This window comes from Pseudochaenichthys georgianus, chromosome 20 (assembly GCF_902827115.2).
Source record: "Pseudochaenichthys georgianus chromosome 20, fPseGeo1.2, whole genome shotgun sequence".
Taxonomy (NCBI): Eukaryota; Metazoa; Chordata; class Actinopteri; order Perciformes; family Channichthyidae; genus Pseudochaenichthys; species Pseudochaenichthys georgianus.
Window position 1 is genome coordinate 4688902 of NC_047522.1, and position 144179 is coordinate 4833080.

The following is a 144179-nucleotide window of genomic DNA, read 5'->3' on the forward strand; positions in this document are numbered from 1 at the left end:
GTATAATTATTGATGCATTAAACTTCAGGGGTATCCAAACTACGGCCCGGGGGCCAAATGCGGCCCGCTGGCCATTTTGAATCGGCCCTCAGCTAATTCAAAAAGTATGATGAAATATGGCAGTATTCATGTGTTAATAAGCACACTTTTAAAATAAATGCAGTCAATTCATGTTGATAATATTTTCTAACAAATCTTAGTTGATACAAAAAAGCCTAATAACTTATTTACATAACAAGCTTGAAATAGACCCTATGTCATCTTATTATAATCACTCTGAGACTTCTGTTTTTAAGGGATGAGCTGCCAACAAGATAAATGAAACCCTATAGAGAGCTGTGATGTAGGCGTTTTTTTTTCTTAAAGCATATTCATGTATCGAGCCTAATTTACCTACATGTTGCTAACTTATAACTTAACTGATGAGGCGATATACCTCACCTTTATGAGTGGCCCAGCCCTTCGTATATTTTTCTGTATGTGGCCCTCGGTGAAAAAAGTTTGGACACCCCTGCATTAAAGTGTTAAAAGACTCTGTTTAGGGATTTGAGGTAGGATCAGTTGAGAGTGTAGATTAATTTACAACAGCTGAACATGTAAAAACACATTTTTCAGAATTGATTGGAAAATAAAAGTTAGAAAGTAAGCAGTGGTTGACAAAGGACTCTGATCTCTTATTAATAAAGCAGCCTATTTGTCACAAAATAAGGGCCAGTGCGTGTGGTAATTATGGGATCTATGAGCAGAAATGGAATAAAATATTCATAACCATGTTTTTAGTAGTCGTTAAACACCTGAAACTGAGAACGTTTTTCCATTTGCAGCGACACAAGTGGCCGCTGGTGTCAGCTTGCTTGCTGTCTGTCTTTGTCTGCAGACATAGCAGCTCGGCAGGAGAGTGCAAGGCAGCTGAGAATGAGCCTCTCAACACAGATTGTTATGTTCCACCCTGATAGAAGAACAATGGCCTCAAGGTTAGAGCACGCCTCTCCGAAGACGAGGTGCAGATCTGTGAAAGTTAAGAGAGCAGGGCGAGATAGGTCGTCCTACTTTCTCCAGTCACATAGGAACCCATTAACACCTTGTAGAGGGGCTGCACACTTTCCCCAAAAGCATTTGACAGCACACTTGACCTTTACTCGCTGAAGCAATAAATCCAGGACCACAGCACTGAGCTCAGGACCTTGCTATTTACATTGCGAGTGCTTTTTAGAATTCAGAAGCAGGCTCGAAATGCCATGTGGGAGTTTAATGAATGCAGTCTCTCTTTTTCCACATGAGCAAGTAAAACAAATGTGCTACTAGTTTTGGATGCCAGACTGTATACGTACATGCATGGATCGCCACAAAATGTTGGCTAACTTTTGTGTTTAATCATAATTTTAAATGTTTGAAAGTTCACCACTACAATGGTGAACACAATATGTTACGCATGATACTTGATAACCTGAGAATTGCAGTTTAGATGTTATGATTGTGCAAACTTAATCACCATTGACTTTATCGGTTTCTCCACCAATATCTTTATTTTTCCATCTTTTTAGGAACCCATTGGAGACAAACCGACAACCCGAACCTAAATCTCCCAACATCCCTCTCTTCTCGTCCAGTTTCAACCATCATATATCGCTCCTCAGATTGTCCAATAAACGATTAAATCAATCACACAAGGTGTTGCTTTTCAATGAATGAGTATGTGGGAATCCGTTTCAAAGACTGTCGGAAGAACATGCCAGAGGCCAGCTCTTCTAGCAGCCGAGGACTGACGAGGTTAGTTTGGTGAAAGCTAATTAGATTCGTTAGGGTCTGCGGTGTGGGGCATCAAGTGTTGAGGAGTTAGATGTCATCTCCAATATCTGACACACGTTTCCACCTTGTAGACGGCTTAACACCTCGCATGGTGCACAAATAGCTGGTTTGATCCTTGTGTTTACTCTGACCACTTGTGAATTCAGACGATTTACAAGTTGAGTTTATGCTGTCCCCTCTCTGCTCCCAAATGGCTGGACATTAAATTAAATTGAAACAAGATAGCTGCACATGATGTTGGTTGTCAAAAGAGGGCAGTAGATTGGGTTTGGCACCGACATTATTTTTTTTTTTATTCACTTTTAAGCATTTTAATTGGTAAAGAAAATCAACTTTATTTTTATTTAATAGCACACACTCACAATAGTAATATCATTGCTGTGTGGCAAAGGTCAGCGCTTTCACCTGAGCTCAGTAAAGTAATCCCAAAACAATTAAACAGGTTTATCTTTGTCCTTAAGGGTAAATAGAAGGAAACAATGTCAGGCCAACAAGAAGGAGTATTGAGTTTGAGGTAGCAGCTAGTGCCAAATATGTAGGGTGACCTGATCCCAGAACAGCTGCAACTGTCATTATGTTCTCACTGAACCTTTATAGTTATAAACTGCACGTAAGAAATATTAAAGAACGTACTATTTTTTCCAAAAAGGTCATCTGATTGATACAAAGGCCATTATTGTTTTTGTGTTTGGCAGATTACTGAACACATCTTTTCTTTTGGTCAATATAGACATAACTGACCACCCCCTAAAGAGGTGACTATATATTGAAGATGCAGAGCTGTTTATAAAAGCTGTTTTATATCTGTTATGCCGGAGGTGTGTAAGTGTGAGTCTAAAAGTTTGATACAAAGTGACTCACACGGGGCCTTTGCAATCTGCCTCAAGTGTGCCAAAGAAGTTTGTAATGGCTTAGTTAATGTCATGTGGTTATCTCTGAGCTCAAGGACAGAAGGAGAGAATGTGCCATAAACACCTCCGTATGGGTTGTACTTAAGTGTTTTCACTTTCAGTCTTAAAGAGCATCTAAATTGAAGAAAAATATCAGCAATTTACTGCTCTTGCACTTATACAGTTAATTGTATTTTGAGAGGCTTTAAACACTTTCTGAAAATGTCTCTTTTAGAGTTTGGTTGTACAAAGTCCCACGCTCTTATGTTTTTCTGAATACATGGCTTCAAAGTAAACTATAGTCCAATTATTGACATCATGATTGCTACGTCAACTTTGTATACAGCTTTTGATCTATGCTTGCCAGTCTTTATATTAAGTTATTTGCTTTTGAACATGTAGCACTTGAGGGTGGTATCAATCTGCCCGTTTAACTCTCAGGATAAAAGCAACAACATTTTCCTCAAAATGTGGAGCCTTTTAACTCTTTGAACACAGGCCTTTTTCTTAATTGCCCAATCCGAGATAATTCCATTCGATCCAAACTCTATAAATCATAGACTTCTAATCACATCGACGATTACACTACAAAACAATACAAAACCCCCCTATGTCACATACAGTATGTCTGTTAACCACCTGCCATATCTTTCTAATTCCCATGTTGACAAACAGACCGGGGCCCCTGCTCATGAAGCCGTGTTGACAGCAGAAGGACAGGTAGCTGGGAATGACAGCCAACGTGTCCCTTGAGGTTCTGAGGGGTGGTCCGCCGGTTGCAGACAAGCAACTGTCAAGACCTCCAAGTCTGAAGTTGAAAGTGTTAATCTGTTTAAGTCAAAGTGGCCCCAGTGCTTCTTCAGGAGTTCTTCAGGTGGTCCACTCAATAAAAGTCATTGAAGGATCTGCTCGGTTAATGGAACACTTGTTAGAAGCACTTTGTCATTGATAACGTGATAAGGTGTGTGTGGTGGGGAGGTGGTAAGTGTACTGTATGACCCTTATATTTGAATACAGTATGGTCACTGAAACCTTTAAGAGCAGACATCTGTCATAACCGATCTTTTATTAAAGATGAAGGAAGGTCAGCTGAGGTCCACTGGGAGGCCAAAAAGTCGACCACCGGGAGAAGTAATGCAAGAGAAAATTTCACAAGTTTATCTTTATCCTCCAGGATAATAGAAGACGGACAATGGCACAGTCTGTAGACACACAGACAATGCCTATTGTAATGCTCCTTTGTTCTTTAATATACATAAGAAAAGGTTTGGTGAAGCTATTATATTTTCATCATTATATCCAAGATATATTTCCCTTGAGGAGCAAACAGGAATAGATCCACATACATATTTATGGCAAGCAAGTGGTTTAATATAATGAAAAATAACATTAATATATGCATATGTTTTGTAATTTACTGGCTTTTCAGTCACTTCCAGGAGAGAACTGAAATAGATGCTGATCTAAAGTCAGCTCTTACATTTCAATCCACTTGCCAGTTATTTTTTTCCACGCCTTTATCTCCAAATACAGAGCTTTCTTTTTTAATTAGAGCCCCTTGTTTTACTGCTCGTCCCTCATTGGTTGGCTGTGTGTTGATGCTCTGCCTCCAGGTTGAATATAAAGAGGGGATCAGAAAGAGGGCTAAGCTCGGTGAACTTGGAAACTGCAGGTAAGTACCCAGACAAGTAATGACTAAACTATTATCTCACATATTGAACATACTATGTTCATCTTTCTGTTACTTTCCAGAGACGCATCAATTCAATCAAGGGTGAAAGAAAAAGGAAACAGGTAAACAGTCAATGTGGTTAGCTTTTCAAAAATAAAATCAATATAGGAAAATTAATAGTCTCTAAACACTCTCTGAATTATGCTAACTTGAAAAAAAAAAATCAATAACAACCTAGCATACCACTACCATATTCTTGATCATCAGCATTTATAGTAATTGCAAATACTATTTTAGGATTTGTTACAAAAATGCCTGTGATGTTCTGTACAATAATATAGAAATGCATTCAATCACCAAACCTCACTTACAACACATTTCCTTATAAGTTATACACAGTTTGTATGTTATGTTTAACTGCTACAACAGGGACCAAAATAAACAATGTTTTTGGTGCACAGCCTTCAAGATGTCAGCCGACGCCCTTATGGCGGAGTTTGGGGCTGCTGCTTCCTTCCTGAGAAAGTCAGATAGAGAGCGCCTGGAGGCCCAGACCCGACTCTTTGACATGAAGAAGGAATGTTTTGTGCCCGACCCTGAGGTGGAGTACGTTAAAGCCAAAGTCACTCTAAGAGATGGTAACAAAGTCACCGTTGAAACTGGAAAAGTAAGTATATTGACACTGAGAAACGGCATTGGGAGAATGGTTGTTTCAATGTTAACTAATTACTTTTATGACAATTTGAGTTGAGAGATATTCCTTGTGGTAAATCGTTTCAGACTGTAGTCCATAAGGAGGAAGATATTCACCCTCAGAACCCGCCAAAGTTCGATAAAATTGAGGACATGGCGATGTTCACCTTCCTCCATGAACCTGCTGTGCTGTTCAACCTCAAAGAGCGTTACGCAGCATGGATGATCTACGTGAGTCTGACAACCAGTGCTTGAATTGGAATAAAAAAGGTGCCAGTACTCTAAATCAGCAACTGTTTCAATCAATCAATCAATCAATCAATCAATCAATCAATCAATCAATCAATCAATGTTTATTTATATAGCCCAATATCACAAATGTTACATTTGTCTCAGTGGACTTCACAGTTTGTACAGAATATCAGTAGTTTCAAGTACATTTATTTATACAGCCCAAAAACAAGTATTTGGCTCAAAGTCATAGTATATCCTATAATGCTGGTGGGTTTGTCTCTTTACTGTATATTTTACAAAGGCGCACGACTTAAACAAAATGACTCAGGGTGCATCTGAGATTAGAGGGGGTGCAGTGGTAAAGTGCTATTTTTATAAGTGGGGAGTGGACCTGACACCCTCTAGGGAGGTCCGGGGGCATGCTCCCCCGGGAAGATATATATTTTTTAAATATTGAAGTTAAATGCATCAATCTGGTGCACTTTGAGAGCAAAATGAAGAGATACATGTTTCAACATCCATATGAAATAATTGTAAACAGATTGACTTTTTCTTTATGGAAATAAAAGAAAGTAAAGCCTGACTCCTACTGGCGGCTGGTTAAATTACTCCTTGTCCCTGAGTACACTCACCATCTTTCAGCAGGAAAGGAGAGAGGGAATCCTTGTCCAGCGACAACCGCTGTCTTTTCGCACTATTATTAAGCCACGCTAACATTTTCAAAATGCTAACGTTATGTGATGTATTTTCTGCTCTAGTCTATCGCTGCAGCGCGTCATAGATGGGTCATGAGATGCCGCCGGCCGCCACATGGGTAAAAATCAGATGAGTACAGGCCCAATTCAAGCACTGCTGACAACAGATCTAACCATCTTCCTACTATATGACATCTTTAATTCAATAAATAAAGAGTTGTTTTTATCTGTCTCTGTCAACAGACCTACTCAGGGCTGTTCTGTGTGACTGTCAACCCACACAAGTGTCTGCCAGTGTACGATCAGGCGGTGGTCAACGCCTACAGGGGGAAGAAGAGGAGTGAAGCTCCTCCTCACATCTACTCCATCTCTGACAACGCCCACCAGTACATGCTGTCAGGTATGTCAGGCTTGTTGTAAGGCAATGCTTTGTAATCTCTGACACCATCCTAACATGTTAATTATTACTGAACACTGTCTTACATTTTGCAGACAGAGAAAACCAGTCTGTCCTTATCACGTGAGTATTTCATAATAGTGACATCTGATTCCATTTTAAAAAGTACCATTTATGTTTTTGTCTTAAGTTCACACGCCTGTTGTTTTGCAGTGGAGAATCTGGTGCAGGAAAGACTGTGAACACCAAGAGAGTCATCCAGTACTTTGCCAGCATCGCAGCTGTTTCTGGCAAGAAGGATGCTGCTCAGGAGAAAAAGGCAAGTTTGATTTGATATATTATGATAACCACAATAAATAGATTTTTTCTGGCTTACATTTTTGCATCTATTGAATGCGCAGGGCACCCTGGAAGATCAAATCATCCAGGCCAACCCTGCTCTGGAGGCCTTTGGGAATGCCAAAACCATCAGAAATGATAACTCCTCCAGATTTGTGAGTTCCTTTTATATAATTTAATAATTTTATTAAGGATGCATTCTCTGATTTTCATATTGTGCCCAACTGTGCCCCAAACTCAAATGTCCTCCCTGTTGGGGGAGTAACACATCTAAGACTATTTTTTTTTAATGAATCAATCTTATTTACTTTCTTGCTGCTCACAGGGTAAATTCATCCGAATCCACTTTGGTGTCAGTGGAAAGTTGTCTTCTGCCAACATTGAGACATGTAAGCAATGTGACATGAACATCTCCACTTTGCAGCACACCCCCCTGGAAGGACTATATCACATCATCTAATTTTATATTTTTGTCAGATCTGCTGGAGAAGTCTCGTGTCACTTATCAGCTCAAGGCTGAAAGAGACTACCACATCTTCTACCAGATTCTGTCCCAGAAGAAACCAGAACTGCTGGGTGAGTCCTCCATATACATTTGATTTGACCTAAAAGAAACGCCACGAGCTTGGACTAAAACGTTTCTCTTTAACAGATATGCTGCTAATCAGCAACAACCCCTATGACTACCCCTTCATCTCCCAAGGAGAGACAACCGTAGCCTCCATTGATGATGCAGAAGAGCTGATGGCTACTGATGTAAATGAAACATAGTGCTGGTTGTGATGGAAACCTCTGTGCAGCAATGCAGAGCCAAGGCTCAGGAAAGGATGGAAGCTGGAGCGGCTTTAGTCAAACACTGATATTTATTGAGAGTATAATACGGCCGGAGAGATCACAAAGTATATCACACTTTCATGTGAGCCAACCAAGCAAACTCTGAAGACAAAGAGTGGAAACATGGATCTGTATATCCCAAAAGGAGGGACCTAAAAAGCCCGCCTTTCCTACCTTAATCATAACCAGACATTGGAACAAAGACCCGTTTGTATTACAAACTCACATGATGCCAAACTTCTCACCCGCAGGAAGGCAGAGGACCTCTTGACCTGTGTCCTCCTCAAGTTACAGGCAGGAGCATATGCGACTTAACGAAAAGCATATCTTTGTAATTTAACAGTTTCTCAGAAAAGCTGAGAACCTCTAGACACAAAGAGATCGGATTAAAATATTCTCTGACACTGGTTAGAAAATCCACATATACAGTTTCACAGCTAACTCAAGTTTCATTTTCATTGTTTAAGGAAGCTTTTGATGTCCTGGGCTTTACCCAAGAAGAGAAGAACGACATCTACAAAATGACTGGTGCTGTCATGCATTTTGGAAACATGAAGTTCAAACAGAAGCAGAGGGAAGAGCAAGCAGAGCCTGACGGCACAGAGGGTAAAGGATCTTCGGTTGACTTTTACTCAAGAATATAACTACCAGAAAGTCATGCCTTTTTGCCACAAAATGATGTTGAAAATGTTCCCTGTCACTAAATCCATTACAGATACGGACAAAGTTGCATATCTGTTGGGCTTGAACTCTACCGACCTCATTAAGGGCCTTTGTCACCCAAGAGTGAAAGTAGGCAATGAGTGGGTCACCAAAGGTCAAAATGCGCAGCAAGTGAGTTGAAAATGCAAGCAATGCATCAGACCTTTAAAAGATAATGTAAATGTAATGGATTTCATGCAATTATCCAGGTGAACTACTCTATTGGAGCACTGGCCAAGTCAGTGTACGAGAAAATGTTCCTGTGGATGGTGGTGAGAATCAACCAATCTCTGGAGACAAAGCAACCCCGTCAGTACTACATCGGCGTGCTGGACATTGCTGGATTTGAGATCTTTGATGTGAGTATACAAGGTTATATGGAGTTGTAAGGATCAAACATACTTTTCCTAACTTCTTTCTTTCAATGCTCTTCAGTTCAACACATTTGAGCAACTGTGTATCAACTACACGAATGAGAAGCTGCAGCAGTTCTTCAATCATCACATGTTTGTGCTGGAACAAGAAGAGTACAAGAAGGAGGGCATCGTGTGGGAGTTCATTGAACTCATCGAGAAGGTTGGTGCAGAGATAAACTTCAGAATTCATGTAACAAATGTAAGCTATAATTTTTGACTGGTTTACATGCAGTTCTAATCCTTTCCTTCTCTCAGCCCATGGGCATCATGTCCATCCTTGAAGAGGAGTGCATGTTCCCCAAAGCCAGTGATGCTACATTTAAAGCCAAGCTGTATGACAACCATCTGGGTAAAAGTCCAAACTTCCAGAAGCCCAGGGTAGTGAAGGGGAAAGCAGAGGCTCATTTCTCCCTTGTTCACTATGCTGGTACTGTTGATTACAATATCTCTAACTGGCTGGTGAAGAACAAGGACCCGCTGAATTAGACCGTGGTGGGACTATTTCAGAAGTCCAACCTCAAATTACTGGGCATCCTGTTTGCTGGGTATGCAGGTGCAGATTCAGGTAAGAGATCTTTAACACCGACAATTCATTAATTCTTTCGGAAATCAAATAGGAAGAAAATTAGACTTACCTTACCATCTACTATTTCCATACATCCATAGATGCAGGAGGCAAAGGAAAGGGAGGAAAGAAGAAAGGCTCTTCCTTCCAGACTGTCTCTGCACTGCACAGGGTAAAATATGTCTACGGTTTGGTATGCTTGATTTGGTATGTGGGACCTGTTAATATATTGTCTTCATTTACAGGAGAACTTGAACAAACTGATGACCAATCTCAAGTCAACTCACCCCCACTTTGTGCGCTGCCTCATCCCCAATGAGACCAAGACTCCGGGGGCGATGGAGAACCCTCTGGTCATGCACCAGCTGCGTTGTAACGGTGTGCTGGAAGGCATCAGCATCTGCAGGAAGGGATTCCCCAACAGGATCCTGTATGGGGACTTCAAACAAAGGCAAGAAATGGCTCTTTCACAACTAGGGTCGTTGATATTAAATACATGTGTTAATTTGCAAGCATATTTAATAATTGTAATACTGTTTGGTTGTATTATTTCAGATATCGCATACTAAACCCTAATGCTATCCCTGACGGACAGTTCATTGACAATAAGAAAGGAGCAGAGAAACTTTTGGGCTCCTTGGACCATGAGCAGTATAAGCTGGGACACACAAAGGTTGGTTGTGTTTACAAAGAGGAGGATTTGGTGTTGGTATAAATAAGTGTGCTAGGAAAAGGTTAAGAAAACGTTCTGTCTTTTTCAGGTGTTCTTTAAAGCCGGTTTGCTTGGTCTTCTTGAGGAGATGAGAGACGATCGACTCTCTCTCATCCTCACCGGAGTTCAAGCGAGATCCAGAGGAGTACTCGCTAGGATTGAGTTCCAGAAAATTGTGGAGCGCAGGTTGGTGCTTAACTTTTACTGTAATAAGACAAGGTGAATAAAGAATTCAAGCTTACAGATGTTGTCTACAGGGATGCCATACTGGTGATCCAGTGGAACGTGCGAGCCTTCATGAGCGTCAAGAATTGGCCCTGGATGAAGATGTACTTCAAGATCAAACCTCTGCTGAAATCAGCTGAGACCGAGAAGGAGATGGCAAGCGTGAAGGAGGAGTTTGTGAAGCTCAAAGAGGCGTACGCTAAATCTGAGTCCCGCAAGAAAGAGCTTGAGGAAAAAATGGTCACCCTCCTCCAAGAGAAGAACGACCTGCAGCTCCACGTTCAAACTGTAACATCAGTCGTTCATTTTTCAGTAAATGTACAGAATTGTACTAAAATGTGAATGAATAACAGCATTTGTTATATCTGATGTCTGCAGGAACAAGACAATCTCTCAGATGCTGAGGAGCGCTGTGAGGATCAAGAGCAAGATCCAGCTTGAGGCCAAAGCCAAAGAGCTGACAGAGAGGCTGGAAGATGAAGAGGAGATGAATTCAGAGCTGACTGCTAAGAAGAGAAAGCTGGAGGACGAGTGTTCAGAACTCAAGAAGGACATTGATGATCTGGAGCTGACTCTGGCTAAAGTGGAAAAGGAAAAGCATGCCACAGAGAACAAGGTAATAACTGCAGATATCAATGTAGGATGGCAGTGCCAAAGCCAGACTGCAGTTTTAACGCCTTTCAGATTTCTGTTTTGGTTTGGTAATTGCAGGTTTAAGGACCGGTGACTGTATTAATCAATAATGTTTCTATATTCCTGACTCACAATAAGCTGTAATCTGTTTTCTGAGGTTAAAAACATGACTGAGGAGATGGCAGCTTTGGATGAAATCATTGTCAAGTTGACCAAAGAGAAGAAAGCTCTTCAGGAAGCTCATCAGAAAACGCTGGACGACCTTCAGAGTGAGGAGGATAAAGTCAACTCTCTGACCAAGGCCAAAACCAAGCTGGAATAGCAAGTTGATGACGTGAGTACAATAGAATTTGCAACTAAATCTTAAATTGTGTTTTGACAATATATGGGTAATGTTTGGATGTTGTTGTATGTTAGCTTGAAGGATCATTGGAGCAAGAGAAGAAAGTCAGGATGGATCTGGAAAGAGCCAAGAGAAAATTGGAAGGGGACTTAAAGTTAACCCAAGAAAATGTGATGGATCTGGAGAATGCCAAGCAGCAGCTGGAGGAAAAACTCAAAAAGTATAACTTGTCTTTTATAATCTCACACTCGATGCCCATTGTGCAACAACAGCTGATTACCAACATGAACCCTTATGCCTTTTTTGTAGGAAAGACTTTGAAGTCAGCCAGTATTTAGGTAAGATTGAAGATGAGCAGGCCATGGGGGCTCAACTCCAGAAGAAACTGAAGGAGTTACAGGTAACTGCACAATTCAGGCGTATTGGTTGTGGTGTATTCCCCTTACCCCTACTCCAACTTTTTAAACATATGATGAATTTCTTTAAGGCTCGCATTGAAGAACTGGAGGAGGAACTGGAGTCGGAGCGAGCCGCTCGAGCCAAGGTGGAGAAACAGAGGGCCGACCTGGCCAGAGAGCTGGAGGAGATCAGTGAGAGACTGGAGGAGGCCGGGGGAGCCACTTCTGCCCAGATCGAGATGAACAAGAAGAGGGAGGCCGAGTTTCAGAAGATGCGCAGAGACCTCGAAGAAGCAACTCTGCAGCATGAGTCAACTACTGCTACCCTCAGGAAGAAGAACGCAGACAGCGTGGCTAACCTGGGAGAGCAGATCGACAACCTGCAGAGAGTCAAGCAGAAGCTGGAGAAAGAAAAGAGCGAGCTCAGGCTGGAGCTGGATGATGTGGTGTCCAACATGGAGCAGATTGCCAAAGTAAGCTAATTAAAAGCATGCTTCTCTTTTTAGGAATTATGCAGAAGTGTTGTCCCTCTCATGCCTGTTGTAGTTAATATGAAGCTACTGGTAAACTTGGATAAGCACAAAGTCTAGAGTTTATCTTTGGCAGGGTTCTTACGGTCATTAAAGACCTGGAAAAGTCATGGAAATTCTAAATGCAAATTCCAGGCCCTGGAAAACTTTTGGAAAACAATATTTTTCCCAAAGTTTTGGAAAAGTCATGAAAATGTAACTAAAGTTGCATCAAATATAATTTATATTTTATCTAATCTCCGAAATAGTAATACTATAATGATAATACATACTGTATCGTAATTAAGAGTAAAATGGCATTTAACTGTTGCGGTATTTTTCTGGTGAGAGATATTTACAATCACGCCCTCTAGCTTTAGCCTGTAGGAGCTAGTAAGCCTGTATACTATTTTGATATAAGTTATTTGTTTTACAACATGTTTCATATGCAGACCTTATTTTCCTGTTCCATGTTGTAATAAACAATTTTCTGTGGTACCGCTGAGAAAGAGACATTTTTTTTGGTCATGGAAAATTAGGTAAAGGTCATGGATAAGTCATTGAAAATCATTGGTGAAAAAGTGTATGAACCCTGCTTTTGGTAAAACCAAGCTCACTGTTAGCAATCTTATGCTAAGCTAAAACCACTAGTTGCTGGCTTAATGAAATAATATACAGAAAATACTGCTTGGGAAATTGTATGACTTGCTTAATAATATGAATTGCTTTACTCAGACCAACCTGGAGACAATGTGTCGCACTCTGGAGGATCAGATGACTGAATACAAGATGAAATCAGAAGAAGGCCAGCGTATCATCAATGACTTTACAATGCAAAAAGCAAAGCTTCAAACTGAAAATGGTGATCATTTTAAAAATGCACACAATTAGTGGTGTTTCTACTGTTAGATTATGTTTGGAAAATAAACCTGAAAAAATGTACAGGTGAGTTAACCAGGCAGCTGGAGGAGAAGAGCGCTTTTGTCTCTCAGCTGACCAGAGGGAAGCAGTCTTACACTCAGCAGATTGAAGACCTGAAGAGACAGCTGGAGGAGGAAGTCAAGGTAGCTGTTACACTGATTTTAGCATACAGAGCCTGATCTCTAACAGCAAAATGACTTGACCTCATGTTTCTTTATCAAAGGCAAAGAATGCACTTGCCCATGCAGTGCAGTCTGCTCGCCATGACTGTGATTTATTGAGGGAGCAGTATGAGGAGGACAGTTCCTACACTATGCTTGGTTTTCCCATTTGAACTGTAATCAAATGTAATCTAATGATTTCATTCTTGCATTTTTGTCGTTAGGAAAAAGCTCACTCAACGCTTACAGGATGCGGAAGAATCGGTTGAAGCTGCTAATGCTAAATGTTCATCCTTGGAGAAAACCAAACACAGACTTCAGGGTGAGATAGAAGATCTCATGGTGGATGTGGAGAGATCTAATGCTGCTGCTGCAGTGCTGGACAAGGTACACACATATAAAATGACATCCTGATAAGTATATTCTTGTACAGAATAAATTATGAATTTAGACATTTTGTGTGTGAATAATTCAATAACATAAACGTATTTAATTAATAATGTTATCAGGTCCTGGCTGAGTGGAAGCAGAAGTACCAGAGTGCCAGACTGAGCTGGAAGGCTCCCAGAAAGAGGCTCGTTCTCTCACCACCGAGATCTTTAAACTAAAGAACTCTTATGAAGAAACTCTGGATCATCTGGAGACCATGAAAAGAGAAAACAAGAATCTGCAAGGTATGAAGATATAATTGTACTTGATTAATCTTTCAACATACACTTAAATACATTGGGGAGGTTGAACCTAGGATAGTAAAATGAATGTATTTGAACAAAAACAGAGGACATTTCGGACTTGACTGAGCAGCTCGGTGAGGGAGGAAAGACCATCCACGAGCTGGAGAAGACCCGCAGAGTAAGATCCTCCGAGCGCAGCTTGAGTTCAACCAGGTTAAAGCTGACATTGAGCGGAAGCTGGCTGAGAAGGAGGAGGAGATGGAGCAGTCCAAGCGCAACCATCAGAGAGCGGTGGACAGTCTGCAGAGCTCGCTGGATGCTGAGACTCGCAGCAGGAACGAGGCTGTCAGAATAAAAAAGAAGATGGAGGGAGACCTCAATGAGATGGAGATCCAGCTGAGCCTCGCCAGCAGGCAGGCAGCAGAGGCTCAGAAGCAGCTCAAAGCAACCCATTCTCACCTCAAGGTAAGGCAGAGACTATACATGTTGTCTTTATTCTATTAATTCTTGGAATAAAGGATTAAAAGATGTTCCAAAATCTTTCTGAATAGGATGCGCAGCTTCAGCTGGATGATTCTCTCCGGGCCAATGATGATCTGAAGGAGAACATTGCTATCGTGGAGAGACGTTTCAACCTGCAGCAAGCGGAGCTGGACGAGCTGAGGTCTCTGGTGGAGCAGACGGAGAGAGGACGTAAAGTGGCTGAGCAGGAGCTGCTGGATGTCAGCGAGAGAGTTCAGCTGCTGCACTCTCAGGTATGTCAGACATCACGTCATTTTGAGTGTATATCCATGTTGCATACTAATTGTACTAAAAGAAAACATGTATGATTCTGTGCAGAACACCAGCCTGCTGAACCAGAAGAAGAAGAAGCTTGAATGTGACACAGCTCAGCTGCAGAATGAGGTGGAGGAGGCGGTGCAGGAGTGCAGGAATGCTGAGGAGAAAGCCAAGAAGGCCATTACTGACGCTGCCATGATGGCAGAGGAGCTGAAGAAGGAACAGGACACCAGCTCTCACCTGGAGCGGATGAAGAAGAACATGGAGCAAACCATCAAAGACCTGCAGCACCGTCTGGATGAGGCGGAGCACATCGCCATGAAAGGTGACAAGAAGCAGGTTCAGAAACTGGAGGCCAGGGTGAGTACCTCTATCTTCCTCTGTGGTGCCTCACATAAGCAGTGTACGATACAATGAAGCTTAATCAATGTCTGTTTGTTTTAAGGTGAGAGAGTTGGACAATTAGATTAGAATCTTTAATGACCACACAGCCAGGCTGGTGGAATTCGTGTTCAGTGCAGAGTATTACAGCTTGTTCCATACAATAAACAGACAATAAAAAGTACAACACACAGCACAGGGCAAAAACATATCATAACATAAAGTTCAAGGTGTGGTGGATTGTTATTGTTCATTGGGGTTATTTAGAGTCCATTTAGTGAGGTGGATATGGAGCAAAAGAGGAGCAGTGACTCGCTGAAAGGTATCCGCAAGTACGATAGACGCATCAAAGAACTCACCTACCAGGTACAAACTCTCACTGTCAGTGATAAACATTCACCTTAAGATGAAAGCTTATATTTGAATAAGAAATAAGACTTATGTAATTATTTAACAGGCGGACGAGGACAAAAAGAATCTGAGCCGTCTGCAGGACTTAGTGGATAAGTTGCAACTGAAGGTTAAATCTTACAAGCGATCTGCAGAGGAGGCTGTAAGCAAAGACACTAAACCTTCCCCTTCTGATATGGTCTATTTGCCTCTTTATGAAACAGCTCAATAACAATTTAACATGTTCTCATCTTTTCTTCAGGAGGAACAGGCCAATGGAAATCTGGGCAAGTTGCGCAAGTTACAGCATGAGTTTGAGGAAGCAGAGGAGCGGGCCGACGGCGCAGAGTCTCAGGTCAACAAGCTGAGGGCAAAGAGCCGGGACATTGGCGTTAAGGTCAGTAATCACACAGTATATAACTGCATTTTGAGTATATGAAATGAGTTGGCAGGAATACAAAAATCTGATTATCCCAAATGTGTTTCTTTGCACAGAAAGCACACGACGAAGAGTGAAGCCTTCAACGGGATCCTCCAAATGAGTGTAGATTTAGTTTCTTTATTCTCCATGCAACACGAGTGGAATAAATGAATGCAACACTTTATGTTTGTATTTTCTGTCTTTGGAAAAAGGTGAGTCTGCTCTACAAAGAAAATAATGGAAGTAGAAGCCTGCACTGTGACGTAGTCTCTTTCATCAAATGAATGCAGCGCCTCCAACATCCAAACCTGAGCTGCTTTTGTAAGAGCTGCTTTCATGTTTTGACATGAGAGGAGTGAAAGAGTTCAATAGTGCTCATATTTTGCTCATACCAGCTGCATGTGGTTGAGACCTGCTTACAGTGTTCTCTCATTATAATCCAGCTATTGCCAAAATGGTGGGTCAGATGATCCAAACAGTGTGGATTTTGGGGTTCAAATTATTTCTCATAGTGCAAACATACACAAGATTATTGTAGCAAACAAATCAAACTAGCAACTGAGGTGAATTACTCTCAGCCACCACTAGATGGTCAGAGATCCAATAATAAGAATGTCATTCTCCATAATGATAGACAAAACCATTTTTGAATATATTTTAGTTTGAAGGAGTAGTGCAGTGATAAATAAGTGAAAAAAATGGAATATGATTTAATTGAAGTTAAGTAGTTAACACATTGATTGACTGCATGTTGAAATGACAAATGAAAACATACATTTCTTTAGGTGATGGCTGTTGTGTGTGTTTTGTAGACTTCATACTACAGAGTCTGCAGCCCATCCGGTTTATCAAACATGTGCGCGTTTAAAGCATAACAAATATTTCTATATTAGTAGGTTATATAGTAATTATTGCAAATCTGCTAAATTTGTATTTGGAAAATTGATTTGTTATACCGTAAAGTAAGAATTTGACTTAAAATGTGTTTTATTGTTCACCAAAACAGCATTTATTTCTGTGGCCTTATATTCACTAAGTAAATAAGCCTTGTATATCTGGCTGCATTCCCAAAGAACAAACCAATAGCCTATCTATGTTTGGTCTTTGGGAATGCAGCCCGGAAAAGCCCTTCAATATTGCTGATTGTGTTCTCTATCACCGTGCAATACAAGATAAGCTATCTGTCAGCCTCTCTTGTCAGCTCAGTGCCATGACATATTGTTGACTTAGAAACACCCAGGGCTTTGGATGAGGCTGCTGGTGGGAGGATGTGTTGCACTTTTCCTATAATGACATAGAATGGATAAACAGGCTCAAAATCATTGTTACTATGACACATAATGACAAGCAGCCAGGCCTTTCCCAGTTGATGTCATGGCTAATAATACGAAGCAGATTGTGTTGTCGCACTGTGAATGTTTCTCTGGTAGGAATCATACAATGAAGAGATAAACAAGGACACGCAGTACATTGCGGCACACATAGAAATATAGCAACAGTTTTACAAATCCACCCAGTCGATAGTCAATAGATGTTTTACCCAACCATCACCATAACAGCTTGTGTTGTCACAGCGTATAACCAAGGGGAACACCCACTTGACTAATGGGAAACTGTTAAAGCCCCACCTATAGCTGGCACTATTTCAATTTGAAAGCAGGGCAAAGCACTTTAATTATTTCTAGAGCCGGGACTCGATTAAAAAAATTAATCTAATTAATTAGAGGCTTTGTAATTAATTAATCGAAATTAATCGCATTTTTAAGCACAGGGCCATCTAAGCTAATTTACAGATGGCCCTGAGCCCAATAGAGATTGCCCTGAAAATGCATGCGGACGAAATGGCACGAAGGGTTTGGGGGGCCTCCGTCCCCCTAGACATTTTTTTATTTTTGCAGGTCTTAGATGCTGTCTGGTGCATTCTCTAGACTGAATTATAAGATGAACCACCACAATATTATATTGTACAATTTCAATTGTATTCTTCATTTCACTTGTTTGTTTGTTCTTGTTTGTATTTGCTCGCTTGCATGCCCTGCATAGCTTTAAGAAATACTTAAGTTGTTGGTCAAAACACTTTCCATCTGATGAAGGCAAATGCCTTCCCAGATGGAAAAAAGTAGAAAACATTACATTCAGTTATAACTGCCAAAACAAACATTATTTACACTATTATGGCCCCTGTTAAAAATGTTTGTAATGTTAACTACTGTAAATTGGTCGAACGAATGCCTCCTCATCCGGAAGCTGACCGAGCAGACCCGAGCAGCAGTCGAGAGGAGCCGAGCGCATCCGCGAAGCACACGTCAGAGTTCCCGTTAGCCGGCAAATCTAAATATCTTCGGTCAAAAATAATTTCCCTTTAGAGCAATACCGCTTCAGTTGCGCCACTTATGTGACAGACAAGAAGAGTATGTGACAGACAAGAATAGTCAACTCTAAATGTCTAACACTTAATGTGGAGAAAGAGATGTCCTGTATGGGTTGATTGTGCGTTGATCTGTTGGTAATGCCTCGGGGTTCCGGTGGGCATGTAAACAAATGCATAATGCTGCGCTATACTTTGTGGCCTCATCCAGTTGCATAGCGACACTTATTGTGTAGTTGTCTTTTAACAAGCAGGCAGTCATATCATTAGCTAGAACTAGCTGGATCTGATCGATATGGACATAAACGCGAGTGAAGTCTAATCTGACGGGAGAGAGAGATCAGCTGCTGCTGACGAGTCGAGACTCGACACGCAGCTCTGCATAACCACATGCCGCGGTGAGCGGAACAAAACACACACTTCAGGTTAGAATATCACACGTAGCTATTTCAATTACCTCTCAAACTACCTAAACTAGTTATAGATATGTTTAGTTTTACTGTCGGGTCACTCATTACTAGATCCGCGAGCTGCATGATACTGGCATAATAGATTGCCCGATCGGGCAACCAGCAGGTGAGGCTTCATTGCCCGAGCTAAATACTAGATGGCCCCGGGCCATCCTTAATGTCGAGCCCAGTGACAATCCAGTGAGTTGGTTATTTTCTCAGACGTGGACTTACTTATCCTGGCCCTGAAACCATCATCTGGTTGAGTGTGGGTTGGGTCAGGGTGTGTTCCTTGCACTCGGAGTCAGGCTAACGGAGTCAGGCTAACGTCCACGCTAGCTGCTACATGCTTTGCATTTAGGTGATACTTTAGACTTGATGTGCTGCGGTGATATGCAAATTCTTTTTTGCATAATTTGCACACAACCGTGCTCTTATCGACGCTTCCATCTGTCCATTTTTTAAAACAAAATTTCCCATCCACGGGCCGACCAAAGCGGTCTCATCAGCTTGTTCGTTCATGTTTGACTATTGATCACCGTGGTTTGTTGTTGTTTGAAGTCCCATGCTGAAGTCATGAACGTTAGTTGGTGCTCCAGTATAATCGGTACGCCTGAAACTCATCCAGTGAGAAACGTTCCGCTGTGCAAAAATAAGTGCGATTAAAATGCGTTAATTTTTTTAACGCGTTAATTTTTGTGTAATTAATTCATCTTAATTAACGCGTTAAAGTCCCGGCCCTAGTTAATTAATTAATCTTAATTAACGCGTTAAAGTTCATTAAAAACCTGCAGAATGGAATGTGGCCACATGCGGCATACCTTTTCACTAATGGTTACATGTAATTAGGAAGGCAAGGCAAGGCAAGTTTATTTATATAGCACTTTTCATCACAAGGCAATTCAAAGTGCTTTACAAAGAATGAAAGACATTAAGAAAATGGCATTTAAAATCAGTCATTAAAAAGAAAAGCTAATAAAATAAACATTAAAAGAAAAAATACATGGATAAAAGTTACAGTGCAGTTTACGATATGAATAGTTCAATTAAAAGCAGCGACAAAAAGAAAAGTCTTCAGCCTGGATTTAAAAGTAGTCAGAGTTGCAGCGGACCTGCAGGTTTCTGGGAGTTTGTTCCAGATATTTGGAGCATAATAACTGAACGCTGCTTCTCCATGTTTAGTTCTGACTCTGGGGACAGAAAGCTGACCAGTCCCTGAAGACCTGAGAGATCTGGATCGTTCATAATTTAGCAGGAGGTCAGAAATGTATTTTGGGCCTAAACCATTCAAAGCTTTATAAACCAGCAGCAGTATTTTGAAATCTCTTCTTTGACACACAGGAAGCCAGTGTAAAGACTTCAGAACAGGAGTGATGTGATCCACTTTCTTAGTGTTAGTGAGGACTCGAGCAGCGGCGTTCTGAATCAGCTGCAGCTTTCTAATAGATTTTTTAGTGAGACCTGTGAAGACACCATTGCAGTAGTCCAGTCTACTGATGATAAAAGCATGGACAAGTTTTTCCAAATCCTGCTGTGACATTAGTCTTTTAGGAAGTACAACATAGAGTTAGAGTTAGATCATGTGACATCAAGCAGCAGCAAAGTGTACTCAAATTAAACACTTAATCAACACACACATAAATCCAAAAACACGAGTTACTGTTTGAAATACATTTATTTATAAAAAAGATATATTAAGACTTAAGATTGCCAATGTGCAAATAAAAGCAAGCACTGTTTAAAGCAGTGAATAATGTTCAACATCAAATCAGTTAACATTCAGTAGAATTACAAAACACATCTTTTTCAAAATACATAATACATTTATTTAAACAACACTGAGAAAAACAATCTGCTTTAATCTTACACCATCTGTTGATTGCTCTATATCCAGCTCAAGCTTAGTCTGGCATAAATCATCATGTTTTATACATGTCCTTATTTAATAAAGACAACTAATAATAACTTACCATATTTATTTCAATCTCTATACATAAAAAAGATAATGGAATGTCACATGATAGAACATTTATCAACTTTACCTCAGCACTTATTGTTAAGTAGCAGGATGAAATGCAAACATTAAGAAAGGATTTAGGTAAAAACTACAACCTTACACAAGTTTGATCATACACTACATAGATGTAAATCCCTCACTGATGCCATGCAACTCTCAACACTTTACATGTTAAACAATGCAGATTACAGATCCGCAGTTATACTGCACATATATTATAAGCTTTAAACCAATGCTGATAATATCATGCTTGCTCATCTATGGTATTTTGGACTTGACATTAAACCACCCCTTTTTTTTAAAAAAGCAAATCATTCTGGCGAAAAACTGTCCTTACGTCCCAGGAAAGGGAGACATGCAGACACACTTTAAATAACAGATGTGAGCCCCACTTCGGGTCTAAGAGATTTTGACCGAAGGGACGGTTAAAAGCAAATGTTTGCCTTTACAGTTCCGTCTCTTTTTCTTTTTCTTCGTCTTCACCTGTTTCTAAATAATATTCATCATCTGTTGTTGTGTCTGAACTGCTGTCTGTAGACTCCTCAAAAGTGCTAAGGCTGGTTTCATAACCTCTTGAGGGCCGAAGCCCTTTGGAGGACTGGCTGTCCACTTGCATTGAGGCCCCTGACGAGCCAGGATAGGTCGGGGAGGAAAGGCTGTGGGGCTGGGATATGTGTCTGGACACTGGTGATAGGGGTGGGGTAGGAGGAGGGGTTGGAGGACCCTCTGTTGTCCATGCAAAGTGACAAGTGTTCATGTTAGGGCTCCAAAGGCGGGCTTGCTTTGAGGTTGTGGTTGTTACAGAAGGAGAAACAGGGACATCTGAACTCCAATTTGCCAAGCGCCTTGTCAGTGATCGAGGAAGAGATCTGGACCTCATTTTACCAGGGTCGCTGGCCAAATATGACATTCGAGAGTCCTTACTTGGTTGGCAATCTTTTTCTGTGCTCCAATCTGGATGAACAGACCACTGATCCAGGTCCTTACCGTTGCCTTCACAAGTCAAGGCAGATTCAGAGAGGTCCCCCACACTCATGAACTTGGATCCGGTTGAGATGCGACCAGGCCCTGACGGTCTGCTGGACAGTACTGAACTCACAGAAAAAGACCTCCCAGGCTCAATGCCATACTTTAAGTCTGCATAGGACGATGCTGAGCCTTCCTCGTCCTGTCCTGGACCTGCACTTGGAGGACCAATGGACGCCCGGCTTCTTCTTGAACCCCCCAGGCTAATTCCTTCTCCCTGCTCACATGGGGAGGGGGTATCTCTACGGCGCTGTAGCTTTGGGCTATAAAATACACTATCGTCTGAAACATCCTGTGAGGCGAATGGGGAGACCGGCGAAAGTGAAGAGAAGGGTGAGAAGGGGCTTCTGGGGCTAGATGCAGACCGACCTAACTGAGTAGGATGATCAGTAGAGGCATTAGGGCTCCTGCAAGAGAGGTACTGGTTTGTTGGGTTAGAATCTGCCCCGCTGTCTTCCTTAAAGTCCAATTGGATTGGTAGGATGGAACATTGAGGTTTGTTTTGACTGTTGCTGTGTTCTGCAAAAGCATTTAGCTCCTTTTGGTCAGTTTCTGGATGTGACATGTCCGACCAAATGCAAAGGTCACCTCCTGCCATTATGTTCCCAGGACCTGAGGGTGGTCTCAGAGTGCATCTGTTTGGTGTCCATCTATTAATTCCCTCTGTTCCCTTTCCATTGTCCCCCAGCAGCATCCCTTTGTCCTGCTCTTGCTGCATTAGCTTGGGGGTACTCTCAATAGTGCTATCACTGATCTCACTTGATCCACTAACAGAAGGTGTTTGGGAGGCTCGCTTCCATTTCCATGGAAACAATGCATCATCATCAGACAGTCTGTAGCTGAATCTTTCTTTCAGTTTGCTTAAGACCTTGTCCATTTTGTTATTAGTCTTGCTGGCCCTCTCGGACTCTGATCTGTGCAAACTGGAGTTTGGTGTGCTGACACTTTTCTTAAGTGCAAACCGACTTCTCTTTGGGCTTTGTTCATTGATTCCCTCCATTGACAAAAATCTACTCTTACCCAGTGCATTGTCCTTCACTCTCCTGTTCGAGCTTTCACCAGGAGGTTGACTCTCTGTTGAGCTGCTATCACTGGAGCTCTGAGGTGAATGGCCACGTTGTTCTCTTGTACCTTCCTTACCCTGCCCTCTGTGTGACTGTTGACTCAACTTGGTCTCCACACAAACCGCAGTATGTTGCACAGGGTTAGGTGTGGTGTACTGTGGTGCACCTATAGCTCTATCTGCTTTAGATTTAACACTGTAAACCAGTGTTTCTGTTACATATGTTGAAGAGGAGTTGAGTCCTTCATGAAATCTGTTGTCAATAAGTAATATCTGACCATTCTGGTAATCTTGGCTGTTATTCTTGCTACTATTAAAGTTGACGTTATTAGTTTCTGAAACGCCACACTTTGTACTTCCTTGGGTTGTTGCAGTTTTGTTTTGGAAAGCCAAGGGTGGGGGCTGGGGTTGTCTGACAGGCGACAGAGGGGGTTTAGAGGTAGGAAATATTGTGGCTGCAACTGGATCAGTCCTCATAGAAAGATGTGGGGTAACATATGGCTGAGACTGCGGAAAGAGGGGAGATCTGGGTATTATAGTCTTAGTTTCTCCCTGTGCTGACCTGGACGTCATGAGACTGGAGTAAGGTGGGGCACTATATCGAAGTTTATAACCACTTGGAAAGTCAGGAAGGAGGGAGAGAGGAGCAGAAGAACGACAATGAACTGGGCCAGACTCCACTGATAGTGTCCTCTCAGGTCTAGGTGTGGTTGAGTCCTGTCTTCCTGGATGAAGGATCATACTGTCACAAGGTCTTTGCTTAAACCTCTTTTGCTCTCTGGATGCTGAATCAGCAGAGTCAGACGATAAGGATCGATACTTCCCTCCTTTCACCACAAGTATGCCAGAGGTCTTAGGGGTATGGGAGCAAAGAGGAGGTGTGTTTGTTGTTGGATTGCTTGATCTTAGAAAAGAAAAGATGGATGCATTTTTGTGGCTTTGTGGGGAGCTAGAGACAGATGGAGGGATTTTTGGGACTTGAGATAGTTCCGGCTTCTTGCTAGTGGTTGGCTCAGGATCCTTTAGATCCACTGAGTCTTCCCATGTTACTCGTCTCACTCTCTTTCCTTCAACACGGGGGCGCAGTTTCTTTGTGTCACTTTCGGGGCTGCTTAAGAATTCCCTTCCCTCTTTAGGACTAGACGTTTCTGAGAAGCTGGGGCTGGTATTAAAAGGGGTGGCAGGGGGGGTGAGGAGAGAAGAAACAGTGATGATGGGAGATGATGTAATGGCAGGAGTGGCGATAGGAGTAAGGATAGATGGGTTGGGGGCAGCTCTGGCTGCAGGATGGCCGCCAGTGGTAAAAGGAAAGCTGGTGGAAGCAGTTGATACAGGACTGCAGTGTGTTTTAGAGGTAGCATTGCCAGTTGGAAACAGGCTGGACACAGTTTCAGGGTGGAGAGGTTTGTGAACAAAAGCATAGAGTCTTTCAACGCCAAGAGGTGTGGCATTGGCTGCGTTGGGGAATTTAGGCGGTTGGGAAGAGCCTGTGTAATGCATGCCAATATTGGTCTGTGAACCAACTGGACCTGATTGGAAGGAGGAAATTGTTTTATTGTTTGGGGTAAGGGGAAGACCCAAAGTCATTGTAGATGTAAGCTCTTGACTATTGAGAATGTTGGTGGTTGCAAGAGAAAGAGGTGGTTTGTTAAACTTTTGAAAGTTCTTGTTCTGTGAAAATGTGGGGGTGGTGTTAGTTTTGGATGTACAATGATTATTATTGAACTTTCTGCTGCTCTCAGTGGGTGTATTTGGGCTCTTGGCATCTAGCAAAGTAGGTGGTAAATCAGTTACATCTGTTGTAAATAAACTATTATTTACATTGTGCCTGATGAGATCTTTAGGGTAACTCAGTGGTGGGTTACCTGTAGGTCTGCTCATTTTAGAAGTAGTCACAACATCGGGCAAACTCTGAGGCTTTTGAGGTTCCCTGTTGTCCAAATGGGAACCATATTGCTGTTTGTCAAGCCTGTGTGACTCACGCTCAGGTGAATCCCCAGCATTTCTTTGTTTGAGATTGGGAGTTCTTCCCTGTGTCATCATAGCAAGGTTCATGTTACCTTTGTGAACTGACTCTCTTGTGGTATTGTTGAATCTGTTATTGAGAATTTGACCACTAAATCTTCTGTTGTCAGTTGGACTTGTAGAGGCCAAGTTTGTATTATTATTGCAGGGTGGAACTAAGGTTGTGTCTGTTTTGCCTTTGATGCTAATTTCATCATTGAGAGCTAGAGGGGAACTGCCTTCCTGGTTCACTTGTTTCCACCAGGAAGTGGATGTTAGGGTGGTCCTTCTAGGAAGGGAATGTGTTTTAAAGAGAGCAGATGGGTCATATTGAGAAGGTCTCGGTGAAGAGGCAGAGCTCTCTGGGAATATATTTGTACTTTTGTCTGAACCCCTCCAGTTCTCCTGCATCTCTGATGGTACTTTACTTGGATATTCTGTGTACTGGGTCCTGTTCATTGATTGAGGTTGTTGGGAAAAGGGTGTGTTTTCCATGTCTTTGTTTATGAATGAAGGTGAAAAGAAGCGTGTTTCAAATGTGTTCCTTTCTCTTTGATTGGAGGATAATGGGGATACTGCAGGCCCACTTTCACTTGTCCTATAAGAAACGGGCGATGGAGAGAGGAGGTACTTTGATCTGTCTTGCCCATTATCGTTGAGAAAGGTTTGAGAAAGGTGCGTTGCGAATACTTTTCCATCTCGATCACTTGTCGAACTGCTCTGGGGCGAAGAATCTGCATTAGAGTTCCTGCCATTTGAGTGAATTCTTCTTAATGACAGAAGCAGGCTGCTGGTTGTTGGTTTTGAACTTAAAGTTGACAGTCCTACTTGATGACCAGTTTGTTGATTCATCCTTTGTTCATGTTGGCCAATGGAGAGGGGAGACAAAGGAGATAAAGCTCTGGGTACAGGGCTTACAGAACTTGCGTCCATTTGTCTATTGTCCATTCTTCCAGAGTTTACATCCAAAGAGACAGTATGAATCATTTTCCTTTTAGATTCATAGTCCAGGCTTACAGGTCCACTGTTAGTTGACCAGCCCACTGTGTTTCTCCTCGTACCCAGACATGGCACCCTTGATTGGGCTTGTGATCCAGCTGACAAAGGCCTGTCCACAGTGTCTTGAAAACGTTCATGTGCACGGTTTGCCGCAGTGTTTGTCACATCCTGTAAATTCCCCTGGCCTTCAGAATTGCCAGGTCCTTCAGGTCTTTTGGTCCGTCTTAGTCGACCATTCCAGTGTGGGGCAAGAACAGTTACCACAGTGGAAGACAACATTGTTCTTTTAGTGTTCGATAGTTCCCCAAAATCAGTATGTCTCTCAAGCTTTGTTTGGCCTTTTATATCCTCTTCTAACTCAAGTGATATAGTGTTAGTCCTTGGCTGTGGCCCACATGGAATGTGTAAGCCATTACACCCATGAGGTCCAAACTCCCGATTGGAGAAACTTTGAGTTATACTGAAGTCCTTGGTAGCCTCCAATTCATTGCAAACAACTGTAATAGCCTCTTCCCTCTTCTTGGCTGGAAATGATATCCTTTCAGATAATAGAGATTCACAGGCTACCTTTATAGAGGAGTCTGGTGGTGATGTTGTACCATTAATCTGTTGGGACATACAAAAATACTGCATGTCAGATATTTTAACATCTGGAATCTTAATCATAAATTGTATTTTTTGTCAGATACATTTTGACATCTAACCATTCAAAAACAGATCGGTTATGTCTAGCTGTATTAGGGCTGTGCGATTATGGCAAACATCATAATCACGATTATTTGGGTCAATAATTGATATCACGATTATTTTGACGATTATTCATTGACCATTTATTGAACTTTAAAACAAATAATATTTTACCAATAAACAAGATCAACAAATATGTTGGAGCGCACTTCCAAAACCATACTAAACATATAATATTAATATGATAAATAAAAATAAATTGGACCAAAATAAATTAAATCAAATATGATGCAGTGCACTGTCACAACCTACTGAAAACTCCTTAACATACAGCCAACATTTTGGTAAAACATATTCAACATATTCCACTCAGTTAAACGTTGAAGGCTGGCCAACCGTCATGGTCCAGAAGTAACAGGAAATACATGTTGAACTACAATTTAAGACCAAATAAAAATGTTTAGGCCACCATGGCAAATGCTGGTCGGGCTGCTCATGTCATCTCTTAAAGATTTTTTGCAAGAAACACCAGCCTGTTGACATGGTCTGGTTTCAGAGATGAGCGCAGGCAGGTGACAAGCCACCTGTACTGAAGACCCTCAGCCACTCCCCGACACATGGGGTGACGCCGGTCACAAAGCTTTGATGCGTTCAAGTGCATTATTCTGGCACAGGAAGATTATGTTACAGGACATTAACGATAAAACAGAATATTGTTGTTCTATTTTTAGACACATCTCGCGATCGACTGGTTGGGCACCCCTGGGCTAGACCATAGGTCTGTTGTAGTAGCAAAGTAGTCAGCTGACGCCACATCTCTCTCAACTTCCCCACGGCATGTGTCATATAGTGCAGGCAGCGCAGACCTGCTGAAATAATACCGAGACGGCATCGCGTAATGCTTGTCCAACGTGTTGACAAGTTGCTTGAAGCCCTAGTTGCTAACAGTGCTAACTGGGAACATACCTTTAGCGATGTGAAATGTAATGGCAAAGTACTTGCAAATAGTGGAAATAGTTTTACCCTTCTTTTTAACGAGTTGCTGCTCTTGCTCTGACATCTTCGCTCGCGCTGAACACTCACAACACATGTCACTCCCACGTGGACGAGTGGGCTTTTAGGGAGGGGCGAAAGCGCACCCAGCTAAATAATCGTATTTTGTCAATTATGCTGTTTTCATAATCGTCGCAAGGCATAATTGTAATCGCGATTAAAATACGATTAATTGCACAGCCCTAAGCTGTATCACTAAAGCCAAACTCTCATCCTATGTTAATGTTGTATCATACCTATGCAAATGGCTTGGCACATGGTGTGCCTCTGAGTTCAGAGCTTTGCCAAGGCTTCTGTTCCCATGGTTGAGATTCTGATCTTGACTAACAGGTTATTTTGAAAGACGTGAGATTTCTAAGGCCAAACACAAAAGGACACTCACCCTTTTCCTTGTAACGCTTAAAATAATAATCAGTCTGATGTTTTAAAGAATACACAATGGCATAACAATGTTTTGATGTTTTCAAATAATAATAATAATGAATAATAAAATATTTACTTCATGTGGATTTTAATGATATTCAGAGGCTTTTAATTTATAGCGTTACTACAATTATTGACTTGTTGAAAATATTTTGGATTAACTGGGAGGAAAACGTGCAATTCAATATTTGTTTTAGATGCTACTCTTCAGTGTAGTGGTTCAAGTATAAACCCTTAAACATTATAATATTAATGATAAAGATTGTTGTTCATTCTTACCAGATGGTTGCTGTTCTTAGTCTCAGTCCTCTGTGTTTCAGTTAAACTGGCATAACAGGAGAGAGAGGAGACATGAAAACCATTAGTCATGTCAGTTAATAATGCACGGTATGCACATTTTTCTCTGGTTTACTACATGTGAACAGACGTCTTAAGTACATAAAAAATGAAGACCGCAAGGAAAACATGACAGTTCATCATCGAGAGGACAGGAGTTTTGCCTTCATTCGTCATGTAAACTACATAGTTGTACATTCATAGAGAAATATACTTGCAGTGATATGTAATGGACACTTTACTTGGTCAGAATTGCCTTTTTTAAATGTTGGCCTTTAATGTTTTGAATCTTGCATGTGATATTTAGATTTGGCAAGAGACCTTGATTTGTTATGTAAGGTTTCACACAGCAAGACTTCATCTGCACCGACCAGCTTAGAACACGATCATCAGGGTGTTTAAACAAACTGTATTGGCGATATACCTAACAGCAAAAGCTAGTAACATATCTCCGCAATAACATTTACATAAAAGGGTTATATCTCTTCCTTCGTATAGGAAGACACACTGTCTTCCTATACCATAATGTTTTGGTGTGAAATATTTGAGGCATTAGACACATTTGCCACAGCAATGCTGATCAACAGGATGGTCAGCATTCCTGTCCTCTGTCCCTCTCTTTACTAACAGTTTTCTCACAGTTAACTGTGAACTAAAGACACACCTCAAAAGCATTTATGATGGCACTTACAGTGTTTTTATGTCGAACATGATAGCACAAGCATCAAACATGGGCGTTCTGTACACAGACCATTATAGTTATTCGATAATAACTATATAAGGTCACGATGGATGGTATGAAAGTCAGAGGTGTGTTCTCTCTTGAACCAATAAAGCGGTCAATGGCCTTTACGGATAAGGATATTGTAATCTCAAGCACAAATAGGCATGCAAATACGTTAAAGGGGAAATGTGCAGCACACGCAAATGCAAACTTTTTCACCATAAACAATGTGAAACGCACATATTATGTCATATCCGATTACTTCTAAAGAAAAGTTAAATATTTCCACTAGAATAGAAGACTAACTTAAAATGACCTCAACTTAATTTGCATGGCTGAATTGAGGAAGTAAAGTCATGCAAAAAATCTGCCCATGGGTAAATGATTTGTGATAAGAATGTTAGGAAGATAATAAGATGAAGGCTTCTTTTCTCCCCGTCCGGGATACCAGGGCATGTCGTGTACAGTATAGTCACTAACTGAACAAGTGCGTACATATTGTTAATTCACAGGCAAACACACATTCGCACATGTCAGAACTACTTTTACGGGTCACATTATTACGTGCACTTCCTTGTTTACACAAGGAGCTGACCCTTTCAGAAAGTGTTTCACAATCTTGTTCAGACATGTTTCAGTGGTTCAGTTATAACTAAAGCCTGGAGGATTCTTGTGACTTTAGTGAGACATTACTGCCAGGTGTACCCGTTTGATCTTCAATCTGTACATCTAATAAAACACCTTTTGTTGGGAAGGTTTAAGGAAACCAAGACTTATTTAAGATTAGAAACAGATGTACGTCATGTAAAGTATATAAAGACCTAATGCCATGAGTGCTAGTCTCAAGGTTACTCTATTTATTTCCTTGCTTACCTATGCAGACAGGGGGCTAATTCCTTGCTGTGATTTAGCTCTGGATTCCTGGAGAGTCTGAATTGGAGGCAGGAGGTGAATTGTTCAATGGGCTTCTGGCTCTGGACCTTTGATTCCGCGCAGTGAGCAGCCTCTTCCTCTTTAAGCCTCTCTGCTTTTGATATCAGTGCTGTAATAGATTCCAAATAGGAGATTATGTTCTGGTCACTGCTGTTAATTAACAAAGTCCAGACTTATTTCTTATATATTTAAGGTTGTGTGTGCAAGTCACCTGTGAGTGTTTCTTCCTGTCTGATGGCTGTTGGGTGACACTGCTGTCCAGTTGGCGTTTCATCATCACGATGCTTCTGTTGCTTGAATGTTTCATCCTGTTGTTCTCTAAGACATAAAGCAGATCATTTGATGGAATTAATTTACACACATTCTAGCATTTTTACAATTGCTCAAGAGATGAATTTATACAAAAAGCCAAAGATTAGCTGGTTGCAGGCAGCCCTTATATCACCTGCCACAGTACGGCCTTATAATGAAGCAGCTTAAGGGCATTTCAACTATTTAGATTTATGCTAAAGCTTAATCAAAGGAAAATAAAACAGCTTGGCTTCCCTCATCTTATCAGTTATACAGCTCTGGAGTGATAAGCAGGAGTTACATAATAATTCCTCTCTGCTCAGTCCACGCTTTCTCTTACAACCAGAGCTAACACACCCACTCACACAGTCACTAAAACATTCACATGCACATTTGCTGCTGCCCAACGCTGAACCCACGCTAGTGTGCCAACTGCTGAGCACGATGATGACACCCCAACAAAATGAGGTGGTTATCTAAATATAAATGTATGTGTCACTGCAGCCTTTGTTTGTTAAAGATAACAAATTAAATGAAGGCAATAGTTTGGCCCGGGACATTTCAGGATCCCTCTTTTTAATCTGTTTCAGCAGTTTAGAGCACATATTATATACCATTTCGATTTTTCTTTCTTGTCCTTTTTAAAAATAATTACCATATCTGTCTCTTCCGATCCACCTTGCCTTCAGGGTCGACGCATTGCCTCATTAGAGCTTAATGTCTGTGAGGCTATTATAAAAGCCTGACATGACAAGACATGAGAGAAGCAGAGAGAGATATAGGGAGGGAGTGAGTTCTTCTTGCTCTTCATCTTCACTGCCAAGGCCAACAAGCCTTCCATTTGGATGGTACAGTGTGTTTTTATCCTACCCTTCCCTTCAAATGAAATCACACCCAATATTAGCTCTTGGACATCTGAACATGTTGTTGATAGGCCTTTGATGATGGAGCATGAAAAGCTGTTGCATAGGTAACACTGTAGTCATGGCTAGCCGCTAATGATACAATAGCGCTATGGTCATGTGATACCTCTTGCTTGGTCCATTTGAGCTAGAAAGGAACAGTGTCTGAAGGGGACAAGGTTTAAGGGTCATTTAGTTGCTATGTTTCTCTATCTGGTACTGGAGAGGAGCCAGTTCACCTCCTGGGCCACTTCCGAAGTGCCCTTGAGCAAGGCGCCGAAGTGCCCTTGAGCAAGGCACCTAACCCCCAACTGCTCACTGGCGCCGGCTAGACTGGCTGCCTTGGCTCTGACCTCTCAACTGCATGTGCGCATATAACTGTGTGTGTATTTGTATATGTATGTGCATGTTGTAAAAAGTGTGTACTGTGTGTACTGTATTACCTGTAAAAAAAAAACGCGTGTGTGTGTACGACAGAGTGGAAACTGAATTTCCCCCTCGGGGGATTAATAAAGGTCCATCTTCTTCTTCTTCTATTTCCTAGCTTTTCATTTGGCTATATTTGACAGATTATTTGATAAAGAACATAATTGCTTGTTGGCAGCCCTACTTTAGAGTACTAATTGTTCAAATGTGTTACTGTTTTGGTATAAGGACACTTGAGATTTGTTAAAGTGAAATGAAATCCAGGACTTGGTGATCTCTAACCCTGTGTTGACAAACTATATACAAACTGCAACATCAATGCTGTAGTAGACATAGCGTGCATGTTATCTGGTGTATGTGAACTATGTCTCAGTTTGTATTGATAGTGTAGATCCATATGAATAATTGTTATCTTTGTTAAGCTCTGCACCATTACTCAATGTGTCTCATACAAGTATGTTGGTGTATTCTTCCCTTGAGGTCAGCCCTGCTGTGGGTGTGTGCCCATATCTGCCAGCTAAAACTTACATAACTGCATGGATCCCGTCTGAACTCAAATGTGGGTGTGTGCTCGACACGGCATTTAATGTTCATAGTACCGCAAATGATTTACTCCCTAAACTGCTTTCTTAAGAAGTACCCGAAGACAATTTATTGACTTAATAACAAAAGGTGACCAGGACAAAGTGAGACGTGTTCTGTTTGCTGCCACACAGTGTCAGCTTTCCAAGGGAGCTGTTTATCTTTGAGGGTACGGATGGGTATACAGTAGATTTTATTAGGTTTAGAGGGTATTAGCAGGAGGATGTGCAGATAATCAACAGAGGTTGGGCTCCAAACAAACATGCACTGACGGCAGCAGTGTGTGTACTGTACCCATAGAGGTAACTCTAGTGCAGGCCTGGGTATGCATGTATGAGCTCGCCGAACTAAAAACTAAAATACATCAACTTGTTGTACAATATCTGGATTACAGTGTTAGTTTAGTGTATGGCACACACCAATGCAAATGCAGGCTCAAGTTGGCTTTGCATGCTAGATATAACACAGGACAGAGTACATAATAGGTTCATACCAGGGTTTCCGTTAGCCGGTAATTACCGGTTTTTAGCTGGTCAAATTTATTAAAAACCGGTAAATTCAAAACCTGACGGTCAACATGTCTGGTAATAATTAGGGAAGCTCCGATAGATCGGCCGCCGGTCATTATCGGCCGATATTCACTCTTAATAGTTTGATCGGTGCTCTCTATAAAGGCCGATCAGGAGAGCTGGATCTGATCGATATGGACATAAACGCGAGTGAAGTATAACCGGACGCGAGAGAGAGATCAGATCAGCTGCTGAGTCAGACGGAGACACGCAGCTCTGCATGAGCACCTGAAGCCCCGCCCTCTGTTTAGCGGGCTGCAGGTGCTGCATGAGAAACTGACGGGCTGTCAGGAGAGAGAGAGAGAGAGGGAAAAGAGAGGATCCGTTTCTCCCGTGTTATTATTCAAATGTAATGTAAACTTTTGAATAATGTACGTTATCTACTACAAGTAGTTTGTTTGAATGTAATAATTATGTTGTTTGTTGTTTGTGGAATCATTTATTGAAAAATGTATCTGAATTTTTCGATCTGTTACGATTATAAACTGAAGCAATATAAAAATGAGCCCGTGAACTGAGTTTTAAACTGAAGCATATCTGCTCATAGTCCGGTAATTACATGCTAACGGAAACTCTGCTACACAACTATTATTATTATTGAAATATGACCGGTAAGTTTCAAATTAGTCCGGTAACATAAATTCTGCCCGGACATTTGACCGGCGAGAAAAAATCCTAGCGGAAACCCTGGTTCATACATGATTCATAAATAAATAACAGCTACAGTCAATTCTAAACCAATACATCCAGATGTCCAAGATCAGCTTTATGATTTTCTATATTTAATAAGGTTTACTAGAGCCCAGATGCGTCTAGGAGTTAGACGCATGTCATACCAAACCTTTTATACGAAAATCTGTGAACTTCGACTAACTTAACGTAGACCCAAATCAAGAATAAAACAAGATCAATATGACTCATTTACAGCTACTCTACACAGCCACGACACATCTATTCATCCAAAATAACAATCACAACTAATTTTAGTCAAAATATATTAAAAAAGTTATTCCCGTTGCTGTCAAACATAATATGGTGGACAGTGTTCAGCCCTGAACCAGGTGTAACATAATAAATTAATGGAAAAGCTTAATGCCGAATTAAACAAAATGTGTTAATGGTTAGTGGGACCTTTTATAATGACTCTGGGAGAGGTATATCTTCCCGGACACGAGTTGAAACATTAAACCTGCAGATGTATACGCGAGGTTTGGTGGAGTTTTTCCCTGTAGAAGAGAACTGCTCGCAGCGCGGTTCCGAACTCACAAGTGAGCAAACTGAGAGGTAACAAGTGCTTTTTAATATTAAGAAAGTTGATTCCAAGAACAGTAAATACATGATAATTACAAAGTTGTTGGTAAAATGCCCGTTATAGACATGTTTTCCTACCTTGCAGTTGCAGTCGGTGTTCCTGCTGTTCTGTACTGAGGCGTATCTGTCTCTCCTCCTACAACTCTGCGCTCCAACTCTCCTGCGTCACTTATTGACATCCTACTTTAACCAGTCTGGTACATTTTTACTTTTCAGCAAGCAATTAGTGAAATTCATCTTACACATGTTGTGGGTAAATGACAGCAACTGCCCCTAGAAAAAGCAGTATGTCACCCAGCCATGTCACACTGGAGGTGAAAGTTCAACACCTTCTGTGAGACTGGTAAACAGAACAAGTGCGACTGTAATCAGTCACTATTGGCTGCGTCCCTTTCCAGAAAAGTCCACCCTGGTCATTTCCTTGTCAGGAAATGTAAGCTCTTCGGTGAAGGTGCAACAAGAATAATCATTGAAGTGATCGTCGCTTCGGAAATACATTTATATTAGATAGAAACAAGATTAGGCTACTTTCCCAAACATGTAAATTGTAACTGTATTTGCACATTTCTTACAAAGTCCTCTAAAAATCTCAAAAAGCATAGGCCGATGTGCTAATTCAGAAAGCAGATCACATATAATGTCAACTGTCATCTACACACTATAGGCATGCATGCCAAAATGTAATCCCAAACATATAATAAAATATAGCCTTTTTTTATTGTTATCCAACAACTTCTAAAACCTCAACTTCATCCCTAGTGCATAGAGATTATGTCAAATCTGTGTGCCATTTTAAGGTATTTTTACTACCGAGAGATGTCCACATGTGTTGCATAATTTCAGGAAATTCTGCAGGAGGTTGTGTTCCTGCATGCCAATCGTTTTTAAAAAAGATGAAAATATTGTCTGTCAGCATCCGCAACCACCGGCCAAAAGATTTACAGCTTTGGTTAATTGTCTGCAGGGAGAACAGTGCCCTCTTCCTGTTCTGACTTATTTTTGCAGCCAAAAAGATGAAATGTACTTTAATTTATTCAACTAATCACGTCCCATATCATTAAAGCTGAAAGAACATGTGAAAGGTTTTTCCAAGTCTGTCTAACTCCATTATTGTAATTTAGACGTCTTAATCAAATCCAGTGGGTATCTTCCAGAGTGAGTCCATTTCTGTACATAACACCCTCTTTGTGTTTCCCTGAACAGTGACTCCTTGTTGAGCTGCAGTGGGAAAGTAACACAAAGAGGGAACTCTGTACTGAAAATACTTGGAAGATACCCTTTTTCATATTTTTCTTATATCTTCAGCAGAGGGAAAATATTACAAAGGCATTCACATTCAAATGCAATTTAGACTTTTCATTAACCTGTGTTTAAATCACCGGACCTGTTGTGCTGAATTATTTCATGGTTGTCACTGCTTTGTGTTGCTGTTGTCTGAAATAGGAGCAATTCCAAAAGGAGCCACAAGAGGTCAGTGTTGTTTTACATAAAAACAAATAAAACGCATCCATCAGTGGCTCAGTGGCTCACTTTAATCCAGATTATCATCTATCATAATTACGTCATAATAATACCATAGTTATAATGAAACATTTAATTTGAATGTCCTCATTATTCAAAGGTCTATAGCCAATTACAATTACATGTGTATTATGCCTAAATTAATATAACATCATTACATTTAGACGTGTGAAAATAAGGGACTCCATATTTTATTCTAAACTAAAGTCTTTATTGATTGCTGGATTCTCGTTGGGTCTTCTGCATAAAATAGCCTGTCCTTGTTTTTTCAATATTACATTTCAATATAGTATATATATAAAAGGATACAATATGCGCAGTTACTCAGGAAATCACATCATCTACCCCCCCCCCCCCTCTCTCCCCCTCCTACCACAGAGGATGCAGGACAGTGTGGATTTGACTCCTGGCGCCAGAGAGAAGTGGTAGTGATCATCACGAGGACAGTCAGAAATCACGCTCTGGGATCAGATTAATTTACGTGTTTTTATTCCGGCTTTACCCCTACTGATCCTTCACTTATTTCACTTGACTCGGGACAGCATGACGGAGATCGGATTTACACAATTTGGATTATTTCAATGATGGTTCGCTTCAAATGCACATTTCCACGGAGCTGCAGCTGAGGTTTCATTCAAAGTCCAATTGGATTTGCTAACAGCGTGATGGATACAAATGAGTTCGCAGTACTGAAACTTTTTGTTGTTGGGATTTTGGGTGAGTATGTTTTATATATTTGTTTTTCTTATTTGCAGAACGCTTGGTAATGATAGAAAACTGGATAGTGAGTTGAAGTATTGTACAGGTTGAAATAGCATCACAATGAAGCGAGGAGTTTATTCCCACTAATTAACATAATCAGATATTGAACACATCAGTTCATCATTAAATTGCCACACTTCTATATCTTATTTTGTGTTCATGTGTGTCAAATTGCAACGTGCATATAATAAGACTTATAAGAAGTCCCAGGGCAAATCTATCACATCACATGCGTGAATGTGGAATAATATGCCCCTTTGGACAGACCTAATCTGACCTATATTGTTGCTAGTGGATATTTCTGGATCCAGCTCATTAGTTATTGGTTAAATAATTAAATGATGTTTAATGGTTGTTGAATCCAGTTGTGAAACATTACTGAGCTGTTTTCATGATTTAGATGCTCGTGTGGATGTGTTCTGCTAAGCATGAATCCAGATAATCTGCTGCTGTAAACCCTGATATATATAGCTGTAGTAGCAGTGTAAGCAGAGTAAATGCAATGACTCAGTGGTGAAGAGGAGTTCAGATATCGAGCTGATGTGCAGCACAGTGACTTCTGGCTGGTTAAGTAGCCTGAGTGCTCTCAGTGAGCTGTTGTTGGGCTGATATTGGGGCCACCATGGTTTGACACTGATTGAAATTACCTGTCTTCCTCCCATGTGGATACATGAGCCAGGAGATATAGGATTTTCAAGGTTTTAATTTCAAGGTCTGTGGTTCAGAAGAAGTTCAAACATAGGTGCTTATCTACAGTGATTCTTTACCTTCAGCGCCTCTAAAAGGCAGGTACACAAAAAAATCACAATCAACTTTATTGGCCAAGAATGTGTACAAATTAAAGGAATTTGAATTTTTTATTTGCATAGACATGGAAATGCATATAAATAGACATTAGGGCAACACAGAAAAGATGAGATAACAAATGGAAGGACTATGTCACCAGTATGTGAAATATAGGTGTATGTGTATACATAAAGCACAAAGGACAAACAATGGAGTAAGATTATAAAATATACAATTTAAAGCTGAGTTATGATCATTTGGAGTTGGCTGGTGTTGACAATTTACATGATGCAAATTTCAATATATTTCATTATATTGCTGTAAACAAGCCAAGTGTTCTGTAGCTCATGCAGAATATCCAAATGAAATACATACTTATTAGTATTGTTGATTACATACAGTGTGTACATCTATAAATACATGTAAAAACATGAATGCATTTAGGAAGTCCTTGGTTATTTTAAAGAGAAAAGTCTTGTGGTAGTTAGTGAGATGGGGGCCAAATCCGGACAGGACCTTCAGCCTGGACTCCCCTGGCTCTCTGCCATGTAGCAGCTGTGGCCCTATGTGCTGTACGGCCAAGCAGAAAACTAGCTTAGATGGACCTTTTATGACTTAAAGCACGTGTTATGCTCAGTTGCTGGACATGCCAGTGTAATGGAAAGCAGGAAGAAAAGACTCAGACTTATCTATGTTTTATGAGTCCACAAATGGCAAATTTCACCACAGCTGCTGCTGTCAAAGCAATTATATTCCTATGTTGTGAAGACATGCATCAATGGTTTCCTCTGACAGCTCTTGTCTAGACTCAAAGAGTTTCCCATCAAGACCCCCGTTGGGAAGAAGAAAGGTGGAGGCCAGATGCAGCCTGTTGAAAGACAAACAAATCGTTCTGATTTGTTAATTGAGTATAAGATCCCATCTGCACCGCAGCAAAACACTGATTCCCACTGACTAGGAAGCATCTTCTTATCCTAATGAACAGCTTTGCATACAGTCTCACAGCAAAGGAAAAGCCTTGGGGTTTTTCTGTTCTATCTGAGAAATTCCATTCTTGTGAACTATTATATAGTAAAATGCTATTCAGGTGAGATATTGTTGTTTGTTGATCTCAGTTCATGTAAAAGGCTGATGTCCATGGGCTGCTTCCTTACACATGGATGTTGTTACACACAGTTGTGTTCATCACCTGCACATTCCTGTAGTGAAAGGCTTTCAAGTTCAGTAATCAATCCAAATCATTTCTTTGTTAGATGAAGAAACGTGAGCTGGGCAGATTGTGTCTGGTTTTGCCAAAGTGCCTTTTATTTGTTCAGACTAAAGGATATTTCTTATTGTCTCCACACTCCAAAAACCAAATCTTACAATCCACTATAGGCAAATGTGTGATATTTTATTGCTCCCACTATCTCTCACAAGCAGTGGAAGCATGTTAAGAGCATTATTAATCTTTCAGTTGCCGTTAAAGATTCACCAGAAGGGTTTGTCTCTTCGCTCATCGTGCTCAAAGCATGCTGACGGCTTGCTGACAGTGTGGGAATCTGACTAAGCACCATATGGTCAGCAGATTGCAGAGGCGTTTTATAGATGCACCTCAACGCTTATCCATCTGACCATTAATTATTTAAAGGTTCCACTAAAAACGGTACTAAAGCTGCAATGTTCTTCCATCAGTTTGGATTAGATCTCATCTCACCTGGCCTTTACTATGGAATTTCAAGCATGTGCAAATCTAAATTAATTTGCCTGTTTGTTGGACAATCTAAATATGTCAATTTGTGCTGTGAGAAATTATGATTGACACATTTTGTTTCCATATGTGTCCCGCTCTATCGAAATCAGTCGGAAGTCGCAACGGCTCATTTCAGAATAAACGTGGATTTACGTAAAAAACTATTTTTTCAGGGTTCGGGTGTTTTGTTTGATTTTAAACAAACCAAGTCTTGGCTTTCAGAATATGAAACTTTTATTTCCAAAATCACACGATAAGTACATTTTTGAAGCTTGTGAAGGGACGAAGACAGGCACCTCTCACTCGCACTCTACTCTTCCAGCAGCGCCGCCCCCCTCCCTCCGGCTGACATTATGAACGTAAGAGTAAAGTAATCATAGATAACACGGCAGGATCCTTTACAGTTTGTTTTCATCTGATTTAAATTAAACAGAGTCTTGGCTTTCAGAATATTAAACTTGTTTCGGCAAATTCAGATGATAAATATAACTTTGAAGCTTGTAACGGCATAATTACAAGCGGGGAACGGAGTCATTTAACGCCACAGCAGGCACAACAACAGCCGGTGTTTCTTGTGAGGGTTTTCCCCGGGAAACAAACACAATACACACAAACGCAAAAATACACAAACACACACACGCACACACGTATACACACACATTCGCGAGCTTCCCCTCCAAACGAAAATATCTTCCCTCCGTAGTACTTTGATCATTTGCTCCACTAATAATCAATCAGATCGATGGATTCCAGAGAAGAGGAAACTTTAAAGGCCTTTTTCTCAAAATGAGGACTCTGTGACAGTCATTATATAATGTGACATATTTCGCTTAATATTTGGAGTACAAAAACAATCCTGATATCATTAGAAAGCTAGGAATCTCCTCTTTCCAACCGTGTATACAACTCAAAATGTGTCTTCGGGTCAATGCGACTGATTTCGATGGAGCAGGTCACATATATACCATAGAAACTCCACTTAATACACAGGATGAAAGCTATTCTTTATATATCAATGTGTTGACGTCATGTGTTCTTCAAAATACTGTATATCAAATAAAACAGGTTAATTTCAGAGGAAAAACCAAATGTCATTATCTGATATAATTTGTAGGAGACGTCATACACTGGTACATGCTCCTCAAAGGAGCAGCAAGAGGGCAGAGATGGAGGAGGAAGGTATTATTTGTCTCAATATTTGACAGCGAGCTGATTTTCTGCCAAACGACCTTCGCATTCTATCACAGAACAGAATAGGTGGTAATGAGCACTATTATACTCAGCATTGAATTGAAGGTGTAACTGGTGACTGTAATGAGACTGAAATTATCTAATGATGACCTGAGAGGGCCAAATGTCATGACATTCAGAAACAGGTCCGTTGAGTTTGATTTGGTGTATGAGAAGAGCTCTTTGTTGAAATGTTCTCACCACAGGCATAGTGTGCAATAGTCTGCGACAGCTGTAAGAAGTTGTAAAAGCATTACAAGGATTATATGTAAAGCTCCCTGGCAGGGTTCATGGTGCTAGTGTTCAGAAAAAAGAAAATAAATCTGGGGGTGTGGAGTTAGAAAGAGTTTAGCAGACATGAAGAGGTAACATCAGGGTGAATACATCCACTTCTTATTTACCTTTTATGGATGAGTCTGATGTTGTTTATGCTAGGTTGGCTGCATGTCTAATGTGCGTTCTTCTATTTATGTTCGGTAAATACAGACCAGTCGAGTAGGGGTTTTCTAATTCCACTTGTGTTATATACAGAACATGAGACGTCTGGTTATGAAGGTTTCAAAGTTGTTTCAATGCACCTTTTGACGTACTTGTGATAAATAATAGAAGTAATAATAAACAGTGTTGGGTGTAACGCGTTACAAAAGTAACGGAGTTACAGTAATATATTACTTTTTGCTGTAACGAAGTAATGTAACGCATTACTAATGAAATGTGGGTAATATATTACCCGTTACAATGCTCAGTAACGCAGTTACAACACATTTCAACCCGAAATTAAATGGTGTTTTGTTTTTTAAGAATGTACTAACATAGCGAGACACTCCGACACCAGAGACAAATTGTGCGGGTAGATTAGTAAACCTGGTGTTTACTAGTGATGGGAATTCCGGCTCTTCTTGGTGAGCCGGATCATTTGGCTCGGCTCACCAAAGAAGAGCCGGCTCTTTCGGTTCCCAAATGGCTCTTCAGTTTACCACATATTATACCTTTTAATTAAATCAAATGTAGCCCTGTTTTGACTAATGAATGATTTATATGTGTACACATATATCACTTAAATTATTCAATACATCCTTTGTACTGAAGTATTCAAAAGTAAAAATGACACGTTTAATATAAATGATTTGCTGTGGCCAAATGTTTTCATTGCATTTACAGACCCGTGTAACTCTCGATAGCAACACCTATAACAACTATTTTAAAGGGGCTACTGTATCGACCTACATAAAGTATATACATATAGTTTTTTTTCAAAATACCAAACAGATCCTGCATTTTAGCCATGCTTCATTTCGCTCTATTTGCTCTTTCCAGCGCTGTTTTTGCAGGGGGCTGATTCTGTGAGCGGCAGCTGACCACGCCCCCCTGCAGGAGAGGGGAGCGTGCTTTGAGATCAGCTGCAAGGCTGCAGCGGAGAGAAGAGGGGGACAAAAAGAGATCTCCGTCCTCCGTGTTTTATTCTTATAGAAGTAAGAAGAGAAGTAACGGGGCAGAAACCCTCCTTTTTACGCAGCGGTCCAGACATAGACATCAAACGGCGACACATATTCAGTTGCCAGTTCCTTCAATAGAGTCTGGCTGCAGACCGCAGCAAGGAGGCGGATCGTATAGGGGCGGATCCTATAGTGAACGACGGGAGCCGGCTCTCGCCCGCGAACGAGCCGTTTTTTGTTTTGTTTTTGCGGAGGGATCTAGATTGGCATGAAGGCACATTATGCAATGTGCAATGTGGACATTATCCCGCTTATTACACATGGCCACATTCTCAACAAAGTAACGACATGACTCCCAATAATAATTGAAATGCTTTTATGGATTTAGAAAAATATTTTATTGATTTAAAAAATAGTTTAATGTATTGATTTAAATTGACATGCATCCGCTAAGAAAAGTAGTCCGTTGTTACTGTTTGAACTAACGTAACAACGGCAGGAACTGCTTCTATAGTGTTTTTGAGGAGCTTTTTGATTACAGATTTGAAAACATCGTTGCTTGCTTTAAAAGTAGCACAATTCATTATGTCAAACCTTGGAAAGTATCTAGATATCCCTGCCCTAATGCCAAAAGTAACTGGCAACTGAATATGTGTCGCCGTTTGATGTCTATGTCTGGACCGCTGCGTAAAAAGGAGGGTTTCTGCCCCCTTACTTCTCTTCTTACTTCTATAAGAATAAAACACGGAGGACGGAGATCTCTTTTTGTCCCCCTCTTCTCCCCGCTGCAGCCTAGCAGCTGATCTCAAAGCACGCTCCCCTCTCCTGCAGGGAGAAAAATTATATGTATATACTTTATATAGGTTGATACAGTAGCCCCTTTTTTAAAATAGTTTTTATAGGTGTTGCTATCTGTTTTGTGTAGCGTGGTTCTACAAGAGTCAATGCATTCATTGGGTGGTATCAGAGAGTTACACGGGTCGGTAAATGCAATGAAAACAATTGGCCACAGCAAATAATTTATATTAAACATGTAATTTTTACTTTTGAATACTTCAGTACAAAGGATGTATTGAATAATGTAAGTGATATATGTGTACACATATACATCATTAGTGAAAACAGGGCTACATTTGATTGAATTAAAAGGTATAATATGTGGTAAACTGAAGAGCCCTTTGGGAGCCGAAAGAGCCGGCTCTTCTTGGTGAGCCGAGCCAAATGATCCGACTCACCCATCACTAGAACGAATGACTTCTTCTGCGAGGATTTATAAAAGCAGCTGGAATCCCTTAAATTGCATTACTGCCACCTACAGTAGCCTATGTATTTCTGCTGAGTGTCATTATTCTATTGGATAAAAGAAGTTAGGAAACGCCCCTATAGGCCTACGATCCGCCCCTATACGATCCGCCTCCTTGCTGCGGTCTGCAGCCAGACCCATCTCAGTTCCTTTGGCATTAGAGCAGGGATATCTAGATACTTTCCAAGGTTTGACATCATGAACTGCGCTTCTTTTAAAGCAAGCAACGATGTTTTCAAATCTGTAATCAAAAAGCTCCTCAAAAACACTATTGAAGCAGTTCCTGCCATTGCTACGTTAATTCAAACAGTAACAACGGACTACTTTTCTTAGCGGATGCATTTAAATCAATACATAAAACTATTTTTTAAATCAATAAAATCATTTCGTAATCCATAAAAGCATTACAATTAATATTGGGAGTCATGTCGTTACTTTGTTGAGAATGTGGCCAAGCGGGATAATGTGCACATTGCATAATGTGCCTTCATGCCGATCTAGATCCCTCCGCAAATAAAAAAGAAAAAACGCTCCCGTCGTTCACTTAAAAGAACCGACTAGTGTTTACCCATGAGGCTTCGCGTCGGGATCTTCGGGGCAGTTGAATGTTATGCACCCTCTATTCAAAAAAATACAAACAACAAATTGTGTCAGGTGCGCGTGACCTGCTCCGTTGCGCGTGCATCATTTCCAAAGTGCTTCCACAGCAGTGACACACATCTGTGGATAATCATTTATACTAAAATAGTTTAAGCAACCATCACTAAACGCCAGCAACACTGCATCTGTCAGGTCAGATGGGGACATCACGTTACCCTCCGTTGTGGACACGAGCTTACTCCCGCCTGACTCGCCGCCGGAGCAGCAGTCTTTGTCGCTCGAAACTACGCCGCCCCTCTGCGGCCCGCAGGTGCCAGGATACCACGGCAAAACAGAGCCTGCCCAGGTATATCTAAACAAGTACCCGCAAGTACAGTGGGGAAAGGCGGTCATTTTGCAGCTCGTGGTATAAAAATAGACTGGCTAGAATATTCATGTGAAAATAGGGCCATATTCTGCCATGCCTGTAGAAATGTTGGGTCACAAATAATGCATACAATAGCACAGATGCCTTCACCACGAATGGCTACAAAAAGATCTCATATCCCAAGCTGATTCCAAGCTTATCAACAAGCTAATGTTGCATCTGAAATGTTCTCCAGGTCACAAAGTCAACCTCACATGATGATGTGATACCAGTTTTCAAGCACAGTAAATATTCTCTTTCCAGAGTATATGATGGGACCAAAGTGATGATTTAGTACATGGTTTTAATAATACTTTTGCTTTTCAATGTTTGCCTTTTCAAACCATGAGCTGGTTAAAATAATATTTGCCTTGATTTACATTATGTTCTCATTTGATTTATCAGTACAGCTTTGAAGCTTTTGTGCTTTTCCTTGCCATAGTCCACTTTGGACTGTATGAAATATTTCAGGATTGCACTCACTTGAAATGTTCTCACTTGCTTGGTTTCAAAATATAACAAATGCCATAATCTGTTCATTGGGGACAATAACATCAACCCTATTTTTCATTGCTGTTGCCGGCCACTATTGCTCATGTAAACCTACTACTGCTGCGCCCCCTGTAATCTCAGATGCACCCCAAGTAATTTTGTTCTGGAACCGGTCCTGCACACGGCCATATACTAAACACACTACAGAGCCCATTCCGTGTTCCTGTTATTGTTTACTCTCTGCTTTCTTCTGGTGATTTATCTGACGTCCAGCGCTCCGTCTTTTAACCTCTTTTCCTTTCTCTTTCTTGATCCTCCTTAGCAACCTTCATTATAGTCCTTGACGAGTATTCAACTAAGCCGTGTAATAAAAGTTGTTAGTAGCCTTAAGGGCCTAAACAGTTGTTATGCTATACCACATTGCCCTTCACTGGATGTCTAATGAGCTGCACTAAACTACATTTTAGCATTTAAAACACCTAGCCATTCTTTTGTGGTTATTTTGGTGAAAGTAACTAAAAAGTAGTGTAACTCATTACATTTCAGAGACAGTAATATTGTAATGTAACTTATTACTTTCAAAAGACAGTAATATGTAATATATTACATTTTGGAAGTAACTTGCCCAACACTGATAATAAATGCCTATTAGGTTTGTTGTTGCGTAATTCGTGATAAGACCTTTATAATTGATTGCACGTCAGGTAACTGTCATTTGTATCCACTGCGTACCAATTCATTTTATAATAAATACTCCTACAGCAGTCATATCATCACAAGGTGAGCAATACCAAATGAACACATGTCAGATTTGGATTTTGTTCATTTTCTAATTAATATGGTGGTGAGCAAATTGCCCCGACTCTTCCCAGAAGGCTTCTCGAGTTCAGTCTAGTATGGGACTGCAACAAAAATGTCAATGAAGGTCTTGGATTTATGAATGCCCTTTTAGCGCTCTTGTTTGGCCTCACAGTCTTTGACCCAGTGTTACAATTTTAATGTATGACTCGTCACACTGTCTCTGTTTCGGCATACTAATATTTCTCACTGTCTGTCTGTCTCCCTCTCTGCCTCCTCTGCTGTCGTTACTCTTTCACCTTTTTGTCTCTCAGACAGGTTGATGAACAGCATGTTGGCACTGTCCTGACCGCCTCCAAGGCAGAGGCCCTTGGTCAACAACTGACAGAAATACAACTTTTATGCAACCGGTTTTACCAAGGAAAATTGTAATCGGGTAATCCAGCCCGGTTTTAATGGGCGTCAAATTCAGAGGTTGGTCAAATTTGAGGCCATAGCGTCCTGACCAAGCGTCTCTATGTGAGGAGTGGGGATTCAAAATGGGTTAGGAAATGATCTGTGAGATGATTTAAGCATCCCTATTCGTTTTATATTAGAACTCATCTGTCTCATTATCCATGTGTCTCTCTATTGCTGTTTCCATTACCTCGGTGATGAGAATTTGGCCCGAGTCAGAGTGATAACACATTCATCTGCTGTACTTTGGCTTTTATCACACAGATTGTGCCAAGGGACTGTAATGAATGGCCAGGACAAGTTGACATATTTATAACTGACTGGCTGTGTGGGAGACTGAATCGCTCAGCGGGGTGAAGTGTTTACTGCCAAAGGACGCAGACAACTAATCAGGGGTCCTGCATTTGTCATTGAGCCCAGTCCGAATTTATCAGAGAAGAACAAGTGACCCATTTCCACTTTCCACTGAACCTCTACATTTAGAGCTTTGTCTCTTTGTAGCCACGCAACTGTGACTCCTGTGAAAAGCATTTAGTGTTTTTTAAAAGTGAATAATTCAAGCCTTTATCATTTTATTCCAAACAACAAATGTTTGCTTTTTATTGGAGGCAAGCATTTCAATGGAGCTAATTGTTGTGGTTTGTCAGAGACGGGATGAAGCAGTGTAGCTTCAGGCCATTTTTGGCTTTTATGTTTTTGAATTATAAACTTGAAGTTGAAGAGAAGTGCACAGTGAATGCTGATGAAAGCCCGAATTGTGAATTGCCTCTCTAATTGAGTTTTTCCTTTTAATTATCTTTGCTAACGAAGAATGATGTGGAATTTATACGTGTGCTGATTCCGCCACATTCCGCCATTCACAGTTTTATAATCACATCTGTGCTCCTTATCTGTCACCAACAGCCTTCTCTGTGCATCTGTGTGAGAATGCAACGGTTTATGCTCATACGAACACACTTTTAAAAACATTTTTGATGACCCTATTCCGTTTAAATGTCACAAACACATTGTTCAGGAGAGCAGCAGCTGCAATGCTTGCACAAACAAGCCGTGATAGCTCATAGACAGATGGGTTCTCTCCACAGGGGCCTATTCTGCTGAAGCTTTGCTGTAATTTTCCTCTCCACGTGGCAAATGGACTGCATTTATATAGAGCCGCTATCCCAAATGCCCTCAGAGCTTTATGTTCACCCACAACATGCTGTCAAACCAACATCCCTGCAATCCCGATCTGACCTGCTCCGGCACCTGTCCTACATGCACAGTGTACAGGTTTAAAAAAATGGCAATTCTCTCCCGAAAGTCCCAAATAATGAATTCTCTCTTCTCCCCCACTGGCATTTTATTTCTGTCTCTCTCCGTCATGGTCATGTAGTACTCCGCCTCACCCCCCCCCCCCCTTCTCTTCCTGCTTTTGTTTGCCAAGCACCCCTCTGTCTTGAACATCTGTGTCATTCTCCAGTCTCCTCTTCCTCTCACTCCTCCTTGACCCCTGGATCCCACCCACGTGGAAGACTCCACTTTGACAACCTGGATGCTTCCGCTCTGACCTGAAAGAAGTGAATGTCCTCCTGGGTGTATCTTGTACTCCCATATTAAAATATTAATTGTAGTTATTTTGACTTTTTATTCATGAGAGGCCACTTCTGGGTTTTGAGTGAATCAGTGGCAAAGTGCACCAAACCCTAAGATTGATATATTATGCCTTAAGTGCAATGCCCTCCCTCCAGATTTTTAAAACCCTGTCTTGCTCTTATTCAGTGTCCTTCACGGAGTTTAAGAATTAATTTCTGTTTGCCTCACCTGGCACATCCGCTGCTGGATGAATAATAATCATCCATCAGTCAATCACTGTGGCCTGCACTCTGAACCCCGGAGGCTTGTTTTTATGAGCACTGTGTGACAATAGGAACTGATCAGGTGGTTTGGGAAAGCATTGCTTTTGTCTAAATAAAATAGCTTCAGAACTAAGCAGAGAGCATTTAAAAGAATCAGTCTTTGTGTGCCTGACAGGTCTATGTCTCATGTGGCTTTGGACATTTTCAGATTTGTGAGGCTCAGATAATAAATGGAAAAAAGTCAGAACAAATACAACAGCATATTATGCTCATATTCAGGTTTCATATTGGTATTTTGTGCTTCGACTGTGACAAAAGTTCTTTATTTTTCTCAGACTGCCTGTGCTCTGGCTCTGTTATGATTGGTCAACCGCTGCCCCTTAGCCTATAATGTGTTGTAGAAACGCCAGTGTTACGTAGTGATGCCACTATGAAAACAAAGCAGTCCAATGGAGGCATTTCAGGCAAGGGGGGGAACGTTTATGTACAAAAACCTACACATCACACTACTACAGGAAAGGGGAACCCCCCCAAAACCATATTAGGGCCCCCAACTTTTATTGTTGTAATATAAATGAGTGAAGGGACCATACATTCAAAATGTCTACTTGAATAACTTAAAATGAGTTGCAACATCGACCATCACATGTTAAGACATGTTAATTCCTGTCTAACTTTGATCATAAAGCTGCTATGTTTTATTTCAATGTTATTTACACTTTGGTCGATCACAAATGAATAAAATAAGTCTAGAGAGGACTGGCAGTCTTTTATATCGCTACAGAGCACAGAAGTAATGGAAAATCCCTGCCTACACATTGGCATCCTTTCCAGTCAAATGGAAAATAAACTAGCGCAAGGGGGAGGAGGAGGGGGGGGGGGGGTGGGAGATAAGCAGCAACATCCTCTGTGAATAATGTGGGAAACACTTGTGTGTGAGGCTACCAGTTATCAGATTGTATTTATTCACCATTCTTAATTTAATTAAAATAATAAAATGAAGGGCTCACAGTTAATAATTAATATCGAAATGTCAAATTGTGTTTCATCCGCTGGCTCCCTCTGCCCACATCACCCTCTTTATTACCTGACATTCACTTAAGGGCTGCCCCTGCCTGCTGTGGTTAAAAGGCTTTCTATTCATCTGTGGGGGGAGTGAGAATATTTCTCAAAAGCAAGCTATCTGCCTCAGGTGACCTCAGTCTGGTCACCTTATTGTTTGAGAAGCTGCTTTGCTGCATCTGAGCAGAGAAATAATAGGAAAAACAGGAAATGTAAAGAGTATTTATGTGACATTGAACATCTTAGTGACATAAAACATTTCTTATTCTTTTGATTTTTTATGTATGATTTCTGTAAAAAACAACTCCTCAAAAAGTCTTATTTGATCTATATTCTGACCGAGGTAACCATGCTATCTCTATGCTGCCTTCTGGCCTTGAAAACAAAATAAATATTTCCCTTTGAAGGGTTGTGTTCTCTTCATTGATCTGGCTTGTTTCAGTTGTGTTTCTGCAGATGCTGGACACGGGGGGGGGCATGGCCTTGAAAGGCCAAGAACTCAATGATCTTCAAAGTTATGTGGAAGGTCAGGGTGTTATTCATGAGTGCTGAGTGTTTGCAGATTAAAATGAGCCTTCGAATCGTCTCACATGTTCGCAATCTGTTCAGAAGTTGTCTTCACTGCTGGTGTATGTACATCAACACAGCACAGGTTTTAAATTGGCATAACTGAGGCGATGGATTGCAAAAGTACTGTGCAGCTCTGGTTATTATTTTGTCCAAGGCTCTCGACACATTTGAACATGTCACCGTGCATTTCTCTCCCCCTTCACTATCCCTCACCCTCTGCGTAGAAAGACAGTCGAGAAAAATTGTGCAGCAGGAAGAGAAAGATGGAAAAGGACGCCTGGTTTATTGTCCTTCTTTGTTTTTCAGATTCTAAACTAATGCTGTAGGCACAGAAACGGAATCAGATAAAACCTTCATATCTGAGATGCATTATTCCTTCTTACCGTGTGTTTAAACACAAGATGGTGTAGTGTCATAAAAAAGTGCAGCCAAATGCAAAAATTCTTTTAATTAAAGGGGACCTATCATGCAAAATGCACTTTTGTACGTCTTTTATACATGAATATGTGTCCCTGGTGTGTCAGGGAACTCACCAAGAATCAGAAAACACAACCCTCTCTCTTTTCCTCCATACCCAAATCTCTAAAAAACGGGGCTGGAACGGAGTTGATACAGACTGATACAGATTTGAAAATAGTCTGACGTCAGTGACGAGGAGCTCCGCCTATATGGCCAACTCTACACCTATCAGGGGAATGAGCGGTTGCCGTGGCATGGTAACAGCCAGCGCCATATAGATAGAAATAAGAACATGTTAGTCTCACTATTAGACAGAGTCTCACTCTCTATATGGCGCTGGTAACCGCATGGTAACATGACGCTCATAACTTGGCCCCCTCCTTTGCAGGGGGGCGTGGTCAGCTGCAGCACATGCAAAGACAGGGTGGAGGAGAGGAAAATAGAGCAAAATGAGGCATGGCTAAAATGCATGATCTGTTTGGTATTTTGAAAAAAAAAACGTATAAATATACCTTATAGATATGGCCCTACAGTATATTATTCAAATATAGCATGATAGGCCTCCTTTAAATCTGACCGTTATTATGAACCCTCCCATCCACTGGTACCTTGTTGTACTGATGATACTGTTGAGGAAGTACAACAATAGGGTGGAGGTAGTTAAACAAGCACTGACAGACATCATGCATTTGCTTTATGTTTTGGACATGGATGGCAATTTATGTCCTTTCCTTCCTTTCCTTTTCCCTCTTATCTATATTTATCTTGACAGCCTAACAGGCCAGTGGATGACAGCATGCCAACTGAGCAGGCCCTGGACTGGCAGCCTGTCAACCAGCGTGTAACACACTTAAATAAATTGATTTAGTTTCCGTCGAGTTCAAAATAGCTCTGCTTGGCCGACATAATTCACAAGATTTATGCTGTTATAATTTAGTGCTAAGGCTACATTTCAGATGACTCAACAGATCTAGTTGAAATATTGGTTTGGTATTATCAACAAGTACATATCTGTCTATAATAACTCTGCACGAATGGAAGTGTTTTTTTCATGGATTTTTGTTGGAGGCTTGAAGGAAGCAAATAATTGTAGCATGTCAGCGCCTTGCTAATTTTAAACCACCACACGCAGAGAATCTAATGAATATCCTGAAGGGTAATTATTTCCTTCCTTTCATTAAGGGCGAAGATTACACTTAATGCCAGTTTGAATAAGTTTGTGTCTTTAAAGAGCTAGCTGCTGCTCTAGAAATACTCCTTTTAGTGTATTCTCAAATTAAGCATCCTTTTGACAACACAAAAGCCAGAGAAACTCTCATTGAATAAGCTATTAAAATGGTAATTTTGCTATGATGTTAAAAAAAACTTTGATGAAAAAGGGTTTCCTCATTTTATAATCATAACTGATGTGGTCATGAAAAGCTTGGTTCAATCTTAGAACTGCGTCGTCCTCAGTGGCCATGAAACAAATCATTAGCATAACTATGAACCTCAATGTGTTAAGATTATGTTTTAAACAGGACCCAGGCGCAGGCAATGACTGAAGATGTTTAAATGGTTTATTGTTTCGGAGACTCCGGCAGGTTTGGTGATTATGGAGGTCCGGAGTGGAGGTAGGCAGTTCAGGCTGGACTGATAACTAGGCAGGCAGGTATGATGCAGGAAGAAGCAGGCAGGTTGGCTGGAAGCTCTGATGGATGATGGCAGAGGGATTGCACTGGAAACACAAGTTACCAAAAGTACGGAATTACACGCAGACAGGATAACTGAATGGGCAGCCAGGAGGATGTCATGCCACTGGTGTAGAAAACAATCTGGCGGGCGGTGAGTTGCTGGGAGACTGGAGTAGATAAGCTGTGTCCTGATTAGATGGTGAGGGACAGCTGAGTCGGACGGCCAGGTGAGAGCAATCAGGCTGCTGCCTGCAAGGGAAACCACACCCTCTCCACACACACACACACACACACACACACACACACACACACACACACACACACACACACACACACACACACACACACACACACACACACACACACACACACACACACACACACACACACACACACACACACACACACACACACACACACACACACACACACACACACACACACACACAGGGGAACAAACAGGGACACCGTTTGGACCGTGACACAATGAAGAGGAAACTGATGAAAAATAAGTGAAAGGGTAAAATTAGAAATCCACATGTGGCTGATGAGAGATGTAATGATTGTATAAGATGAAATTGCAGTTTCAATGAGAGGCTGTCAGTATGTATTCATTAATGTCAAATTGATTACTTTTTAATTTTTTAATTTTCTAAGTAGTAAAAGGCCTATATGAGGAACACAGACATCAATCATCTGTTTCTCACATCTCAGCTCATGCAATTAGAAAATGGCTTTCACATAGAGTTACTGCAAATGGACACTTGTGGTTTTGTAAATTGTGAAGACATTGCTACAATCTACAACTCACAGCATATACGTGTTCATGGTAGTAGAGGCAGCTACAGATAAATTGCTTTGGAGCTTTGTATCCCCTCTGCAGAGGATAAGAGAGGCTACCGAGGAAGGCTGATACTGGCAATTTGTCTTGAAAATCCCTACTGGTGAGCTCTGTGCTATAAGACCATATAAACAGACAATATACATAGTGTATGTTCTATGCACATTTTCTTAAAGCCAAACTACTAAGGCCATCAGACTTTATAGTTTGGTTTCTCACACTGCTGCTCCTATCAGTGTTGTTTCCATAAGCATTATGTTTATTTTGTCTTGTAACAAAGACCAAAATTAAGCTGAAATGATACAAAAAAACAACAACCGATATATTGATAATGTGGGAAGCAAACATTGCTTTATTGTAGAGAGCTAAACAGGTAGGCTAATGCTGTTCTTATGAAGCTATAGCCAACAGCCGTTTAGCTATCTCTATCGGATAAGCTAGCTTCTCTGTGTTTCCAGTGTTTATGCTGAGGTAAGATACTCTCATAGCTTTATATTTCACTGAAGAATCAATGTTCTTGTCTAACTCACGATATTAGCGTATTATCTTATTTTCCTTACATTTCTAATTATTCATCCGTGTCTATTTCTTGTGTAAATGGACATTTGATTGCTCACACATTAGCTGGAGCTACTTTACAAGCAGGAAATATTGCTGTAGTCACAACTCAGAAATCTTAATCCAGACTGCTATTCATTTGGCAAACTGTCACGCACCGCAAGATGAGAGATCCACCAAGCTGTTATAATTCGAACTCTGGCAAGAATCACTGTCCAACTTTAAAACCAAATCTCTCACATACACACAGACTCAAGCTGATGCCAAATATGTTTGTGTTCCCTCAGTTCACAGAGCGGAAAGATAAGATGTTATTTCAAAACTTCCCCCGCAGTTGTGCAGAGATCAAATCAAATCAATCAAATCAAGTTTTATTTATATAGCACATTTATAAACGATTTTTTCGTCGAGCCAAAGTTCTGTACATATAATAAAAATAGCCTACAGCAAATACAACAGCACAGATTGTTCAGAATATCAGTATGAGAAAAACGACACCCTCTATCCTTAGACCCTCACATCGCACAAAGGAAAAACTTCCAGAGAAAAGCCACAGTTTAAGGGGAAAAAATGGGAGAAACCTCAGGGAGAGCAACAAGGAGGGATCCCTCTCCCAGGACGGACAGACGTGCAATAGATGCCGTGTGTAAATCGAAGAGATAATACATTTTACAGCATATAGACCGAATGTTAGGAAATACATGTCTGTAATAAGAAGATGAATCCACGAGGATGTCAGCTACAATCCTGTGGAAGCCATCAGGGAAGCAGCATGACGAGACCCAAGGCAGGACCGCAGAGACAGGTTCAGCCACGACCCGAAGTCCACGACTTAATCCAGAACTCAGGATGGAGGATCCAAGACACAGGACTACAGCAAGAGGATCAGCCTCGACTCCGGATCCCGGCGTAGACATAGATACAAAACAAGAAAAAAGATTTGGCTGGGAGAGACTACACAGACACAGACAGACAGAGATCATGCTGAAGGCAATCCTGCTGTTAGCTTATTTTCATCAGTGGCTCCATCCTGCTTGTGATTAATTATGACTATTAATAACTTAGAAGACAAGCTTCCTAGGCTGGTCTTTTTGTCAACAGCATATGATTATCGTATACAAACAAGAAAAAAAGCATTCACCATTTGTGTTTAAGGATAAAAGCCACTTTATACTTTCAGATTTAGGAACTGCTTTTTCCAACTGATGTTAAGCGAAATGTGATCAGAGTAACATCATCTCGTCGAGGCATAACCTTTTTTTATAATGTTGCTGCAGAGCTTGTGCTTCCCTAAGTGCTTGTCGAAAGAGTACATGTGGGATATTTGGTTTTGCTGATTGTTGCCTCACAGGAGATGATGTAGTCAAGATGTATTCATGTTGACTGTTATATATGAGATGTTATTTTTGGACCAGCTTGCATGAGGCTTATTATCAAGAGAAATTAAATGCAAAAGTAGTCCTGTGCGAACCAAACGGCTGAAAGACAGGCTATGAAGTTGGGAAACGTTCAACTTTGAGTGCTCTGTAATCTTCCATGACATTGGATTTGATCAATTGATTAGCAGACAAGAATTACATATTTTGTGGTACTCTTGAGAAATGACTTTCTGTCTCTTTGTGTCTGAAGGGAAGACAAGAATTGTATTTAATGCCTAGCTTCTCGATAACAATACAGAAATAGATGAGTTTTGATTTACGTCTAACTGGGGATTCTTAGACAGCGCCCTTATCTGTCTCCTTATACCGTCTAAAGAACGACGATGACTTGTCGTGACTCCAAACTCAGATCCCCTTCTGAAACAGCTTGCCTGAGAAGTCAATGTCTCTTATAGAAAAGCTTTTACTAGCCTTGTCCTCCTTTGTTGAAATTCAACAATGGATTCTGTGATGTTAACTTACTTTCTCAATCTTCAAATGTAGCACAATTCGCTAAGGTTTCCCCAAGGCTTTTTAAAAATGTCAACCACTCACTAAAACACCACCCTTTTACACTTACATTCTTTTACTGATAAACAAGATATAAAGTATTAAATAGTGAGATTTAGAGATTTAACAAGTCTAACTGTTCCCCTTGTTTCCAGTCTTCATGCTAAGCTAGCTGTAGCTTTATATTTAGCACACAGAAGTGTCTATCAATCCAATAATTTAACTCTTAACAAGAAAGAAAAATAACAAAATATCAGCCTATTCTTCCGAATCATCTGTTAAACCAGGTGAAACAATACAAAACCAAATCAAAGTATAGATACATTGAAACCAGGTCAAAATCGACTCAAATATTGTTCTGTGTATATTACGTAGAAGATCACCTAAGGCAGCGGTTCCCAACCGTGGGCCTGGCAAGGCATTGCAAGTGGGCCGTCAAATAATTAAAACATTTTTAATTTTAATTAGTTTTAACATGACATTCCCATCTCAGACAACAAAAAAACAAAAACAGAAGAAATAAAGATACAGCCAGTAGGATAACTTCAACATTTCACAAACAAAAATAGGTTGACAACCAAATACCACCAAAAAACAACATGGCAAACATATGTATTGTTCCTTTAATCCCACTCTTCGTTAGAGCTAATTAGTTCCCATTTCATGGCGTGTTGAGCCACCCTTTGGTTTTTTGTGGCAATAATTTTTTTCAAAATAAATTGTAATTTTAATCTACTCTTCAAACACTCTGAATTAAGATTACTCCTTGATTGACTTCGCCAGAGGAATAGTTGTATTTATTAACTGTGTGTGGTCTTCATCTAAAAGCCCAAATAACATATTAAAGGGTGTAAATGTAAATTCAATATTTGCTGCCAAATAATTTGCAAAACATTATGATTTGTGTGGAAACATTTTCATTATTATCAATCAATCAATCAATCAATCAATCAATCAATCAATCAATCAATCAACCAATCAATCAACCAATCAATCAATCAATCAATCAATCAATCAATCAATCAATCAATGTTTATTTATATAGCCCAATATATATATATATATTGTCTCAGTGGACTTCACAGTTTGTACAGAATATCAGTATGACAATACGACACCCTCTGTCCTTAGACCCTCACATCGTACAAGGAAACACTTCCAGAGAATACCCACAATTTAAGGGGAAACATGGGAGAAACCTCAGGGAGAGCAACAGAGGAGGGATCCCTCTCCCAGGACGGACAGACGTACAATAGATGCCGTGTGTAAATCGAAGAGATAATACATTTTACAGCATATAGACCGAATGTTAGGAAATGCATGTGTGTATAATAAGAAGATGAATCAACGAGGATGTCAACAATCCTGTGGAAGCCATCACGGAAGAAGTATGATATTAAGATTTTTTTTTATTTTAACCTCTTTTCCTTTCTCTTTCTTGATCCTCCTTAGCAACGGTCATTACAGTCCTTGTCTGTTCTGGATTAACAACGTGTCACATGTTCTCAGAACTTTATTTAGCCTCCGTATGGTTTATGGTTGAATGTGGGCCGCACATTTTTTTTGTATTCCTAAGTGGGCCCCGAGTTGAAAAAGGTTGGGAACCGCTGACCTACAGACAGATTCTCCACTTTGTAAGTGTGACACTTCAAAGGCAGATACACCTTCCTGTGCAGCAGCATGTTTAGCTTCCGTCATCTATAACACTCTGTTGCGGTAAAAAAGGAGCTGCCGTGTGCAAGAGCTTGGGAAAAAAGCTAGGTGGGGAAAAAGGGAATTTGTGTGATGGATGCCCTTTTGTGTGGAGGAGTATCATTGGGATATACATTTTTTTATCACGATCAATCTCTGTTTTTCTCTTTCCTTGCTGGGTGTTCACCGAAAGACTGAACATAATGATGTTTTCTTTCAGTTATTCATGAAAATGTTCACTAAAATGGATTATAAACACAAAGTTCAGATGGTCTTCGTTCTTATTTGTCAATTGGATTCTCCTCTAACTAATTGAAACAAAAGACAGTGGTGTATGAATCCTGCTCTTCTTGGCTGTTGGCTATCTGTAGTCCAAAAGCACCATCACTTTTCACATGAAAGTACAAGCTATGGTCTTTTATGCCTGTCGAGAGGCTGATGGGAATCGTTTTGCCGCTAGTTGAAAGTGCATTGGATCTCAGGCAATGATAGGGTTAGGAAAATTGCACACCTTGCTAAGCCATGTGCTTGTAGTCTTCCATCTAACAGAATTGCGTGGTAAAAGCTGTTGTTTACCTTGATATTGGTTTTGAAGTGCTGGTTCCCTTTAGTAAAAAAACCTGTTGTCTGGAACTGCTTTTCTGACAGCTCACCTTGGCTGTTATCTCTTCTGGGATTACTGCATGAAATGTGATCAGCTAATCCACCTGGAAGTAGGTCGTCACAAAGTGCGCATGTTGATTTTATGAAATTATAGCGAAGTCTATATAGTTGCTTTACAAAAAAAGCTTTCATGTAGTGCACTTAAGCAAAGCTTTAAATGTGAAACAAGAGCAATGTGAGGTTTGAATTAGCAGTAACTTAATGCAACAGATTGAGTTAGATGCAAGAAAAGGATTTTGTTTTGTAATACATTTTGAACCCAATAAGTTAATTTCTATCAGATGATGGTCTTATTTACTTGTTAATTAACACGTGGGAACCTAGCTGTTTCTAATCACTCTAAATTCATAATCTTTTCTTTTTTTTCACAGTCAATGCCTGGATGATAAGAGGGTTGTCAGGTAAGGAATCCATCCATCCATCTTTGTCATGTCTCATTTCAGTTACTTTTCTGTCATCACTATTTATCAGAGTTATCCCACACAAATGGGGATATGTGACGTATGCTCTTCTTCTTCTTCTTCTTCTTCTTCTTCTTCTTCTTCTTCTTCTTCTTCTTCTTCTTCTTCTTCTTCTTCTTCTTCTTCTTCTTCTTCTTCTTCTTCTTCTTCTTCTTCTTCTTCTTCTTCTTCTTCTTCTTCTTCTTCTTCTTCTTCTTCTTCTTCTTCTTCTTCTTCTTCTTCTTCTTCTTCTTCTTCTTCTTCTTCTTCTTCTTCTTCTTCTTCTTCTTCTCAGCCACTGACAGTATCAACATAGAGCCCACTCCCCCCCGGCCGAGGAAACCCTGCAATGAGTCCCGTCTGCAGTGGGAGGTGGAGGTCTGTGGAGAGGACTTCAAGCGGGAGATGGGTCACATAGAGCCACATTACTGGTGTAACCTCACACACTTCATCAGGTACAAACATATTTTATATATATTATTTATATACTGTGTTTGTTAGCTGCAAGCAAAACTAATTAGCAAATGAAATCAAATAATGGAGCTGTGTAAATGATCATGATCCTATAAATGAATAGGCCCAGTGGAAATATACAGGACATTTCAACAGTGAGAACATTTCATTCAGAATTGCGTTGGGTCATATTGCATGAAGATATTGTTCCTTTTGCTGCTTTGGCTGTTTAATTTAATGCTTACTGTTGGTATTGAAAGTCTGAATATCTCATGATTACATATAAAAAATAATCCTCAGAATATTGACTTTTTCTGATTATCCTCATTGTTTCTGCCTACTGTAAAGACTGAGCTAAAGAAGGTGGCAACACGTGTGGCAAATTGTCAATTGATGACGAATCGGTGTATCCGAATAATGCCTTAATATATATTTGCTTCCCTTTGCATATATGTATTTGTCGCATCACATGTAGCAGCGCAATTCATTTAGACAAACACCCACACTCACAGAATCAGCTCAGTGCTAATTGTATTTTGAGGCATTTCTCACTGCCAGTAACCTGATTTTATTATATTCCCAAAATGGATTATGAGCGGCAACATGCAATGCTACTCCTACTTCATCTTCTTATGGAGATTTCGGCCCTACAGCGTGGAAATAACTGCACCTGTTTAATTCATTCTTAAAATAGGTTACGGTGTGCTTGCCATGAAATGGTGGCCTAATTATTGAGACACCAAAATTGGCCTGCAACACGGAAAAAGCTCATTTCCTGTTATGGAGAGCCCAAAGATGTGCCCTAAAATGAACTGCTGCCGGTAAGATTAGTAGACAGTTATCTGCTCTACACACAGGAGTCAAATTAAACTGTCTCCTTACATTAATCGACCAGTACAGCTTATTACGAGTGACTGCAGAGCAAACGTGTCAACCAGTAGAAAGCCATGAAATAAATCTGGACATCTGGACACTAAAAAGCCGCCCGTATTTTCAAGCTCTTATCTTTATCCCTCTTCTTTTCTCAAATACTTTTGTCTTCATGTCTGAGCGCTCTATTTTTGAAGTATAAGCTAGGGGGTTGTCATACAGGTGGACTTTAAAAAAACAATAAACACACGTTTGAAAGAAAACTGTTATCCATTTCGACCTCATGCAGCTGGCTGGTAGTCTGTGGGTGGGAGAACAGCTGGAGATTTGATTCCCAAAACCAGTTCTGTTTTTCTACGAAGCATCTGCCCTTTGACACATTGACCCATTAGCCTTGACCACCCATCTGCATCTATCTTTATCCAGCTCTCAACTCATTCCTTCCACTCACCTCTGACCTCTTTCCTTGAACTGAAGAGCCAGAAGGGGAGGGAGAAGTTTCTTGTGTACATGGGAGCTTAAAATCAACGTCAAAGTCATCTGAGTCACAGATTTGTGAGCAAAGTTTGAAGATTTCTGGGAAGAACAGCCACCTGCTTTCCCCATCCGTCACCCTTCTTCTGTTCTTCTTTTTAAGCCAATATTTCTCTCGAGGGAATGTCAGACCTACATGCTGATTTCCAGAAGCAATGTTTATTTATGACACTTTCACACATCGATCTATTTCAGTGATTATGAATGAAAGGCAATTTGAAATGTGGGATAAAGGAACAGCAACCTTAAGATAAGATCAACCACATGAAGAGTATGTCAGGCAAACATGAACCAGTGTTTTCATGTCTAGCTCTGGGAACATCCAGGAACCACCTCAGGGCACTAACTATAAAAACAAAGATTGTTTCATAGCCATAATCGAGTGGGAAACGCTGCATGACTTTCCAGGAACTCTGCCTGCATACGTCCACATTTTTATGACAGGAATTATTCATTTGGGTGAATTTGTGTATGATACTTCATTTACATGACCGGAGGATACGTTGAGTTTCTTGGAAGCAACCTACTTTAGAGCCTTGAAGAAAATGATAAGAAGGCATGAGAGAAAGAGTGAGAGCGATGTAGCGAGTGGTGAGAAGGCTGGAGCGAGGGGCCTCGTGTTTGAACAAGCATCGACCCCTGCAAGGCTTCCTCTCATTGGAGAATGACCCGGGCCTCTCTGCAGTGATAGGACAACATGACTGTTTTGGTTCCAACTGAGCTGCAGCCAAACAAACAGTGTAAACAGACCACAGTGGGTACATTCAACGCACTTTAATCATTTACGTCTAATAACATATTGATTGTCTGCCCTGTGTGGTTTACAGCTTCAGGAGCAGGCAGCCTTATGTTGAGGAACAGCAGTGTTTGTCTATTTGGACCCTTTTATATTACATATGTGTACTATCAGGAGTTATCTTCTGCCCCTGTGCCGACCAGATGCTGCTCTAAAGTCATCAGAGCTTTTTCCTGCTGCAACTCATGACAACTAATTGACCATTTGGATGAGTAAGCCTAATTTTAAGTGGGTTATGTGGATCGCACTACTGGCAGGAGACTGTTACAACTGTAAGCGGCCTGCCATGGAGGGAGAGAACATTTAATGATTGAAATGATAGAATGATGCACTGTTTTTCACATGGTGTTATAGTAGGGTAAGTCCCAACCAAGTTTGGCCTCATTCTGTTGAATTTCATTACAGGACAGCTTGTACTAACATTAATCTGATTAACCAGTGAGCACAGCTATCAGTTTTAGAGGGTCAAACTGGGTGAAATGGATGCGGATATACAAAGTCAAAGTATTCAAATAGCATTACATTACATTACATTACATTACATTGCATTTAGCTGACGCTTTTATCCAAAGCGACTTACAATAAGTACATTCGACCACAACCTTGAAGAAAACAGAATCATATAAGTACATCAGGTTTCATAGAGCCAAGTATTTCAAGTGCTACTCAACTGGCTATAGATGAGCCTGTCCTTTATTAGTATATAAGTGCTCTGTTAGCAGTTCTTTGTTAGTAATTCTATCGCTCGAAGTGGAGTCAGTCATAATGCATATTTGGAGGTGCACCATTTATATTTCCATTTAGTTTATCAGCCGTTGAACATTATCTTATCTTGCCTTCCAGAGCTACAAACCCCCCAGGCAGTTTTATTTGTGTAGGATTCACTATGGGTTTCCATGAGGAGTTATGGAATGACAATCTGAGGAAAACTCCATATTAGACACTATTATAACAAATATAGGCTTATTTTCATTAAAAAAAAGGGCATGTCTGTGAATGCATGCACAAATATATCAGGCAAAGAATGAGCCTGTTCTGTGTTTGTGGTTTTTATCAAAGTTATGTAATGCATTGTATATAATGCAGTTGAAAACCTGTTAGCTGCTATGTATTACATCTGGGAAATAACTTCAAAAGTCTGTCCCTACAGTCCTCCGTGCTGCATTTTGATCGTTTTTTAATGTATTTCTTTCCATCCTTTTATTTTCTTCACTCCCCAAACAGTCCCTTGCTGTATTTGTCTGAAGTTCTTGGCAGTGACGTAAATCACTTTTTTAGAAAAGATTTGATATGATTATGCATAGGGGATCTAAAAACTGCAATTTGGGCTTCAATCCAAATAGTGCAACACTTTGTATTGCAGTTTCCACATGAACATTTGAGCTTTCACGAGGGTTTATTAATATACTTTGGCTGAGTTCAGATTTCACAGGAAGCCTTTCTCAGCAAACACTGTTGTTATCACTGGCCTGTTGTGCCTCCTTGCCCGCAATGCACTATCCTATATCTTTATATCAGCACACACAATACATATGTCCCCAGGCAGCAGGGTTTATTTGATTTGCAGCACTTAAGTAAATGTCTTTCAAATCAATGGTTACAGCTTGACGTCAGAGCCTTATATATGTGCAGTACAGAGGGCGGCAGCATAAACATTTCCATATATTATGTCATTAGAGGAGTGGTGAATACATATAGCATTTGACATTATGTTAAGTTATCAGAGTCAGAGATTGATTGTCAACACTAACGTTTATATGTGTGTATTTTCTTCAGTTATAACAACAGGCAGTACTTGATGCCCTTTGTTTGTCTCTCCGGCTACGTACAGGCGTCTGATTAATGCAGCTTGTTTGTTTTTGTTTATAGCTCCTGGAATGTTTCTCCTAATCAACACATTTATTGTAGAATATATTTGACATATGTCAAAAAGGTCAAATTCTGGTCTGAATCCAATTTCCAACAAGTAACTGCCTTTTTAGGCATTGTAAAGCTGAACAATGATAACATGCGTTTTACCGGCTGTGCCTTCGTTTTAGTTTTTATTTCTCATAAATTCTACAGCTTTACATCCAAATGATGTAAACAAGGCATTTTATCCATAGGATTTAGACCCATTTTAGGGGTTTATAGACAATATAACTATTGTTCCATTCACTGTTCTGCTGGTGAGAATGCACTGGATGTAATGAGAAACAAATCTGGACCTAGAGGACTGAGGATTCAGGAAAGAGGGGTTTCGGCTGGCTGAATGGATTCATCAAAGCAGAGCTCTAAGCCTTGAATCTCCATGAAGGCAGTGATCGCCTGTTGAAACGGAGAAGAGTAGTGGGCCTGGGCCAAATCGAAGTAAAAGGCAGAATAATGCCAGGCACAATGATGGATTACTTACCAAACCATCATATCTTTGATTAATTCAAGCCCAACCATAGTAGGGGTTTAAAGGGTTGTGTGACGTGGTGTTATTCATTTAATAAATGGGTAACTGTCCACCTCTACCATTATATGCAAATCAGTAGTTTCATCCCTTGAACTGTGTCCATTTAAGTACCCTAAAAGTATTAAGATTAAAAGTCTGACACTCCAGGGATACCTAAAATAGAAGTGTGATTTTAATCAAATCCTTTCCCTCTCTCTTCCTCCCGTGTTTCTCCCCAGTGAGTACCACCGCTTCACCTTCTGCACGGAGACAAAGTCCAACATCGTCAGCTGCTACTGGCCCAACCCGCTGGTAGAGAGCTACATCATCCACATACACAAGCACTTTTTCTCCAACTGCACCTTGGAGCACGTTGTATGGGTGGACCCGCCCGACGACACGTTAACCATCCTCATCCTCGTTCCAGTTTTCCTCACTTTGGCCATGATCGCCCTGGTGGTCTGGTGCAGCAAGAGGAGCGATATCCTGACCTAAGAGGAAGACGGAAGTGGAGGGAGAAGAAAGACAGAATTCAAGGTCCCAACCTACTCCATTAAAACATTTATATACAAAGGAGTGCACAGAGTTGTTGGGAGATTGCTTCAGTTGGTCAAAATACCCCATAAGTGGCTCTGCAAACCAGACATAGGCAGTTGCAAAGTTGTGTTTTCTTGAGGTTTTTCTCACAGTTCTGACGTTGATATACTGTCACTCAACATGTTTATCAAATATTTCAATTCTACAGTTGATTCTTTACTACTTTGATTTATTTTGTGACTGGTAACAGAGGCAACACAACCCCTTGTGAATTAACACTGTTTCGCTTTTGTTTCGGATGAGAAAAGTGTCAATAAGGGAGCTTGTATAAAGCCATATTAGCTGTTTCCCATTATTTCCATTCTTGAACTAAGCTAACCAGCTGCTAACAGTACCTTTCTTCATTTAGAACATTTGAATTAGAGGAGTGTCAATCTTCTCATTTAATTCTTAAACCCATTTTCTTGATTGTTGAACTATCCCTTTAGGACACAGAGGAGTTAGGTCGTTTGACAACACTTATTGGGTAAATTGACCAGCAGGGATCCAATAAATCTGTGTGTATTCTTCAAAGCTCATGGATCCGGACCGTTGACCTCGGAGATTCTTGTCTGAGCACTGAACCGTCGCTGAAGGCCAAAGCATCCACCAAGCGTCAGAGGCAAGTCTAAACTGGTGGGAAATTAGATTCCCAGAAGACACCGTTTGTTAAATATTTTAACATGATATTTTCTGATGGCTTGGATAAAAAACAAGCCACATCTGGACTTTATATTGATTCCTCAAGTTGTATCGTATTGTTGAGTTACTGAATAGACTGTCACTACTGGAAGAGGATACACTGGTGTGCAACCCAAAGACACAGCAACACTATGATTCATATATTTGGGGAATTTCTTGTGTGACTTACCTGAGCCTCCACGGACTGCTTTATAACAGTCAGTTATCAGATACTGTTGAATAAAATACTAAGAGGGATTCTCAATGGAACTATGGACTGCAATTGAGACCTCACACTGTACAGTTCTGCTCTCTGTGTTGTCTACTGTATCTGCACCGCCTCCCTAGTGAGAAGTACACACTGATGCTTTGAAGTGAATTCCTTTAGGGGAAGGCTTCATTTAATGTTCCCACTTCGCTGGTTCTTTGAACTGCAGTCCCTAACAGCCACGAGGCAAACTAAACCAAGCATTGCTTTTTTATTTTCTTCCAAAGCATAACGCGTCAATGTCTGTTTGTCCGCTCCTCGCCTGCCAATCTTTGTCTGTGGAAACTGATTAAATCTGTCTTAAAATAACTGGTTGCGCTTCTTCCTTTTGTAGAAAAAGCAAGTTAACATGTACTGCTACAGGTTTCTTTGTGATGCAATGTTTCTCAGCTTTTGTTTGTGAATCAATGTATATGTATCTTCTGCACAATCAAATGCATTCATTTCTTTTGTAATTCACAATCATCTAAAAAAGTGCAACAACCTTGCCAACGCTTGTAAACCATTTGTAAACCATGGAAAAACGTTGTTAATTTATATGTTTTATTGCCAGAAAAGATCTTATTTTGCATCAATTGTTCAGATTAAATCACAATGACATTAACTTAATATTTCTATAATCTATGTTAGAAACAATGCCACTTGCATCTTTTGGCCTCCTTTAATTGTATTTCACAAAACACTCCGTTATGATGTGATACAATACAATTGAATGTACCCATTTTCGATGTATAAATATGTACTTTAATGGAACAAATATTTAAACTGTGCACTGATTTTGAGATTTTGCCAGTAGAGGAAGTAAAATGCTTTTCATAAAATCAAATCCCACTTTGAGATCATCTGTGGTCGCCATTTTTCCCCCCTGGTGTGGCCATTTAATGTATTTACGATCTGTTACCTCTCCATTGAGTAATTTTACATTGTTACCAGTGGAGTTCCCATACTTGATTCAGACGGCCTTCCTTTAGTTTTTAAGACTCCTTGTAGACTTGACTTTCTTGGGAGTTTATAAAGTAGCATTGTTTTTGTGTAACCTACTATTGAAAACCAGTAGGTATTTCCCCAATGACACAAAACTGCTTAGAATTTGCTCATGAATCAAACCTGCATATCCTAATCCTTTTTCAGTTTGTGTCGTGTAAAAGTAAGTGTCTGTGTAGGATTAAAAGACAACTGGCTTTCATCAACGTGTAAATATTACAACTTTGAAGATCTGCTCACTGAATTATTTAACTTATATTATATACAAGGCCATTATTAAACCCAGACGCTCGATGTCCCAGTTTGCTTCTTGATCTGGAGTCCATACGAAAGTAACACTGGCTCTGTTTAACCAATCTGATGTATCCAATATGCATGGTGCCAAAGGAGCGTGAAACTAAAATTGTCTCTGCAAAAAAATGAAACTATGCATATTCACTTCTGTTTTCACATTTACAATGACAGTAAGTTTACAAAACGATAATAACATTTAATATTTACTGATTGTTAAGGCACTGCTGCTGATAGGAGTTATCAGTTGTTCGGTCTGATTAGAAGTTATCGCTGCTTTAACGAAGACACTTTATGTTGAATAAACCTTTAGTGCTCTTGTACTAATAATCTCCCAAAGTATTTGCTTTTCTACAAACTGAGTGATTTCAAAATGGGGAAAGATTTTGTAGCTTATTAGCTGCATTTCAGCTACTTTTATTTATTTTATTTTTATTATTATATTATTTTTACTTACCTACGTTCTTTGTTTCAACCCTCTGAAACAATGCTCTGCGAAAAGGGTACTGCTTTTAAACAATGAGACAGGAGTTAATAGTACAGATATGCCTGTTAGATAAACCGCGTTAATGACTTATTCAGTAGAGGCCGAGCAGATAAGTGGATATAACAGCAAGGTACATAGAAAATAGAAAGAAGCTAGACAAAAAAATCCATTTAAATTGTCTGTATGATGGCGTAGAAAAAGACGATTAATTCATTTGGATTTCCCGCATTCTGTTGTGCCTTGTTGATACAAAGCCAACAATTATATTTGCAAGTTTCCATCTTGGAAATAGCGTTTAAGTCAAGTATGACTCCAAAAAAGAAAAAGGTTTGGGACACAAAGGAACGATGTTTGCTGTCATCACTTTAAAATTGTATCATACTCTTTCTGACTCTGTGTCTTTATTTTTAAAATGATTTCTCCTTTTCTTAAATGAGGTGGAAAACAAATATACCACCCCAGAGAATATGTGCTGTTGGAATATGCATCGAATTTGTTCAGTCCAAACATTTGAGGAGACGAAAGCCCTGGGAGAGTTTACTCTGTGTGCCTGCATTCAGCCTTTTTTATTCTCTTATTAAGACGACAGTATTATCCCGACTTATACAAAGAGCCAAACATTTTAAACCATGACTGATTTGCTACGTGTCTGTGTCAAACTTGAAACAATACAAAGAAAAACCCAGCAACGTAGGCTTAAATGTTATCATCGCATCATGTAAATAAACTCTGAGTCAAACAATGCACTGTCAGGGGCTGATGGTCAATGATGTTGACATTGCTGTCGAGTCTCGACACAAAGCCGGAAAAGTCCAACTGAATGACCAAAAAAACAATCACAGTATCATTACAGACCCCACCTAAACAAACAAACAGCAAGATATCAGGCAATATTTATTCAATTTGAAACTGTCCAGGAAGCCAGACAAGGGTTTTTTGTTTCTTTTGAGAGGCAAAACAACAACGTTTAGAGACACAAACAGAGGAGACAATAGTTCACGGCGAGGGGACACATTGCGGTGCAGTTGCCCTCAAGGATGGCCGCCTCCATGGCCAGCATCTTGAAAGCAGGAAGGATATTAAAGCTTTTCCCAGAGTTGACAGAAGAATACAGGGAAGTGGGTTGACCCAGCGGTTTTGACCAAAAGCACTGAAGGAAGTGTGAGAGCAGAACTGTGGCTAAACTGTGGCTTTACAAAGTGTATGTCAGTATCTGGCACTTTATTAAAGTTATTTTCTGCTTGCATTATAATATTGAAACTAGTGAATTCCTGCTTATTTTCTCAAATATACTCATGCTTAAATGTCAGGAATGTTATTGGCTCTTGCAGGGACATCAGGACACCTCAGCAGGTGATCTCACTGAGTTGCTCATCACCACCAGCTGAATGAAATCAGTGAAATCAGCTGGTGGTGTTTTTAGTTGAAAAAGAAACCCTGCAGTCTGTTTGCCCTCTGCGACATGCTTACATGTCCCTGCTATATGAAATCTGCACACAAAGGAAGAGCCTTCCTTATGGCAGAAATGGTTAACTTAATTAAACATGTTCTATCTTTTAATTACCAGCTATTATTATCAGTCCAACCCGAGACTGCACACTGACACACACCAGTGCACAGATATGACAACATTTCAGGTTGCGCATGAATCGTTTTGAGCATATCTACTCTGATGCATGTCCTAGATATGCTATATAATATACTGTGAGGATAAACTGAACATTATCAGTGAGGGCGTAGAGTAGTGATAAAGGCAAAGCACGTTTATTTATATAGCACATTGGAACAGCAAGCTAATTCAAAACTGCTTCACAAAAAAACATGGTAGATGACATTTAAAACAAGACAGATATAAATAATATATGTTAAAGATAGCGACAAATACGGAAATCTTCAACCCTGATGTCGTTGCAATGATTAAAGCTCATATATGATACCACATGATAGTGAAAAGAAGGCTAATATATGGAGTCTGTATATGTTTTAAAGGGAGCTACTGTTTTCTCAGCTTCCGCAATAAATTTCCCTTTCTTTTCCTGTTGTCCCAGCCTGCACACCCACGCTCATGTTTTTAAATGGTTCTATTTTAGATGTAATGTACACAGTGTGACTGATCCCCACAGGGGTCAAGCTGTATGTTGTAGTTTTATAATTAATGGTTTAAGTCTTGGGCATGTTTGTGCACACACACACACACACACACACACACACACACACACACACACACACACACACACACACACACACACACACACACACACCACACACACACACACACACACACACACACACACACACACACACACACACACACACACACACACACACACACACACACACACACACACACACACACACACACACACGACAATGGGGTCCTCTAAATTTGCGAGGACATTGTATTGACTTACATTGACTAGATGTGGCCCTTACATTGCTAGCCGCACATCCACTAACGACTATAAGTCACCACGCCGACTATCAAAAATGTCTTTACAAGAAATGTGGGCCTTCAAAAGTCAGTTCTCACAACCAGACCCCACACAAACACACACACACGTACATTTTCCCACAGTAAAAGGCTCTGAAGCACATGACCCAAAACAGGACATCCTCTCAATCTTTCACCCTCTTTAGTTCCCACTCTGCCCCTCCATCCCCATAAACCACTCTTTCCCAGTTTTGCATTTTTCTTCAACTACGCTGATCGTTGAATATGCCCTTGTGATTTCTTAACGTCACTACAGCATTCGTTGCTAAATGACCCTACACAGATTAGCAAATAACGAAATGTCCCCTTCCAAGTGACGTCTTTTCACTGCGCTTCTTGTTCTACAGCTGCGTGCAATTGGCAGAAGAAATGTCAAAGTACTGGGCAACTGATTGATTTAATGCACCATCGTTAAAACACTGAAGAAACGAACCCTTGAGATATCTTGTATTTTCTAAGGAAAGCAACAAAGTTTTGGCCTGAAAACGACTATTGAAGGAAATGTAAGAGTCCCTGATTACTCCCTGACATTTCAGAATACTTTAACAAAAAAAGCACAAGAAAACAGGGCTGCCAAAACACATTACTACTGTGACACCAAATGTATTGGATACGGCAGCCTCATAACGTCTCCAGCTCCAGTGCTTGTTCCTCATCAGCCGATCAGACTTTTTTCCATCCCTCTAATCCCCGTTCCTGCTTTCACCTTTCTCATATATTTCTCCCCCTTGTCCTCCTCCTCCTCTATCCTTTCCCCCAGTGATCCCTTTGCCCTCCTCGCCCTGTTGCTGGCCAGATCACCACGCAGCTGGACTCTGTCACACCCACTCACACTCTATCTCACACACACACGCACTTTGCTGGAACAGATCAGCTCAATCTAAGAGTTCATCACTAATTGAACGTGTGCCATGTGATAAGCACAGACATGTTTGCAATAATATGTCTGCACATTTTCGCAACATCTTGTATCATGGTTTTCCAATAACAGCATTACATCAGTAACATGGTGTTAGGACTCCCGGCTCTGTTTCAGAGTTTATTTGATTTCTGCAACATCTCTCCTTTGAGTTTGTTGCTTTGAGACAACTCTGCAATAACTGTGTCAGTGTTCTGCCGTCTCTAGGTTATCTTGGCATTATTTTCACTGACATCTGCTGGTGGAGGAATAGATTTAACTCTAACTCATAGTGACTCTCTCTGCTCTGCAATAACCCATACAATATGAATGCAAGATTTCTGATTTTCCTTCTGAGTGCATAGGTTTTTTGCAACAGAGGCTAAACCTGCATGCATGTAGTTGAATAAACTAAATATCTGAATCTGTGAAACCCCACAATCATTACATGAGATGAAAGATGCAATGACATTTTAATTATTCGTCATTTGAAAACTGGGTCATAGCTGCAGTGCAGTGAACATCTGATGTGCACGCTGTAGAGAAAGAATACGTGGAAGATAACGATCATGCTGACTTCCTGTTTTAGAGAAATCTTATTAAGTTATCTTTCTGACAGATTTACAGGCTGGCAGATGTTCGCAGTTTCCTCATCTTGTTACTTCTTCGCCTTGTTGATGTGAGACAGTGATCATTCAGCTGGTAATACATCCTGTTAGCAGAAGCTTTTATAGATGCTCCTGGGTATCTCTTTAGTAGCAAACCCCTCTGGTGCATGGGAACGATAGGAAACTGAAGCAAGTATGCATCAGTCTCGTCACTTGAAATTAGCAGACACACAAGTATGTAAGTATCATAACCGTTTGCTATTGAGTGCACTGCTAGACTTTCTGTCAGATCTTCATGCAAAGAAACTATCTCAGTGAAATATAAGCTTAGTTGACTTTTTTTTATGTGTAAGGCCTACTAAAGAACACATAACTCTCAGAAATAGCAATCATTTGAGATTTGGGGAAATATATTTGCTTACTTTCTATCTGAGAGTAAAGTGAGAATATTGATATATCACTCACTTATGTCTGTTAATGAGAAGCTATAAGCAGCAGCTAAGTAACTCAGCATAAAGACAGTATGGCTTTTCATCTAAAGTTGATCAAATCCATCTACCGGCACCTTTAAAGATCACTAATTAGCATTTCTTATCAACACTGATGACAAAGTCATTATGCTAGCCAAGTAATAGTATTTAAACCTTGATGAATTCATGGAAAATGTTGTGTATGGATTAAGCAACTGGATTTAATATATTACTGAGATACATTTCAGTATTGGACCTTCGGACAGTCTGGCTAGTTGTTTCTACCAGATTTGTTAGTTTATGCTAAGCTATGCTAACTTAGTTGTAGCTTCATTTTTAACACAATGACTGTGAGTGGTATCCCTTTTCTCATCTCAAACTAGTCAAGAAAGCTATTCAATGTGTTTCCCAAATGGTTTAAATATTACCTTAAATGTTCTAAATTATTGTCTTTATTTTGTTGTCGGGAAGCCTACATCCAGATCACAGCAAGAAGTCTTGGAATAAGCTCATGGATGACACACATTATGTCAGTAGGAAGTGTTTATTGTTTTTTTTAGGTATAAGTATATCTCTGAGGTATTTGTAACCTCAGAAGTTAGTTTCACTTTTCCTGTGACGTGTGTGAGCCTTGTTGCATTCTGGGTGTTGCATCCTGCTGCTGTGAGTACAAAAGTGGATTCAAAGAAACCTTATTCTAAAAGCAGAGTTCCCTCCAGATCTGTCTTCCTGTTTACACCCACTCACACACTTTTACACACATACAGTGCACACACACACAAGTAGAAATGTACATATTAATACATTTTCAATCTACATTTGTTGATTTGCATTCACCTAATCTTCACTCATGAAAACACTCACAGCTGATTGCTAATGCAAACATAACTGGCTGATTTATTATTCTGGATTTATGTGAATATTTCATGATGCATGTCATTATTTTGATCTTCTTCATGTTTGTGCCGACTGTGTGACCTCCCACAATGCACCAGTAGACGAGCTGAACTGTCTCTAAACAGGATTTCCCGTGACATCATCAACCCTTGCATCTCCTTTTGTTTTATGTTTCCTTTAGCATCCAGGAAAATAATGAAACTTACAGGAATATACAGGAGCGGTTTGATTTATTAGCCTGCCTTTACACTTACCTTAGACACAGAGGCCTGTTTGACTTTTTAAGCAGCAAGCAAGCAAGCAAGGAGACAGAAATAGTGTCTAAGGTTTCAGATGAGTCATGCTGGACCCAAAAGAATAATCCCATCTCACCACATAAGGGTGTTTTTTTATACTGTAAGGAATATCTTCAGGGGAGAAAACGTTTCTGAAGTTTGCTTCACTCTTTGTTACCTGGCTTCAAGGTGAAGTATGGGGTGAAAGGTAATACACAAGAAAGGCTTCAAATAAACACCCGGAGATATCCTTTTTGAGTCCTTTTGTCTAAGGCAGTGGCTTCATTCAGGATCATAGTGGCCTGAGGGTAGCAGTCTTCCTGAGCCTCTCAGTGCTGACCTTCTTCAAACCCCCAACAGGGAGAGAACGCTGTTATCTGTATGCTTACTCTTGCAGTGCTTGGTATAAATATCCTTTAAGCGGTTTAAAGCAAAGCATATCCGATGTTCAGCCCAAGGAACAACTCTTTGCTTGGCCGTGCAATCCTGTTCAGAGCAGCACCCTGTCAGGACACTTTCGAGGGTGCAGGAGAGGACATTTCTCAGTATGTGTGGGGATACAAGAGGGTAACCCCAAGGACTGAAAAGTGAAACTAATGCGGATATGCCTTAAACTAGGATTATCTCTAAAAGCCAGCAGGAGGAGACTCTACTATTTGGGAAAACAAGTTCAATTGCATAGAAGTCTGAACATTATTCTCAATCTCTAGTTTACTACAGTGCCATTTTAATTGTGTTAACATCCATATTATCAGAAAATAGACAATGAAGCAGGGTATTCTTTAGGACCGGTCTACCTTGGAATTGACCTGTTGGACCCCTTTGGGTGCTCTCCGTGTTTTCCTTTTACAACGTTGACTTTTATTGAGTCTGTTTCAGTTCATTAAAGATATTTTTACCATTTCCTTCACCTAAAAATGTATTTTCCAGCATTTGATTGCTCTACTACACAGATACATGACACTTTGTTTAATTTATGATGACTACGTCCACTTATACAGTCTCTAAGGGATACCAAGAAGTTCCTGTACAATTGAATGGTTTTTGCACCTTTTAAAACTCCATAAAACCAATGCCAGTCCCCTTTAAAATTCACATGAATCAGTCAGGTAATAAAAGTAAACATCATCGTTATTTCTGAGTTTAGGTAAGGACTCAGAGAAACTACAGATCCAATCACTTCATGTGCTGCCTGTGTCAATACCCTCCAATAAAAGCCTTGTTAAACATGTGTTGCCAAGCAACCAGAGATATTATAGAATTATTAGTTGTTTAGTGCCACCTTGTGAGTATGTGAAAATGCCCTTAACGCTTTAAACACCTACCTGGGTCTGTGTTGAGAGCAATTGTGGGCTGGTAAAAGTGCTCAAAGTACTGCAACTCAACATTTTAAATATTTTCGAAACATGATGATTTGGAGATTTAACCAGCAGGAGTTGTAAGTGTTGTGGTGTAAAGGAATGTTTCCACCTGCAGTACATTATGCTATGTTTTCATATAAAGTGACAAACTGCACCAACGTAAGCTTTCTAATATTTAAATCAAAAGAAAAAAAGTGGCCTTGAACCTGAATTAAAGGTGGGGTAGGTAAATTTGAGAAACTGGCTCGAGATCGCTAGAATTTGAAAATACACAACCGGAGAAAATCTGCCACTTCCTTATAGAGCCCCTCCTCCAACACACACGAACGAGCACATGACCAATGAGGGCACGAGATAAGTTTGTGCCCCGATGGAAGGCTGACAGGCAGGTAGGCCATCCAATTGGATTGGTTGTACTTTTTACAGTATTACGGCTTCTACAGATATTCATTGCTATCGGGATGTTAAGAGCATTCCATGGAATATAACAAAAAGTGTATCTCGAGCCGGTTTCTGAAACTTACCTATCCCACCTTTAAATAGACAAACTCTTCAAATTTCAAGTCGTCGGAGTTGACTGCTCTTTTACCTTTTGATGTTACAGTATACATAGGTCTTACATTGCCTCTTATCAAAGCATACCTGTTCAAACGGTTTGATGAAGTGGGTTTTATATTTAATATCCTCATAAAGGCTGTGAAGGCTGCTCTGGCAGTCAGTCTGCTGTGCTCAGAATGTGTTGCATACACAGATTAGGTTGTACTGACCTACTAGATCTTGAACTAGCACAAACATGCAAAAACAAAGAGTCTATACAGTATGATCTGCAATGTGGTGTGCATCCCATGAGAGCAGAAAGGACATCAGCTGCAGACCCCCTCTACCTTCAGGCCTGTACATCTGGCTAGTCTTTGTATTACCCATCAGCACCAGTGAGAGGAGAGGCAGTCGAATGTCACGAGAGTGAAGCAGTTGAAAGTGAAACTCCCTCCAGGATATCTCAAAGGCCAGTGCAGACTTTGAAATGTAATGCATTCCTTCAGCATTTGTATGTTGGGCATGTGTTTCTGCATGCATAAAACTATATCTGATTTCTCTTTTTACAGTTGGTAAAGGAGGAATAAATAATATTTATATTATGTCAGTTAAATTGTCAAGCCAAATGTCTCTATTTCTATGAGAGGTGTGCAAATCACATTCAAATTCTGCTTTTACAGATGGAAACATTGCAGTGTTTTTTACGCCTTCCAAGGACTCGCAAGATTTTTATATAATCACATTCTTGAACATGTAATGTTTTGAAAACATATAATGTTTTTTAATGGAATGAAACTGATATTTTAAAGGGAGCATTTCACATCTTACATGTCCTTGAAACGAATAGCTGCCCACAATTATTGGAATGTAAAGTTGTTATGAATGACAATGGATCCCTTAGTTATTTTTTTATAATCAAAAACACCAGCGGTACATACAACACAAAGTGTTTACGATTGACAGCCAGACAGCAATCATTGAGTGTCGTTAAATTGCCACAGCGAGCCGCCAGCATCCCGCAGGAAAAAGGTTTGAGTGACATGCAGAACCCGTCATAGTGTGAAATGCTGTTTTGCATATGAAGATAATACAAAAAGAGAATACTTTTGGTGAGATACTGTGAGAATCTGCCCTGAGGCTGGGATTACTGTGAATCCACAGAAAAGAAAGGAGCTGCCATTGTGAAGAATTCACGATATTTGTGTGCATTTGTATGTAAAAGCTGCTGTAGATATCAGACATATTCATTTACATATATGCAAAATAACCCATGTCATCACTGGGACTCCTTTCTGTAAAATGACCAAAATAATCAGATCATTTTCTCCATTGCTTTTCATTGAATCACTGCCTCTTAGTCAACATAGCAAAGCAAAGCACCAATGATGATGAAGAGTAATATGGATGTGATGTTTTAAAGCATGTCTTTATTTCTTTAGCAATCCACAGCTTTCTCTTTGTCCCTTGTCTTCATTGCTTTTGTCCAGGACTCAAACGGTGTATTTCTTCCTTTCAGGAGGTGCATGAAGATTTCTGCAGAAAATGACTAAATCATTCATGACAAAGAAATCCCTCTGACCGGTGTTGAGGGGTCAGCAGAGTGTAAGAAGAATACAGACTGGATAAAAAAGGTTTAACAATGGAATATCTAAATGCTGTATCTGATACTATATCATTTATATCGTCCTATTGTCATACTGATATTCTGTACAAACTGTGAAGTCCACTGAGACAAATGTAACATTTGTGATATTGGGCTATATAAATAAACATTGATTGATTGATTGATTTATAACTGATACCACTAAAAAACATTTTACTTTGGAATCATAACCATCTACAGGTAATCATCTCTGGTTACATTTTCCACTGCTTCCCCACCTTTCTGTTCCTCCATTAGAACAAGCTGATGATTCATGCTGCACACTGAAATCTTAAAAGGAAAGCCATTGGTAGAGCTTAACGAAATGAAAATATCAGAACTGAGAAAACATTTATTCTGACTTATTATATTTAATCAATCTCGGCAAATAACGTTTGTAGCTATAAAACTGCACTTACTTTTATTATTCAAATACATCAGAGAGTAGTCATTATACCCAGTCCTTTTGTTCAATAATTACTCGCATTATAGCTGCAGAATCTGAGAGGAGGTTGTTATTATTATTATTCCACTGCTTTAAAAAAACCCTCTTATCTGTGATTTGGTCCATCTTGAGCTTCAGGGCGTGTCACAAAAAGCACTTTCTGATGCGAAGGGTTCTGAATTGTTTATTTCTGAGAAGTTTGTGTAATACAAAGAGAGAAGCCTTGAAGTGTTTTCAACAGTGACAGAAGAATGGAAGATATTACTTGTCCCAGATTTGCCTTTCACGCCACAAAAGACCTCAGTCACTGCAGACTGTTTTAAAGGACACAGTTTAGCATGACATCCTGTAGTTGGGGACAGGAAATACGAGTGGGAACATACAACTCATGGCCAACATGATTTCATAAACCATCCAATCAGATGTTTGTACTGTTGAAGGCCATTTTTCATTCAAAGTGAGTCATCAATTCTGAAGGCATGAGGGTCAAAACTACAGCTGACCTCGTGTCATTTTCCATTTTAAAACGTGATGGTAAACTCAAATCCTCTTTGCTAGAGTTTCATAGAAATGTTATTCAACAAAATAATGAAACGTGTCCTTAAATATTGAAGTTGTCTCTTACTTACTCAAGGTATTAGATTTGAAACTACAGTCATTCTTTATTTCTCTGCTGCTACCCACAAAACAGTTCTTACATACAGCATTTCTTTTATATCAAACTGAATTTTCTAATATAAATGATTACATGGTGTACAGCATCCAATACTGAAGTCTTCTTCTGTGTAACACTTTTCAGAACAGACATAACAGCCTTTCTCTATACACTTTATTATCTCTCTTCGCACAAAGCATCTTTGCATTTCACGTTAATTCTGAGAAAGCTAATGAATTCCAATCCAGGATGACCAGTGGATGATTTAATACGGATTTGGATTTAGGATTTGCCCAATCCCATTTAACTGGGACAAAGAGTTTTGTCTCAGTTATGAATAACATCTAAAATGTAAATTAATTATTAGCACACGTCTAAAATGCAGCTTGATTCAAAATGGATGGACACTTTGTTTGATTGTTGAAATATCACTGATCTTTTTTTGGCATTCAGGGATCTTGAAAGTGTAATGAGAGAGGCCAGTACATTCCCTCTCCTCCTCCTTCGTTAAGACTTCACCCTCGCTTCTTGTCCTGTCATCCTGCTTCTTTTTGAAAGGGCCAATTTAGTTTTTGTCCCTTCTATCCAACCAATCAATGCGCTTGTAACTATCATGTCCCTGTCTTTTTGGAGCCAAGAAACTTCAATCCAATTTACTTGCAGGGGTAAACAAATATTACAGAAACACTGAAAGGCATTGATTGCTCCCAATGTCCTCCCAGTGATATTTGGCTATGCACCAAACACCACGGTTTACACTGCCCTCATTGGATCCTATTATAGCCTCATGTACACATACTGTATTTCTTGGGAAGGATGTTTGGTTTTATCTTGTGTTTGGGCTAAAGGTCCTGTGGAGATTCGCTGTGTTTACACACAGATATGCAGTTTGGTTTGACCACTGGCCTGCATCCTGCCTGTCACTGACTCAACATGAGGAAGACAATGGACCCCCAGAGATGGTTCTCAGGGGTCCCAAACTGTCTGGTCCTCCTCTAATTTAGATTTGTTATGCTGCTGGCTAAACTTTAGAAATGATCGCAATGTAATTCTGATGTTTAGAGAAAACATTTGAATAAATTGGTGTTGGTTATAAACATACACAGTATAAACAAAGCCTACAGTATGGAGCTACCTCGTCGTCACCATTTGCTCCAATCTCAAGCCTCAAGGTTGGCATTTTGGGGATTGCCATCTTGTTTTTTCTTTGTAACCAGTAGTGTCATCGGATGGTGGAGTTAAGTTTGACCAAACAGACTAAACTAGATATTTTTAGATTATGTTTATATTTAGCTAGTGTTGAAGCAGAAGGAATCTAAGTGTGTGATGCATGCGATAGACAAAGCTTTCATTTGTCATTACATTGCTGACTTAATATGGCAGCGAATAAGCATAACCCAACACTTGAACGCATCGTTTTTTCTCTCCTCTTTTCCTCCTCCATGCTTATGAATATTTATTTTAACCAGAACTTGCATATGCCTCCCACTTGACTTCTTGAGGAGATGTACTGTGTGGCCTGACCACAAATCCCGACCGAACTTCTTTTAGATTTGGCTACAACGTATACGACATCTCTGAGTGTTAAAGTGGTGTTCAGCCTGAGCTCATCCATGTTTGGTTAATTTAACATGCTTCATCTCCCATGTCTGACCACGACTTAGTAAGCTCTCTATATAAACAAACTGCTCAGTTTTATTACCATCAGCTGTTAGTATTGTTTATAAAACAACCACAAGTTTGACTTCTTCTCTTTAAACTTCGTGAATTTGTTCTTCTATTTTTGGTCATGTGAATGCCACATGCTTTTGTATTAACCCCCAACATTTAAGAGCCAATGATTGATGAGACCTTAACTCTGTTGGAATGAGGTTTGAATAAGAGCTCAGTGGTTTGTGATTGATGGGACCTTTGGGTGCAGGCGCTTTGTGAACTTATATAAACCTCAGAGGCGATTACTAGCTGGAGATTGGTTTTATGGGGACCTTACAGAGCAATAAACCACCACGAAAGTCATCTCAATGTGGTAAATCATGCTGAGAACTATACGAGGAACATCTATTCAGGATAGAGAGGCTGAACAGTCTTCTTAGCCTCCTGACATGTCTTTGTATCACCTCCTTTGGGGTGTAAGTCTCAACTTACAGTGCAAAAAGTTCTTGGTGATATGTTGTGTTCTTTTGAAAAATAAGTTTCGATTTATATTCTCATTACTCAGAGTCAGTCTATTTTTGCGATGATTTCATGGATCTGTGTACAGTGGCAGGGGCAATTTCATATCTGAAGATCCAGCAGACAGTGAAGAGTTTTAAGGCTCTGAGAGAAACTTCGAGCTGCTTACTCTTATAATTTTTTTTCACCGAGATAAATATCAAAACACGTTGGTGCATGCACCCTGAGGTGACAAATCTGTTTTCTGATGGGACACTACAACAATTTCCCACTTCCTGTTTCTAAAATAACGCAATTTAACTCAACAACATTAAACTTGAACACTAAAATTAACACACTTATTTTTTGTAATAAAAGTTTTCTGAGATGTTATGTTCAGATATGCAAATGAGTCATTATCTAATGCTTTGGAAGAATTTGGGAGAAAACAACACAGAACCAAATAGACAAAGGTGTTTCCCATACATTGATTTATTTGTGGCGGGCCGCCACAATTAAATATCGTCCGCCACAAATGGATCTCATAATTATTTTTTTTGTTTTGTTTTTTTGTGGTCTATGGATAGTGAGGTGGGCCGATGATCGGAAGGTTGCGAGTTCAAATCTTGCCTGGAACACCACTACTAGTGTGCCCTTGAGTAAGGCACCTAGCCCTCGGTTACTCCAGGGAGAATGTCCCTGTAATTGGTCATTGTAAATCGCTTTGGAATAAGGCGTCTGCTAAATGCCTAAATTGTAAATTATATTTTTGGGAGAATAAACCCCACAGATCCTCAACTCCGGTGTGTTTCACTCATTAACAACGCAACACAGAGCAACAAGAACGTTGTCTACAGTAGCCATGAACTCGCACGTATTATCTTATTTGAGAACCCAAATTGGTTAAGGGGCCTTTGGCTTGTCTTGCCGGCAAGACAAGAATCACATTCTGTGGGAAACACTGAAGGGGTATAAAAATAAACAACAATGTGTGTATTGTGGATGTTTATTTTCCCTTAGTCTAAAAAATAACATATTGTGGATGCAAAATAGCACATAATCTGCTTTTGCTTGGGGTGTCTAGTTAGGGAACATTCAAGTCAAAAAAATAAAAACACTAGCTAAACATTTCCGGTCAGTCAGGGAGAAACAGTGGGCTGCTGTTTTTAATCAAACATGCAGCTTCTGCTTTATGTCATTTGTTCAAACCCTCCTCTAAAAAAGAATTTTCCACGCATAATGTCGCAACCCTTAGTGCTCTCATCAACGACACCTTTCACTGACATTAAACAGTACAATTCAATACAAAGAGCAGGAGCTTCACATTTAATCACAACCTCTATCTAAAAAATATCAAAGGGCTTCCTTTTATGTTGAAAGCAAGTAATTAGTTAATTACAATTCCCATTGCTTCTCCTTGTATTTAAATATATAACACACCAGGCGATATGTTAAAAGAAAAAAAGTTAAATAACGTTTCTTGTGTATTTTATGAGCATGTACATGTACTGTATACATATTTGTCTATAAACCATAAACACTGTGTTTGTGCGTCTTTATGCTTCCCAAAGCTTTTAAAGAATTCCTGGAATTGTTGCCAGAGACTGATGTGTGGGAGACGGAGGACTGAAGACACCCATGAGACTTCATAACAACCACAAGGCTTATGAAATGTGCAGGAAACAGATGAATGTGTGCAATAAGATATTCATTACAGTAGGCGGTGGATATAAACAAACTGAACACATTTATGTTTGTCTGCAGGATTGGAATGGCAAATGTAATTCTGCACAATGTGATACACAGTGAAATACACACACCAAAGTCCCAAAAGTGTTTTTATGTAAGGCCAAGCACCACTTAACCTGATTCCATTTACAGCACCATGCCTGTTTCATAATTTGATGGATCAGGTTGTGTATGTTGCATGTGCGTACTGTATACTACAGCAAGTGTTGTGTTTATGTTCTCTTCCTCTAACCATCCATTTTCTATATACGCTTATCCTGCTCAGGGTCAGCATGCAATGGGTGAGAGGATGTATGGCCTGGACAGGTCACAAGTCTATTACAGGGGTCTGATGTGTGTGTGTGTGTGTGTGTGTGTGTGTGTGTGTGTGTGTGTGTGTGTGTGTGTGTGTGTGTGTGTGTGTGTGTGTGTGTGTGTGTGTGTGTGTGTGTGTGTGTGTGTGTGTGTGTGTGTGTGTGTGTGTGTGTGTGTGTGTGTGTGTGTGTGTGTGTGTGTGTGTGTGTGTCAGTATATTTGAAATGACACGGTTTGCTACGTTAGCTAGCTAGTTTACAGCAAATCTGCAATCATTTAATTTCAATTTCAATTTTAGCTAAGTTTCCAGTGACAGTGCCAGTTGGACAACTTTATAATCCCATAATGTCAACAATTCTTCCGGTCCCAACTTTTATAGCAGTAGGCCATCTTAAACTCATTAAACCAGTGGTTCTCAAAGTGGGGGGCGCGCCCCCCCTGGGGGGCTCAGAGGCATGGGGGGTAAAATTATTGATTCGAAAATAAATTATGATACATTACAGTACTATTACGTCTGGGTCTCTGTGTTTCATTAAAGCTCGGCTCTGTGTGTGTGTGTGTGTGTGTGTGTGTGTGTGTGTGTGTGTGTGTGTGTGTGTGTGTGTGTGGAACGAGCCATTTTGTGTGCGTGCGCGAGCGAGCGAGAGAGAGCGCACCGGTACCGGAAATCGTTGTTACCTTCTGGTGCTAGCGAGCTACGCTAACGGATATAAGGAGTTTTTTCAACAACAAAGTGGAGGAGAGTCCTCTCCTGTCGGACTGAGAGGCTCAGTGAGCTAAAGGACTCTCTCAGTGTTATCTCAGTGGGTCTCAAACGTTTTGGTCACCATTAATGTAAACAATTATTTCCAAGGCACACGTTTATATGATCATTATAGTTATAAAAAAATAAGAGAATAAATGAAAAACAGGTATGAAATACTATATGACATTAAAAAAAAAAAAAAGTTTAAAAGGGGAGTGATTTGCAAAATATCCATAAAGAAAAAGGAAGTCTGTTTACAGTTCTGTTTCAAATGGGTGTTGAGAGATGTATCCATAGATCTCTTAATTTTGCTCTCAAAGTGCACCAGATTGATGCATTTAACTTCAATATTTAAAAATCTTCCCGGGGGAGCTTGCCCCCGGACCCCCCTATGTGAGATCCACACACCACCTATACAAATAGTACTTTACCCCTGCTTACACCTATATGCCGTGAGCTGATTTCGAGCCTTCATTGTAACAGTCGTGGGTACACTGTGTATATGCGTGAGGATTGTTGCAGTAGACAATTCCACTGTAGCGCCCGGTACATTAATGGGAAACCCTAAATGTTTGAGCACCTTCTATGAAACGTTAAGCTACCCCACAGCACCCCCAAAAGAAAATATCTGGCGTCGCCACTGAGCCTGACTATTTGTGTTGGGGGGCCCCGACTTTTTTTTTTTTCCAAAGGGGGGGCCTGACAGAAAAAGTTTGAGAACCACTGCATTAAGCTAACATTAGCTTAATTAGCTAGCAACAGCTAATAAGATTTGAGAGCAATAGTTGTAATTTAATTCACAAACTAGAAATGAAAAGTCTGAATAAAGTACACATTTGTTACAAAGATGTCAGAGTTGTTATCCGGATAGTGTAGTTGAAATTACACACATTTAATGCAAAACAAGTAGCGTGTTAAATGGGGATTGGTTTTATCGGCTATGTGAACTATGAGCTGAATGTGTAGTAAACACGGTTTATCTGTTGAGAGAAATGTGAAGACCTAGGGGAAAGGTCCAGGTTGAGGGGAGTTGAAGTGATTTCAGCCATATTTGGCACAGAGAGCTGTTCTCCTTTGGTTCGACAAGATATCGCTGTCAAGTGTTCTTAGCGTGTCAAGTAAGCATTAGTGTTGGGAGGAGACCACTCGATAACCCCCGAAACACACTCACGCTGTCAGCTTTGAGGCATTTAGATTAGACGACTCTTGAGCAGAGCTGTCTGTCTGCTGCTTCTACAGATCCATGACAGCAGATGTCCTGAGTTCTGAGAGACACTCATCATTTAGCGGAGTATCATGATATACTGTAAAGCTGTACAGATCTGTTTTTGTATTACGAGATCATAGATTTTATTGTTTTGTTTTATTTTATTGTAAGACTAGTGTGGTTTAGCATGTTTTTCATGCAGACTTCATGTCCCCCATGTCTGTGTGCCATGTCTTCTATTGGAAGTTTTAGGGTTTGCATGAAGTTCTTTTATAGGCATCGCAACTTGCATTATACAAATGGCATTTGCTCTCAAGTGGGCACAGTAAGAGTACAATCTTTTTCACTCCCTTTTTCTCTGATTGGATGCCACTGCTTTTTATCTCACATTTTGTTCAATTTGTCTTCTTCAATGTTTACCTCATTGGGACAAGACAATATTATATATGGGATATTGTTGGAAAAAAGTAATTATGGGTGTCCTACAGTATGGGTTGCAACGTCCTTGTTTTGTGTCCGGTTGAGGCATGTTTCCTTATCTGACAATCCCTCATATATTTTCATATAGCATAGTTTTCTGCCAATCTTTACAGGGTCATGCCGTGTCTGCGTTTTAATGGGAAAACCAATGCACTCACACAAATAATGTCCACAAGGTGAGCTACTCAGTGAGCTGCTGTCAGCCTTGGATGCTGTGTGTGAGAAACAAAAACCAGACAGCACAGATTCCCATATGTTAGGTCAACATTAATAAACAACTAATGGTTTCTGTTATAGTACATGCATGTGTGTGTGTGTGTCAGCTGTTTTAATTGGACAGCCAGACGCTAATTATTATGGCGTATTTCTTTTAGCTTTCAGATAGTTCTCTGTGTCATGTTTTCTATTGTTGCCACATAAAAGAAAAACAATAACAACACAATCAGATTGCTTGATTGTATTTTCTTCTGCATTTGACTCCGTCTCTTGTGGTGGATTTCAATTCTATGTTTCTGATTGTTTTTATCAGTACAACAGCACATGTGCTCTGGTCTAGCCTGCAGCACGGTGATTTGGGAAAACAAAATCATTTCTCTCACATTTCTCAGGATGTTGCAGTCACATTTTGGTTGATTTCCACATTACGATATCAATACAGCATTGACTTCTTTTTAGTGGGGGAAAGCCTAACATTGGGATGTGAGCCAGAAGCATTGTTAACAGGACCTGGTGTCCCACTGGGTTTGACTCATTGTCAGGATTTTCCCAACACTCAAAAGGAAATGACTGGGAGGTATTGATAGTAACTGGAATGAGAAGATAAGGCATTTCAGACGCTGCCTCGAATGAATGAAACAAAAATAAAAATGTATATTTTATATATATATTTATATATATTATTTTATATAGGCTAAGCAGGGCACAAACAGTCTCCATTCTATCCAGGTAAGAAAAGGGGTGACATACATGACTGATTATACTGTGTACATCGAAATCAATAATATCTGACCTTTAAAGGCCTCAGCCGCTCCATACATCTAGGCAAAGACCATGAATATTATATTTTGAACCTTTGAAAATAATCTTTATTTTGATTATAAAGTCAAGTATAGATAAAGATTAGCAGTTGTGTTCCCGCCCCAAACAACACAGCGCGGTCTCCAGCCTTGATGGAAAAATCCAGTCTGATTGCATGATTCAAATGTGAGTATGTGTTCCTGCTCTTAACATTTATTTTATTTCTAAAGTTGTTTATTGATTTAAATATCTAATGCACATGTACAGGATTCACAAGCAGTATTTTGTGTATATGAAGGTGTGGCAAAATGCTTAGTGTCCCTGAATGCAGCTCAAGGCCTGACTCCTCCCCCAACCATATGGCCCTGTCTTTGGTCTCTGTTGGTGTTACAGGTAAGCCATTTAATTTAACTCATGCACAAGTTGGCCTCCTTAGACTTCACTCCCACCTGCTACTTTACACAGCTGTTGTCCTGCTTACCTTACCTTTTCTGTTTTGTGATCACCGTTTTGATTGTTTAACCAAAGTTTCCTCATTTGTTTGCATGTTTTCTTTTAGTGGAGTGCCGTTTGCTGTCTGTGTGACTGCACTTGGTGAGTATATGGTTGCACTCTACATACTTTGCTCACTACGGTAAATCCTTGAACAGTTACACCTATTTCCTGTGGTGCAAGTCCCCGTGTGATGTTGGTCTTCTATCTAATTTCAGGTGGATCCAGGTGGATAACCATTACATTTGTATAATGTTTCCTCCTTTATACTTTTGCTAAGGAGGTCATTTCAGAAAAAAAATACATCTTGGAAAATCAACAAAGGTTATGTGCACCACCAGCAGAGTTGAGGCTATATTATGTTGTTTGGGCAACACGTTAAATCAAAGAGAGAAATGTTTCTGTGATTTAGTGACCACTTAACTACCTTTCTCTGAAAACAGGGTAACGGATTGTCCTAGTTTATGAAAAATGTTCATAGACGAAACCCAACTCCAAAAACTAGTGCTGCCTGTAAACCTATTTTTTTTCTGCTGTTAAAAAAAATACATTAGCAAAGTAAAACTCATTTCAAAAGTGGACTGGTTGATTCTGTATCTGACCTCTAATTCAAGACTGTTGTGACAGATATTGTGTAAAATCCCAAACTGTGCTGGTAAGCATGTCAGATAGTATTTTTGGGGAGTTCCAATGCAGCAACTTAGCACCTACTTACCTACATTAAAGCTGCAGAGCTATTAAAGACACTGACTGCAGAGTAACCCTGAGGAGACAAAAGGAGCCAGGATCAGCACTCATGTGCCTCAGACCAACATGCTGCTTAATTATATCGTCCCACACAAATGACACCTTTGTTCCAGCTAGTGGGAACACTAGGTCACTGTGGGATGTAAATGGTGCAGGCAGGCTGGTTGTAGTTGTGTACTCTATGTTTTGTTGACCTCTTGGTCGTGTGGCCAGCCACAAATGAGCATCTAAACTCATTGTGGGTGTAATTACCGATAGGGTCAAACACAGGCTATGTGGACTGTCTGGAAATGCACACTTTGGGGTCTTCAAAAGTTCATGTAAATTTGAGAGGTATGTCGTCATTTTTCAATTCAGCTCTTCGTAATGTAATCACTATCAGTCCCAGTGGTTTTAATTGAAGTTTGACAGTGGGAAATAACTCTTAAATAATGTGATTGACGTAGCAGAACACTCGTATTGTTCCAAGCATTCTTTGTACACTTTTAATACGCCTCCTCATTACACTTACTGTATAGCGAGTATAGTCAAATTTGCTCTGTATCATTTTCCATGTAGTTTAACTTGGACCTCAAAATTAGCATGTTTGCGTGTATGCAATGACACGAGAAGATATGGTATTTTCCAATAACTCATTAGTCCATACATACAGTTTTCATATATCCTGTTCAGGGAAAAAGGGGGATGGAGTTTTTATTAACTGATTAATATCCTATCTTAACGAGCTCACTATAATTGCATGTCATATAACAAAGGGCATCAGGGAATGTATAATTTACATAAAGATAGAGTAGCTGATACATGTGTACCCTTTCTTTTCCGAGATGTCACATTACGTCTCTCTTTCTAAAAATGTTAACGTTGGTGAAACTCATCTCAAATACATCTTTGGGAGGATATTAAACAAGTAAGCTTGACAGTGAAGCGGATCTCTGAGCAGAACTGCGACTTCTCATTATGTTTCGCCATTAGTTTGTGACATTTAAATCCATTTAGTGACGCCTTTCCCTCCGCTACTTTCATGTTGACTTATGGCTTCTTCAGGAAGCAAAGATGCATAAACAGGTCAACAACATGTTGACATTTGAACAATGAGAAAATAACATTGTTGTCGCCTAGTAAATTGAAGAACCGTTAAACTGAAGCAGCTGCTCCAATCATTTATCTGGCACTAGTATACAGCAGCAGAGCAAATTATCTGCATTGTTTTGTACCATTGAAAGATGTTGCTGCATCTTTTCAGATCTATATTATAATGGCCTCAAAGATTGACATGATGTGTTGAACAAATCCAAACTTACCTCCATTTTTGGTAGGCAATGTTTTTTGTTACAGTTTGGGTTATTGACCCTACTTCGAATGTAAATGACGGTTCAGTCTGGATTATAAAAGTGAAGGGATGGCAACAGTTAGAAAAAACAAAGAAAATGCGAAGCCTGGATACCAAGTTGACTTTGGTACATTATTGTTTTAAATTAGTTTGAATCTCAATAATCATTTTGGATATTATATTATTTATGCAATGAAATATGAAGGTCGGTAATTGTTCATGCCACACAAAAAAAGGACTTGCGTGTGAGAGTGAAGAGAGACACACTCACACACAGCACAGTCTTGCGTGTCATTACACTAAAGGGTGCCTCAAGGGTCATGGTCTGTGAATTTACAATTGCCTGACACACACACACACACACACACACACACACACACACACACACACACACACACACACACACACACACACACACACACACACACACACACACACACACACACACACACACACACACACACACACACACACACACACACACACACACACACACACACACACACACACACACACACACACACACACACACACTCCATCATGGAATTCCTCCAGATCATTGAACTCTTTCAGACCTAATGTCCTGAGTGTTGTTCCTCGAGATGAACAGACCCCTGGTTGAAGGACTTGTGTGTTATGATTAAAATGAGTGTCTTAAAGTGTTTAATATTAAACAAACCAAATCTCCTGCCCAGATTACTCAAGGCATTCCTGTTTAATGAGAGAGAGTTTGGAGTCAGTGGAAGAAGAAGAGCTGCGATGAAAGCAGATCAGACTTGAATTTACTAGTTTCAGTAATTGCTATTGCAGAGGCACCGAAACCCCATGGTGCAGAATTGAAATAATGCAGATATCATGAAAACTTGGTATAACGTTTCTGAAATTAACAGACTCCCTGAAGAGTTATATAACCTCCACATTGCTGATGATAGACAGTTAAGCAGCTGGGCACCTAGTGACATTTCAGCTCAGTGGTTTACACTTTAAAGTTTTTTTTAATTAACTTTATTACAATTAAATGATATAGTGTGACATTTTCTCTGTTCATTTTGTTCCTTACTTTCAGTTTTCTATCTCCTGTGTTTGGAAAACTTTTCTCTGCCAGCACCAGCATTTCAATAGGCAAACAGTGGATTTACAGGGTCCGGTTACACAGGCATGGTGCACTCTCTTCTGCTTGACCCCACATCCTGATTTAAGATAGAAAATAAACATCCATAGTACAGCTTTAAATCACTGCCATTTTGTTTACGTGCACAAAGAGCCAGTTCTTCTGTTTATGATAAATCATTCTGCAGCTTCATGAGGAGTAGGAAGAGATATTTTGCCTCACACTTTGGGAAAAATATCAATTCCAGTGACTCATTATCGGCTACATTATTTACCCAGATAGGAATTACTGACGTCCATGCATAGGCTTTACAGGCTTGTCTAGACCTATATGCAAAACATGCTAATTACCTCTCCCTTCATTAGCTTCCTCTAACTCTCCTCTGTTGACTTCATTGCAGTCGTCAAATGTTTATTGCATAATCTTTTCCACAGGCAGATAAATCTACCCCTGACCTGACTTGCTTTCTGACAAAAGTGAATTGGCTTGTAAGATGAAAACACTCACACACACAAAACAAAGCAACACAACTGAACACACACACATTAGCACAACATAGACTGACAGTTTTACAGTTTGTTAGCTCTTGGGAAACAGGAAGTGTACTGGCTGAGGTTCCCAAGGGGAATTATGGTGTGTTGGGATGTCAGAATGAATATACATAGGCCTAAACAAGGAGAACATAAAAGAAGTCCCTTATGGGGTATTGATAAAATACTCAATGGCTACCAACAGTACATGCAACAAAAAAAGAAAACCCTTTTATATTCAGTATTTGCCATTGTAAAAACCAAACAAATAGATATTAAACATTATGTCAGTACTCAGGGAAAGTATTGCAGCCAATATGGGGGGCTACAACTGGTGTATTTTGTATTAACATTGGACGTAACGGGGTGTATTTTATGGTACCCTCCATTGCACGTAAAATACTTACCCAGTACTTTTTATATTTATTTAAATGAGCCAAATGAGGATCTTTTTTAAATTGAAATAATAACTTCAAAACATCTGCATATATTTAATTTCCTCCCTGCGGACAGGCTTACAGCTCTCGGCTCTGCGGAGAAAATAAAACAGATGACAGCAATTTACTGCTCGATGCTTCGCGCTGAGTGAACAGACTTCGAGTCATTTGGTGTGCCTTTTGTTTGTGCCCTTAACAAAAGTTTTTGACAGGTGATATGATGCTACGCCGCTCCCTGAAATGTCCCTTAATACTTTAACAAACCAAAGCTTTAATGGTGGAGATGGATTGCAGTTGGCGTGTAATGGATGTTTCTTGTAGATTGTTGTAATATTTGCTGTCATCGTATCTGCTCTTATGAAAGACATCAATCTCGACTGAGCTAATCTGTGATTGTTCTTTCAAGATGCAGAGAATAATGAACGCCTGGAGGAAACATAAACGCCTTTGAGTTATGGATGCAAATCCTCAACTTTACGGCGTCTCATATTGCTGTATTCCATCATAACGCAGTCAATCTGACAGGCAGAGTTTGTTGATGGTCTGTATCTTTCTAAGGCTTTCTGATGCTATTGATACAGGACAATCAGGAAACAGAGAGGAGACAGACATTTGAAGAATGTAGATAGCACTGAGGTGTTGTGCTGATAAAAGACCTTTTAAAAACCACTGTGAATTCAGTCTTGACTCATCTTCTTATCTCGCTGACTGCTCCATCTGACACCTCACCTCGCATGGCAGCCACGTCTGTGTGGGGGCATACAGACACACACACCATTACACAGGCTGTGCTCCAATTTAGTTTTTATGAGCATCTGCACACCTGCGGCCTCAGCCCACACATAGCGTGGGTGTGGGTGTGTGTGTGTGTGTGTGTGTGTGTGTGTGTGTGTGTGTGTGTGTGTGGGATTGTGTGTGTGAAATACCCTCAGAGCCAGTTGAGGCCACTTGGCAGGTCAGTGATGCTATCAAATGGCCTTTTCTTGTCCTTTAAAGCGGAGAAACCAGTGCTGAAAAAAGCCCAAAAGGCCGGCTCAAAAAGATTAGAAAGATGGAGAAATCCTTTTTTTCATGGATGGGATTATACCTTTTAGCGTATAAGCAGTGGCGGCTGGTGGAAAATATTTTTGGTGGGGCTATGGAAATAGGGACCAAACCATACTCGGGCGGTTCCGGGGGGATCCTCCCCCGGAAGACATTTTTGAGAAACGACCCCTTCAATTATGACTTCTGGTGATGTTAGAGGGAGAGGGGGGGGGACGACGACAAATTGAGGCTTAAAAATATGAGATAATCCATAAACTTCAGTGTGGTTAGCTATGAACAGTACAGTAGGCCCACACAAACTGCAGAACACTGGTGCATTGGGAACACTCAAATGATTTCATTCCCATTTAAAATCAGGAGACTAAATACGAACATTATGTGTGTGTGTGTGTGTGTGTGTGTGTGTGTGTGTGTGTGTGTGTGTGTGTGTGTGTGTGTGTGTGTGTGTGTGTGTGTGTGTGTGTGTGTGTGTGTGTGTGTGTGTGTGTGTGTGTGTGTGTGTGTGTGTGTGTGTGTGTGTGTGTGTGTGTGTGTGTGTGTGTGTGTCATACTTGCCAACCCTCCCGATTTTCGCGGGAGACTCCTGATTTCATTGCCCTCTCCCGGTTTCTGATTTATTCACGACTGTTTCAACTCGGACTTTAATACAGCTACACAATTTTTTGGTTTCCATGGTAGCTCTGTAAACAACAATAAGAATCGACAACTCAACCCTCTGCTCACTCCTCTCCTGTAAAATACAGCTCCAGCCCACACATATGCTCCATGGGGCTACAGGCATTGCCCTTACAACTACAATAAGCATGTAAATGTTAATCTACAGCTCCGGCGATCCACTAGCACCGAGACGCAGCCATCCTCGACAACTACTGTAGCGTCACCTTGGATACGAGTCTAAACAACTCACAGACACACAGGCCAGGGCGCTCACAGGGCGCCCTTTGAGCATCAGATCTGACGACGCTGATTGGCTGAAATTATGTGTCTGCGGCAGTGTTGTGCTAGTTACTGAAAACCAGTAACTAGTTACCATTACTAGTTACTTCATTTCAAAAGTAACTCAGTTACTTTACTGATTACTTACACCAAAAAGTAATGCGTTTAGTGAAAAGTAACTTTTTAGTTACTTAAAAAAAGGGCTCTCATTAATGCCCTTATAGCCTTCATTTCAGTACTGTTATTGCATTGGAGAATATCTGTTGATCAACTTGACATGCATTATATGCAATCTGGATTGCATCGATATTAGCTGGCTTTACATTTTTGTATATTCTTTCTCCAGGTAGTTGGAAAAAGTTTTCCGTCCCATATGCCGTGTCATGGACATGGTATCATGATAACTTGCTCCCTGAAAGCGGGTGACTCCACTGTAGCAATAGCCTGCATGTGTTCTACAACATACCGTGCAATGGCTTTATCGACTTTTCCCTGGCTAGCAGTCCCTTGGTTAAAATCCAGCCGCTGTTGCTTAGGTGGAGGTGGAGGTGGAGTGGCGTCGGCTGAGTCTCTGTGGTCTTAGCTACTAGCTTCGTCCCAGCATGTTGTTTTTGCAGATGTTTTAAGAGATTTGAATTACTGGTTTGGGCAGTAGATAGGCACTTTGACCCGCCAGGACACAACTTACATTTAACAGAAACTTTCTTTTCTTTGTGCTCGACAAAAGTGAACTAGTGAGAATATCTCCAGGTGGAGAAACTAGACTTGAGCTCCGCCGCCGCCATGATAGTCTTGTTAGTAAACAACACAAACACGCCCACAGCCCGTCTCCGCATGTGACACAGGAAGTATTTAAGTACATTTACTCAAGTACTTAAGTACAGTTCTCATCTCTGTTCGCCTGGCTGTTGACTATATAAAAAAACTAACGGAGTAACGGAGTAACGCACCATGTAGTAACGGTTACTGAGTTACTGAATTTAAAAAGTAATGCGTTAGAGTACTCGTTACTGCCAAAAATAACGGTGTTACAGTAACGCGTTAGTCCCAACACTGGTCGGCGGCATAGTATACAGATAGCAACAGTCAGCTTGTTGGCTGCTGCTACTCTGGCTGAGGGCTCCTTTCTACCGCCCGGACGAGAGGGTAATGATACACACTGCGGCCAGGCAGGAAACATGTGATTTATCAGTAACTTTAGACATCCTAAAACAATTTTAAACGAGATTTTATTGTAGATTATACATTTGACTGATACCAACTATATAATATTTACCTTGTTCATTAAAGGTGGGGTAGGTAAGTTTCAGAAACCGGCTCGAGATACACTTTTTGTTATATTCCATGGAATGCTCTTAACATCCCGATAGCAATGAATATCTTAAGTGCTTTGACAAAAAATCCATTAAAAAAATTCATCTGTGGAAGCCGTAGTACTGTAAAAAGTACAACCAATCCGTAGCCGGCCTGGCTAAACGGATTGGATTGCCGCCCTGTCTGTCAGCCTTCCATCTCGTGCACGCACAAATGTATCTCGTGCCGTCATTGGGCGTGCCGTCATTGGGCGTGCATTGCAGCAGTACTTCGCTCGCCAGCAACAGGCGGCCACTTTCAACAGTCTGCTGACGTCATGTGTGCGTTCATGTGTGTTGGAGGAGGTGCTCTGTACAACACACTCTCACTCCCTAAGCGTCCAATAGCGACGTTTGGTCAGTGTCCGTGGCGTCCAATTGTGACGCTCCTAGGCTCCTTCAGCGTCATAAAGGGACGCAAATAGCTTTCAACTGATTGCAATGTATTCCCATCTGCGTCGGGATTTGACGCTCATGGAAGCACGGCATTCGTTTATGCCAGCTGCCCTTAAAGGCAATGTGAGCGTCCATTCCCAGGAGTAAAGGATGGCAGAAGACACTACACTACCCAGAATCCCCAGCTATCGTTTGGACTACACCATGTGCTCTTGACAAACCCCGCGATAGTCCTCAAGCTCTGTGATTGGAGAGTGTGCTCCGAGGGTTAAGCCGATTCTCGAACAGCACTTGAAATATATTATATTTATATATATATAAATTTGTAATGACAATCAAACATGTGGGAAGAGGGGGGGGCGCCCCTAGCGCCCCTATGGGCCGGCCGCCACTGCGTATACGAATGGGGTTTACTCATTTCTGAAGTCTAAAACGGTTACTGGTCAACGTGACAAAAGCAATGTCTTCTCGCCCAATAGCAAGGAAAATTGCCATGGCAACCTTTAGGACCAGATCAGCTGGAATATGGGAGAAACCATTGTTCTTTTGATGTACACTGCCCGTTGCTCGAACCTGACGCCTATTGTCCCGATAAGGCTCAAATCATTTACATGGGAAAGCGTCTCAATGGCAGAAACAGAGAAAGTCCTGACCCGCTTTAATGGTTTCTTTAGCACATCGTCTTGACCTGACACAGTTCCCATGTGCTGTAACAGAGGAGCGAGTTCAGAAACCCGCTGACCTGTGTATGACTGGAAATGTTTCCTTGTAATGGTCGCCCTTTATTATTCACCTCCGGTCACTTGTGCGCTGATGTGAAGTTACAGTAATGAGTCTTAGTTTATGCTGGCAGCGACCGCGACCCTGACCTCCTGCTGTTATGGCATTATGTGTGTGTGTGTGTGTGTGTGTGTGTGTGTGTGTGTGTGTGTGTGTGTGTGTGTGTGTGTGTGTGTGTGTGTGTGTGTGTGTGTGTGTGTGTGTGTGTGTGTGTGTGTGTGTGTGTGTGTGTGTGTGTGTGTGTGTGTGTGTGTGTGTGTGTGTGTGTGTGTGTGTGTGTGTGTGTGTGTGTGTGTGTGTGTGTGTGTGTGTGTGTGTGTGTGTGTGTGTGTGTGTGTGTGTGTGTGTGTGTGTGTGTGTGTGTGTGTGTGTGTGAGGATGTAAAATAATGAGTGAAAGTTTACCTTTAGTTTTGCACCTGCTGGGTTCAGATAACCCTGCAGGGTGCAGGATTGAACGCACACATGTCAGGAAGTGATATGCATGGCTGGATGTATGGTGAGTGTAAACACAACGTGCAAAGTGTGAGAGCTGGAAATCATTTCCATTCATCACATTTGTGTGTTTGTGTATTGAATATACATTCCTACTGTTACATTGCATTACAGTATAGCTGTTGGCAAACATCATATTGACATGGATGTGTTTTTCTAATTAATACTACACGTCCTTAACTTCCAAAGACGTCCATAGGCTCTGTTTAATGTCAGCATTAAGGGCCAATGCCCGAAGAGAACTATGTTGCATTTTTTTTTACAAAAAGCGGCAATATGGTGACAATATTGTCCTATTTTCTCGATAAAAAATAAATTATTATTAATAGTTATTATGAAAACCGAGTCGTAATTTTGAGTAAAGCTTTATGAGATCTTTCAAGAAATTATTAGAAGATGTTTAATGAATTGTCCTTTAGTCAAAATCTTGGGTATTAAATCATAATAATTTGGCAAAGATTAGCCTTTCTTTGAGGAAACAGGTTAGAGCAACCATGTAAGCAGAGTTGGGTGTAACGCGTTACAGTAACGTAACTACTTTTTTCGGGTAAAACGTAGTGTAACGCGTTACTACGAAACATTTGGTAACGTAACGTAGTTTCTTCTTCAATTCTCCGCAACGTTACTTTTACGAGTGACAGTGACACTGCCTACTCAGCTGCGTGCTTACGCATTAGGCACAAGCTCTCATTCCACACTGTACGTGCTACGTGACGTGCTGGTGGTGGCATGAAGACTGAAGAGCAGTGATGGCAACGGCAAGTGAGAAGCAGGCGCAGCCAACGCTAACATTCGAGGGATGGAGGTATTCCCATTACTTCGAACTTGTTGACAATAAGGGGAAAAATGTGAGTGTACGTTGTTCCCTGGCCAGAAACTTTTGTCCACTGCCGTTAATTCAACTGCCAACCTCATCAAGCATTTGAGAGGAAAACATGCTAGCATGAAGCTAGTAGCTCAAGATCCCCGGAGAAATGAAGATATTTCGAGTCCAAACCCAAAGCAGCTAAAACTTCAGTTTCTCCTATCTAAACAAGAGTTGGACAAATTTGTAGCTTCGTTCATCGTCGAAGAAATGTTGCCCATCAATACTGTTGAATCTCCCACTTTCAGAAAGATACTCAGCAAGATACCGATAACAGGAGAAGGGTGAGCATATTCAGTGAACATAGCCTTTTAATTCTTAGGCCAGTCCTGCTTTAAGTTGTTCTTGATTTTATTTTGGCTAAAATGTCTTTGCTTCCAAGCTGTATTATGCCATTTTATTTTATTTACACAAGCCATCGATATCAAGACATTTTGAAGTTATTCTTTTTCTGTTGGATTTACATGAGGCATGTTTTATTTTGAGACACATGAGCCATTTTGAGGTTATCATGTTGTTCCTAAGGAGCCTATTGATATGATTTGCACTAGCTTTGCACCTATTTTGGGGCTAGCCTGTTTAATGATTATGATTTTATATTGATATTGTTTTGATATTATTGTTTAGTGTTGACGCCTATAGCCCAATGTTTTGTTAAGTGCTCTGTGGAATTTTTTTATAATAAAGAGCACAAAAGAAATATTTGTTATGTCCTCCATATATGTAGAACTTTATGTAAGCCTACACATTTAGGAACAGAGATGGGGTTCTGCCCAAAGTCGAGCAACATAAAAGTAACGTAAAAGTAACGAGTAACGTAAAAAGTTACTTTCCTTGGAGGGTAACCAAGTAAAGTAAGGGATTACTTTTTTAAAGAAGTAACGAGTAACGAGCAAACACTACTTTTTAAAAGTAACTTCCCCAAAACTGCATGTAAGTTAACGGTTTAAACAAAAGCACATTTTCAGGACAATCAAGCAATTAAGTCTAATTATCTAACTGTGTCAATATCTTTACCCTTTACAAACTTTAAAACAGCAAATAATGGATTATAATGTATTTATTTTGTCTTTGTTTTGGAAGCTGTATGATCATCCATCGCATTTTAATCAAAACATGTTCTGCCTTTTTCTGCCATGGCTTGTGCTGCAAAAGTCCCTGTTTGTGTCTTGGGTACTGTATAGTGCTTTATTTAGTAAGAGAAGATTGATGGTAGAGAAGTGAATATGCACCTAAAGCACTTCCTTGCTGACTCAGTGTAAGCTGCTCTGTGCTTTACATATAAATAATCAAGCAGGTTAAAAGACAGAGAACAAGAACAGGGTGTGGATGGAGGGTGGAGAGACGGTGGAAGACAGACAAGAAATGAAACACAAAGGAAGAAATGAAAGAGCTCTGTAAAAGTGTCTCAACGTTTGGGAGGAAACATCAAAGCTAGGAAGCAGAAGGATACAAAACGATGGAATAGCATTAAGGCTTCCAAAACACCTCCTAATATTTTTTTCCTCCACACTTGCATTATTCAGGTTTTATCCCGGAGCAGAGTAAAACTTATGAATAAAGTTTTGACAAATGATCCAATATTTACTCAGCCAGATGGGTTTGGTTGGAAAAAAAGAAGACATATTATCCAATTTTCAGATTGAGAGAAGTAGATTTTGAGATGCTGCTGGTGAGGCATTATGACTTTTTTTTTTATAAAATGCTGTTATATTGTTGAAGGAATTGAAGCAGCATATCAGTGTTATCTCTCTGTCTTTGTCAGGCGTTTCCCTTTGTTGTGTTTGACAAAGTCTTTCTATCCCTACACCCTTTCTGAAGATGAATATCATCTTTTAATGGGTAATGCAGTAGATATTCTCAGTTATTCACAGAGTAATGTGATGTGTAGAGTTGTGACAAGCAGACAATGCTGCTAGCTGTACAGGGCACTCTGTCATGTTTGATTCCTCTTCTGTCTGACACTTCTTAACATCGATTAATCTTCTGAACCCTTTCTCTCTCTCTCTCTGTCTAAAGTTTCTACCTCAAATATTGTTAGGAATTGAAACAGAGGACGCTGTAATGCATGTAAAGACACAGCATTTCAGGATATTTCGATTTACATTTATTTTTAAAGGAAAACCTTGACAATATGCTAAGCTCTGTGCTGTTTTTATTGTTTCTAAGCTACCCCTCGAGCTCCCTGTTCTTACATATACCGTTTACAATGGTTATGGTAGAAGATTTTAACCACTTGAAGTTCTTTATAACAATTTATCCATGACTTTACACAATGTTTATTACAATGTCTGCAACCATCCAGACATTGTTCCGGCTGTCTTTTTAGTCTAATGTATCTGAACAAAATATCAAATTGGACGGAAAGCCCATTATCCAATAGCATTTATGCAACATCCAATCTCTCCGTAAGAGACCAACAACAGCAAATGTGTTTTCATACAATAGGTCTCTTTTATTATATGTGAGAGAGAAGGAAAGACTTTGTGATGTGGCTGTGAGAGGTAAAAACACTTTGATCTGTCAGTAAACAATAAGAATACAAAATGTATTATCAAGGCATGTTTTAACAGCCAACATACAAATATGCTATAGTTAGACTGTTGGAATTGAATTTGACACTCATGTCCCCAAAATGGATACCAGTGGTAACATGGATTACAGGATGAACCATAAATGTCATGGAAATAGGTTTACGGTGAAATCAATGTATTTATAAAATAAAATATTGTTAATTATATTAGCATATGTTGAAAAGAGAAAGTATTCTGCACCAATTATCTAGTTAATTTAAAAGAGTTGGAGCTGTGCTATTTATACGTCGTACAAGGTATGAATTAAAAAGAGTGCCAAGGTGTATCTAGCAACCTTGTATTTCAGTGTTAATCCTAATTAGCCAGAAATGTGTCCTTTGTGGTTTAAGAGGATTTTAATCAGACTGTAAAACGTTACGCCTCACCTTGCCTTAAGAAGCTGTCTGCCTACTATAATTACTTTAATTATCCTGAATATCAAAGGAGATTTGTAAACCTCCCAAAGGGAGCTGTGTCTGCTGTTTCAGAGTCTTATTTTCTACTCACAATAACACTCAAAGGAATAAAAAGCTGGTACGAAAGTTTACAGGTTTGAACTTTGTCCTTACAAGACAACCTCTTCTTCAGTGTTATTGTATCTCCATCTTTTTGCAGTTGTGTCTGTTACATAAGCACGTTTATTTCAGAAGTCAGCTGCATGGTTAAGTAAGGTTCTAGGCGTGACATCCATTACCTCCACACTGTTCAGGTGGATAACAAGCTGGCCACAGCCAGGTGCTGCTGTGGACACCTCAATGTCATTATGTTGCACTGGACATAATGACATGAATACCACAAGAGATATGGAGCTGTGGCAATGTTTATTCAAAAGTAATCAAAAAAGCCACAGGTTTTATTAGCAGAGCATGTTCCACAACATGTCTTACCGTCAGGGGTGCTGCCCTCACATCATCATCTCTATTATCATATAGACATCACAACACGCTAATGATGCACTCTTAAATCGGATCATTGAAGTGGCAAACACAACAAGACAGCAATGGGAAAACTGCTGATTTATGCGGGCAATAAACATAGCATGCATTCTATTCAAAAGAAAAACGTATGCGTGGGAGGCGTGTGGCGCAGTGGTTAGACCTTTGGTGTTGGGATCATGGGGTCACAGGTTCAAACCCCACTGCATGTCGTTGTGTCCCTGGGCAAGACACTTCACCCCAAATTGCTCCTGTGGGGATTGTCCACAGTATTGAGTGTGTAAGTCGCTTTGGATAAAAGCGTCTAATAAGTAACATGTAATTTATGCCGAAAAAACATGAAGAACATGTTTGTTATTAACAGGGCCCCTCTATTAAAGGGGCCCTGTTATGCTTTCTGTGTTTTTTTCTTTCTTGCCGTGTTATATACATTTTGTGCATGTAAATGGTCTGCAAAGGCTAAAATACCAACGTTTTTAGCCTTTAGCCTTTGCAGTTTCTCTCCCACACTCCCCAGAAAACATAACAGCAACTCATTATGTTGCAGGATCAGAATCTGGTGACTGTAGAGAAAGAGAACTAAGTCCAAACCACTGATGGGGATGATTAAAGTGGACCTATTATGCTATATTGGAAACATATATTGTAGGGCCATACCTATACAAAACATGTCTGTGAAGTTTTTTGCTTAAAATACCAAACAGTTCACCCATTGTAGCCATGCCTCATACTGCTCATACCCCTGTTTTGCAGCCCTGTTAGAGAAACGCGGATTTTGGGTCCTTAGCTTGAAAAAAAAAAAAAGAGGAGGAGGCGGAGCTAATGCCTGATCAGAATTATACCGGAGATAAATTATTATAAGTTAACTTCTGCTGTGATAAAACGCCATCTTGTTCTAAACCACATCAAATATTATTTCTGAAACAGTATGGAGCTCAAATGCTTTTTCTCTTGCGGGTTTATTTCCTGCTCTTTAAACACTTGTGCTCTCCAGTACAGGTTAGCTCTGAGTGTAGAGAGGCTTGCTAATGTAAACAAAGACGAGATTACGTCCAAAACACGTCAGGCATTGTTTCTGATAGCAACTTTCTGTGGGTCCGCTGCCGATTTCACGTCAGATCGGCAGCAAATCTGTATCCGCTCGTTGTACCCCCGTTTTTAAAAGATTTGGGTAAGGAGGAAAAGAGAGAGGGTTTTATTTGCTGACGCTGCGTGACTTCCCCGGCGCACCGGGGACACATATTTATGTATAGAAGACATGACAAAGTGCATTTTGCATGATAGGTCCCCTTTAAGCAGTGTTATGCTGATGACAAACAGCTCTACCTCTCAACAAAATCAATTTCTCCAACCACACACTCCCAGCTCAGCACCTGCCTCACTGACATTAAAATGTGGATGCAAGACAATTTTCTAAAACTTAATTGTGACAAATCGGAACTTATAATCATTGGCCCAAACTCACTCACCCGCTCAACCCAAGATTTTTCTCTTACCATCGATAGCTCCATTGGCAACCCCTCCACTCACATCCGTAACCTTGGCATCATCCTCGACCCCACCCTCACTTTCCTCCCTCACGTCAATCAGGTCACAAAAAACGCTTTCTTCCATTTAAAGAACATCGCCCACATTAGACCCTCCCTCTCATCGACCGCTGCTGAAACTCTGATCCATGCCTTTATAACATCCCGACTGGATTACTGCAACAGCATACTTTTTGGATCACCTGCATTCACACTAAAAAACGTCAATATGTCCAAAGCTCAGCTGCCCGCTTGCTCACCTCCACCCGACGCTCCGACCACATCACCCCTATCCTCCATGACCTCCACTGGCTCCCCATCAAACACCGCATTGAAATATTACTTTTCACTTTCAAAGCCCTCAACAACCTTGCCCCCCCTCCCCTACCTCTGTGACCTCATCCAACGACACACCCCCACCCGTCGCCTCAGGTCTGCTGAAGCTAACCTACTGCAGCCCATCAGGACAAAGCTCCGGACCTGGAGTGACAGGGCCTTCGCAGCAGCCTCCCCCACACTCTGGGACTCCCTCCCCAGCCACGTCAGATCCACCAACACTCTCACATGATTCAAACAATCCCTCCAAACTCACCTTTTCACTCTTGCCTTCAACTCCTAATCAACTAACCCCTTGCCCTTATTCTTCCTAGCTTAGCACTTTCTACTTTTGTTGTTATTTTGTTTGCTTGTAAGTGCTTTGAGCACCAGGAAAAGCGCTTTATAAATGTAATGTATTATCATTATTATTATTAAGATTAAACACAAGATTATTATATATTTTTGTGCATGTAAATGGTCTGCAAAGGCTAAAATACCAACGTTTTTAGCCTTTAGCCTTTGCAGTTTCTCTCCCACACTCCCCAGAAAACATAACAGCAACTCATTATGTTGCAGGATCAGAATCTGGTGACTGTAGAGAAAGAGAACTAAGTCCAAACCACTGATGGGGATGATTAAAGTGGACCTATTATGCTATATTGGAAAAATATATTGTAGGGCCATACCTATACAAAACATGTCTGTGAAGTTTTTTGCTTAAAATACCAAACAGTTCACCCATTGTAGCCATGCCTCATAATGCTCATACCCCTGTTTTGCAGCCCTGTTAGAGAAACGCGGATTTTGGGTCCTTAGCTTGAAAAAAAAAAAAAGAGGAGGCGGAGCTAATGCCTGATCAGAATTATACCGGAGAGAAATTATTATAAGTTAACTTCTGCTGTGATAAAACGCCATCCTGTTCTAAACCACATCAAATATTATTTCTGAAACAGTATGGAGCTCAAATGCTTTTTCTCTTGCGGGTTTATTTCCTGCTCTTTAAACACTTGTGCTCTCCAGTACAGGTTAGCTCTGAGTGTAGAGAGGCTTGCTAATGTAAACAAAGACGAGATTACGTCCAAAACACGTCAGGCATTGTTTCTGATAGCAACTTTCTGTGGGTCCGCTGCTGATTTCACGTCAGATCGGCAGCAAATCTGTATCCGCTCGTTGTACCCCCGTTTTTAAAAGATTTGGGTAAGGAGGAAAAGAGAGAGGGTTTTATTTGCTGACGCTGCGTGACTTCCCCGGCGCACCGGGGACACATATTTATGTATAAAAGACATGACAAAGTGCATTTTGCATGATAGGTCACCTTTAAGCAGTGTTATGCTGATGACAAACAGCTCTACCTCTCAACAAAATCAATTTCTCCAACCACACACTCCCAGCTCAGCACCTGCCTCACTGACATTAAAATGTGGATGCAAGACAATTTTCTAAAACTTAATTGTGACAAATCGGAACTTATAATCATTGGCCCAAACTCACTCACCCGCTCAACCCAAGATTTTTCTCTTACCATCGATAGCTCCATTGGCAACCCCTCCACTCACATCCGTAACCTTGGCATCATCCTCGACCCCACCCTCACTTTCCTCCCTCACGTCAATCAGGTCACAAAAAACGCTTTCTTCCATTTAAAGAACATCGCCCACATTAGACCCTCCCTCTCATCGACCGCTGCTGAAACTCTGATCCATGCCTTTATAACATCCCGACTGGATTACTGCAACAGCATACTTTTTGGATCACCTGCATTCACACTAAAAAACGTCAATATGTCCAAAGCTCAGCTGCCCGCTTGCTCACCTCCACCCGACGCTCCGACCACATCACCCCTATCCTCCATGACCTCCACTGGCTCCCCATCAAACACCGCATTGAAATATTACTTTTCACTTTCAAAGCCCTCAACAACCTTGCCCCCCCTCCCCTACCTCTGTGACCTCATCCAACGACACACCCCCACCCGTCGCCTCAGGTCTGCTGAAGCTAACCTACTGCAGCCCATCAGGACAAAGCTCCGGACCTGGAGTGACAGGGCCTTCGCAGCAGCCTCCCCCACACTCTGGGACTCCCTCCCCAGCCACGTCAGATCCACCAACACTCTCACATGATTCAAACAATCCCTCCAAACTCACCTTTTCACTCTTGCCTTCAACTCCTAATCAACTAACCCCTTGCCCTTATTCTTCCTAGCTTAGCACTTTCTACTTTTGTTGTTATTTTGTTTGCTTGTAAGTGCTTTGAGCACCAGGAAAAGCGCTTTATAAATGTAATGTATTATCATTATTATTATTAAGATTAAACACAAGATTATTATATATTTTTGTGCATGTAAATGGTCTGCAAAGGCTAAAATACCAACGTTTTTAGCCTTTAGCCTTTGCAGTTTCTCTCCCACACTCCCCAGAAAACATAACAGCAACTCATTATGTTGCAGGATCAGAATCTGGTGACTGTAGAGAAAGAGAACTAAGTCCAAACCACTGATGGGGATGATTAAAGTGGACCTATTATGCTATATTGGAAAAATATATTGTAGGGCCATACCTATACAAAACATGTCTGTGAAGTTTTTTGCTTAAAATACCAAACAGTTCACCCATTGTAGCCATGCCTCATAATGCTCATACCCCTGTTTTGCAGCCCTGTTAGAGAAACGCGGATTTTGGGTCCTTAGCTTGAAAAAAAAAAAAGAGGAGGCGGAGCTAATGCCTGATCAGAATTATACCGGAGAGAAATTATTATAAGTTAACTTCTGCTGTGATAAAACGCCATCCTGTTCTAAACCACATCAAATATTATTTCTGAAACAGTATGGAGCTCAAATGCTTTTTCTCTTGCGGGTTTATTTCCTGCTCTTTAAACACTTGTGCTCTCCAGTACAGGTTAGCTCTGAGTGTAGAGAGGCTTGCTAATGTAAACAAAGACGAGATTACGTCCAAAACACGTCAGGCATTGTTTCTGATCGCAACTTTCTGTGGGTCCGCTGCCGATTTCACGTCAGATCGGCAGCAAATCTGTATCTGCTCGTTGTACCCCCGTTTTTAAAAGATTTGGGTAAGGAGGAAAAGAGAGAGGGTTTTATTTGCTGACGCTGCGTGACTTCCCCGGCGCACCGGGGACACATATTTATGTATAAAAGACATGACAAAGTGCATTTTGCATGATAGGTCACCTTTAAGCAGTGTTATGCTGATGACAAACAGCTCTACCTCTCAACAAAATCAATTTCTCCAACCACACACTCCCAGCTCAGCACCTGCCTCACTGACATTAAAATGTGGATGCAAGACAATTTTCTAAAACTTAATTGTGACAAATCGGAACTTATAATCATTGGCCCAAACTCACTCACCCGCTCAACCCAAGATTTTTCTCTTACCATCAATGGCTCCATTGGCAACCCCTCCACTCACATCCGTAACCTTGGCATCATCCTCGACCCCACCCTCACTTTCCTCCCTCACGTCAACCAGGTCACAAAAAACGCTTTCTTCCATTTAAAGAACATCGCCCACATTAGACCCTCCCTCTCATCGACCGCTGCTGAAACTCTGATCCATGCCTTTATAACATCCCGACTGGATTACTGCAACAGCATACTTTTTGGATCACCTGCATTCACACTAAAAAACGTCAATATGTCCAAAGCTCAGCTGCCCGCTTGCTCACCTCCACCCGACGCTCCGACCACATCACCCCTATCCTCCATGACCTCCACTGGCTCCCCATCAAACACCGCATTGAAATATTACTTTTCACTTTCAAAGCCCTCAACAACCTTGCCCCCCCTCCCCTACCTCTGTGACCTCATCCAACGACACACCCCCACCCGTCGCCTCAGGTCTGCTGAAGCTAACCTACTGCAGCCCATCAGGACAAAGCTCCGGACCTGGAGTGACAGGGCCTTCGCAGCAGCCTCCCCCACACTCTGGGACTCCCTCCCCAGCCACGTCAGATCCACCAACACTCTCACATGATTCAAACAATCCCTCCAAACTCACCTTTTCACTCTTGCCTTCAACTCCTAATCAACTAACCCCTTGCCCTTATTCTTCCTAGCTTAGCACTTTCTACTTTTGTTGTTATTTTGTTTGCTTGTAAGTGCTTTGAGCACCAGGAAAAGCGCTTTATAAATGTAATGTATTATCATTATTATTATTAAGATTAAACACAAGATTATCATATATTTATTTAACCTGTATCAGCGCTTCACAGTACTTAAACTCATGGTTTATGATATTCACTTTCTTAGTGTGATTGAAGCACATCAACTCACATTTCAGCCTCTCGAGAACGACCGCCCGTGGGAGTGCAACATCCAGATGGAGCTTCACATAATTGTGACGGATGCCTGGCAATCTAAGCCCTAACAAAATGATTCCACAGCTTTTCAAATGAGGCAGCAGCCCCCCTAACACTGCCTCCACTCAGAAACACAAAGCAAACATCATGTGATTAATGCACACAGGCTGCTGAGAAGCATTAATGGAAATGCATATCATGAGTGTATAGTCATTTCTGATTTGGCTTCCAGTGCTTTGAGTAGTTACACCACTATTTATCCTCAGGGGAAACTGTTTTATACTGTTCTCTCTTGCACACACGCCACTAATGTTATAGTTTATCTTAGGTAATCTCAAATGGCCTTAACTGCAGCCCGACTTCATTTGGGTTATTTCCCATGAATGTATCTTATTGTTGGCCTCAGAGGACGTTATGAGCAGTAATTGCATTAAAGGGGTCATTGACCAATCCATCTGAGGAGAGGATGTTGCATACAGGAGGAGACACAGGAAACATGGAAGCACAGGGAAATGAGAGGTATAGGGTGGATGAAGAAGCAGCCGGGGAGATCAGAGGACTGATGTGCGACAAAGCCATGAAAGACAGAAAGGAAAGGGAAGGGAAAAAGAGTGGGTGGAAAGTTAGAGCAATGAAGGTGACAACGTGGAGGAGGGATGGAGTGAGGGTACAGACGGTTAGTGGGAGGAGGAGGAGGAGAAGGGGGATACATTTACAACTGCTGTAAATCATTGAAAGTGAACTGTAAGAGATGCTGAGGAAAAAGTACAAAGATATGTGAAGATTATAGGTTTGTAATCCACTAAGTGTATTATATTATTGTGCAGGTACCTTTTGGGCATTTATTTGGAGTATTAAATTACTGTGAAATGTTTCCATGCTTTAATGTGCTCTGATTGGTTAGCTGGTCGGCTCTGTTGTGATTGGTCAACCCCTTACCCTATCATGTGTTAGAGTGCTTGCCAATGGAAGTGTGTGAGTGTTACAGAAAGCAAAGGAATCTAATGGAGGCGTTTGAGGCAGGGGGGGGGGAAGTGTGTGGGAGAGAAACTCCCTCTGGAAGGGGCTTTGGGACTTTAGCCTCTGCAGACCTTTTACTCTACATGCAAAAAGCTATAACACACTACAGGAAAGGAAACACCCAAAAAAAGCCAAATAAAAACAAGGCCCCTTCAAACAAAACATAGAAATAAATAAGGGAATCATCTCAAAGCAAACGCTCCCTGTAAGAATATCACAGTACCCTATTAAATATATAAATATATCATAAAATGCCCTTAAGTGAAGAAAGGTGGCCTGGAATGTATTATTCAGTACCACAGACTATTATAAGTTCCCTTTAGACATATTATATTCATACAGTAGCAGATAAAATACCTCATAGAACAGTACATTCATATTCAATGAGTGCCATTACAATTATATAGATTACAAAACTGTGACGGATTGTGAATCCAGGGACACGGTTTACATGTTCCTCAGTAAGGATTAACACATCAATTTATTTTTCTGCCTGCGACCCCAGAGGGACCCACTTAGTATCAATTATTTTTGCTTTTAAATTAAATTGCAGAGGACAAGTTGGGGAAAAACTGAAGATGGCTGTTTTATAACCGTTAGCTCCCAGCATGCATTATTCAGTGCTGTTTGCTTCTTATTAAAAAGCTGGATCAGCGATTTTGCAGAAACGCATGTAAATGTAAATCTAAAGCTGCCTGTTTAGCATCGATTCGTCACACTCCCATAGAAAATGATGGCATTTTTACGTTGACATTATGAAGCTCAAGTCAGCAAGAATGCATGAAATCATGTTACACTGTCCTCATACCATACATTATTAATACAACGTCATCACCGTGAAATAATCCTGCACCAGGGAGCATTGTGTTGGTGTAATGCATAATACAATGATATCTTGTGTCTTTATGCAAAAGGAGCAGACTCAGCAGTTTGTATATAATCCATGGTTGTACAGCGCTTGCATCACTGTGCGAGTGCCAACCCTGCGCTACCTGCACATATATAGTATTATTATATTGTTGACAGAGAAATTACAGCTTCTCACTCTCTCCTAAGAGAATGCTGTTTAAGACATAACGACTATAAAGCATGATAACGAGTACACTAAGATATTCTGTACTGACTTGTGGTTGTCTTGTCTAGTCACAGAAGTTGTGTGTAATATTAGCCGTTGTATTGTAGGGAAGAGGAAACTCCTGTCAGAACTTGTTTCTCTTACACTACTTTAGTATTTCTCTATTGAATCAGAACGTCAATAGTTTCCTCTCTTAGTGGTTATGAGTGATGACCGCCTGTTCCCTGCTGTCAGGACTGCAGTCTGCAAGAGTGTTCCCTTGGCATTTCCAAATGTCTTTTATTTAATTTTATATTGTAGCTCCAATGATGTTCAAAAGAAGCAGGTTTTCCACCAATGCTTAGAGTGAATTAAGGGCTCTTAAAGCTCGACAAACATTTTTGTCTAAAGGGAAAACATCAACCTAAATGGATTTAGACGTTATTGTTGGGATGGTCATAAATCCGCTCCCCGGATTAGTTGATCTGCGGCATATAATGAATAACTACCGTTGTCAATGCTTGTGAACATACCTTTAGGTATTTAGGTCACCAGTTCAAGTCCCGAAAAGACCAAGTGCTACCGAGGTGTCCCTGAGCAAGGCACCGTTCCCTACACTGCTCCCCGGGCGCCGTACGTAATGGCAGCCCACTGCTCCTCACACTAGGATGGGTCAAATGCAGAGAAACCGTTTCGTTACATGGTACCTGTACTGTGTAATGACAATAAGTTGAATCTATCTAATCTATTTGATTTGCAAACCAGTTCGTTTTTAGTAAAAAAAAAAAATTGAGATTTGTCACATGTCGTTTGATTAGAATAAACTTGCCCTGCAAATGAGCATTATACATAGACAGTCGATTTATTGCCCAAATATAACAACTCGAACAGTGTTTTTTTTTTCCTTGTCGGAATTTGTGACATGACAAGTAACAGCCACATCTCCCTGAAATAGTTACACTTCTTTTATTCGAAGCTTATTGTGTTAAATGTGAATATTATTGAAGTTATTCTGATGGCATACATAGTGTTCTTTTAAAAACAGTTCAGTTGGAAATTGGAGCAATCCATATGTTTTTCAACCCATTCATCATTGTCCCTGAGGTAGACACATGGCTTTTGTTGTTGGCTTTACATGCACCTCGCATACACAAACAAGACTCAAAAGAACCTAATTAGTGTAACAAAACTTCAAAAGATATTGATGCTCACACTCTCAGATCATAAATGCATACACAACACCCTGAGGATCAATAAAGCATCCATCTTCTCTACGTCCTATATTTTTCTTGGATGCCTTTCAAGACTTTCTATGGGAGACAAGGACGGAGAGAAGTGATTAAGCTGTGAGTTCATTTGCAGAATGTGTAATGTCTCTGACAAATTGATCTGGACTTCATGAATGTAATAAATAACCCAAATAATGTCTGTTAAAGATGACATTTACTAGCTTTTGTATTGTATAAATGGTGGACTGTGCTGTGACTTTGAGCTGAGTAGAACACCTATCTGCAGCCAATATGAGGTTCATTTGAAAGATTGGCGACACTTCAGGGAATGATCTGAACCACCAGAGTACTATGGGATTCACAGGGGATTGGATGAGGTCTTGTAATAGTGTTTGCTCTGACAGAACCTGAGACATTCTCGCTAGTGTGGCAGAAACCATTGGCAGGTATATTCTTTCACACCTGGCCTGGAGTTTCAAAATCACCCGAGATGGATTCCTTTTTTTGCAGCGAAGAAAGAATAAAGGCTCCAGGAAACAGCTTGGGAAAACGCTTGAGGGTGTACAACTCTTTACAACATGTTCCAACTACAACCAAAGCTTTAAAGTAAACAGAGAGCATACGACATGGATCTTTTCAATCGACTCCTCCAGGGAAAATACTGTTGACTTGAGCATGGATATATATCTGAGAAACTAAGTGATTTATTGTATGACATATGTCTCATGAACTTGGTTTGTGTTTTAATGTTTCTGTCTTTATTTTGAAATATATTTTCTCTTTTTCTTGCCTTGTACTTTCTGTCTCTGTGTTTTTCCCATCTTTGTAATTATTTGCCCTGCCCTGGTTCTTTTTTATCTGTTTGACCTCTCTTTCAAATTGGTCTGCAGGAGCCACTTTATCACAGCAAACATTAATATTCTTACGGCCCTCGCTTGCTATATCAAAACCTTTTCCAAGGTGAGGAATAAAGATGAATAATCACTGACTAGGCAGCATGCCCTTTATCTTTTTTTATTTTTCTCTGAATAACAGGCTGAGGAATAATCAGGAGGAGAGATGGTCGGCTTGTTTTAACTATGGCTCCAAAGTTGAAAAGCTTTTTTATCATTATATCATCTGTTTTTTTTTCTTTTCAAACCCTCAAAGAATGACGTTAATGTGAACGAAAATGACACCATAACAAATAACAAATATTTAAGAATAATTGGACTGAGTTTTCTGATTATTTATATATTTTTTACCACATTTTCTATACTGTAGATTGTGTTGTAATGTACTCCTTTAGAAAAATGAAAGCACTATAGGCACCACCCCAGCCTGGAAGTACGTCCAACTTCAAGCTTATTCTTTGATGAAATCTATAACTCAAGCACTCAATTTGAAAAATAAGCATAACAAATGTACCTAGAATTATGTTGGATGAATTAATATATGAACTCTGGCGATTTACAGCTGTAGAAAAACTTTATTTGTGTATTCTGGAAGCCGTGAGGATGGCATTGTTCACTTTGGGCTCTTTGAGAGAATTAGTCAGTGTTTCCTATTAATCCTGCTCCTATTTAATGAAGCTACACAGGAGTGGATGAAATACAATAGCATTTATGTAGCAGTAACTCATTTACTGACTGACAAATGCATTCTCATGTTGCACAATTTAGCAACATGAGAAGGACTCATTTGAAAAGCAAAACATAAACAGAGTGAATATCGGACTTACTTTCATCGGGTTATTTGGAACATGACTCCAAATCAATGCTAATGTTTTCTGTGTCAGTGTTTGTGTAATGAGGCGCTTGTTTGTAATGTAATAATAACATGTCAAAGTTGTGTGCTTTGAAGCTGACCACAAACTACTGTAGCTTCTAAAATGTAATATCAATTAATTATCACTGTTGCAGATGCAAAGTATAAACGGTGCAAATAAAAATTAATTAAGAGGAAACATATTGTGGACATTTTTTGTTCTTTAAAGCCTCTTGAAACGTGGTTTCGGATCTTACGTATTTATCTTAAACAATAAATATTCAATGTTTCCTTTCATTGAATTGCATTCATTAACCTTTTGTTGTCAATAAATCTGGTCCTATAGAGGTGATAATTTACTTAAAACCACTTGAGAAGTTTCCTCTTCCTTCATATAGAGGATGTGGCTCAGTCGGTGAACTTTGTTAGGAGTAAAGTAAGACACACTGTGTAACTATTGGCACGCCAACAGCCACTGGAGCCAATGTGTTCCTGTTTCCTTTAATATAAGCATCGTGCAGCTCAGACCTGGCATCCTGCATCCTTTTACAGTAGAGCGAACCTGTGGGCTGTGCAGGAGCTCCATGGGAAGTTCTGGACAGACTGAAAAGCCATCAATAGGGTTATTCTGCACGTGCCGGCACGAAGTCACCCATCCTGTGGAAACCATATCTGTGTGATGAGTGATGACTGAGAGAGAAGAGCTGGATTTTGTATCTCGCTGTGGCAATTTTCACTGATGTCCAGCTTCAGATTCTTTAATAAATAAATATATATATATATATATATATATATATGCTTGATATACAAGCAAGTACTCCTTTACCAGTGATTGTATTTGATTCAAAATCCTCTCTGTTTCTACCATCCTGAGCTGCCTGCTGATGTTGCTATTGGAACTTGAAAATTAGCCCAGTGGGAAACATGCGATACAATCAGTTTCTCTATTCAAACCTTTATAATGGTCACAGAGGGGAAGAAATCCTTGTTTTTTTTGTTCCCAGTTAAGGCCGTGTTAAAATAGCACCGAATATTCAACCCTGGGATAACAAAACAGACTGAGGCTATTTCTGCTTTTACAGGCTCTATACCTTACAAACAGCTTTGAACAAGTGTGTTAATCTTGAACAATGGAAGAAACCATGACTCAAGCTGCTAAAAATAATTAGCAAAAAAAAGTGTATCTGGGCTAAATCTGTGTGTGTATGTTCTGGATATTAGTACAAGTAGGTGATTTTCTTAAAGGGGAAGGTCAGTAGAGAGAGCTGTAGAAGGAGGAAGCACCTGTGTTCTACTGACACACACACACACACACACACACACACACACACACACACACACACACACACACGCACGCACGCACGCACACACACACACACACACGCACACACACACACACACACACACACACACACACACACACACACACACACACACACACACACACACACACACACACACACACACACACACACACACGGCTTCTGTCAAATGGTAACGTTGGCATTGGTTGGCTGATGTTTTGGCTAAATGCTAACGTGAGTAAAGGTTGCTTTTTGTTGGTCTTTGGGGGTTGTTTTCAACTTCTTCCAATCACATGTTTTTTAAAACCCTGAGACTCATTCTTGTGTTCTTCTTTATAGATAGAATTTGCACATATTCGTTACTCAGCAGCATGGCGTCAGGGATGAAAAGAAAACACTCACTGGGTGTGCAGTGCAGTCATTTTGAGCTATTCACTCTGGTTAAAAGTCAGGCCTTTACCTCTTACAGGAAATGGAAAAGCAGAAAACCCGCTGCTGTTTATGATTATTTTGCCAATTATACACTTTTGAAAAACATAGACAGCGTTTGATGTTCCCGTTGTTGCTGCCACAAGCACAGTCCTATTTAGGAGGATTTCACTCTAGTCTGAGAAATGTGGTCATTAGTGAAACCCCAATAGCCTTTCAGTGGCATTGGGGTGATCGATCGGGGATATCAAGGCACTCTCTTTCCTCCAAATCCAAATTCATTACATTACATTACATTGCATTAAGTACATTCGACCAGGAAGACAATTCACATGCAAAGCTTGACTGCTCTTAAGTACAAGAAAGCAAGTTGTTCTACAGCTGATGTTATATTGAGCAAAGGAAAACATAATTTCCTTTCAAGGAGAATGGAAGAAGCAAACTGTTATTTCTTATCCTCAAGTAAACAGTTTCCACCTTTCTTAAAGAACCGGTAAAATGTTTCCTCGCTGTAAATGAGGCGTCCAGAATCAATACATAAGTAATCACCCTGCCACTTGCAACTGTCTGAACCTTGATGCGGTTTTCTGAGCCAACTTGAGCTCGTCCATTGCTTGCTTGTATGCTAGACTCAAAAACAGTTTCTACCCCTGGGCCGTCAGGCTGCTCAACCACCACACATAATGCAATAACTGTATCCATTCTCACACATACACACACTTTTAATGCACTTTATATACTATTTTTATGTCAATATTTTTAACTATTTATTCCCCCGTATGATTGTATGTCCTATTGCTGTGTTTTTTGGTGTTATGTATTTGTTTGTATCTTTTGCACACCGGGACAGAGTTGCACTCTGAATCTCGTTATACTCTGTGTATAGTGACAATAAAAGGCTTTAACTTTAACTTTAGGAGTAGGAGGAGCTGTGATGTAAAGGATGGAGGCTGCGAGGTCAAACAATACTGAACAGTGCAGATACAAAACACACCAAGCTAATAATGAAAACTGTCAAAATGTTAACAACTTGCAGCTTGTTCACACAAGACATCCATATGATCAGGGAGTCCACTTGGGCTTCCATTCAAATCAATTATAATAACGGGAGAAAAAGCAGTTTGTGATGATGTTTGAGGGCCAGTGTCAGTGTGTCTGTGTGGTTCTGCAATCAACCCTCTTTACGTGGACAACAACAAGTATCCTGATTGCATACACCTCCACCTGAGACACACACACACACACACACACACACACACACACACACACACACACACACACACACACACACACACACACACACACACACACACACACACACACACACACACACACACACACACACACACACACACACACACACACACACACACACACACACACACACACACACACACACACACACACACACACACACACACACACACACACCAAGCATGATTGCCTGCTTCTAGAAATAGTTTTGCAAGCTGTGATTAAAACGATATAAGCATCAAATGCATGTTTATAAGAGATAGAAATGAAAGTAGCAGAGAGCCAATGCCATGCTTCACTTTCAGGTGAGCTTGTTTTTCCATAGCTTCTGGCTCTCAGCTGGAGCTATTACACAGCAGATGGCATCTTTAATTCGTCCTCCAAAAGAATAGAGACATGAAAGTCACTGTCCATATTCTGTGCTTAATTGGACTGGGTGGTATTGTTTTAGCTAGACTACTTAAATCTTTTACTTAGAAAATCATTAAACTCTGTGCATACAACAACTTCCATGAATATTAACGAAAAGAGAACTCACTCAAAACTTTGATATTTTGGCAATTTTTGTTCTAGCATTGTTTATGTTGGGCTAATTAATAAGACATCTCTAAAAAGGGGAAATAAACATAGTCAGTTAATTATACAGGTGTAAACACTTCCCCCATGTTTGGAAGACACGAAAAGCAAACAGGAACATTAATATCTGTTTTACAAGCCAACCTTCTGGATATATTTTTTAGATAATTCAGACATTACAAGCGCACTACCTCTTAGCTTTATGCAAATGTAAACTAGATCAAATATATGAATATCAAGACGTTATTATTTACAACCTTTCTGATCATCTCACGAAACATTGGATCCACTGAGCTTTATTAACGGGATAATACTGCATTTCAAGATCACTGATAGGACTGATAACATTAGCTTAAAGAGGACAGATTCGGCTCATTCTTAGGTTAAAATGTGTACTTTTTGCTTCTGCTGTGACACGCTTTTTTTTGTTGGCAGCATCCCTTTTTAACCTCTTTCTGAAACCAGAGTCCATTCTGCTCTGATTGGTTATCTGGCAGGATCTGTTGTGATTGCATCATAGGGCCCCTTTAAGTTAAACTGATGCAATGTTAGAAGTTGCTTAATGGGTCCATACTGCACACAAAAGGTAAGGCCAGTAAAGCCCAAAATAACTATTCAGTTCAATTTGAGTACAATCTTTTATTGAGATTTTTTAGGCGCCTTTAACCCTAAATCCTATTGGATTCCTGCATTTATACCACTCAAGTGTCAAAGACGTTTGGACAGCCTGCTTTGGACCGTATCTCTTTGGAGAGCAACACATTCTTTCTTTCATCAGATGGACAGCTGGATGAAAACCAGAATGGGTCGCTGTTGTTCAGAGAGGGAGCGCTGGATAACAGCGGGTTGGAGAGCAAACAGACAGACGGAGGAAGTGCAGAAACAGTAGGTAAAGATTGACTCTCGGGAGCTAATGGCTTCCTCTGAAAGCACTTTCAAAGGAAGCCATTAAATATAAGCCTAAGAAGACAAAAGGCAAATGACTGTTTGCTCACTTAAGTCTATATGAGTTGAAATGAGGAGCAAAAATAATATGAGAAGAGTGAAGAAAAGCTGGAGAAACAGTGCCATTAATTTAAATTGCATGTTAATTCAACCCATAGATATACACCGTACTGTCACTCTCAAATGACAGGAAGTAATAGGACAATTACATGCAAGGAAAAAGAGAGAATGAACAGAGGAGAGTCAGAGATACGCTGGATCAAAGATAAAGATGAAAAGAAACCGCAAGATAAGAAGAGCAAACAATGGAGCCGGTGAGGAAGCGAGAGAATGAAAGGACAAACTCAAGTTCTTGCTGTTTGTCCTCCACCTTGGCTAAGTCTATTATTAGTTTTATTGGAAGAAGCTTGGTTTATTGTCCCACATATTGATTTAAGTGTGTAGGGGGTGAATGACTTTGATAAAGTACAGGGCTTTGTTCTCTATATCTCTGCTACATCTTAAAGGTCAGTAACTACAGAATGATACCATGTCTTTCTCCTCATGTTTATGTGCAGTCCACCTCCACTGCAGGACTTTAGAGATAACCTGTCACAATTCACATGTTATGTCACGTTTGTAGTTTTGTCTGTGTTGGTGTTTTTCTTGTCTTTGGGTTTCCTGTCTTATTGTGTAAAGTGTTCACCCCCGTTTCCTGCCTGTCTGCTTTCTGTCTGTTTCCCTCCCTGATTACCCGATTGTGTTCACCTGTTGTCCTTGTGTTTCTCCTCCCCTGCCCGGCTGTTTCTCGTTGTCATGATTACCCCTTCTTGTATTTAGTCTTGTCTCTGTCTGTGTTCAGTGTTGGGTCATTGTTTGTTGGTGACGGAGTTCACCGGAGAGTGTTCTGTTCTGTATTTGTATATATCATTTATCCTTGAAATAAAGGGTTTCTCAAAAGTTATCTGCATTTGGGTCCTGCTTCCTTCACTCATCCGTGACAGAATGACCCAACCAGAAATGGACCCAGCAGATGACCCTTTTGAGGTGGAGCTGCAACAGTTTTCTTTTCCTTTGGAATGTTGCCACGATTGGTGGAAGGAAGCGTCCAGTGTTCGGCTGAAGGAGGCCGCCCTGGTAGAGGCGCACCGGTTGGCGATGGAGAAGCCCGACTTGGTGGAATTCTTACCTGACTGGATGTTGGACTTCCTCTGGAGGCGTGAGTTCCAGCCTGCTGACTACAGACGTCTCGGAGTGTTCCGTCTGGAGTCAACCTCTGCTTCTTCCCCAGTTCCTGCTCCTATTCATGAGTCTTATGCTGGAACTCGTCAGGCTTATGGAGGCCCACGGAGCATTCAGGCGGCTGCTAAGAGGAGTCGTCGCAAGGCCAGACAAGGAGCCCGGGCCCCAGCAGCCATGGTCCCAGTACAGGCGCCAGCAGCCATGGTTCCAGCCTCAGTCCTGGCCCCAGCAGCCACGGTTCCGGCCCCAGCAGCCACGGTTTCGGCCCCAGCAGCCATGGTTCCTGCCCCAGTGCAGGCTCCCGCAGCCATGTTTCTGGCTCCGAGTCCGCCCCACACAGTCATGATCCGGGCTCCAGAGCTGGATCATACAGCCATGTTTCCGGCTCCAGGGCCGGCCCCAGCGGCTATGGTTCCGGCTCCGGGAGCGCCCTATACGGCCGTGTTTCCGGCGTCGAAGCTGGAGCTTATAGACAGGATTCTGGCTTCAGCAGCCATGTTTCTGGCTGCTATTCCGGTCCCTGCAGCCAGGGTTTCGGCCCCAGTTCTGGTCCCAGCAGCCATGGTCCCGACCCCAGCTGCCTTGGTTCCAGACCCGGATCTGGTCCCGGCTGCCACGGTCCCATCTCGGGTTCCCTCCTCTGGTTCCTCCTCGAGTCCCCTCTCTAGTTTCCCTCTCGAGTTCCCTTCTCTAGTTACTCTTCTAGTCCCTCCTCTCTCCTCTAGTCCCCTCTTTAGTCTCTGTTCGAGTCCCCTCTCTGTTTCCATCTCAAGTTCCCTCTCCAGTTCCCCCTCGAGTCCCCTCTCGAGTTCCCTCCTTTAGGCCCTCCTCTAGTCCCTCCTCGAGTCCCCTCTCTAGTTCCCCTCTCGAGTTCCCTTCTCTAGTTACTCCTCTAGTCCCTCCTCTAGTTCCCTCTTTAGTCTCTGTTCGAGTCCCCTCTCTGTTTCCATCTCAAGTTCCCTCTCCAGTTCCCCCTCGAGTCCCCTCTCGAGTTCCCTCCTTTAGGACCTCCTCTAGTCCCTCCTCGAGTCCCCTCTCTAGTTCCCCTCTCGAGTTCCCTTCTTTAGTTACTCCTCTAGTCCCTCCTCTAGTTTCTCCTCTAGTCCCCTCTGTAGTCCCTTCTCGAGTCCCCTCTCTGTTTCCATCTCCAGTTCCCTCTCGAGTTCCCTCCTTTAGTCCCTCCTCTAGTCCCTCCTCGAGTCCCCTCTCTAGTTTCCCTCTCGAGTTCCCTTCTCTAGTTACTCATCTAGTCCCTCCCCCTCCTCTAGTCCCCTCTTTAGTCTCTGTTCGAGTCCCCTCTCTGTTTCCATCTCAAGTTCCCCCTCGAGTTCCCTCCTTTAGTCCCTCCTTTAGGCCCTCTAGTCCCTCCTCGGGTCCCCTCTCGAGTTCCCTTCCCTAGTTACTCCTCTAGTCCCCTCTGTAGTCCCTTCTCGGGTTCCCTCTCTGTTTCCATCTCGAGTCCCCTCTCCAGTTCCCTCTCGAGTTCCCTCCTCTGGTCCCTCCTCGAGTCCCCTCTTTAGTTCCCCTCTCAAATCCCCTCTCGTGTTCCCTTCTCTAGTCCCCTCTGGAGTCCCCTCTCCAGTCTCCTCTCGAGTCCCCTCTCAAGTCTCCGCTCGAGTTCCCTATTCAAGCCCCTACGCAAGTGTTGTTGGAGGTCCCGCCGTCTACTCCCCTGCCGGGGGTCCTGCCAACCCGGTGTCCTGTGCCGTTGGAGGTCCCGCAGAATACTCTTCTGCCGGGGGTCCTGCCAACCCTTTCTCCTGTCCCGTTGGAGGTCCCTCCGTCTACTCCCCTGCCGGGGGTCCTGCCAGCTCTGTGTCCTGTGCCGTTGGAGGTCCCGCCGTCTACTCCCCTGCCGGGGGTCCTGCCAACCCTGTGTCCTGTCCCGTTGGAGGTCCTGCCGTCTACTCCCCTGCCGGGGGTCCTGCCAGCTCTGTGTCCTGTGCCGTTGGAGGTCCCGCCGTCTACTCCCCTGCCGGGGGTCCTGCCAACCCTGTGTCCTGTGCCGTTGGAGGTCCCGCAGAATACTCCCCTGCCGGGGGTCCTGCCAACCCTATATCCCGTGCCGTTGGAGGTTCTACCGGGGGCCCTGCCAGCCCCATGTCCATCACCGGTCTCACCGGGGTTCCTGCCAACTCCTGGTCCTTTTCCGTGGGGGATCCTGCTGAAGCCTGTCCGACCGGATCCTGTCCGGTCGACACCGGCTCGAGCCCGGCCCCCTGAGAGCCGCGGTCTTCGCCCTCGAGCCCGGCCCCCTGAGAGCCCGGCCCCCTGAGAGCCGCGGTCTTCGCCCTCGAGCCCGGCCCCCTGAGAGCCGCGGTCTTCGCCCTCGTGCCCGGCCCCCTGAGAGCTGCGGTCTTCGCCCTCGGGCCGGACCCCCTGACTCTTCCTGCCGTTGCCTTCGGTCCTCCATGGTCCCCACCTTGGACTCTGTTTTGACCCCGGGCCGTCCGCCCGAGACCCCTTCCTGGTTCTCTGCCTTGTCCCCGGGCAGTCCGCCCGAATCCCCCTTTTTGGACTGTACCTTGCCCCTCGGGCCGTCCGCCCGTGACCCCTTCCTGGTCCTCCGCTGTGTTCCTGGGCTGTCAGCCCAAGACCCGTCCTCCGGACCCCCTCCGCCCACCCTGCTTGGGGTTTTGGACTTTTTTGTTTTGTTTTTTTTAGGGACGTCTGGAATCCGTCCCTTGAGGGGGGGGTTCTGTCACAATTCACATGTTAGGTCACGCTTGTAGTTTTGTCTGTGTTGGTGTTTTTCTTGTCTTTGGGTTTCCTGTCTTATTGTGTAAAGTGTTCACCCCCGTTTCCTGCCTGTCTGCTTTCTGTCTGTTTCCCTCCCTGATTACCCGATTGTGTTCACCTGTTGTCCTTGTGTTTCTCCTCCCCTGCCCGGCTGTTTCTCGTTGTCATGATTACCCCTTCTTGTATTTAGTCTTGTCTCTGTCTGTGTTTCAGTGTTGGGTCATTGTTTGTTGGTGACGGAGTTCACCGGAGAGTGTTCTGTTCTGTATTTGTCATTTATCCTTTATCCTTGGAATAAAGGGTTTCTCAAAAGTTATCTGCATTTGGGTCCTGCTTCCTTCACTCATCCGTGACATAACCCAAACTATTCATTTTTTAAGATAAAATATAAAAGCAAAAGTAGAACATCCAATCTTAACATTCTGTTTATAGCTTGTTGGAAACCATATTATTACGCACATAATATTTGTTGTAGCCAATTCTCAGTGGTTTACTGACTCAATACAAATCTACCCTGGAGCTATCTGTTCCTTGTAAATGAATTTGTTTATAGGTTGATGCACTGTTAATGAGCTCAATCATAACAAACAATGTTTTTTACATTGTTTCATAACTTTTTATCAATAAAGACTAAAGGCTGAAAACAAGCACAAAGGAAAAATGCGAAAGTTTATAATTTGTAAACTAATCCTTTGCCCTCGTCTTCAAGAAAATACTTCTGTGTGTTCATCCCTTAAAATAATTGTAGCAACTGTACCTAGTACATTTGATTGTAGATGACTCTTAAAGGGGCCCTATTATGGCCCATGGATCAATGTCTACCTTGACGTACCACAATGCCAGACATTATCTTCACACTTTACATACGAATGCACTTTTTCACAGGAGTTGTTCTTGCAGAAGGAACCAATGCGAGTAATTAAGCATGTAATGTGAAGTGATAGACTTAAAAAAAAGGTCCTTTAAATCTGCATTTACCTGTAGTGCGAATGCTCCAGCTAGTAAGTAATGCACAGTTGACTGCAGGCATCGCTAAGGACACTTTAATAATAAATGAAGCCTCCGTGATCGTGTTCAGACTTGTAATTGGTGTTGGAGGCAACGAGTTGGAAGTGTTTGTTTGTGTCTGTGTGTGGCCACATGTGTAATTAAAGTTTCCATTTCTAAACCCTATAAAGTGTCAAGAGTAAACAAGAATGTAGCCGCTGAGTCTCTCTCACCCTGTGGGGTTGATGAGACAAGAAGCGTTTGCTCCATGACCACACTGCATGGAGCCCTGAGTCATGGTCCTCTGCTGTGTGTGTTTACAGAGAGCTTGTATCCACCAAGAGTTACGAGTGTGCAGAAAACAGTTCAGTGTGTGATGACTGTGATTTTGGGTGCAGCTTGGCTTAACCTGCAGGCCACTTGGGTGCTCCTTATGAGCATCCTCTGAATAAATTCTACCTATTTAATGTCATATTCAATTGAGTTTATTAAAGGATAATATTTCAGTATGTTTGTGTATGATTTGCTTTTAAAAGTCTGCAGATCCTAATCTTTTATAGTCTCAGATTACCACCCACGTGTGAGTGACATTTGATTGATTTCAAGCTAGATGTTTGATGTACTTTTTAAAGTAGGTTTGCTCGCCCTTAAATTCATACCGTAACCTTTAACAGGAGCTGGTGTTTCAACAATTTATCTCTTACTTTGAGGGTGTTTGAATCAAGTCATTATAATTAATTATTTTGCATTTGGTGTAACAGCTGATTCTGGCTGATGAGGGTTCTGTGCCGTCAGTCTATTATAGCTGGTCATTTAAGATCATGTATAAAAAAAATATCTTTAATATTTCTAGTTATTTTATGAAAAAAGCACTTTACATATAATAAAACCCAAATGCAGCAACACTACAACTAAATCTAATAAACAGAGATAATGTCGAATATTTTTCAGTGCAAAGGGAGTAAATGTATGTTTTTCGAAGAAATTAGAAAGATAAATGTGATTTTGCAAACCCAATGTCTTCACATAGTCACATGCAGGCGCCAATAGAGAAAGTGCAGTCACCTTTATTCTTAATACTGGCCTGTGGTCCTACCAAAAGGGTTGCTTGAGGATAAAAGGCTCATAAAAAGTTAAAAGTTCAACAATAAATCTAGGGGCTAGGCTTTTATGTGCTTTAAAAACAATCATTAAAATCGTAAATCAATGCTAAATAATAGAGAAGATATGCTCACACTGGGGTACCACAGTCTCTGTGTTTGGTGCCAGTTAATATTGATGCTGCAGCATATTGAACAAGATACCTGTGTGAGATTCTCTCTCATTGAGGCAGGTAAAGAGAGGGAGCTGTGAAAGTCTAAACAAGACAAAATAAATGCACGATTTTTCTTCTCTAAATCAGCATGGGATTAGAACAACTTCATTTAAGTCAGCAGTATGTATTGCCCAAAACCCCAAATAACACATTTGTATCAAGTAGGTTTACAATTTGGGCAGCAACTCTCCTTAAACGCTTAATTTGGCAGCTGTTGATGATAAATACAATGAAATCCTGCCTCACGCAAATTTGTTTTCATATGTGTTTGGTTATTTCTATCCAACTGGAACCTATAGTAAATAGTTAAATTGTAAAAAATAAATGTAATAATCCTGGATTGATGGATGAATGTATGGATGGATAAGTGATTGCATCATCATCTAAATACACTTTACAATTATGAACTAATATTTTGTTATCTATATATTTCAAAATGTTCTTGTAACTCGGATTTTTTCCAGATGTCTAACACCTTTGTCCCGTGTGCATTAGTCCTATACTGCCCCCTATTGAGTTTAAACAGTTACCCCATTCTGTTGAATGGCACAAGATGCCATGCAGTAAAATAAAGAATGTCCTGAGGAATACTCTGTTAACGGTTGTGATTAAAATAAATAAAATCCAGCTGCCCGTGGCTGTGTGAACTCAATAAAGTGATAAATGTTGTGTTTGTATTGTCTCATATTGATTATGGTGTGGAAAGACAACACTTATCTATTGAGTTGTTTCTCCTGGGCCCTGAGGTAAAAGCAACTTAAACCACAACAGAAATACTCCAACAATCACAAATCAAAGGAGGAAATACCACAGCTGTATGACTGCGATGAGCTGTGTGAGAGAAACTATTCAGTGACTATATGCTATCTAAATATTGTACACCTAGTTAATATGTAGAGTTGAACATTACACCCATGGTTATGGTATGAATATGAATTGTGCCCTTGTGTTATGTACAATGGCACAGCACATTAATCTTCCCGTTTTCATATATACCAGTGACAGGTCAAGGGCGGCATACACAATGACATCTATCATTCAATCAGAAATATGTTTTTTTCCCCCACACATGAAAGATCATTTGTATTCTGCTGCGAACAGCTCAATGAGGACCACTGAGGCTTGGAAGTGAATGAATCTGGGATTAAAGTGTCTGCAGATAACAAAAATCTTATTACCTCTTCCTCCATCTGCTCAGATATTATCAGGTGAATTGGGGGAAAAAACCTCTTTCTCTTTTCATCAGGTCCACTCTTTCAGAAGGTGTTCGTATTGTGGTTTGCCGTTTCACTCGGCAGCCAGACAAATTAAAACAAATTAGTAGAGCTGTGTTTTCTAACAATAATGAACAGAACAGGAATGTCAACAAACCTAAAATGAAAAAACAATTTAATGTCACACTAATTTCACTGCTTGTCAAAACTGATTTGTCTCACACAATCTGAAATGTATTGTGTGTGGTATAGGTAATTGACAAAAGCTTGCTTATCCTCCTCTGCCTTCACATCACATGTTGGCAGTCAAGCCAACAACATACTTAGAAATCTAAATGTAGTCATCAAAAAAATTGGATTTCGAGTATAATAGTCTACTTCTATGTGCTGCAAGTCTGGGAATATATTTAAATACAAATGACCGTCCTTGTTTGGAGGCAAGATGACACAGCATTCCCACTGGAGAAAATAAACAAGTTGAAAGAAGAAGCCGACTTTTGCTCTGAAGAAAACTGGATGGAGTTTTGTGACATGACCAAAGGCTTTGGTTAAGAAATGCATTCTGCAGATATTTACATAATGGACATCTGTCTAGTTAGCAATTCATATCTGCAACTGTTTTGGTTCTGAATTATGAGCACACTTTGTTTGGGAAGCACACATATCAGATGGGTTATCTCTGTGAGCAACACAAATGTATATTCGCATATCCAGCCGCTCATAAATACAGAGAGTTTCACACTGGTTTTTCTTCTTCTTTTGATTTAAATGTCGTGTGAAACTGCCACATTTTTGGATGTAACTGGATTTGTATTTGATTCATTGGGTTCAGCATGTTCATTGGTGACAAGTTGGTGACCCTATAACATTTAATCAACTGAAAATATGAAGCACCAGTCTTTATTTTGCCAGAACACTGCAAATATGGCATGGGATTCTGTCTTCAAAATAAAAGCATACATTTTGGTCGTTTCAGGCAGCATTTTTATTGATATCACAAAGTGACCTACGTTTTTGTCAACGAACCCTTTTGTTTTGAAAGTAGTTCCGGCAGCTTTAGCCACTTGTTGCTAGGTAGCCTAATGAAATGATCTCTCAACTCGCGTTAGCATTTAGCTTAAACTAGCTAGTTAGCTTTTTAACTTTAGACATTCATGTAAGTACAGAGGAAGTTATGAGGTAAGAATATGTGCTTTTTGTATATATTGAACGTGAATGCTAATTAACAACGTTTTATTCACGCTGTTAAATCTGGCATTATCAAATAATGTATCAAACACGATGTGTAGCCTGTGTTTTGTTTTGAAATGGTAGCTAGCATAGGATACTCTTTGACATGTTTAAATAATTCATGTATGTATCACCCAACACATATTTATTTATATATCAAATGTTCTGCTTTCAAAATCAGAAACAAAGTTAAAATAGGGCTACAACAGTTGTATAGGCAACATTTAATTACATTATATATCAATTTTTTGTATGTAAAATATTTTTCTGTGAAATAATGACAAACTAATTGTTAATACAGGTTGTAGAACAAGAGGTATACTATTTCCCTAAATTAAGCCAAAGTGTAAAGAAGCAGATAATGATTCGGACTGTGCTTGCATATAATACTTGAATAAAAACAAGGCACCTTACTAGAAATATTATTCATAGTTTCATTTTGTTGCACCTGACCTCTACCCATCTTCTCATCCTTTTCTCTCTTTACATTTCTCAATATGCCTCCAGCTCTCAGGACAAGGGTCCCCAGGAGCCCCGACAGGAGACCCTGCAGCAGGTAGCAGCCACAGTAATCCAGAAGGCCTGGAGAAGACATGTGGTGAGCGTTCACACTGTAGTACATGCAAACATAAAAGTCAACAGACATTAACTTAAACTGTTTCTCTTTTCCAAACTGTAGTGCATAGAGGTGTTCAAGTATGTCAAATGTCTTATCAATGAGTGCAACCAGCGCGATCCCAAGAAGATCCTAAAATCTGTCAATCCTCGAGAGGTAACAGAAATGATACTCCCTATAAAATGAAAAGAAGAAATACAATAAATAGTGAGATTTAATTTTCCTGTGGCAGGCAGAGTTGCTGGATGCTGCCGCTGGCGTGTTCATCAGATTTCGACTTGGAGGGGTAGGAGCAACATAATGAATTAGCGCTAATTCCCCTAACAGCTAAGTAAATGTGCTAATCAGACATACCTAATTACATTTTGCTAATCCTTTTTCCTCAAGATTACCTTTCCACCCAACATCTATTACAAGATCTACACCCATCGACCCATTACTGATATGTGTGCCAGCAGCCCGAAGGACTACACCCAGCCAGACCTGAAGAAGCCTGCAGCTCAACAGAATAAACAACGCCAGCCTCTTAAGCAGGAGGACCGATCAGGATGGTACCGGCGATTGGAGAACAACAGCTGGAGGCTCTTCTGTAGCAAGGTGAAGAGCGTGTCAGAGAAAGTTATCAGTTCTGCCTGTTATTTATCTGCAAAGAAAAGTATGCACTACAGATGCAGTGTTTCCCCTGTATACATTCAGCAGCACTGTAACGCTGCTACGGGGCGCCAGCCAGGTACCACAAAAAAATTAAAAAATAAATTTTAATTTTTTTTCTTTTTCTTCTTCTTTGTTTTATACATTAAAAATAATAACACGTGGCACTTGCGTCATCGCCACGGAGGAGCACACAGCCTCTGTGAGCGAGCGAGAGAGCTAGAGAGAGCACACCTTTATCTATTTAATATAGTAAAAAATAAAGTAAGAAATCATTCCAATGTGTACTATAGAAAAAAAAAGTTTAAAAGGGGAGTGATTAGTAAAATATGCATAAATAAAAAGAAAGAATACTAACTAGGTAACATAAGATACGAATAAACAAGTTTAAATGATTTGTTATTGGTTTTGATCATATTCTAAAGATTTTTGGATTATTGAAAAGAATACAGCTCCCTTTCATATGAGTGTTGAGAGCTGTATCCATAAATTCATTTTGTGCTCAAAGTGCACCAGATTGATGCATTTAACTTCAACATTTAAAAAAAAAAAAAATCTTCCACCTCACCTCCCCAAATAATTAAATTGCATACATTTTATTTTGATTGTTTGTTATGTGGATGTGTAGTATTTGTGTTACTGTATGTTCAATAAAGGTGATTTAGCAAAATACACCTGTAGAGAGAGCCTTTCTTGTGCTGGCAGACACATACTGTAGAAACATATTGGCTGGGTGCACTTCGCGAGCGCACACACTGAAAAATTCCACGCGCTCCGCGCTCACATTTTGCCTTAGCAGCGCTGCTACTGTATGACTCCATCCTAGGGGAAACACTGAGATGAGAGGTGATATTTTCACTTTGTGGCTAACAGTCATGAAAAAACTAAACAAACCTGGTCAGATTTGAGATCAACTGTTAACCACTAAAAGCTGTTGTCAGTGTTTTTATGTTTCCTTTCCTATCTGATAGGTGGCGTCCATGAGTGAGCCCGAAGAGATCGGCGCTAACAAGGAAATGGACTTTCACCACTCCAGGTTGCAGCGGCAACAGGATGTAGACATGTGGCGGAAGAAGAGGAAAATAGAATGGCTGAAGCACATGTGAGTTTTATGTATTTTTCGAAAGCAAGGCATTTGGTTTGTGCAACAGCCCCTCTGGCCTCAATTTGTCATGACAGGATAACTGTTAAGGCTAGCCTCGATTGTGTATTATTACCAAATTCCAGTCACAAAGCTGAACATCAGTTTTACTTAAAGACAGATTGCTATTGACTTTTGAAAACCCTTTCATTAACAAAAAACAAATGTTTTGATATATTTAAAGATGTGAGAGTCTAATAAAAAACATTAGGGAATACAACTCGAAGGTGTGATTACATGTATGTCCTTTTGACTTACATACAGGTATAACCAGGGTCGTCTGCAGACTCACCCGGTGCATCGACACATGGCGATACTGGTGGAGAATTCAGCACAGGAAGTGATGTCAACCATTAAGGAGAAGGGAAATGCTGAGATACTGGAGTGGGAGCTGGATGAGCTGCTGGCCTGGACCAACACTCTCAACTTTGAGGAGTAAGATCCTCTGCTCCACTGTCAAACAAACGTTTGTGACATTCTGATGCTCTCGGTTGGAAAGACTGCTTGTCATTTGAAATTATTTCATTATTTGTAAAATAATATATATATATATTCTTGCCTGCCAGTTACATGCAGGATTGGAAAGGTTTGGCCTGCAGTGACTCCTCTGAGCCAAGCAAAGGTAAATATGTTTTTTGTGTGTATCTGTAGTAGTCTGAAGTTTTGTCTAACAGAATTATTAAGCTGTCTTTGAACAATAAAAACAAATGTAGTAAGCAAGTTCAGGAATCCAGGAATTGCAAAGCCGAAGAGGTAAACTAAAGGGGGGAAAGGGGAATATAATCTTTGTCACATTGGAAATCATGTTATGGTATGCTGTACCGCCATCTGCTGTTAAAGTTAAGTAAGGACTACCAATGCTTAATTTATAGTGTAAATCTCACATACTGTAATAGAAAACCTATTGATGAACATGGCTTTGTTTCCTACAGTTTGCCATTGATCTGTTTTTCTTCCCTTCTTCTCCCTTTTATTTATTTTTCTCTTGCCCTCCTGTTCGTCTTACAGATTCATATTCATATCCACCCAGGTTAGATCAACACGAGCTTGCTGCTGTGGCTGCTGAAGACGGTTAGATTAAACAGAATAAAGTAATTTATGTTAAAACCATCACAGTGCTTATGTGATGATTTAACTATTCATATTTAAAAATGTTCTAAAATAATCTCTATATCAGGAGCAACACTACTGTATCTAAAACAAGGGACACAAACCAGTGTAATTATAATTTCCGAGAGACATATTATTCATGCAATCAAGTTATTATCGATGCAATAATCACTTTAGAAAAATATGATCAATGTGATGAGTTTATGTTGATTTGTGCTATTACAGCGGTTAAGTGATTATATTCAAATAATTATTAGTCATTAAAAGGGTTTTAATGAGATTAACTCCTGTTACCCGCAATCAACAATCTATTATTGAATCTCTGTGTCATTGAAAAGGATCAAACTGATATTAGCTCGAGACATATGGCTGCATCCACAGAATTCATTCATGTCTCTGATAATCACTGGACTCTAGGGTCTCATTTGGATGTTGCCTGTTGGCCAAATATATAACTTTGAGTAAAGGCATCAGCATGTGTCCCTGACTTTCCATGTATGTAAAATGAGTCTTCAAAAAAGAAAACATGGTGTACTGTTCAAATTCACAAAGATGGCTTCAATAATTGGCATGTAAGTCAAATGAGTTGCTAAGAGAGACACTATTATAATTTATCAAAAAGTATTTTCGAGTCATTTCGAGGAAAGGGTGATCCCTCCTTGTGGCGCCTGTAGACATTTTTATTGGATTTATTTTTGTTTTTTCTAATAACATTATGATATTTACTAGATGTCATCAAGTATCATCAAGTGACGAGCACTGGTCAATTACTCTGAGACCCAGCTATGAGTGTTAGGAGTGTATGAAGAGGAAATGTTTAAAATGAAAATCATGTGATGGAACGATTGCAATGATGTTAGTGTTTGTCTATCTTTCTCTTTCAATTGATTTGAAATATAAACTCAAATGCTGCAAAAGAGGGGGCATCCGGATTTGAACCGGGGACCTCTTGATCTGCAGTCAAATGCTCTACCACTGAGCTATACCCCCATACGTCTACAATGTCTCATGGAATGTTTATAAAGATATCCATGCAAGATGTTGACGTTTGTTGTAGTATTTAGGTATGGTCGACCTGTCAAACATTACACAAATATTAAAATAAAACCTACTACGCATACTGTGCGCGAATTTAACAGACAACGGGGCATTTTTACAAGTGAAAGGTACACAGCATCGTCTTGAACCGGATGTGTCGTAATGTAAACGGGACTCAACCGGATATTCAAGTGCATCCAACAGAAAGTGGAAGAAACGGAATCACAATGGTATGGCTATAGTGTTATTTCATGTAACATGACTTATTCTATCGTTAGCATATTTACTGTAATGTAATTGTTTTCTATATTTATGCGCATATTTATTCCACCTGCCCACATCTTTGTTTCTGTCTTTGAATCCTCTGAAGTCAATTTACGTTGTGAATTTGATTAGTCACTCGAGCTAATGCTAGTTAGCTCTTAGCTAACTACGAGGCTCCCTAACTTAGCTAAGGATGATGTTAGCTTTTGTTGTTTGTAACTTAGCTATTCTTATTAGATATTAGTTGTGAATGTGAATATTTTATTGTTACAGAATACACGAGGACTCCGCTCTCAGCTGAAAGACAGCGTACCTGTGGCAGGCTTGTGTCCACAGGGAGCTTATGGTGTGCAGGACTCTCTGCGTAGTGGGTGAGACATGGCCACAAATAATATTACTGGTGTGTAATCTAATGCTATATATATGAACCGTATTCTACATTGTTTGCACAAACAGTGCGACAGTTAAAAAATGCCGGTTTTAGTTGTATGTTTGCCACTTAATTGACATGTCCAAACACGATTGCCCTTTTCAATTTGTTTTGTTGTAAATATTATTGTCCATCCATCTTCTACCGCTTATCCGAATATTATAATTAACTCAATAATATTGTCCATTTATGAAATTGCTAGTCGCAACTATAACATAATCAATATTGGGTCGTTTGTACCTGTTATTATCTATTACATCCTGCCATCACACAGTTATGTGTCCGACAACTTTCCCATGTAAGAGGAGGTTGAACTAATTTGTTTCTTTTTTGGTCAAAGTTTATAATAGCAGCACCTCTTTAAACCACAGTACATTTACATGATAATGTATTCGACCTGGTCACGTTTCTTTTTGTTGCTACACAGATTTACCAGCGTAAAGAATGAGCTCCTTCCAAGTCACCCGCTGGAGCTGTCCGAGAAAAATGTGAGTAATCTTTAGAAAACTCGGCACAGTATATTTTCTTTCTGGTGTTTTAACTACAAAACCGTTTTGAGTTAGAATGTCTTGTTACAGGCAAATCAGTAGCAGTAAGAAAAAGTGTGAAATGTGTGAAAATGTCCTTGTTGTCCCAAAGTACTGAAGATGTTTGTCTTTCTGTGGTGTGCAGTTCATGCTGAACCAGGACAAGATGAACTTCTCTTCTCTCAGAAACATCCAGGGTCTGCATGCTCCACTTAAACTACAGATGGAGTACAGAGCCGCTAGACAGGTAACACACACACACACACACACACACACACACACACACACACACACACACACACACAGCATACTCCCAACTGTCAATTTTCTTTCTTTCGCCTGTCCCTGTACATTGCTTTTTCTTTTAAGTCTTCTTCCTTCATAACTCTTGTTGTCTGACTCCCCCCCCCCCCCCCCTTCCAGATCCAGCGTCTGCCGTTCTTACAGAGTTCAAACCTGGCTCTAGATACGCTGCGAGGAAATGATGAGTCCATTGGCTTTGAGGACATCCTCAACGGTGAGAACCTCAGCCCTTCATCTTTACACAGCAATTCACTCAACTTTCTGAATAATATATTTAACCTGTGTTTGCATTCTGTTCCCCTGCAGATCCAACCCAGAGTGAAATGATGGGCGAGCCACACATGATGGTGGAATACAAACTTGGACTGATGTAAAATATGATGGACACACATATTACACAGCTACATGCATAGATTTAGGTTTATTATTTGTCTGCATCCATTTGTTTATTGGCTTGAGGATTAAGTTGGTAATCTTTTGGGAAAGAAAAGGGGTTTGATGGGGGTGTGTGTGTTGGGTCACCCTGTCAATCACATAGATCTGGAGTTTTAAACAGTCATTCAGCCAAGCATTCAGTCCTGCTTTTGTATGATTCCAATCCGGTTGTTATTTCTAATAAACATCATAACTTTCCTCATGTGATGTGTCGGATTCATTTGATACATTCTTTATCTTGCGAGATAAGAATAATGTTTCATGTCTAAATATATCCATTACAAATTCTGAAAGTGTTCATCAGGTCACAGGATGTTGTGTTTATTCTGTCAACAGCTGCTATTCTTCAGTTTCAGGTAGTCTTTAAAGATAATCTGACATTATTTTATAGATGTCTGCTGTTTGATACCAATTATGCTACATTGCAACACTTAACACTACTTATATGTTACACTCTACTTTATAGATATTGTGATAAACTGTCATATGCCCTAATACCGTGCTACTGGCGATTGTGTAAACTGTTTTTTTTTTTTACTCTAATCTGAGTACATTTTAAAACCATGTAGTTTAACTTTTACCTGAGACAAATGCTGTACTGCTCAACATTGTTACTAGTGCTCTCTGTAAGGATGTGCTATACATATGTTATTAAAACTCGAAGCTGAAACAGTCAAAAGGCTAGTCAATGCCGGCGGTGAGGGAGGGGAGAGAAGGAACGTAGAGGTTCTATAACTCACTGTAGTAATCAATTGAAATCTCACTGCCGTCGGACCAACCGAGAAATTGGGAATGACGTTGTGAGTGTACTTAAACATCAGCCTGGATATGTGTCTCTCAGACACGGTGGAGAATTATTAAAACGACGGTCCACAAACGAATATAAATTATGAGTACATATCCATGCCAATACAACATACATATTTGAGTAGATAAGCTTGAAATGGTCAAATGTACAACAAATCCTGTCCCGCAGAGCATGCTGGGAAAAAACGTTACAACAGAGAATTTAGTTAAAAAAATGTTTTTCTGATAGGCAGCGATGATAAGTGTTCATAGGAACTTTTAAAAATAACTTTAGTCTGAACAATGGTGTACAACCAAAACAAATACGATAGTCCGGCTGCATTTGAAGATAAAACGGTAAGTATGACACTAACTAGGAGGCTGACTAACTATCAAAGATGATGAGTAAGTGTCGAGAGAGAAATCCGTCTATAAGTCACAAATCTCCTACACTCAATGAAATATAACTGTAAAACACGTATAGTACAAAAGCTAATAAGTTGTTGCTACTGCTGTTACTTTAAGCCATAACGACCTAAGACTTGTTTTGCTATTGAAAACACGATATAAACACATAGTTGCTTGAGAAACAACACTAAATGTCATTACTTTTAAAAATCAAAATGAAGAGAAAGATGGGATAAATACATCAAAAATATGATACAATAACATCGTTTGGTTTCATGTGCCGACTGCAGCCTATATGATATTCATACATTTAATATATTACTTTGATGGTTTTAATGGTGAACCAGTAACAGACCCGTTTCAGGCCAAACTGAAACACTGATGAATTGCATAAAAGGGAGCTTCAACCACCCCTTTGGATCTGACTTGCTTTGGGGAAATATATGTGAAACTTCCCTATTGATGAAAAATTAATAAAGCATACACTCGCGGAGTCAATCATTCCCAACATAAACAACTTGCACTTTAAAGCTACTTTGATCACGTTAGAAGACATCCTGGAGAAGACACACCATAACAAACACAGTGTAGTTTGAGCAAAGTGTAAGGGAGATAGGATTTCTTAGTTATTTATTGGATCTATTTAGTTTGGGTGTGTGATAAAATGATAATCAAAAGTAAGGAGCTTGACCTATTTAATGTTAGGAATGTTATTGATTTTAGTGGTGGCTGTAGATTCAGAACAGTTTTATAATAACAATTCAGCCTATTTCCTTTATTTTATAGGGTATGCTGTATTGTTTATGGTAACCTGTCAACATCCAAGTGCACATTTTCAGTGACATTTAAACGTTTTAACTTATCTAAGCTAACTATCAAGCAAGACATCTCATCTCATCATCAATGCGATCTACTTTACACCTGGCGCATGTATTCCTGCTGCGGAGCAAATGGCGTGCAGTTTGTTTCACGTTTAATATTAATACGCTTTGACAAACAAGCCGCCATGCGTCCGACATGTCGTCTGCTGCAGGCCTCGTTGACAGCAGTTCACTATTGCCGCTGGATGCTAGATAAACTAACGTTACATGCAAACAATTAACACATCATGGATGCTAGATATATAAGAAATGTATAAACGAACTTTTTTTTTCGTGACCCTGAAGTCAACGAGAATGAGGAGATATCCTAAAGGAAGCAGAGCGTACACCTGCACGTGAGTTAATAGTTAGCCAGCACTTGGGTGAGTTTTTGTTATACTGTTTTTCTCCGTTCTATGAACTCGTACTAACTTTTACCGACCCAAGTTTCCGCCACATACGTCAGGTATTATTATTATTATTATTATTATTATTATAAAACGATGAACAGTGTCTCGCTAGTAAGGCTTACTGGTTATCAAAGGAAAGTGTATGGTTATAATTGCTTTAGTGTACGAGCTTTGTGACCGTTTTTGATCTATATGCGGATTTCTCTCTTGACACTTAAAATACTCTTTGATAACTGTGAGCCTTACTTTCCGAGACAAAACAAATAATAACGGTCCATAAATACACTGTAATAGTCCTGCATTCAATGTATTATTTTAAGTGAAGATATAAGATTCGTATTATCTCCAAAACATTTACTTACTGTCTGTATGTAGCTTTCAATTCAATTGTTATGCTGGTTATTTACGTCCTCAATTTACATCTCCTCCTTGACCACAAGATGGCAGTATTAATCCACACTGAGCTTTTCACATTGTCCTGCAGTGTTTCTGTTAACCCACTTTCTGATCCAGTACATTAGATAAACAGGTCCTGTGCTGGTAAAGGCTCAGCTATGAACATTTAGTTTTAGTACCTAAGGGGACTCAGCAGACAGCCTGATGCCATTCTTCATACATGACTGGAAAGCAGCTTAGCCCAAGGCTGTTAAAGCCTCATGATGCTGTCTTTGACAACAAATAACACTCCCTGTGGCTCAGTCCGGGCCAGCTGGTAGCCATGATACATACTGTAATACACTAGATATGTTTTCCCCTGATCCACAGTGACTTTTCTGCTAACATTGCATGTGCTGTCACTGAGCAAATCCAGATTATACAGCATGTAAAAGCAATGCCTGAAATATCCAGCAAGCATTAAAAAGTGCATTGCTCCAGTGATCTCTTTTTAAAATGTCCATGGAGCTTGTACTATACACTAGTGTACTGAAGTCAGTAGAGTACACACAAACCTCACTTTTGACCTGAACAAGAGACTCTTTCATTATTTACTGTGTGGGGTGTAACACTAAAATCCATTATTCTTTACAATCGGTACACCTTCAAATTGATCTTGGCACAACATATTTATCTGTGACTGTATGAGTTAGTTTTTAATTAGACTGTGCACTGTAGTTGCTGCAGACTGGCTCTTTAGCTACACATAGCTCTGTGGTGACCATGTTGGTCCAGGCTGGAACTTTTGTACAAGTTGCATGAATTATGGTCTACAGGATAAATCATTTTAACACAAAGTTTACGCTTTTGTTTTTTTAGGTAAATGTCTTGACAACTGTTGGATGGATTGCCCTAAAACTTCCTTTAGGCACTTAGGATGAATTGCAATCACTTTTGTAAACACTTAACACTTTCATTTAACGCTATCTTTCGGGCAATATTTTCAAATTTGACCAAATATCTGCAAACTGTATGACATCCTTGTTGGCCTTAGATGCAGGTTGTATTGTTGAGTACTAATCGACAATTTTAAACTATACCAATACTTGCTCTTCCATTAGCATGTTAGCTTTGTCATTTTGAGCATGTTAGCAAACGGATGTAGCTCAAAGCACCGCCGTGCCCATAAAACAGAAGAAGAAGAAGAAGAATGGGAGGGATGAAACCCTCTTTAATGGTCACACATGCAGAGCACACACAGTGACATTTTGCCTCTGCATTTAACCCATCCTAGTACCAGGAGTCTAGTACTAGGAGAAGTGGGCAGCTATTGTACAGCGCCCGGGGAGCAATGGGAGTGAGGTTGGGATGGGGGTGTCCGGTGCCTTGCTCAAGGGCACCACGGCAGGGCAGGAGGTGAACTGGGACTTCTCCAAGTAGCAGTCCACACTCCATATTTAGGTCTGGTCAGGGACTTGAACCGGCGACCCTACGGCTCCCAGTCCAAGCCCCTACTGACTGAGCCACTAGCTCTGTACACTTTTGTTTATGTACAGTCAAAGGCAGATAAGACATCATTACGATTATGTCAGGGAGACGCATTTATGAAAAAAGGCAAATAAAGCTTGTTTTGGTGTTGGGAGGATATCTTCTCTTGTGAGATTTCCCAAACACTGCCTCTGTGATTTAGCTCTTGTTTCAGGGCACCGTTCACTGAGCTGCAGAGCTATTTTTAATCCCAGTTAGTAAACCAACACACTCTCTGCTTGACTTTATATTTCAGCTTTCAGACATCCCGTACCCAAAGCAAACTTTTCGACCCCATTTCCATCTTCAACTCACACATAACATGTGGTTTCCTCCCCCTCCAGACTCAGGTGCTGGCCCCTGAGTGAGAGCCCGTGGTAGCAGACAGCGGCAGGATGTCACGCATTAGGCGGGACAGCGACTTGTCTCGCTGAAGTGCTGCTTCTCCTCTAGCTGCGTGGTAATTGCTCCACAAATCACAATGACTGCCGGAGGAAGTGCAGAGACAACGAGCCTCACCGCCACTCACCATTCGGGAGCGGGTTGCCATGGTCACAGATGCACTTCAACTTCCTGGGAATGAGATTAGTCTTAATTAATGCTAATGATCAGCTTTTCCGCTGTACAGTGCACACTTCTTTTCTTAACAGTATATCAATACACCTCCCCTGATGCATAATACACTTCTATTTACACCTGTGGCTGATAATCACACATTGGCTTCCTCTTTAACTACAAAGAGAAGAAGTTTTGGGATGCAAAAAGAATCAAATGTTTTTCCGCTATCTAGTTTCAGACTTGAACCCACGCTCTGCAGTCTTTAAATAGCTGTTGATTGGAGCTGTTGCACCAGAATATGTGCGTTCCCTCTGTGGGAGGCGGATGCTATTCTGCGCGCTGGCTCGCTCAGCCTCTCTATTGACGGCCTGCGCCTCAGCAGCACACACTGACAGGAAAACTGCAGGCTTCTTATCTCCCCTTTTAGGCAAGTTGATGATATCAAAATAGCTTGAGTTGAATACTTTGAAACTCTTAAATCTAATTGTCAATAGGCAGAAAAACATAGGTGGCAATGCAAATTCCTCGTAACAAGAAGGCGCCTGGGATGTGTGCAATCAAAATAGACAACTTCCTGTCCTCCTTTCATGGGGATTTGACTGATGGTGCGTAGCCTAACATCAATTTGTCGTGGGTGTTAAAATCTCCCCTTCTTTCTCTTCATGTCTCCCTCTTAGTGGGTGGGGGACGTCTCTACATCAATCGCAGTGCAGTAACACAATTTAAACCTGACTCCCTCTCCTCCCACGCCATCATCAAATGTCAGACGCCCTCGCAGTCCTCGCTGCTTCCGCCACATCTCACAGATGGATAAAATGTCATGCTATTTGTCTCTCACCTGCCCCTTCCTTTCTTTCTTCACAAATGTCAGTTCAAGTCAGACAGCTCCAATCTAGAGGAGAACAAACTGACTGGCATTAGGCCTATCACCATGCTGCCTGGCCAAGTGGCTACACATTAGGTCCATATTGAGTCACGCTGACCTTTTGTCTGTTTTTAACAAATGCTAAATGCCATAATTGACCTGCTATCACATCAAAGCAGCTAACTGATGCTACATAGCTAAAGCAAAGGTGCTGATTCATGTGGAAGCTAAAGCTAGCTGGTGAGATGGCTTTATAGCTCAACTAAAACTAAACTTAATCATTTATCTTTTTAGTTGTAAGTAAAACAAAATGTTACAAATTAAATCTGTTTTCTTTTTAGCTAACATTATGCTGATTTGGTTAGGTACTCGACTTAACTAAATGGGGAAGTAGCAGTAAAGAACAGCTTGAGTCCTGCTAATGAAGCTAGTTTGAGAGGCAGTAAGCTAAGTGGCATTTCAGCTTTTGTCTGTAGTTACAGTGATGTGATTGGGTGAGTTTAAGCTACATTTGAATTGCCATATCTGTCAATTCAATTAACTCGTTTTTAATAAAGTAGTAGACATAGGAAAACATAGACAACTGTTTAAATATAGCTATGTTTCTTGAGCCTATAAGGTCAGACTCAAACACTGCAGCTCATCTCAAATTGTTTTCACAAAGGGTTTGACAGTTTCTCTGTCACTTAACATGGCATGCAAACCATTTCCAGTAGCTCTTGTTTATTCATTATGACAGATATTACTCTGCTTCACTTGCTTAGAAAAGAAGACACGTGAATATGAGCCACATGCAAAAGTCCTGCAAAACATTTATTAGGGAACTCAGTAGTGTCGTGACTCGTGACTGTGCTTTATAAATGCACGCAACCTGACTATAAGCCTTCTATAAAACACAGCTAAGAGATGTAAAGCCCAACATGAGTCTCTGTGACACTGGAGGATGTTTCTGTTCGCTTTGAGTGTTGTCTTTGTAATGAGATGGGAAAGAGAACTGCTTTGCCTAATGTTATGTGCTGATCCATCTTTATCAAGCACCACATCGAGAGCCACGCCGGCATCCTCCTCGACTGAACCACTGCCAATAAAAACCAATCGGAGCGGAGAGACCCCCTCCGGCAACCTGGGGATGTGGGAGGCAAAGAGAGGGCGGGGGGCAGGAATAAAAAGTCTTTAAGTCACACTACACAATGTCTCTCAAGGACACAAGGAGGATTCCTCCGAGGCACAGCACTACTTTGGAGAAACTTCTCACATTTTTCTCTTTACTTCCCACCTCACATCGATGCAGCTCAGCAAATCAGACTGCACCGCGATAAGTCATCATGGAGGGGAGAGACAAAGGGCCTTTGCATACTTCAACACCAGTCTTTGATATATTGTGTTTTGTTGGGAGTGTGTTAAATTTAAAGAAGTTTAAAGGTTCTCTCGGGAGACTTTCTAGATTCTCATGCCTACAACGTCTTAGAATTCAAGGCAACTTTATTCTGATCGGTATGGATTTTCAAAGGCAGATAGTCTTTGAACTTGCCATACCAAAGCCTTTTTAGTTTTTTGACCACATAAAAGACTGCATTTATTTATTAGACCATATAGTTTGAAGATTTACAAAGTAGGAAAACCCAGTTTCCATTTAAATAATGCAATGCTTGTAGAGATTACTGCATTTCTTTATACTGCAGGAAACTCATGAGTCACTGAAGCTACACATATGTGTATCATGTCTGACTGAATGGATTGGATTTAGTTTAGACTCTGAGAAGTTTCCCAGAGGTTTACCTTGAACATTGAAGTGTGTTTATGAAAATGTTAGCTCGCAGCAGTAGATGTGTGTCCCCGCCCCCCGGCCTGGACTCCCCTCTGCTTTTATCACAGTCAGACGACACGGCTCAACCTTTTATTTTCCTTATTCGATTAATCTAATATGGCAAGGCAACAAAGCACTGCTCTGGAAAGCTGCCAACACACCTTTTTAGAGTAAAAGTAAGATCCTGTCTCACAGATTAAAAGGGCACTGCCAGTTTATTTCTATTCATGTTTTTCTTATGTCCATCCCACCTTTTCCTCAGACGTATTTTATTCATGTTTCTAAAATTCCTCATAGTCACTCTTACATATGGTGAAAATGGCCCATGTCCACTGTAAGTAATCCCAGTGTATTGATTATCTGACTTGAACTCTCCCTGTTGCTAGTGTCTCAGCCCTGCCTGTGTTTAAGACCGAGTATTACCCAATATACTAATCAGTATTTATTACATGCTGTGAACTCAAGTGATGATTCATCACCATATGATCAGCAGAAAACTGCAGTGTGCTCATAACATGAGTCACCTTTAACTACAATGATTCCTGCTCACAAACCATTCACCATTTATATTAATGGGATTATCCAAGCCCCTCGGAGGGACAAAAATATGCAAATAAAAATCAGGAGGACATAGAATTATTGCCATTACCATTTCTAATGTAAGTGTGTGGAGGCATGGCTGCATAATAATGCTGTTAATGTCTTGTGACCATTGTGGCCAGTTTTAGTTTAGTTTTAGACATGTTCAAAGTCAACACGTAAACATCCAAGTCCCCATTACAACATGATTTTACTCGAGGCTTCAACATATTGGATTTGGCACTTGATATCCAATAGTTTTTTCTTTTCAGTTTAAATATAAACCACTTCAAAGCTGTGCAAAATATAATTTGCTAACCTTTTCCGTTGAAAGTCTACATTAAATGGATATTAGAGAGGTTATAAAAGCAGCTGTTTTCGTTTAGTCTCCAAATAAGTTGTATGAACTGGAGAAAGATCTGATTGGTCGTTACCAAACGCCCATCCATCCAGGCAGAATTGTTGTTCAAACGTCTTGGTTGACAGGCTTCTAGCCGTTCTAGTCCCTCGGCTCTGTAGGAAATGAATGAACTTCCTGTGAATTTTGATTGTTTTTCTCACAGTGCAAATGCACAGCTGGTGTATAATGATTTATCACTCTGGATTAGAATCGATGCTGCTTCTGCATCCTTGCTCCATGCTTCAGATTTGTTGTGTTTCTTTGTTCTGCATAGTAATCTCTTCCCTTTTTTCTCCTCCCAGGTATGGTTTCTATGTTTGTCTCCCTTTGGATGTCCGTGGGTGGTGAGTTGTTTATTCTTATCGCATTCTTTCTCTGAAGTCCCCTTCCAAAAAATCACAATCTCTGCTGGGCCTGTAAAGTCAATGTTACTCCGGCCCACTCGGAGTAGCCCAAGTGGGTCAATTCCTTTAGTTTTGAAAGAGCCAAAACAGTGCTGTTGTGTATGTTCATTGACAGATTATCATGTTAACAGTAGTGGTTAGCTGATTGCACGTCAACAGGGGCGTTTTCATTAGCGCCACTCATCCCTGCGTGCGACACCTTTCCCAACCTGCCACATTGGACACTCACAGCATCTATTAGGGGAACATTTCTGATGACGTGACATGTGAAAATAAACTCCAGCATGCAGGCTTACAGGAGGTGTGTGTCGGGGAAGGGAGGAAAAATAGACCCCATACTGTACTGTCGAGTGAATCACGTCAGCTGTCGCCTTGACCTTTATGTAAATGCGTAATTAACTCATCAAAGACGTCAATAACAACGTTTTGAGTTTGGATTGAATCTGGTTGTTCTGCTGGAGGAATAGTTTGTATTTAAAAATGGGATGAGGAATGAGCCAGCACACAGGAAATGGCAGCGTGTTCCTGTTTCTGCAGAGGCGAAAGGTTCAACTACAGGGCTGATTTCATTATTGCAATTCCTTGAGCACAAGTCTTTCACCCTCTGCACAGCCAGGCCGCCTTATCACGGAGGAGTATTGAATTAGTAGATTTGAAACCATAGTTACTGCAGGAGCTGATAATCCTGCTGTGATTAATTTATGATATCATTTATAATGACAACTGTGGTTGCTGAAGACAAAGTATTTGCCGTGTTATTGACAGAAGCAGTGGGAGAGGTTGGTGTATGGGAAGATGTATTTATAATAGTAGTGGTGATAGCGGTGATAGCATCAGTTGTGGTTTCTTTATGAACATTTAGTGGCAGATTGACCTCTTCTGTGGGGCCTGGACTAAGCAATTCATTTGTATCATTACACACACATGCAGTTTTTCTGATGCTCAACATGTAAGTGCACTAATAACTGAAATTAGGAGGTAAATAAAGAACTACATTTCAACTCAGCCCCCTCTACACATGTGTGCCTCAATGTTATGCCAGTAGAGCTACTTGTTTTTTGGTTTATAAGCTTTAGTTATTCACACTATCTCTAAACTCATTTGCTATGAATCAAATGAATACCATCTCATTGTTGAACCTAAAGTACCCTTTGGCTCAAGAGTAAAAGTACTTAATGTCACAAGATGTTTGGCTAGAGGAACTAGAAATGTTTTATCATCAATTCAAATGTTGATAATTGCATCTCTTGCAGCCATTGTAATTATGACGGTAGCAAAGGATGAAGGTCCGTTGACAACTTCATTATTCCGGGGGGGTTGAAAAAGTAAAAAACACTGAATAACCAGGGAGCTGAACTGCTGAACCAGTTTGGCTGCCATCACATTGATTCCTTTGTTAAAGTATTAGTTTCTTTAGTCGTTAGCATCAGTTACTTCTCAAGGTGCTTCTCACACTCTGAGAGGGTAATGTTATTTCACAGTAAACTTTTTGTGAAAACTACTTTTTCTACTCAGTGTCACACATTGATGCCTTCTTCCTGCCGTGGTCACCTCTGTCCTGGGATGGCCCGCAGCTCTGTCCCCCGCCGAGCTCCAGTGCCCGGTCAAATCAACCATTTGTTTCCATTTAACCTTTCACATGAATGTGACACACTGGGGCTGGTATTGATGCTGACAGGCCATTTGTGTTTGCAGGATGCATTTCGACTGGTGTGTATGTGTGGTGACTATTCCTCTGTGTAGTCCTCCACCCCTCTCCCCCTAAAGCAATGAGTTCCCCGGCCCATCAGTCTCCGGCCAGAGAGACACTGCAATGCTGCATCTCGTTTTTCTCTCTACTCGCTATCCATGCTCGGCTTGCGGACAACGTGACGGTGTGTGTGATCACGTTTGAGGCAATTGTTTGTCTGGACAGAAGAGCTTTCGGAAAGTTTCATATTTTCCTCCTGACACCTGAAATGGCATACAGCTTTGTTTATTTATATGCTATTATTTCGTGCCAATACTCCTGGCATGGGGGAAAGCAGGCTTTTGGAAAAGAGACAAAACAGAATTAAACACCATGGAAGGCCTATAAAAAAAATTCACAAACAGGATTTCTTTGAAATAAAAGTCCTGTGACTGAAATATCAATTTGTGTATTTGGATTTCCTTGTTAGTGTTTTTCTCCAGTGTCCCCTCTTTAATCTGCGGTGTTTGCTGCTTGGTACACCACAGTGTCTGCAGATGCTAACTGTGCTCAGCCCGCTCTCGCCTTGGCACAGGCGCTGCTGGCAGATTGACGGCAAACTAAATAAAACCTGTTGCTTTTTTCTCCCTCGCTGCCTTTGAAATGCCTTTCTTCTGCCTTTATAAGGCTACAGCTCGCTTAAGCAACTTTATGAAATGGCACATTGAAAAGGCATCAAAATAGGCAAGGCTCTGCTTCCATCTGTGGTCCAGAAGTGAATCGGCAGGAAGTTGGATGACACTTTAACTAATGTCAAACACAGCTTGGAAAGAAACCACACGAGCAGAAGACGGCTGGTCAGGGGTGGAACTGTAGCTGTAAGAAAGAGACAGGATTATAACTGCTCTGTGGGTGTGCATATGTATGCGAGCATAGCTGTGTGTTTCACCATGTGGGCACTCGAACAGGCATAATGAAAGTTTGGAGAGATGTGCGTATGACAAGCTGACAGCTAGCACATTATGCAAATCTGACAGGAATTCAATTACAAGACACAGACTCGTCTCCATGTTGTCAGTCGGTCCTCCGTGCTGCAGAAGCAAAGCCTTATTTTGCTTTCCTTTTACCATATTTCAGTTTTTATCTGTAGAAGGCGATGAGAAAAAGCTGCAGGTTAGCCACTTTGAACAGATTATAATGTGTTTACATTAGTATGACACATTTACTGTAGACTGCTCTGGTTAAGCCTCCCCAGGCTGATCAACATTTTGTGTGAGTGGTGCATGTGGCGAAGGGTTAAGAGGGGAAAAGATAAGCAAAACCCCTTCGATCTGTGTTGTGGGTTTTACATTTTAGATTTTTAGTTTGTACCCGCTAACTGATGCTGAAACTCCTTGTTTTGTTTGCCACCATGCTCCTTGTGGATGTGGTGCGTGACCTCATTGTCAACAGATGTCTCAGAGATGCTTTGTGTTAGAAAAAGAAAAGAAACATGTTTATCCTAATGCTAATCTTTAAATCCTGGGTCAGATGGAGAGTTTTCTCACACCACAGAGAAACCTTCTGTTCACCATCATATCCCTCTTTGTTAGTAGGCTAAGCGTGGGGTGTTGTTGGGCTTTGTGCATCAGAGGCTGGGGTGAACTCAGGTCAGACTCTTGCTTTAGTTTTTCCAGAAGACACAGATTGCTGAGACGCTGACATCGGCACCGCAGGCTGTTCAGGGATCAGCTTTCACCCCCCAAAGTGTTACTCTTAATCCGCCCCCCCCACTAGTCCTGATGAGATTTAAGTCCTTCACTCTTCAAAATACCGTCAACAGCAGCAATGAATTGGGAGAATTGGAAAAAAAGAAAAAGGTCTCTGTATAAATAGATTTTAAATCAAACAGGGTCTGATTTAAGTCCTTTGGGACCTTTTGAACTTAGATATCAGGGCATTATCCCTGAAAAAGGGCACAATGTCATATTCTTTATTCCCCTTGTTTAGAGTTCATTTGTGGTCGCAGCAGTCTGCTAAAGCTCTGCCTTGCTGTTGTCTGAGGGAGGCTTTTTCAGGACATTTTTCAAAGCTTAGATACAGCAGACTGACTGTTCCTCCATCCATTTCAACTACTTTTTATCAGCATATGCACAAGCCTGTCTGTTGGTGTGTTATAAAAAGGTTCGATGAAAAAACTAGGAATTAAATAAGATGGCTAGAGTCACCAAAAATGTATCCTTAGGTGCTTTTATTAACACCAACGTGCTGAAAAAACACAAAGTAACAAGGATTGTACAGGAAGAAATCAAAACCCTGCTATATACATACAGGTCGAGGACATATAACTGGTACCTCTCTGCTCTACAGCCACAGTCACACTCTCTCAAAACACTTGTGGCCAGGGTTTTATACATGTTAAGCCCCTCCCCATAGGATAATCCACTATTTATACCCCTAACCAATGTCATTCTAATCTACAAACACATTCACAATGCAAGACAAATTACCCAAACACACCAAATCAAAATAGGTCAACATATTATTTCTTTGACCACAGAAGCCCCAAACAATAACATTTTTATACTTGCAAGAAAAGTGCCACCCGCGCCCATGCACTACATGGTATGCTCCAATTGCGCACAGGTGTTCCCACTGATTGAGCCTCTACTTAAGGCTGCTTCTTTCTGTGGCTCTGTTTGGCCTTCACAGCCTTGAAGGAGAGGGTAACCACTTGCAAAAAGACTTCCAATAAATTAGGTTTGAACAAACAATGACTTGGGTTTTATTTTATCAAATGTGTGTTACCCTCAGTGTGCCTTTTACCATGCCCCTATGCCAACTGTGATGAAGGCTTCTTCTTCACATGGTGCTTCAGAGGAAGCCCTTTCTAAAGACAATTTTGTTCGAAATCATTCTCACTTTGTTGTTGGCTGGTGATTGTTAACTAATGGGTTTTGCAGTTTAGCACAACAAGCTGTTTTAGTTGGATGTTGATGGAACATGCAAAAGATATATCTTGCGGACTAAAAAAGCATTTCATATACAGAAATACGCATGTGTGTGCTAAAGGGGCCCTATTTTGTTTATTTGTGCTTTCCTGTAGTGTATTATATAGGTTATTGTATATGTTAATGGTCTCCAGAGGGTGTGTCTCTCCCACAGACTCCCCCCTCTCGCCTGAAACGACTCCATTATTAACTTCAGTAACATGTTGACATCAATATGTTATATTGCGCTTCTATTGGCTAGTGGTCCAACACATTGTACGTGATAAGAGGTGGGACATCTCTAATCTGTTGACCAATCACAACAGAACCGGCCAGCTAACCAATCAGAGCAGCCTGGGCTCTGGTTTCAGACAGAGGGTGAAAAGAGTATTTTTAAGTCTTATTTTGTGTGGATCTAATCAAAAAAGAAATGCCCTTGTCATTACAGTAAGTTGTGTCTTGAACATCATTGGATCTCTTGGCTAGTATTACATGATTTCTGATTGGTAATCTATTTCCAGTAATACACACGGTTGCCGAGATGTGACCATTAGTGGATGTGTCTTCAGGGAAGGCGAAAGAGTGCGTGGACACCGTGTCAACAGCTGATGGTAAAAGGAATAAAGGTGAATTTAATTATAACAGCACTTCAGGGTAGCATCTGCCCATATCAATACTCCACATTCCTCCAAGTCTAATGAGAGGTTTCATTTACAGAGAATCATTTGATTAAATTCACCTCACTCCGGCAGAACTCATGTGAGCAGAGAGAGGGCAAGAGGAGCTTTATTTTGATATGACTGGCCAAAGCTCTAAATGAATTCAGAATTCAACTGCGAGCTATTATTTTCCTTGAATATGTAAATGATATTAAGAATTCATAAATGCTTGAATTGGATAACAAGCACATGCTCTTAGAGTAAAATGAGGTTAGAATTTACTCTTGAGCTGCAAACTGACCTACTATCCAACTCTAGGCGTACAGTATGATGTATTATTTAAAATGTACTGTATATTTACACTATAACAATATTGTGTTTAACATGGAGAGTCTGTACACCATTTAAAGAGCCTGTGACAGCATCCCAACAACTGTTGTGCAATGAAATATTGGGCTACTAGTAATCTCGAACTGTCAGTTTAAAAAAGAAAAAGCGATACCGTTCCGTTAAATATCAATAATTTCGAACATCGCGGGGAAATTCCTTCGACTCATTTTGAAGTTTTGGGGGAAGCCGGAAGTGACGTCAATGCGGGAACGCTTCACTGTGCGGCGAGAGAGCCAAACACGGACAAAGTGTGTTGTCATGCGTAGAAATGGTGAATTACTGAGTTTAGGCACGTTAATAACGTTTTAATGAAGTTGACTACAGTATATTCATATTTGTCAGTGCTTTCATGTCAATTCGGCGAACATAAACATAAATTATCGTGGTGAAGATGATGATTACATTAGGATTACAAATCGGTAGTGAGAGCTACTGAATTTCCTCCCGTCGGATGTGATATAAAAACAAATCGATTATTTTTGTGGTTGTAAACTCAAGTGGATGAAACTACATTTATTAGTGCTTTCATGTCAATTCGGCGAACATATGATACATTAAATGATCGTGAGGATGATGATTAAAAATCGTTTGTTTGAGCTGGTCTGCATTTCCTGATGAGAAAACAAACCGATGCTTTTTGTAGTTGTAGTACACCAACATGGATTAAACGTGTGTTTTTTTTTTACCACAATGTTGGGGAAATTAATGGATAAAATGCACGGATTATTATTATTCCCACTCCGATCGGGACACTAGGTCCACCGTTTCCCCGCAGCGAGGCTCCCCCCGTTGACAGTCCGAAGTGGGCCGGTCGGATAAGTCACTAGCACATCCCCCATAGGCGGCGCGTGAGGCTCAGGTTTGGGAAGGCTAAATAACTTTTTTTTACCTGACGCTGCCCGCCTCCGGCGTCTATAGAAAAGAGATCAACTCAGTGTGCGGAGTTTAAATCTCTCAAGTCATATTACAGGATAAAGGAAATACAGTTTAAACTGCCGTATGCAGAGAAGACGCCGACGTGTCGCACTTATCATTCATATTACATCATCAATCAGATCATCGATCATA

At 40.6% G+C, this 144179-nt stretch overlaps 3 protein-coding genes, 1 long non-coding RNA gene, 1 other non-coding gene and 1 pseudogene across 5 annotated transcripts; 4 read left to right on the top strand and 2 right to left on the bottom strand.

Annotated features, from left to right (window-relative positions):
* Nucleotides 1–4840: 4840 nt before the first annotated feature.
* Nucleotides 4841–15957, top strand: LOC117465552 (myosin-6-like; annotated as a pseudogene).
* Nucleotides 15958–20075: 4118 nt separating this feature from the next.
* On the bottom strand, nt 20076–34272 carry LOC117465868 (uncharacterized). Its single transcript, XR_011645114.1, has 5 exons — nt 34036–34272; nt 30088–30194; nt 29817–29985; nt 28163–28208; nt 20076–26326 (listed from the first exon to the last, which is right to left on the bottom strand). It is a non-coding gene; the product is annotated as an uncharacterized lncRNA (long non-coding RNA).
* Nucleotides 34273–35858: 1586 nt separating this feature from the next.
* Nucleotides 35859–65946, top strand: LOC117465869 (receptor activity-modifying protein 3-like). The gene is made up of 4 exons (XM_034108933.2): nt 35859–36195; nt 57135–57164; nt 57499–57658; nt 62515–65946. The coding sequence occupies exons 1-4, from the start codon at nt 36144–36146 to the stop codon at nt 62768–62770; spliced, it is 498 nt and encodes a 165-aa protein (XP_033964824.1). The 5' UTR covers nt 35859–36143; the 3' UTR covers nt 62771–65946.
* A 55719-nt stretch (nt 65947–121665) lies between these two features.
* c20h11orf65 (chromosome 20 C11orf65 homolog) lies at nt 121666–125907 on the top strand. Its single transcript, XM_034108944.2, has 9 exons — nt 121666–121879; nt 122438–122528; nt 122610–122702; nt 122779–122832; nt 122934–123143; nt 124169–124299; nt 124603–124773; nt 124905–124960; nt 125347–125907. Exons 1-9 carry the CDS (start codon nt 121875–121877, stop codon nt 125412–125414), a joined length of 879 nt encoding a protein of 292 aa, XP_033964835.1. The 5' UTR covers nt 121666–121874; the 3' UTR covers nt 125415–125907.
* Nucleotides 125908–126366: 459 nt separating this feature from the next.
* trnac-gca (transfer RNA cysteine (anticodon GCA)) lies at nt 126367–126438 on the bottom strand. Its single transcript has one exon. It is a non-coding gene; the product is annotated as a tRNA-Cys (tRNA).
* A 169-nt stretch (nt 126439–126607) lies between these two features.
* On the top strand, nt 126608–128643 carry pomp (proteasome maturation protein). The gene is made up of 6 exons (XM_034108733.2): nt 126608–126716; nt 127024–127121; nt 127608–127668; nt 127853–127954; nt 128131–128224; nt 128317–128643. The coding sequence occupies exons 1-6, from the start codon at nt 126639–126641 to the stop codon at nt 128382–128384; spliced, it is 501 nt and encodes a 166-aa protein (XP_033964624.1). The 5' UTR covers nt 126608–126638; the 3' UTR covers nt 128385–128643.
* The last annotated feature ends 15536 nt before the right edge of the window (nt 128644–144179 follow it).

Coding starts and splice junctions, on each gene's coding strand:
- LOC117465869 (XM_034108933.2), top strand. CDS start 36,144: ATGGATACAAATGAGTTCGCAGTACTGAAACTTTTTGTTGTTGGGATT. Junction 57,165..57,498: donor GATGATAAGAGGGTTGTCAG/GTAAGGAATCCA, acceptor TCTTCTTCTCAG/CCACTGACAGTATCAACATA. Junction 57,659..62,514: donor AACCTCACACACTTCATCAG/GTACAAACATAT, acceptor GTTTCTCCCCAG/TGAGTACCACCGCTTCACCT.
- c20h11orf65 (XM_034108944.2), top strand. Junction 122,529..122,609: donor AGGCCTGGAGAAGACATGTG/GTGAGCGTTCAC, acceptor TCCAAACTGTAG/TGCATAGAGGTGTTCAAGTA. Junction 123,144..124,168: donor GGAGGCTCTTCTGTAGCAAG/GTGAAGAGCGTG, acceptor CCTATCTGATAG/GTGGCGTCCATGAGTGAGCC.
- pomp (XM_034108733.2), top strand. CDS start 126,639: ATGTGTCGTAATGTAAACGGGACTCAACCGGATATTCAAGTGCATCCA. Junction 126,717..127,023: donor GAAGAAACGGAATCACAATG/GTATGGCTATAG, acceptor TTATTGTTACAG/AATACACGAGGACTCCGCTC. Junction 128,225..128,316: donor CTTTGAGGACATCCTCAACG/GTGAGAACCTCA, acceptor GTTCCCCTGCAG/ATCCAACCCAGAGTGAAATG.